Consider the following 144,179-nt stretch of genomic DNA (forward strand, 5'->3'; position numbering starts at 1 on the left):
GGTGTGTCTAGGACTGCACAATTTAGAGGACTTTCTTTTTAATTTATTTAAAGCCTGAATTTTTAATTACTCTTTCCAAAACAAATACTAAATCTTCTGCAGCATTTTATAGTAATGCAAGGAAAAACGATTTTGTATTTCTGGTGGGAATTGCATGATTGATGTTAACAAGACATGTGCAGTCTATTCCTGAGTACATTCAGGCCCAGATGGAAAAGAGGTGGGGTTGTTTGTTCAGAATTGCCTTCCCTGCAGCACCTCCTGAAGTGCTTTTTGCCAAGAACTCAACAAGTCATTCTTTCCTCTGAATGAAAAATAGCCTGGTGTGTGTGTGCCTGAGATGCCTATTTTTACACCTTCTGTTTGTTCTTCAGGGTGACGTTGTTCATCACAATTTCACCAACCTTCCATTGTTCAGCTCTTCAAGAAGAATGTTGTTATACTCATTGTTTGTGCGTCAGCTCAGCCCTCTCTGGAGCTGCACTTGGATGAAATTAGATAATTTCCATTAGAAGAACATGCATTATTAGTCCCCTGTGCCAGACTGGAGAGCGAGCCAAGATGACTATTTCTGGCCATGTTCACCTCAGGAAGGAACCTTCTTAGTTTTAATGGGATTTTGCTATTGTTGGTTGCCTTCTGTTTGACACAGCGCCAGCAGGGTTGCAAAGTGTTTAGAAAGCTGCATGAAATATAATAAAGCCCTGGCCATTTGCTGCAGCACATTCCAGCAAGATGTTTATTTTGAGAGGAAGGGGGGCAAAATTATTGTCTTTCATAGGGAAAAAAATAAAAGTACTCCTTCATAGCTCAAATCCAAGAACATAAGCTTCTTGCAGCTATTGTCTTTAAAAACACATTATAGATGTCACAGAACTGGATATATGCAGAAGCGGATCCTGGTTATTTTACAGCGCAGGTCTAATGATATGGCCCACCCCTGCATACATATGCTCACACACACACACCTGAAGGTCTTCAGATGGGCACCTGTCTTTGGTGTTTTTCTTGTCAAGAATTAGGCTGTCATTAGGGCTGCCGGCTCTGGATTACGAAATACCTGGAGATTTGGAGGCAGAGCCTGGAGAGGGCAGGGTGAGGGGAGGGGAGGGATACAGTGCCCTAGAGTTCACCAATAAAAGCAGCCATTTTCCCCCCAGGAGAACTGATTTCTGTTGTCTAGAGATCAGGAGATCCCCAGGCCCCACCTGAAGGTTATACAAAAAACAAATACTGTGATATACTGCCTAACAACGTTTAGTAAAATCTTTTTAAGAGTCATATAACCTTTTGTACACATTATAAAGAAGTACAACATTACAATATTATAAGCCCATAATATCATGGTGGGGAAAGACTGGTCAGGTTGTTGCCTCTGGGTGCTGTGAACAGGCTATCTCAAAATATCACAACTAAATAAACGAAAGGGAAAAAATATTGCTGCACATCAAATACTTGCATCTTGTGAAGAAGACCAGGCTGGAACAGTGGAGTGCTAGCTTTCTGCATAGGGTTGCCAACTCTGGGTTGAGAAATTCCTGGAGATTTGGGGGAGTAAAACCTGGGGAGGGTGGGGTTTGGGGAAGGGAGCAGCCTCAGCAGGGTAGAATGCCTTCAAGTCCACCCTCCAGAGTCACCATTTTCTCCAGGAGAACTGATCTCTGTCATCTGGAGAACAATTGTAATTCTAGGAGATCACCAGGCCCCACCTGAAGGCTGGCAACCCTATTTTGTATGAATGGGTTTTTTCACATGGAAGGTATATTCAAATATGTGGTTTCCCCTGCTTGCAGTCAGAGATGGCATAGCCAGGAAGAGCTGCATGTGGAATGCTGGCAGTAGAGAAACTTACCTCTCAGAGGTCCATAATATTATAAGCCCAAAAGAATTTTGTTCAATATTATCTTGTGGTTTATACTTTTAAAGAAAGAGATATAAAACACACAGCTGCTTGGAGTTACCTAGAATATGTTTCTTTAAGTACAGTCGGTTTTCAAGTTTTTCATAGAGAGCATTTGCCAGCTTAATTCAGAAGTAGGGCTGCCAAGCCTCCAGGTCTGGCGGTGGTTCTCCCACCCTGGGGGTTCCCAACTTGCCAGCCCACTTTGGGCCAGTGGGGGGAACCTCCCCCGACATCACCAGCATGATGACCTGGCACGCCAGCCGCTACAGGCATTTCTGGGAAAACTCTATGGTTTTCCTTGATGCTCTAGCAATTTGGGAGGTGGAAACTCTATGGTTGTGTGTAGCTCTCAAATTGCTACAGCAACTGGGAAAAGCATAGAGTTTTCCCAGAAACGCCTAGAGCAGCCAGCACATGATATCTCCTGCATGATGACATCACTTGCGGGTGACGTCATCATGCTGTGTGCACAAAGCGTGCGCACAAACAGTCCCCTGCTAGAGGACGCGTGGGACTTGGCAACTCTATTCAGAAGGCTTTTGCATCTGGCTAGAGAAGACATACAAGACTGGCTTGCTCCTAAGCTATACACTTAAGTGGCATTGAGAGCATTTTGCCATCAATCAGGAATGGCTTGCTCCTAATAAAAATTGCAGAGAGCATTTAGCCAGCAGAATCCAGAAGGCTTGTGCATCTGGTAAGAGAAGAGGTTCAGGACTGGCTTGCTCCTAAATTAATATATGAATTGAGAGCATTTTGCCATCAAAAGGAATGGCTTGCTCCTAATATAAATATCGTAGAGAGCATTTTTGCCAGCAAAATCTAGAAGGCTTTTGCATCTGGTTAGAAAAGAAGTTCAGGACTGGCTTGCTCCTGATATAAATATAAACACTTAAGTGATACTGAGAATTAAGTTCTTAATAACAATTAACCAGGGCTTTTTTGGTAGAAAAAGCCCAACAGGAACTCATTTGTATATTAGGCCACACCCATGACATCATCATTGTTTAACACAGGGCTTTTTGTGTAGAAAAAGCCCAGCAGGAACTCATTTGTATATTAGTCCATACCCCCTGACACCAAGCTAGCCTGAACTGCGTTCCTGTGTGTTCCTGCTCAAAAAGAGCCCTGCAATTAACAATGACCATTTTCGCACACAGCTTACCACGCGGTCATGTTCCTGTTCTCTCCGCAGCGTCTGTCGGATTTCCCATTATCTGCGCCGGAGTTACAGGAAGTGCTGCGGCTTTTGCGCAGCAAACGTAAACTGGGGTTTAGCAGTTTACATTTGCTACGCAAAAGCCACGGCACTTCCTGTAACTTCAGCGCAGATAATGGAAAATCTGACGGACGCTGCGGAGAGAACAGGAATATGACCCCGTGGTAAGCTGTGTGCAAAAACAGTCAATATATTTTTAAAAATTATTAATTTAAAAATTATCCACTTCCATTCAGCTTTGTGTTATATCTCGTGATTACCATGGTTTATTCCAGGATGAGAGATTTTGAAGAAAATAACTATGTTGCAGAGAGCATTAACACTGAATTGTAACAAGAGGCCGATAACCCTGAAGGAAATATGAAATGAGCCTATATCCAGGTGCTCATTGGATGGACTTTTCTTGTAATATTGTAATGTTATACTTCTTTATATTGTGTACAAAAGATTATATGACTCTTTAAAAGGTTTTATTAAATGTTGTTAGCCAGTATATCACAGTGTTTCGGGTTTTTTATTGCCTGCAATATGAAATGTGATCCCAAGTTGTTGGTTTTTCCCACCTGGAAGTTGGCAACCTTCCCTGTCTGGCCCTGGCTGTTTGCAAAAACATGGCTGTTAGCAAGCTGCTGCTGCATCAGTTGCCTGGAGCTGGGTCTGTAGGTGTTACTGTCTTCCTGTTACAGTGCTTTATCTCACTTGTGGAGGGGGGCATTATCTTAAAACAGACAGCCACCACCATAGCCCAGTGGATGGGAGACTCCATGGTCCAAAGGTGAAGGGCTTGAGGCCTGCTGTGAGAATAATGCATAGATAATAGTCATAACATTGTGCAAGATCACAACTTTTTTTGGTAGAAGCAGCCCAGCAGGAAGTCATTTGCATATTAGGCCACACACCCCTGACACCAAACTAGCCAGAACTGTGTTTCTGTGTGTTCCTGCTAAAAAAAAAAGCCCTGTGCAAGATGTATATTCTATATCTGCATGAGGGGAACAAGGATTTATCAAGGGCCATTCACAAAAAGGGACATTTAATCAGTGACCTCTCAGGAAGCAGCGTCAAAAGCTGATCATTTAGTGATAAGGAGCACTAGAATCTGAGATAGATGAAAGTTTAGGGTTATGTTCTGGGGAGAAGGTGAGATTACTGTCACAAGTTACTGCCTACCTTTTGGGCATCCTGACAGCAAAAATAATTTAGGATTGAAAGCAGCGAAAAGAATTGCAAGTAGAGGCCTGTACAAGAGACCAACATAGAAGGGAAAAGAAGGAAATGCCATGTCCAGAAGGCTTAGCACATGACAGGTCTGAGTGAGTGAGTTCCACCTAGAGCTGGAGCTGGGTGGAACAGTACAGGCTTAGTAGGACACACATGGCCCTAGATTAACCATCCAGATGTGATCAGCCAGTAGGAAAGGCTAGGAAAAGAGCTACACACAACCACACCTGAGACAGTGCAGTGCTATAGCCAACTGAAATTATTGGTGGATGGGTCAAGAGATCCATCTAATTTTGCCTATCACTGTGCTCAGCCTTTTTCATCCCATTCAGCTACACCCCCTCCATTTTCATTTGGTTTACTGACAAAAGCCACAAAAGCCACAGCAGCACTTGCCATTCATTCTACAGTGTTTTGTTTCTTTTCACAGACAAAAAAGGAAGAAAGCTAAAGGCATCCAGAACAGAAAACATGTATTCTTATAAAGCATTACTGACTCACAATACATAAACATTGTTCTACTCAATCCATAATTAACTTGGTATTCATAACTCGGTGCTGTCCAAACCTTATTGCTTCACTTATTGGATGGGTCATTCTGTTGATTGTATTTGACCTGCACTGTGTAATCCACCTTGAGTCTCAGGAAGAAAGTGGACAATAAATAAGGTAAATAAATAAATAAAATTGAGAAGCCATACCCAAATACTTAGAAGTCAGAGAGCTCATAGGGCAAGGGCAGTGTATATTCACTGGATCCAGAAAGAATCTACAGTGTTATGAAAACACAGAGTTCCCTGTTGGTCTGATTCAGGAGGTATTCATGGCCATGGAAAGAATTCAGTGAAGTCTGTAGTAGGCCTTCCCCATCAGTGCAAGTCCTTTTAATTTCCCTTCTCTCTATTTCCTGATCTCTGTCCATTTGTACCTCGACAGGCCCCAAGACGCTAGTTGCTGTGAATTATTTGGAGAGCAGAGATGGTGGGAATGAGATCTTTCTCAGCCTTGACAACTCCCAGAAGATCTATCTTGGTGCAATATAGCATGGTTTTGTTTTATAAATGACATCTTATAGTTATTATTAATGAAAGCAAGATAAATGTTGGAAAGTTTTTCTGATCTCTTGATATTTCCATTGTATCAGGTTCCTAAGGATATGCCAATATGGTTATTGAGGAGGAAGAGAAGAGATTATTGGGAGGGGAGGAGAACAGAATAGAGAGAATCTCTGTAACTATGTATTCTGGCACACATGACAGCAAGTGCAGAGCATCTGAATACTCTCAAATTAGAGCTAATACAGGAACACTACTAGTATGTGTGCCATGAAGTATGGAGGAGTGGAGAATAAAGTAACATTGCTGGATTTTGCTACTTATTTTTCTACTAGGGTTAAGGCCCATTGTGAAGGAAAATACAGTGGGTTCTAGAAAGAGTGCCCCCCCACCCTTGCTGACTTCCCACCCAAGTGAAGGCATTCACTCATTTCCCACCTCAAAGGGAGCTGATTTCTGCCATCTGGAGAGCAGTTGTAATTCTTAGTGATCACCAGCCCTCACCTGGAGATTAACTAAACTATAGGATCTTAGCATATAGCTGTGTAAATAAAAAACCTGCTAAGAGACACCATAAATTTTAAACAACAGGACAGTGTAATGTAAAGGTCAGTGGTGTTCTGACAAAGCTTGCACATAGAACTTCAAATAGAAATACATGTTCTGAACCTTGTTGGTCTACTGTGAATGTATTGTAAAGATTGGGTTCCAGTGATAAATAAGCCTCCAAACTGAAGAAAGATGGATGAAACGTCTCAATATCTAGAACAGATATCTTTGGAAGGGCTTCTTTTAGTTCCATGAACTAAATACTGGAATATTGTCACTCCTTTGTGATTGGAAAGACTGCTTTTGAACTGTCTTCTGTTAATGTTTTTTTGCTACATGCTCTTTTCTATTTGAAGTTCTATGTGCAAGCTTTGTCAGAACACCACTGACCTTTACATTACACTGTCTTGTTTAAAATTTATGGTGTCTCTTAGCGGTTTTTTTATTTATTCACTTGGAGAGTGGCAACAGTGGTTCTCTGGGATGAAATGACTGGTTTGGAGGGTGGAGTGTATGGCATTGTGCCTATCTGAGGTCCCACTTCTCCTCGAACCCTGCTCTCTCCAGGCTCCACCCTTCAAATTACCAGGAATTTCTTAACCTGGAGTTGGCAACCCTATCTCCTTCCCTTTATCTGCCTCTTTGACTTCAGCTTTCCATCACCTCCCCTCTCCTTGCAGCCTATATGGAGGAAAAGGATAATCTTTCTCCACAGTGGGAGGGGAGCAGACCAACGCAGCTTACATCATTCTCCTCTCCCCCCTTTGATCCGCACAACAGCCCTGTAAGGTAAGTTAGGCTGAAAGTCTGTGACTGGTCCAAAATCATCCAGTCAGCCTCCACAACAAGAACCTGGGTCTGGCAGACCCTGCTCTGAAGCCCTAACTCCTATGCCCTCCTCAAATTTCACCACAGAATCTCCAGGAATTTCCCACCAACTTCAAACTGGCAGCCCTAGTCAAGGGTGGCCGCAATGAGTTCTCCCTCAGAGGCCTTTAGTCTTACCTTTCAGACCAACACTCTTTCTGTGCTAACATTGTTGGTCTTAAGCACAGGACTTCAGTCTTTCTCTGTCTCTTGCTTTCGTAGGAGTTGTCCTTGAAAGGGCAACTGCTGTAAGAGCTCTCTCAGCTCCACCTACCTCCCAGGGTGTCTGTTGTGGGGGCGGGGGGGGGGAGGTAAAGGAGATTGTGACCATTCTGAAACTCTGAGATTCAGAGTATAGGGTGGGATATAAATCCAATATCTTCTTCTTCTTCTTCATTGATGATCTGACAGGCCAAAGGTTGATGCAGCACAGTCCCAACCAATCAGGGTGCTCTGTTTTGCCACCACCATGGGGAATCTACTTGAGTGCCTGTGCACAGACATTGTACAGAAAGAGAAAGGGGATTCATAGCTTCTGAACTTTTTTTTTATTTGCATCCCATTGACAAACCACATTTCTCAGGACAGTTTACAGCATTTTTAAAGAAGACAATATATTATAAAAAGAAACATCAGCATACAATCAGAAACAAAACTCAACCTCCAATAGATTAAAAACAGCAGGAGAATTTATTGCCATTCAACTAATTCATCAAAGGCCATGGAAGAAGGTAGTTGTGACGCTCAGCAGTAATCACAACAGCCATGAAGAATATCCCTTAATGTCCAACCACTGCCATGCAGTCACATGGCAATCAGCAGCAAAACTGCTGCTTGGGAAAGAAGCATTTTCTGAAGGGCTAAATATTGCCCTTGGAAAAATAAATATCTTTGTGAGAGAAACACACACTTGTAGGGAAACTGGCAAGCTTGCGTGCACTGCAGAGGAGCACTGTGTGTGTGTTGTGCAATAAAATGATTGTACAGAAAGATCCTGCACTCATGGATTTTGTGTATGCACATAATGATTAAAAACCTAAATACATGACTCTTCCATCATGGAAAGACTTTCCCCCAAGAATGCATATTAAGTTTGCTCAGAGGAAAAACCTACTAGGAAAAGGTTTAATGCTGTGGGAGGGGTATGATAGTCACAAGAATGAGGCATCAGGTTCTTTAACTGGGCCATCCTTGAGGCTGCAACCCTGGGCAGGGGACATCACAGTGATTTGGGGGCCTGGAAGGGGGTTCCAGAATCAACCCAACACTCCCACCACCAGCAGCTTCCCCTGCTGGGGCCAAGGAAAGGACCATCCTCAGGTGTAAACTGTCCCCAGAAACTTTCTGCCAGCACCTCAGATGGACCCAGCACAACTGACGGCTACTGAGCTACTGGTTACCTGGGTCTCAGACAAGTGTGAGTGATGGCAGCAGGAGCAAGGGGCATGGCCACAGATAGTCAGCTCCCCACCACCTCATGCCTAGGGCAGCTTCACCTGTTGCCCCTGATCCTGGGCAGCAAATGAATTACATCTCCAATGAGCAGAGGTCATGTGAATCCTCCACAAATTATTGACAATAGAATTCAGGTTTTAAGGTAAAATTCAAGACCAAATCATTGCAGGGGTTAAATCTGCCAGAGGAACAGTAGTGCACCAAATCTCAGAAGGTGGGAGGCAAACGTGCAAAAAAATGAACTCCAGATGTAATGCACATGACTTGGAGGAGCACATTCATACCTGTGAACCTCTGTCTCTCTGCTTTAAAATATCCTCATGTCCCCCTGAAGCTAAAATGTGGAAGAAAGCTTCTTCTGGTTGTTGTTGGGGGTTTTTGGTTGAAATTTAATTTTAGAGAGACTTTTTAAAAATTTGTGGCCAGGCTGGCTTTATTTCGAGTTGTGGGATCTTTTATGCTTGTTGGAAATTTTAACTGTGGAGTGCATATTGCAATGTGTACTTTAGTGAGTGCACTATGAGGGAGAAGGAAAGAAAACTCCTGTTGGGGTTATTATGGCAGGGGAGATATTGGGGGGAGGGGGTTGTCAGGCAAGCCAAGAGAAAAGAAAAGGAGTCAGGCAAATCAAGGCTGTCTTCCTCCCAGAGTAGGGTTTCTGTTGGTGTAAAAAGGCCAGTGCTAGGTTGAACACATGTAGCTACCTTCTGCTGAATCAGATTCTTGGTCCATCAAAGTCATTGTTGCCTGCTCAAGGATGGGAACAAAAGGAACAAAGTCTCCTCTGCCATGCCTCTGTAGCTGTCTTGGCAGGAGCAATCACACTATGATGTCCCACATCTCTCTTGTACAAGGGTTTTGGGGGAGGTGGACTTAGAACACCTGTCTTGCCAGATAAAGGAAAGGCAGACACTGGGGCAGCAACAAGAAAATATGCCAATAAACCTTCACAAAGGCATTCCCACACACAGAGACTTGAGAGTTCACTGCAGAAATGCATTCAGGTGGCAAACACAAGCTGTGAGTTTGGATTCTGCTAAGGGGGGTGCTGGCAAGAAGGCAGAGTTCACCTTGTGGCCAGCAAAACATATTGAAGAGCCTGAACTAGAAGCTCCACCTCACACATTGTTGTGTATGTGAACTGGAATGTGTGTTTCTGCTTTAATGGTGTTCCTGCCTGGCTCATTGGAGCCTGTAGGCCTGAGCTTGGGGACTCAGGAACAATGGACAGTAGGATTCAAATCCCTGCTGCCCTGCGCCAATCATGGGCCCTGGCTGGTTTGATTGGTCCAATAGCATGCTTGCGCAGGAACTCTGAGTGTATATACGTCGGCCCTGTTGGTCCAGTTCTCCAGCCTTAGACTGCAGCCCTATACTATGTTGTACTGCAATAAAGAGCTATGATCACTACCACCTCGCCTCTTCCTTGCATCAAACCCACCATATTATACACATATAGGAAGAGGGCTCCAACCAGGCATTCAACTGGGCACAAAAGAACAAGACATAGCATAGATATTAGGAATCCCCCATCAGCCCTTACATCTCCATCAGTCAGGTAGACCAGGATAGGGAAGAAGACTGCAGAGAAAAAGGTATCATAATGGAAACACAACAGGCCTAGCATACCATAGTTAGTTCCTAAGTTCAAGCCCCACATGGGCTGTGGGCAGAGCTACCAAACAGCCCTGGAAAGGATCCCAGGCACAGCTGATGTTTTGCATGATCAGACAGTATAAAACAAGCAATACAGCAGTCATTATGGTTGTCAGGTAACAAATGTATTATTGCATCATGCCTCTGTCAAGATTCATGCTGCAATTAGAGTGCTGATTAGACTCTGGTCCATCCTTATCACTGCCAATCTCCTATACCAGCACTAGAGTGACGCTGGAACAGCCCTGGCATAGCTTGGCATTGGTGTATCTTCAGGTATGCCAGTGTTACTATGAATCTCCATCTCTGAGGTTAAGTTTAAAGTTACCAGTGAGATGGCACTAATGTGTGTGAAAAGTGCCATCGAGTCACAGTGGATTTATGGCAATCCCAGCAAGGGGCTTTCATGGTAAGTGAGGAACAGTGGTGGGAATAATATCAGCACTTAAAACAAAACATGAATATAAAAATATAAGAAATAAATAGAATATGGCAAAATAAAGACATTTCCCTAGATAAAATAAATCTTAGCTTGCTAAAAGTGGACAGAGAACAACAATAGCAATATGACTGCCATCCTCCATTGCTTTAAGATTCTTTGCTGTTTAATAATAATAATGCTGATGATAAAAATGGGATGATCTATGACACTCAAGCCTTTTTCCCCCATTTCTAATTTTAGGTTTGATGGGAGCAAATGACCTTTCAGTCTCAGTAGTATAAACTCAAAAACATTCTTACGGGATTCCAGTCATTATTAAAAAGAGAAATAAAAACTGAGATATAACAAGCGATAAGTCCAGAACAGATAAGTACAGAAAAGAGGGGTAGAAAAGAACATGGCTTTGATGCTTCATTGCCACCTTATGAGAGGAAGGAGTTCCATGTTCCTTATTCCCTAGACCAGGAGGAGCCTCACAGTAGAGGAACAGTTGCCAGAAGAGAAGAGAATCCTGGAGAATTATGGCTAGGGCTGTCAGAAGCCATCACGCCCCGCCCCCTCCAGCTATGATCCCTTGGAGCCCCGCCCCCCAACACCAAATCTGGTCATGTCACATCTAGAAGATCACACACAAGACCCTTGATTAAAAGAAGCATGCCGCTAATACCCCAGTATTAGCAACGTGGGGCCCGGAACTTAGTGTATCAGCACTGCTCTCCAGCTGCCCTACTGGACATCTTCAGTAACAGTTATTTCTTCCCAAATATACAGAACAAATTGTCTGGCAGTACATAGGCACCTGGTCAGGCAGAACTAAAACAGCACCAGTCTCCTCAAGATAGCAGCAGTCTTCCATCTGAGGTGGGTAAAATGAGTACCCAGCTTGCTGGCGGCAAAGTGTAGATGACTGGGGAAAGGCAATGGCAAACCACCCCGTAAAAAGTTTGCCATGAAAACGTCGTGATGCGATGTCATCCTAGAGTCGGAAATGACTGGTGCTTGCACAGGGGACTACCTTTACCTTTTTTTTTTTCTTCCAAGGAGCTCAGGTGGTTCCCTCTGCCTTTATTTTACCTTCACAAAAACTCTATGAACTTTAGGTTAAGCTAAGAAAGGGTGACTGACCAAGAATATACAGAGAATTTTGTATAAGAGCAGAGATTTGAAGCAAAATCTCCCCAGTCCCAATATGACATGTTAATCAACACATCACACTGCTCTACAAATGTAAACCCCCTCCTGGAGGAATTCTAGGAACTAGTAGTGTGGCAGGGATCTATGGATCTTTAGAATGCATAATTTACTTTGGGTTGCCAGCCTCCAGGTAGGTCCTGGAGATCTCAAAGAATTATTTACAGCTCATCTCTAGTCTACAGGATCAGCTCCACTGGATAAAATGGCTGCTTTGGATGGTGACTCGATGGCATTATGCCCTGCTGAGGCCTCTCCCCCTCCCAGATCTCACCCCTTCAGGCTCTGCCCCCAAGTCTGCAGAAATTTCTTAACCTGGAGCTGGCAACCCTAAATTTACTGCACTTTTTTCAAACTACACTCCCCATGATTTTTTAGGGGACCCATGATAGTAGTTTATCTGATATATAAAGACTGGCAAATTATATGGTCCCTGTCATCATAGTGCTTTAGAAACATTCTTTCTCCTCAGTTACATTCTCCAGAAAACTTCAGGGATAGTTAAATTGTTTTAAGCTAGTCACCAATTTCACACTAGGGCTTGTTCCTAGTGGAGAGCCCTTTTGATCCTGCCCAGGTCCGGCACTTCGCTCCATTTTTGCACAAGTTGCCTGGAGCTGCAAGTTGATGCGCCATTCTCTGGTGGCAAGCAGAAACTGCTTGGAAGAGGATCCTGCTTGCTGTGGAAGAGCGCCATGCCAACTCGCAGCTCCGGGGTAACTTGTGTGAAAACGGAGAGAAGCCCCAGGAGCAAAAGGGCTCTCTAACCAGAACAAGCCTCATGTGAAATCGGTCCGTATCTTTTACACAGTAAGCACCATAATAACTTCAGATTATTATAGCGTTTTTGAAATTGTAATGTGAGTGATGTGCAGACATCTTTTTTCTTATGTGTGTCTTCTCACAGAGGTCATCTTAAAATAATTGTCTTGATCAGGTCAGGACCGGATCTACACGTTTTTGAGGGGGGGCAAAATAAAAAAATTGCACCCCCTTATGGGTCATTATATCTTATGGTCCCATAGAATACAATGGACTCAATATCCAATTTGGCGCCCCCCCCCCTCCATCAGCACCTGGGCAAGCACCCCCCTCTGCCCCCCCTAGATCTGACTCTGGATCAGGTTCCTTTCACTTATGAGGCCAACAACTCCTCCAGAAGACATAAAGGGCAACTGATTGGTCTGGAGCTTGATTCTCTTTGCAGATAGAATTTCTGCTGACAGATGACCAAGTCAAGAGGGGAACTACAATATGATAAACATGACAGAACCATTGTGATAGTTTTGACCTCACACTGATAAGTGAAGCAGACTGTCTTTGCTGGAAAGATTTGTCAAAGATTTGGGTTTGTTAATAAACAAGGCAAAATGTTCCTTGTTTGGAAGTCCTCCTGAAAATAAGAGCAACTGCATGGCCACTACCAGATAAATTTGGTGAGAGCAAACAAAGATGATGTTGAAATTCAATGAGGGGGCAGGAAAATCCACAGCTAAAAAAGCACAGCCATTCTACAGAATTTCACATAGTGCTTTGTCAGACAATCTATGTCTAGATAAACCTAGGTTAAGAGCTTCACACCACCATAAAGATCACTGTGGGGTGACCTTGGACAGTTACTTTCTCTCAGTCTAACCCACATAACAGGGTTACCAACCTCAAGCTGAGTCCTGGATTTCTCCTAGAACTACACCAGATCTTCAGACTTTAGAGACCAACCCCCTGGAAGAAATGGCAGCTTCAGAGGATGGACTGTGTCACATCCCTATGGAGCTCCTTCCCCTAACCAAACTTTGTCCTCCCCAGGCATTACCCCCCCCTCCCCGCCAAGCCTCCGGGATTTCACAAGCTGGTGCTGGCAACTCTATGGATAAAATAAGAGGAACAATTTATACTGCCCTAAGCTCCTTAGAAAACTGGTGGGATAAAAATATAGTTAATAAATATAAATAAAGCAAATAGTCACATTTTGGCACATCTTCCTACTCAGAACACACCTCCCCTTATAATCAAAGACCTTTTTTGAAGTTTACTTGGGATGCTTTTCTAAACTCTTGATAAATTAAAATCTTTGCAAACCTTATATGACATAACAGAAATTTAGCTCATTTTTCTGTATGTGTGAGTGTACATATAGGGAGGGAGGCTAATTTCTAGTACCCAAAGCCACATCTCTGGTAGCACATGCTTCTATGACATCACAACAATTCAGCAGAACCAAAGACAAATAACAGTTACTGTATATCTTCAGAAAACATATGTGCGCTGTGCTTTCATTGGACTTCCTTCACATGCTCCCAACTGCAGTGTGCCCCACCCCTGGATCCTATCCTCTAGGAAATGGAGACTACAAAAAAAGATACTAAAGTGGCATTGTTTTCTCTGTAATAAAGAGTAAGCAGACAAAGGATCATGATCATGAATAAAATTATAGAAAGTATAAAAATGATAAAATTATAAAGACTTTTTGTGCAGAACATCAAAAGTGGTAAGTGCACACAGGGAAGTGGTGCATCCTTCATTGGGACATTATTCTCCAAATGAATTAGTATTTGTCAGGAGGCTACCTGGAGTCTTAGAACTGCTAAAAGGGAATTGGGAAGGGGTTTGGACAACAGAGCTACCCCAGCCTGCTGCAGAGTATTTTGCAAATGTGCAAATGGTTCTGCAGTGTGTGAGACAAATAGCTCATGAGGGAGAGGCTAGGCAAAAGCAGAAACACTATTTTGATAAATCAACTAAGACCAGGCAGCTAAAGGAGAGAGATCTGGCTCTGCTGTTGAAACCAAAAGTGATAGGGAAGCTAGATTTGAAATGGACTGGGCCATTCAAAATATTGAAAAGTTGTGGCAGTGGAAACTATCAAGGAGGATCCAGAAAGAGAGACCCTGCTGGTTCACATTAATTGGCTGAAAAAAAATATCAAGTGTGAGGTACAGCATTGTCAGTGGAAAACTGGGCTGAGGAAGATTTTGACATCCCTGACCTAGTGTCAAAGACTAGGGGGGGTTGGGAGAGATCCCTGTTAATGAGACCCTGACAGCAGAACAGCAAAGGCAATTGCAGGAGGTGCTGCAAGATTTTGCAACCCTGTTTACAAATCGCCCAGGAAGAACTAATCTAATCATTCATGACTTAGATATGTGGGAACACCCACCTATCAAATGCAATCCATACCCTATTAGTGGGCTGATGAAGGAAGTAGCGAGGCAAGAGACACAGAAAATGCTGGGGAGTAATAGAACCCAGCACTTCTGGAGTAGTATCTTGTAATAGTCCCTAAAAAGAAGCTGCATGAAGGAGATCATCCAGAATATCACCTTTGCATGGACTATAGAAAGCTAAATCAGTTGTGCAAGACAGATCAATACCCAGCACCAAATATAGAGGAGGTCCTGGAAAGGATTGCTAATGCTGAGTACATTACCACCTTGGACCGCACATCTGGGTTTTGGCAGTTACGACTGATGGAAAGAGCTAGGGATAGAATGTCCTTCTCATGTTTATGGGGCAATTTCATTTCAATGTGCTCACTTTTGGAATTAACTCTGCTAGTAAGGTGTTTCAGAGGTTAATGGACAAGGTGTTGCAGGGATTAGACTTCACAGGGAGGTACCAGGATGACATGGCAATAACCAGGTCATCTTGGCCATAACATCTAAACCATCTTAGAATTGTGTTACAGAGAATTCAAGGGGCAGGATTAACCATTAAGCCCTTAAAATGTCAAATCACCAATAGCTCAGTTGTGTATTTGGGGTATCAAAGAGGGAGAGGTAAGATCACACCACACATGGCTAAAGTAGATGCAATTATTAACTGGCCAGTGCCAATCACCAAAAAACAGGTGTTGAGTTTCTTAGGAGCATGTGGATTTTATAGGAGATTCATTCCTAACTTTTCACATCATGCAGCGCCTCTCACCAACCTGTGTAAGAAAAGGATAGCTAGGAGAGTGCCTTGGACAGTCGAGTATCAGAGAGCTTTTGATGCATTAAAGAAGAGACTTGCAGTTCTCAAACTGCCAGACTACTCCTAAATGTTTATTGTGTGTACTGATGCTTGCCACTATGATTTAGGGGTAGTACTGTTGCAAAAAAGGCAAGATGATTGTCTTCATCCAGGATTCCATGAAAAAAGCCCACAGGAAAAAAGCTCACAGAAAAAAAACCATGGTCATAAATGCTCACACATGGAAAAATGCCCACATGGAAAAAAGCCCACACAGGAAAAAGCCCATGCAGAAAGTAATTTCTAAAGTACAGTCTAGTATTCACAGCTTTTGAACAACTACATGGCTTAAAATTTTTCAAATAATTAATATTATTTACTTATTGTGTTATTAAAAATTAAAACCATAAGACAACATTAAAATAAGTCAATTTCCTAGCTCAATTTCCTTTCACTTGTATTTTAACAAATACATTGTGGTACACCCAATGACCACAACAAAAGACTAAAAGCAACAATTATTTAAGAACAACAATAACAACAATAATAACTCAGATATAACTCTTCGTTGCAAATTAGCCAGTCTCCTTGAGTAATTAAGTTTATCTTCCACCTCCTCATACTGCTGCACAGAAGTGGCAACCATGTCATATAGTGCCTCATATTTCCTCTTTTTCACCTTTAGGCAACCTACCAGTGCATTAGCCAGTGTTAGTTTTTGGCAAGCCCAGGCCCAGCGCTAGGGTCTCGGTCACCCCAAGCTGGCATCAGCCCCCATGCCCCCTGCCCACACCTGGTCTGCTGCTGCACCCCTGTCTGCAGGGGGGGCAGGCGCAGTGGTGCAGCAGGGGAGTGCAGGAAGGACTCAGAGCAAGCCAAACCCGTGCTCTCAGAAGCAATCCAAGACTGCCCTTCTTAGGGTAGTTTCAGAGCACCTCCAAAAGCACACTTGCAGGCATTCTCCTTTGAGCTCAGCTTCCCTGAAGAACGTCCCCTGTCTGGCTGCTCTTGCCTTGAAAGCGAGAGTAGGCAGGCCTGGTGCATTCTTCTCCTCCAGAGGAGAGCCCTGCTGATGCGCTGTCCAGCCACTCTCAGCTTCCTGGGTCTGTGATCCAGGAAACTGAGAGCAGTGGGGTGGGGGGAGGGGTCACCTAGCAGTGCCCTGTAGAGGGGTCACCCCAGGTTGCCACCTACCTCGCCTACTTCCACATGCTGGCCATGGGCAAGCCAGGTCCCTCTGCTGTCCGTCAAATATACAAATAATGATAAAATCAAACACAAGAGCCAGTTTGGTGTAGTGGTTAAATGTGCGGACTCTTATCTGCGAGAACCGGGTTTGATTCCCCACTCCTCCACTTGCACCTGCTGGCATGGCCTTGGGTCAGCCATAGCTCTGGCAGAGGTTGTCCTTGAAAGGGCAGCTGCTGTGAGAGCCCTCTCCAGCCCCACCCACCTCACAGGGTGTCTGTTGTGGGGGAGGAAGGTAAAGGAGATTGTGAGCCGCTCTGAGACTCTTTGGAGTGGAGGGCGGGATATAAATCCAATATCATCATCTTCTTCTACAAATTGTTGCATGTGAATATGACATATTTTAATCCTATAATAACATCAAATATAGGTAATACCTGTTGATTCTCATAAATGGGGTGAATGCTTATTCACAATTATAAATATCTATGGTGCTTTGGTATTTTCCCATGTGGGCTGCTTTCCACATGCTTTTTTCTGTGCAGGCTTTTTTCTGTATGGCCTTTTTTCCATGTGGGCTTATTTCCAAGTGGGCATTTTTCTTGTGAGCATTTATGACCGTGGGGTTTTTCTGTGAGCTTTTTCCTGTGGGTTTTTTCTGATCACCTTCATCCAGTAATATATCTGAGTCATAAGCTGTTGCCCAGGGAGCAGAAATATAGTGTTATTGAGCAGGAAGCCCTAGGATTAGCATGGGGACTGAATAAGCTCAAGACGTAGTTAAGGGGCATACATTTTCAGCTGGAGATGGATCATAGTTCGCTAGTTTCTATCCGTAAGATGAAAGAGACCAAGGCAAGAATTTTAAGCTGGGCGCTGGTCCTGCAAGGTTTGTCATTTGAGGTCAGAAATAGCAAAGGAAAGGAAAACGTATTAGCTGATTCCCTCTCAAGGTTCCATGCAGAAGTAGAATAACAGGATAGAGAATGGTTGGCAGTAGTGGGAGATTCTGTATTTAGGAGTTGTTCTGAAATTGTGTTTTCTTCATCCTTTTCTCATAGAAAGTGAGGTGGATGTTTATTCTCTTTCTGCAAGGGGGGTGTAAGGAAGAGATCAACTTACATTCAAAATAGCTATGCTGACAAATTAAAAGATCACTGATTTATAAGTCTTTGCAGGAATGGTTCACTGTTCATCTTGCTAGAGCTGCAGAGTCATCTTAATTAACAGCTGGACTGGAGGAAGGGAGGGGGCCCAGGAGTCAAGGCCTCTTCCTCTCAAGATAAAGCGGGGGGGGGGGTATCATGTGTGTGTTTTCTGTGCTGGAAACTCTCCTGCCCCTTTGAAGTTTGGAATTTAATTGTCTTGTAACTGTGGACCGCTGAAAGCATTCTAAAATTTCTTTGCCTGATTAATGATGAGCATTAGAGGTCTTTTGAGCTTATCTGTGTTAATAAAGCACCTTTTGCCTTACCTGTTGGAGTGGAGTGTGGACAGTCGAGCAAGATCTCCCGCCCGCAACTGGGGATTGATAATCCTAAAAACCAATAAGGACACTTCCCAACACAAGAGTTGGAAACAGCCTCTGAAATTGCAAGCAGTTCATTTCAAAGGTACTTCCAGTTTGGAGATGTGAGCTGCCAGAATTGCTTAGGTGGCAATTCTGGTTGTTCATGTGAACGCAGAGTGATGAGAAAGTAATGAACCATGTGGGTCATTGACAGTCTGAATAAGAATGCTAGTAACCCAGCAAAGCTATATAGCACTTTGAAAATGCCAATATCTGGAAATGCTCAGTGTCCAAACCATGTGCAACCAGGGAGGACATGGTGGAACCATGGCCGGTGCTTAGGAGTAGGCCAGGTAGGTGACTGCCTTGGGTGCCATCTGGCCACATGGGCGGGGGGCAGCCCCTCCCCGTCCCCGCTTGCGCCAGCCAGCTCTGCTCTGAGGAGTTTGGAGCAGCACCGAATGCCTCAGAGCTGAGCAAACATGGCACTCACCCTGCCCAGTCCCTTCTGGATCTGGAGGGAGCTGAGCAGGATGCACAGCATGGCCAGTTTTCTCAGCTCTGAGGTGTTTAGGGCTGCTCCAAACACCTTGGAGCCAAGAAAACATGCCTTCACCCAGCCCCTTCCAGGTCCTCTGCGCTGCTTGGAGGTTGCCTTCCCTTGAGAGGGCAGCCTCCCAGCAGATCAAAGACTTCCAGCCACCCCTTTCTCCTGCCTGGGATCCAGACAGATGTAAGGGGCGGGGGGGGGGGAGTGACATCAGGGCTGGATCTAAGGGGGGCAGAGGGGAGTGCTTACCCTGGGTGCCAATGAAAGGGAGGGGTGCCAAATTGGGTATGGAGTCCATTGTATTCTATGGGACCATAAGATAGAATGGCCCAAAAGGGGGTAAGATTTTTGAATTTTGTCCCCCCCCCCTCAAAAAACATGTAGATCTGATCCTGGGTGACGTGCATGAAAGGCAACCTCCAAGCAGCGCAGAGAATCCCTGCGGTACATATCCATATGAAGCTGCCTTATACTGAATCAGACCCGTGGTCCATCAAAGTCAGTATTGTCTTCTCAGACTGGCAGCAGCTCTCCAGGGTCTCAAGCTGAGGTTTTTCACACCTATTTGCCTGGACCCTTTTTTGGAGATACCAGGGATTGAACCTGGGACCTTCTGCTTCCCAAGCAGATGCTCTACCACTGAGCCACCATCCCTCCCCAACTCAGGTGAGTTGGGACTCCGGCAGGTGAAAGGGAGGGTGGTGACATTCGCACTGCTGGAAGGCTACCTTGGTCTCCCCACTGCCCCTTTCTTCTGTCTGGGATCCAGGCAGATGAAAGAGGGGTGGTGACCAATGTTCCCTCTAAGCAATGGAGTCTTGTGAGCAAAAATTCTACTTTGTGAGCTGCTGGCATTAAAGTTGTGAGTTACTGGCATTAACGTTGTGAGCTAGTGCATAAATTAGTTTGCTCTGGAGCTATTTTTCCTGAGTTAAGACAAAAATGTGTGAGCCGGAAGCCAAAAATCTGTGAGCTAGCTCACACTAACTCAGCTTAGAGGGAACACTGGTGGTGACATGCACGTGGCTGTACAGGTGCAGGGGCAAGGGTTCTTGCCTGGGGTGGCAGAACCCCTAGCACCAGCCCTGGGTGGAATAGAGTTCCAGAATCACTTTGTGGAAACAAAATTCTCAAAAAATGTTCAAAAGTTCATGAGGGACACCTGTGTTTTTCTCCTGCATTTCCCTGTTGAGAGTTCCAGCACCACTTTTTCCAGAAAAAAAGCCCTGCGTGCAACAATGGATTTCCCATAACACCTTCAGCTCTCTTTAAAAACAGGGGGCTGTATTGTCTGTCTCCATCAGTTGTGCAGGAATGCCATATGATTGTTCTGAAGATCATTACCATGTCTATACACTGATATTCCACACTCTTAGGCATTCAAATGTTCCCATCTGGTAAGGGGGGGAAGAATAATTTCCCTTTCTGCCAGGGATGTAAGGAGTGGTGCAGACAGCTGGAAGAAAACTACACAGACTTTCAAAGCTAGTGCAAAGTTGACCTGCCAGATGTGGTAGGCCATGGAATCTCACTGTAGCCCAGAATCCTTTGGGACTACTTTCCACAGACTGTCTATCAACTTGTGTGTACCAGTATACAAGGTCCATTCACCAAACTCTCATTTCTGGAAGCAGATGGAAAGGCACATAGTAAAACAGACATTTCAGTGGAATAAATCTACAGTTCCTTAAGCCAACGGCATGCTTCTTATTTCCTGGATGAAGATGAGAACTAGAAGTATAAGTCTTTCTTTTGTGTTTACATTGCATGTGGAGTCAACCAACTACACCAGGATCTCCATCTGGAGTCATTTTACTGCACAAGAGTGAGTCTCTTTGAAAGGAAGCTAATATAAAAATACCAGTCAGGAAAAAAGCAATATGTTTTATTGAGCTGGTAAGAAAATATATATATATATATATATATATATATATATATATATATATATATATATATATATATATATATATGGCTGAATTCAAGGCTTCCATTAACATCTATGAATATATCCAAAGAGATTTATTTTTATAATGACTTCAAAGCAGTAAGGAAAAACCAGGGCTGGGGTTTTCTAATGCTCACAGTAGCAAAGTCTCTCCAGAAGAAAACTCCAGTGCATTTGCAGGCCAACCATTTCAAAACCCATCACATGAATGGGATCATTTAATGCACCAGGAAGGATGCTCTAGTGGCTCATAAGGTATAGTATTTGTCTTCTGGAGACCAGTATGCATTCCCTGACGTTTGACAAGGCACACTTATCTGTGAGTAAAGCCCACTGAATTCAATGGATAGACAGAAAGATAGATCTGAAATTCTCAGGCATCTGAATTCTGCAGTGAGTACCGTTGATGACCATTCTATGCTTACATTCAGATAGTCCATTCATGTTGGAAGACATGAAGCAGTGCAAATTGTGTACTATACTGTCAATAATGGATGTGGACTAAAACTGCTGCGGACTGACATCCTTACTATTGTTCTTCCAGTACCTTTTAAAAAGCTGGATGTGTGTGACAATTCAGGAAAGGGGACCACACAGCCTCCAGATGTGCAGATAATTGCTGAGACATTGCTAGAGGGAAGGTTTCAAATATTGACCACTGATCATTTAAATATAGGCAAATATTGTTAAAGATTCCCAGAAGATGAGTGTGTCCTCATGGATGAGCAAACAGTGCAATGATATTTGATGGCAGAGGAAGAAGTCAAGATTCCTTGTTCCCCAGTCCTGCAGTAATTAATGCCCCCTGGTGATCCCAGATGTGAGATTCTAGGGTTTGTAATGAGAGTTGTGTCCCAATAAACTGAATAACATTCCACAGAGTGAGGAACAAAAACACATCCTGTCCAGCTAAAATGAAGATAGTGCTGACTGGACACCATGCCTTTGTTAAACTCTTGTTAATATTTTTAGGGCGTGCATAAGAAAAGGGTGCAGTGAGTTGCACCTTCACATAACTGCCCTACTGCATTTCCCTCTTGTAATTTTGGAGAGGAAGAACAGCATTGGCCCAGTTGTCTTCTCCATCCAGATGTTCATAATGCAGGATCTCCCATGACTAAAATAGGCAACAAAACAAAACTATCACACCGATTAATACATTTGTAACAGCTGGGAGTAATTTCTAAATCTGATTACAGTGCTGCCTGGGGAGCTGTTTAGCTGTTTAAACTGTCAAGCTTTCACGGGACTGTTTTATATGCAGCATCTCTATAATGAAAGTCCCAGCAGAACATTAAAGCTGAAGAAATTGGCTAGGTCTTCAGAATCCCGAAGCTGAGAATCTCTAAACTCTTTTGCTCTCCCATGAACTTTCAGTTCAGTATCACTAATAAAATTGCCTGGGTTATTTATCACACCAGTTACTTCTGTCTCACACCCTCCAAAGGCTCCTTGGCTGTATGAAAACTGTTAGGAGGAAGTGGTTACTATTAGATGAGGACTTGGGAGTCCAGGTTAAAATCTGCTTCGATGCAACATGGCAGCTATGCAAATGAGCTGTGACTGGAGAGGTCTTCAGTTTTAAAAAAATGACATAATCGTGGCTCTGATCCCTGCTACAGACTCAGTAGCAATGTGGACTTGGGTCTGATGGCCATTGTGGGTTAGTGGTTTGAATGCTGAATTATGATCTGGGAGATCCAGGTTCAAATTCCCTCTCTGCCATGGAAGATTGCTGGGTGACTTGAGGCTACTCACACACTTCCTTAGCCTAGCCTACCCACAGGATTGTTGTGAAGATAAAAGGAGGAGATGAGAATGATATAAACTTCTTTGGGTCCCCAGTGAGACAAAAGATAAGGTAAACTTTGCTATTAAATAATGCTGAAGGCTTAGAACTGGCCTGTAAGTAACCTTAGGAAAACCACTCTCAACCCAAGGCAAGATGGCAATAATAATAGTGGTTACTCTAGGGGTTCTCACAAGATAATGTGAGAAGCACTTTCAACATGTAAACTGCTATATAACTGTAGGTGTTGTTATTAATATTATTGCTATTCAGCCTTGAAGTTCCCTGAGCCTCATTTATCTCACAAGTTTATAATAATAATATTTTATTTATATCCCGCCCTCCCCGCCGTAGCAGGCTCAGGGCAACTCACAAAATATGGCATAAAAACAAGTTACAATAATAAAACATTATATCCAACAATATACAGTTCACGATATTTGCTATTACATTAAAAATGTTATAATTAAAACCATCAATTTAATTAGATTCTAACATTTCCAGGTGCTATATTCTAGATGTTCTCCTCTTGCAATTTATGATGACCGGATATAATAGGCTAGAATCCACATTACGAAAAGGCCAGCTGGAAGAGAGTGGTCTTGCAGGCCCTACGGAATTGAGCAAGGCTCCGAGGGCCTGCACCTCATCTGGTAGTTGGTTCCACCAGTGTGGAGCTGCGATCGAAAAGGCCCTTTTCTCTTGTTGTCTTCAATTTGGCCTCCTTCGGCCCGGGGATTGTCAAAAGATTTTGTGCTCCTGATCTCAGTACTCTCTGGGGAACATATGGGAAGAGACAGCCCCTAAGGTAGGCAGGTCCTCGGCCATATACGGGTTTAAAGGTAATAACCAGCACTTTGTAACGAATCTGGTATACAATTGGCAGCCAGTGCAGTTCGCACAGCCTCGGCTGTATGTGCTCCCACTTCGGGAGCTCTAGTAACAGTCTGGCCGCTGCATTCTGCACTAGCTGCAGTTTCCGGGTTCGGCACAAGGGCAGCCCCATGTAGAGGGCATTACAGTAATCCCATCTCGAGGTAACCATTGCATGGATCACTGCTGCCAAGTCGAAGGGAGCTAACTGCCTCGCCCACCTAAGGTGAAAAAAAGCGGATTTAGCCGTGGCTGCTATCTAGGCCTCCATTAACAAGTAATACCCCCAAGCTCTTGACCTTGCACGCCACTTTCATTGGCGCACCATCAAAAAGTGGAAGGGGAATTTCCCTTTCCAGACCGCCCGACTCAGGCAAAGGACTTCTGTCTTCATTGGATTCAACTTCAATCTACTCAGCCTGAGCCAACCTGCCACAGCTTGCAGCGCCAGGTCCAGATTTTTTGGGGCACAGTCAGGCTGGCCATCAATTAGTAGATAGAGCTGGGTGTCATCAGCATATTGATGACACCCAAGCCCGTACCTCCGGGCTATCTGGGCAAGGGGGCACATGTAGATGTTAAACAACATCGAAGAGAGCACTGCCCCCTGTGGCACCCCACAAACTAGTGAGTGCCTCTGGGACAGCTCTCCCCCAATCGCCACCCTTTGTCCCCAACCATCAAGGAAAGAGGAAAGCCATTGCAAGGCCAACCTCCGAATCCCTGCGTTGGCAAGGCAGCAGATCAGCAACCAATGGTCGACCGTATCGAACGCAGCCGATAGATCTAACAACATCAGTACTGCCATGCCACGTCGATCCAGATGCCTCTGGAGGTCATCCACCAGGGCGACCAGGACTGTCTCCGTCCCATGACCCGGATGAAAGCCGGACTGGTGAGGATCTAAGACGGAAGTGTCATCCAGAAAACTCTGCAACTGTAGCGCTACTGCCCTCTCAATGATTTTACTCAAAAATGGTAAATTTGAGACCGGCTGATAATGTGCCAATTCGGCCGGATCTGATGACACCTTTTTCAAGAGAGGGCAGACCACAGCCTCCTTAAGAGGTGTTGGAAAATGCTCATCTGATAGGAATCTATTTACAATGTCCCATATAGGACATCTAAGTTCCCTCTGGCAAGATTTAATTAGCCAGGAGGGACATGGATCCAAATCACAAGTTGTTGGGCATACAGTAGAGAGGATTCTGTCAACTTCCTCCAAGCTAAGTGTCGAAGTGATCCAGAACTGAACCAGAAGACAGACATGGAGCCTCAAGTTCTTGTACTGTATCCAATGTGGCGGGAAGGTCGTGGCGCGATTTTATCTGCAAAAAATTTTGCAAAAGCCTCGCAGCCAATCTCTAATTCCCTAACATTTGGCCTGCTTTGAGGCAGTGTTGTAAGATTCTGAATTATCCTAAACAATTGTTTGTTGGGTTCACTGATTTTTGAGATTATGCTAGCCAAAGAGCTGTATGCCTCCTGTTCACCAGAGGGGTACAATTGGCTACAGCTTGAAATAGGGATTAGGGGTGATTGTTCCCGCCATTCTTCCTAAATAGCATCCTTTCCCTCCTGTTATATATTAATGAATGCAAACACATTGATTCTGTACTAAGCTGATAGTACTGGAAACTGAATGAAGGGGAGGGGGGGAAGTTCCTGTTTTCCTTCTTGGTTTTAGCAGAAAGGCTTTCAGACAAACAAGCATCTACAGAGCACAACTGGCTCAAAACATCCAGGACAGGACACAAATGGGGGTGATCCTCCTCCTCATCAATAATAATAGTCCCCTAAAATAATAATGGCTCAGTTCCACATCTAAATAGCAGAGCAAGCTATATTTCAGAATAATATGTTTTTAAGACTGCTGAAACAGGGCAATATTCAGGAGAGGCATGAAAAGTCCTCTTTCCGAATGGAGTTGTAAAGTGTGATCTTAGCTGCCCTTGATCAAGAGCATTCCAAGACTATGAGGGACCAAGAAAGTCACAAGGCCTTCCATAATCCATGAACCTAATTGTGCAGTGGTCTGCAGTACAAGAATATGGGCCTGGCTGATCACACATTTTGTCTAACATATGAATGTATTTAAACATGCTGATATTCTACAAAACTAGGTCCCTACAAATGCAATTTCTTCATTTCACTTCTAAGAAATTCTGCTGGGCTTGGCTGCCCTCTACATTTAGGTAGGGGAAATACAGAGTAACTTGGACAACTAATTCTTTTTTTCTAACAGCAAACTAGAATGATGTTTATAATGTATAGAATGATGTTTATAATATATGTTACATATTAAAAAGTAAATTAGGTGGACTAGAACATCACTAGGAAATACATTCCCTTTTGTTTTACCTAGACTTGTAGTAAGAGCAATTAACAGGCAACTTTTATTACCTTTTATTGGTTTTCAACACAAATGCTATCCAGACCAAATGGTCTTCCTATCTATTACACTGTTTTGCTATTTGATCCTAACTATGTATCAGTTTACACTCTTAACCCACCAGCTATATGTATTTCTGCTCACTGTACTCCATTCCCTCATCTAAAGGGATGTTGTATATCGATTTACATGTTGTGAGTCACCCTGAGCCTGCTTCGGAGGGGAGGGCAGGATACAAATAAAATGTATTATTATTATTATTATTATTGAAGTATGCATGCATACGGAAGCTTGCATTCTGAATAAAACTTTGTTGGTCTTAAAGATGCTATTTGACTCCTACTTTGGACAACTAACATTCTTGTAATTACAAGTTACATCTCACATTATTCAGGAAAGCAATTTATGTACACCTGTTTCTTAATATACTATGTGAAAGCTAACATTAATATACCTGAATAACAAACTTATCAGGTTATGTAAAGATGTCATGTCAAGACAGTTTCCACAAATGCAGACTGATTTCACTTTGTAGATAAGAGGGAAAATAACACCTCCAAAGCAGATGCCTCTACTGCCACTGTTTCCTGCATAACTGCAAAAAAATTGCTGCAACTCTGGATTCAGGTTATCTAAAGAGCACGTGCAAGTTTTAAGCACCCTCACTGGAAGCAGCCCCTGGAGAGTTCTGAGGTATCAAGGGGAGGGGTGAACATCTGAACTGACAATTGGGATGCACATTTGGAAAGAGAACTGCGGAGATGGAAGTTGCTTCCAGGACAGGATCCAGGAATATGAAATATCTCTGAGCATGAAAATCCCACAGAAAAAGTTTAGTGCAGTGGTTACAACTACTACCACCCTGTAGGGTACTTTAGGCTGAGAGAGTGTGCCTGGTCCAAGGTAACCAGTGAGTTCACATAGCAAAGTCAGGATTCAAACCTGGGCCTCCCAGATCCTGGTCTGCCATTCTTTCTGACTTGCTGACTTTCAAACCAGAATCAAGACAGTGAAGGCTGTGTCTACATAAACAACATGTGAGAAGTGGATTTAAATATCAAGTAGATCCAACCATCTTCTCTAATGTTAAGTCAAGATGCCCCCATGTCAAAAAATATGGCACTGCAAATGTTTACAAGATTTGATTTAAAGTTATACAGTTTCCCTTCAACCATAAACCAGAACAAATACTTAAAAGATTTATTACATCCTTCCCCCCAGAGACTTAAGTAACTGTAGTTAAATAATAGAAGCAGTTAAACAACACAGAGTCCCATTATTCTGCTTCCTGGATTCTTGAGAGGCATATTGTTTTTCAAAAGGATTACGGTCTAAAATCGGAGCCTCTAAATATGTCCTTTATCATTCCCATTGAATAGAAGGCACATTTGTCATGTTTTCTTTTTTGTGCTCTGTTTCACTATGCTGACAGTGCAGTCCTAAGCAGAGTTATGCCTTCCTGAGACCATTGACTTCAATGGATTTAGAAGCGCATAGCTCTGCTTAAGATAGCACAGTGAGTTTCCCTCTTGTCCTTGAACTAAAAATGATTACCTATGGGATACTTGAGCTTTTGCTTCAGGGTGATCTATATACTGCGTTTTCTTTATTATGCAGATACTGTTCAGAACTAACCTCACGGAAAGATACTTTCTCTGCAACTACTAGAGTAACACTGAGCCAGCCCTCACACTGTAAGAGTGGCATCAGAAAACTTGTGCGAACACCAAAACAATGTATCTCTGGGAGCAACTGGTAAAATCCATTCTGCTGGCATGTACCCACTTCCAAGAAATGTAGAGGAACAAGGTTGTGATAAGAAACTGGAGGCAAGAATAAGTCATGACGAAGAGGCTGTTCTAATTATGGACTGATAGTAACATATGGAGACAATCCCTAAGTTACTACATTGATATAATGCATCGACACAAGAATCCTTTTTCCACTAAGGGAAGGAATAACAGCTAAAAAGCAAAGTATGAAACAGCCTCTTAGCTATCAAGTCTCTTGGAAGTCATCTTGTAACTTCCATGCTAGGTATCAATCTTGACATACTTTTGATGCTGAATTTTCAACTCATCCACTGCATGTGGAACTTTTTGTAGACTCACTGAAGTACTGGATATTATATTTACCATAGCTTAAGCCTACCTGACCAAGGTATCCAAATGGTCCTGAAAAATGCTCAAGATCACATCTCAGTGTGCTTCTAGTGTTAAGCCATGTGTATTGCATTGAGATACAGGAGTGCATTTGTGGCATGCACAAGTTATTTCTCTGTCAGCAATCACCCCACCCCTGGACTGCAGGAAATCTGCAAATGTGAACCTCTGTTGAGCCTACACAAAATTTCTGGCATGACAGCTGATGATCAGCAACATCATAACAATGTGGCATAGATCACAGGCTGCATCCAATCAGACGTTCTTGCACCTCACCACCCAAATGCTGCACATTTAAATCTTAGCTTGGAGATTGGTTCATTCAGCTTGCAAGAGCCAACTCAATTTATTTTTGTTGCATGCTAATGGGTGCTTCAGCAAATCCTTACTGGATGACTGATGGGCACATTGTGCTTCCTTCTATATTAGGTGATAAAACAGAGCAGAAAGTAGGTGTATTTGCCCAGCAACCTCTTAGTTTCACCGTGGTCAGCCCACTGTGATAACAGCTATAAAGTATTTACAGTGAAGGCCAATTCAACTTGAATAGTACAATCTCTCCTCTCATACCTGGAGTTTTTTGGAGAAGCACTTGATGTGTGCTCCTATGCATTCAAAATACAGAGTTTATTAATTTAGTTTATTAAATTACAAAGGTTATTAATTTAGTATATTTTTATTCTACCCTTCCTCCAAGAGAGTGAGGGTGTCCTCCCAACCTGCATTTGATCCTCACAACGGTTCTGTGAGTTGGCTTCATCTGAGAGACAGTGACTGGCCCAGTCACCCAGTGAGTTCCAAGGCAAAATGGAGACTAGTGGACTAGTCTAACAGTTCGCTATGCCATACTTTATTTAAAACATTTGTTAGCTGCCTTTCTACCTCACAGGAACTCAAATCAGCTTACAAAGCAAATTTTATTAAATAATAAAAACCACTAGTTTACATCAATAATTTAAAACAGCCAATAGGCAGAAGAACTCATCAAATGCCATCATGAATACAATTCTCTGCAGCTGCTTCCTAAAGATAAAGAGTGAGAGGGCCAGACCCACCTCTCTGGAGGGACTGTTCCACAATTGTGGGGCTGCTATTGAAAAGGCCCTCTCTCATGTACCCACCAGATGAACTCATCTTGAGTTGATAGGACAGTTAAAAGGTCCTCTCCCAATGATCTTAGTCCATAGGCAGGAACATATGGGAGAAGACAGTCCTTCAGATATCCTGCTCCCAAACCATGTAGGGCTTTAAAATGCAGATTTATTTTTTTTTATTGTGCAGGGAATTTAAACCTCCAATGTATTTTTTGACCGTTACAGATTTTTCTGCAAACCTGGGGGGGTCTCCTAAGTTTACAGAAAAATCTGTTCAGTGTTGATTTGTCCACAATCCGCAGATTTAGATATCCACAGATGGGGGGCAGACTTTGCTATTAGATATATAGAGAATGTCTACTGTGAATGCCAGTGGCTCTATGAAGTCTCAGGCAGAGAAGTACATCATTACACTTCCACAAGATAAACTAGCAACACTGGGGCGGGGGGGGGGGGGGACTCATGTTAACACCCGTTTGACAATAGTATATTTCAGCTGACTCTCACATTCACACAAACCAGCTCTGTGTGCTTCCACTGGTTTAAAATATAGCCTCAAATTTATCTTGGCTGCATTAACAAGATCTGTTTTACCAATACATTTATATTTATGATGACTAAGGGCAGATTATAGCTGTTAAAGCTGGTCCTCCTGACATGAAAACACTACTTTGTCATTAATACATTTTCTAGTATAAACTGTGATGTCAGGTCAATGGAAAGGGTGAAAACTTTCCTAAAGTATGCACACATTGCGCTTTTTTCCCCAAGCAATTGAGCCCTAATGGAATAACAAAAGGTCATCATAACAAACCATTACAGCTTTGGTCTTGGCAAGGAGGCCTACAGAAGAATCTCCCAAGCAAGAGCCATCATTTCTCCAGTGTTATGGCATGAGGATGACAGGGAACAGTACACAGATGGAAGTGCGGCAGGGCGGTAGCCATGTGAAAAGCTGAGCGATCAATTAGTCAATTGTTTACCATGAGCTTTCCTAATTGATGCTGTCCAGAGCTCTGTGGAAGAAAGAAGATCCCAGCAGCTGTCACAGGGTGGGCACTCAAAGAGCATGTGCTTGGCAGCTGCTTGATTCAGAGGGCTGGGCTGGATTGAGCAAGGCTGACAGGCTGGAGCAAGAGTAGTGAGAATGCTGAAGGGCCCTCACTTTCATTTGTTCATCCTGCCCCCAATGCCAGCATTTTCACTGAGTCACATCTGCGGCTACTTATCAAGCCTCGAGAGGAGATCCTACAACTGATTGACAAATTAAAAACTAATAAGTCACCAGGTCCGGATGGCATACATCCAAGAGTTCTAAAAGAACTCAAAGTTGAACTTGTGGATCTCCTGACAAAAATATGTAATCTTTCATTGAAATCTGCCTCCGTTCCTGAGGACTGGAAGGTAGCAAATGTTACCCCCATCTTTAAAAAGGGTTCCAGAGGAGATCCGGAAAATTACAGGCCATTCAGTCTGACTTCAATACTGGGAAAGTTGGTAGAAACCATTATCAAAGAGAGAATGAGTAGGCACATTGATGAACACAAGTTATTGAGGAATACTCAGCATGGGCTCAGTAAGGGAAGATCTTGCCTCACTAACCTGTTGCAGTTCTTTGAGGGGCTGAAGAAACATATGGACAAAGGGGACCCAATAGATGTTGGTTACCTTGACTTCCAGAAAGCTTTTGATAAAGTTCCTCATCAAAGGCTCCTTAGTAAGCTCAAGAGTCATGGAGTAAAAGGACAGGTCCTCTTGTGGATCAAAAACTGGCTACGTAATTAATAGGAAGCAGAGAGTGAGTATAAATGGGCAGTCTTCACAGTGGAGGACAGTAAGCAGTGGGGTGCCACAGGGCTCGGTACTGGGTCCCATGCTCTTTAACTTGTTCATAAATGATTTGGAGTTGGGAATGAGCAGTGAAGTGGCCAAGTTTGCAGATGACACTAAATTGTTCAGGGTGGTGAAAACCAGAGAGGATTGTGAGGAACTCCAAAGGGATCTGTTGAGGCTGGGTGAGTGGGCTTCAACATGGCAGATGAGGTTCAATGTGGCCAAGTGCAAACTAATGCACATTGGGGCCAAAAATCCCAGCTACAAATACAAGTTGATGGGGTGTGAACTGGCAGAGACTGACCAAGAGAGAGATCTTGGGGTCATGGTAGATAACTCACTGAAAATGTCAAGACAGTGTGCGATTGCAATAAAAAAAGCCAACGCCATGCTGGGAATTATTAGGAAGGGAACTGAAAACAAATCAGCCAGTATCATAATGCCCCTGTATAAATCGATGGTGTGGTCTCATTTGGAATACTGTGTACAATTCTGGTCACCGCACCTCAAAAAGGATATTATAGCATTGGAAAAAGTGCAGAAAAGGGCAACTAGAATGATTAAAGTTCTGGAACACTTTCCCTATGAAGAAAGATTAAAACGCTTGGGGCTCTTTAGCTTGGAGAAACGTTGACTGCGGGGTGACATGATAGAAGTTTACAAGATTATGCATGGGATGGAGAAAGTATAGAAAGAAGTCCTTTTCTCCCTTTCTCACAATACAAGAGCTCTTGGGCATTCAACGAAATTGCTGAGCAGTCAGGTTAAAATGGATAAAAGGAAGTACTTCTTCACTCAAAGGGTGATTAACATGTGGAATTCACTGCCACAGGAGGTGGTGGCGGCTACAAGCATAGCCAGCTTTAAGAGGGGATTGGATAAAAATATGGAGCAGAGGTCCATCAGTGGCTATTAGCCACAGTATATATGTGTGTGTGTATACACACACACATATAATGGCCACTGTGTGACACAGAGTGTTGGACTGGATGGAGCATTGGCCTGATCCAACATGGCTTCTCTTATGTTCTTATGCCAAGCAGCATGATGCACAGGAAGCTTGGGGATTACTACTCCTCCAAGCAGTAATCATTTCCCCCCCTAAAGCAGTTTAGTCAAGCACTTTGTGGGTCACTGGGGTAGGTACATACAGCTTTCCAAACAGCAGAACCAACAACCTCAGGGATGATTGGTTATTCTTCCATGGCATCGCTCGACTCCACCTTCTGCTTCTCCTGAGTTTCTGCTTAACCCGGGGTGCAGTCAGACGTACCAATAGTGGAGATACAGCTCCATCTCGCTGACGGATTAAATGTGTTCATTCAGACATCCACATCTGGCAATCGAGCATCATCCAGACTTGCTGCGGATCAATGCCGCATTAATTTGACAGCGCAGAAAGTCCGGCGCTTTTTAAAAAAAGCGGCACAAGATCGGCTTTTTCCTGTTTGGACAGCTCACGTGCAATACTGCCCCTTGGAATGTTTACCGCCCCCCCTTTTAAAAAAAAAGCCCCAGCAGACATGCGCATTGCCAGATCATCCGGGAATCTGAGGTGATGCTTCTGCTTCTCCAATCAACACAGGATTGGGGGGGAGGGGGGAACGTTATCCCACTATTCAGAACAGGAAAAAAATCTTTTTTTTTTCAATGTGGAGGATTTCCAGATATCATTGTCACTGCCAATTTCTAGGAAAGTAATTCCTGGCAGTTCCCTGGTTTGAATCGGCAACGTTAATTCCGGAAACTTTCTCCCTTCCCCCCCACCCCCGCCTCTGAAGCAACATTTGATTTCCCACCTCCAAACAGTTGGGCACATGTTCAATGGACCCCCCCTCCCAGAAATCACCATCTGATCACCCATGCGCCAAGAAAAGAGCGTGATAGTATTGGATATCTGATCGCTCAACAACAGAATGAGTCGCATTCTTGGATGCTCGTCTGAATGGCCCTGCATCGAATCAATATTCAGCGGTTCAAATTTGAGTGCTACACACCCGCTTTTAATGTGACGTGTGACCGCACCCCTGGAGAATATCTAAAATTGATCTTTTTTTACCTTAACATGTGCCTCTTCCCCTCTCTCCTTTGGATACTAGCACAGGTGAAATGCCTTAATTTTTCTGAAGAGGGATGACTTTAAAAATATTCAAATCCCAGCTGAGTCCCTGGAAATGTGGCTATGCATTAAATCCAAACAAGCTGCTGAATGCATGCCATCCCTGTGAACAGAAGTGGTCCTGGTGAGCACATTATCCATCTATCCTGTTGATCAATAAAACACACAGCAGCCTGCTTCTCTTCTAAGAAGTAAGCCTTGCCTGCAGAAGAAAATACTGTCAGTGGTATGTGGAACACAGGGCTTGAACTGACATAATGTTGTGCATTGTGATATCAGACACAAATGCAGTCAGTTTATTTATGATATGTGATTTATTCATTAAAAAAAACTATACTACTTTGCTAAACAAGTTGCACAACATGATTCATAACAGTAAAAACAGATAAACAAAAGCGAAAAACAATTTAGGTCTCTTGAGAAAGCAGCATTAGATTTTAGGAGTAAGAAAGTCTCTGGTAACATTTGTTTTCACAAAAAAATGCCTCCTATTTCTCAAAATCACAATGGCTTATTTAAAATCTTAATTTTTCAACAAATATAATTTTAATGCAATCTTAATTTTTCAACAAGTATAATTTTTAAGTTAAAGGCTGTTAGTCAAGCTATCAAGGTTAAACATGAGGCACGGTCTCAGTACAAAAACAAATCGTTGAATGATTATCATCTGTATTCTTTGGGTAGTTTAGTCTTTTCTTTTGTGATCTATCTTAAGGATCTGAAGGTCCCTGGCCCATATGACTTTCATGGCTCTCCTTGTCATCACCACCACCTCATCCTCCTCCACTCCTTCTGTTCCTATCATACACATGCATGCACACACATGCCCCCTCATTTCTTTGAAGTCAGTGTCAGGAGGGCTAGAAGGAGCTTGAGAGAAACACTGCTCCACTTCCTCCAATGTCTTTCCAACCAGGAAGTGGGAGATCTCCCCAGAGACCTCTGCTGAATCACAGAGGTTTCTGGGGCAATCTCCCATTTCCTGCTGGAGGAGGTGTCTGGTGAAAACAGAGTGCAACTACCATATTGTGGTTGCAGCAGCTTGTAGGATGCTCTCCCATTCACTTGTGAGAATGTACAAGTCAATCCTCTCTGGTAGTGGACCTTGCGCAAGGTCAAGATACCCAGAAGGTATCTGACCATACCAATCCCTGATGTGGGCCCTGTTAATGGCTTTGTGTAAACAACAAATACTTGAAGAATACATGGCTGTATATCAGCAAAAGTTAAGCACTTCTAAATCTGTCTAATTTCAAAGGGGTAGCTGAATGTGAGGACACCACTGGTTCCCTGGATCAGACCAGTTGTTCAGTTAGGACAGCATCCTGCTTCACGCAGTGGCCAGCCAGTTACCTTGAAGGATCAGCAAATGGAACAGAGTCCATGGCAGACTCCTCCTGATATTGTCTCCTAGTAAGAGTAGCCCAGTATTTACTGCCTCTGGACTTGGAGGTTCCCTTCAGTCATCATGGCTAGTAGTTATTGATGGACCTCTCTTCTGTGAATCTGTCAAATCCTCTTTTAAAGTCATTAATGCTTGTAGTAATCATTACATCCATTGGCAGCAACTTCCACAATTTAATTACTTGTTGAGTGAATGAGTACTTCCTTTTGTCTGCCCTTGGGACAAAATTCATGGGACTTACACAGAAGTGTTGATTTGGCTAGGCCAGACCCTACATTACTTTAACAATACAGTTATTGAACAGGCTACACATTGTTTCAAGGTAAATCATCCTCTCATTCTAAAAGACTTTTTCTAACACTCAGTTATCTTGTATACTGGATCTCCTTTTTTAATGATTCCAATTTTATCTATTCCATAAAAGCTCCCAAACAATGGAGCTGATTTGTAGATATGGTTCTGAGCTGGATCACACATCCGATAGCTGTAAACAACAAAGAGTCTTTATTAGTAAAGTTTTGGCAAGAGACTTATTTCAAAATAATTTCATATGATAGTTGAAAAGTGATATTACAGGTGCATTAGCCCATATGGCACAGTGGTTAGACTAGAACTAGGGACATCCAAGTTCAAATCCCCTCAGGCCATGAAGCTTTACTTGAAACAGGCACTCTCAGCCTAACCTTCCTCATGGGATTATTGTGAGGATAAACAAGGCGGGGCGGGGTGGGGGGGAGCCATGTACATCCCCTGAGTGTTTTGGAGGAAGGGGCGATAAAATCCTGAATGTAACACAGATACCATAGGTGCAAATTAGTGAAGCTGATTTAAAAACATATCGATTAGCTTTTTGAGTTTATACAAAATACCTATCAGCAGAGCATGACACAGCAGACCCAAATCTTAGCTAATAAAAATATTCCTAAAATAAAGGCCACACTAGCAGGTATGCTGAAATATCCATGGTCAAATTTACCTAGCTTTTTAAAAGCAGGGACTCTAATTCAGGCCTGGACCATAGCACAGGGGGAAAGGACTGTAACAGTCTCCTTCCCCCAAACATGCATTAATCCTGAATGGAACCCCCTCCATGCAGGAATTCTGAATGGGAAAAAAAGGCTTGGTTTTGATTGATATGAACAACAGAATATAATGATACAACATGTTTAGCCTGGAGAGGAGACAACTGAGAGGTGAAGGGCTGTCATATAAAGGATGGTGCAGAGTTGTTTCCCGTTGCCCAGAAGGGCAGACCAGAACCAACCAGTTGAAATTAAATCAAAAGAGTTTCTGCCTAAACATTAGAAAGACCTCAATACTCCCTTTAAGCTGTGGAGTCTTGTAAACAAAAATTCTACTTTGTGAGTTATTGGCATTAAAGTTGTGAGCTACTGCATATATTAGTTTGCTCTGCGGCCATCCTTCCTGAGCTAAGGCAAAAATGTGTGAGCTGGAGGCTAAAAAACAGAGTTAGCTCACACTAACTCAGCTTAGAGGGAATACTGGAAGACCTTCCTGACAGAGCAGTTCCTCAGCGGAACAGGCTTCCTCAGGAGGAGATGGGTTCTCCTTCTTTGGAGGTTTTAAAACAGAGGCTAGATGGCTATCTGACAGCAATGCTGATTTTGCAAATTTAGGCTGATCATGAGAAGGAGGGTAGGAAAGGTTGCACCAGTGTTTAGTTCTTGTGGCCCTTTCTTACATGCCCAGGGAAATGCAATTTTTCACCAGGCCACTTAGGCCGGGATCCTGGAGGTTTTTTGCCATCTTCTAGGCATGCAGCAGAGTTCACTTGGTGTGTATGGGAGTGGGGAGGGGTGGCATTTGTAAATTTCCTGCACTGTACAGTGGGTTGGACTAGATGGCGCTGGAAGTCCCTCCCAACTCTGATTCTGTGAACCAGGATAGAGGAGCAGTAGTCGGAAAGAGGGGTGGTGAAGGTCTGAGCAGGTAGCAGTTCTTGGTGGAATGTTCTTCCCCTGACAAGAAGCAGCACAGGCAGCAGGAGGAGGCAGCTTCTTTTCAGCCATGAGCAGCCAAGTGGTGGTGATGGAGGAGGAGATTGGATTTATACCCCACCCTTCACTACTTGAAGAGCCCCGTGGCGCAGAGTGTTAAAGCTGCAGTACTGCAATCCTAAACGCTGCTCACAACCTGAGTTCGATCCCTGGCGGTTGCTGGGTTTTCAGGTAGCCGGCTTGAGGTTGACTCAGCCTTCCATCCTTCCGAGGTTGGTAAAATGAGTACCCAGCTTGCTGTGGGAAAAGTGTAGATGACTGGGGAAGGCAATGGCAAACCACCCCGTAAAAAGTCTGCCATGAAAACATTGTGAAAGCAACATCACCCCAGAGACAGAAATGACTGGTGCTTGCACAGGGGACCTTTCCTTTCCTTTTCCTTCACTACCCAAAGGAGTCTCAGAGCACCTTACAATCTCCTTTTCCTTCCACTCCTCACAACAGACATCCTGTGATCAATACTCCCTCTAAGCCAGGGGTCCCCAACCTCCAGTCTGTGGACCGGTACAGGCCCATGGCCTGTTAGCAACCAGGCCATGGAGCAAGGCCTGCCCTCAACCCAGGCAGACAAAAGAGGCAGTGTGGCCTTGCTGCAAAGCAAGGGGAGGGACGGTGGCTCAGGGGTAGAGCATCTGCTTGGTAAACAGAAGGACCCAGGTTCAATCCCCGGCATCTCCACTAAAAAAGGGTCCAGGCAAATAGGCATGAAAAACTTTAGCTTGAGACCCTGAAGAGCCACTGCCAGTCTGAGTAGACAATACTGACTTTGATGCACCGAGGGTCTGATTTAGTATAAGGCAGCTTCATACTATATGTTCACCACCACTTTCATCTGCCCAGGTCCTGGGAGGGCAGGGGCGGCACAGCAGCAACCTTTGCCTACCCCTCATTAAAAGACCCCCAGAGGTGCAGAGACAGAGTATGGGGTGGGGGGCAGCCTGGGGCAGAAAACTCCCTAGCACCCCCACTGGTCCGTGGAAAAATTGTCTTCCATGAAACTGGTCCCTGGTGCCAAAAAGGTTGGGTGCCACTGCTCTAAGCTATGGAGTCTTGTGAGAAAAAATCTACATTGTGAGCTACTGGCATTAAAGTTGTGAGCTACTGTATAAATTAGTGTACTCTAGGGCCATTTTTGGTGGACAAAAATGTGTGAGGTGGAAGCTAAAAAACTGTGAGCTGGCTCACACTAACTCAGCTTAAAGGGAACACTGCCCATGATGTAGGTGCAGCTGAGAGAGATCTAACAGAAACTGCTCTTGAGAGGAACAGCTCTGTGAGGACTTGTAAATGACTCAAGAGCACATCAGTAGCTGCATGTCGAGGAATCAAACCCAGCACTCCCTGATAAGAGTCCACACACTGGTTCTCCCAGAAGAGTCCACTATATCAAGTTGACTCTCTCTGGAGCTGAGAAGGAAACCTCAGCCCACCATGGAATAATCTCTCCTGACCAGCAGCAGGAGAAAGGTAACAACTCTGCTTATCTCCTCATAATTTTTCCACCAAAAAGGCCAGAGACTTATTTTTAGGGAGGAAGAGCAAGCAAGCTGGGAATTAGTTCACGGACGCAACACATGGTTATAAAGGTACAATGCTATAGCTGTTACAGTTTTGTTTTTAACACCTGAAAATGCCTTCTAGTGGCAGAGGGGGAAATAGCAGCCATGGAAGGCTGAGGCTGGGAAAGTTTGATGAAACCTCTCAAGTGGAGGCTCCACTGATGCTGCAACTGCCTCTGCATTCACAGTAGCTAAAAGAGCCACACAGAGAACTGTCTCTGTGTGGAAACAGCCCAGGGCTAACAGCAGGTTCCAGAAATGCTTTCGATCAAGAAAAGGGTCTGAGGAAAAGGGCTGACATCTCTCTCCTCTACCATCACTGCTTTGATCACAATCAGAGCCCCAGGCATCTGCTGTAAAGTAAAAATAGAAATGTCAGGAGATCAATGTTTCATGTGATTTGGCCTAACTCCAGTACTCTAGCCATCATGGAACTTCACACACTTTTATGAGTGCCACTGTGAAGCCAAGTGCTGGATTTGCTGTGCTAGCAAAAAAAGCTCCAGGAAACAGGGCATCAAAGCAGTTTCTGCTATTTTGAACCAGCCATCAGTTAGATGTCTCTGTTGCTGTGTAATGACCAAATGTGAAATTTGGAGGTCCCCAGTTCTAATCTTGCTCAGCCATCAAGTCTCTAGGAAGCCTGAGGCAAGCTTCAGTCCTTCCTCTCTACTGGGGGTAATACTAACCCACCATGAGACAACTGTAGTAATTACTGTAATAATACACATGAAGCAACTTCATACATGCAAAAGTACAATACAAACAATCTCAGTTCAAGTCACAGCTGAGCTGGAAAGCCTAAAGTCTATTAAATTCCAGACTGTATCATTTACACACTGAAATGCCCTGGTTCCTCATGCTGGCAAAGTGAGACACGTAAGCAACACTATAATGAGCCTGGTTCTACAAGATGGTTAAGTGGATGGTAAAACAGAGCAGATTAAGAGGACCAGTTTTCTCCCAACAGTTTGTAGTCAATAAGTAGCAGGAATGCAGGGAAACTAGCTTGCCTGGAAATGCCCAACTACTCCATGGACTCTGCTGTCACCGTATTTCCAGCAACCAACACACGGTAGCTGGTCCACTGTGGTGTGAAAGAGGATACATTGGGACCTCTTAGACAACCTCATTCCATTGGGTGGGTTCCCACTATGAAATGACTGAGTTGTTATGTGAGTGGGTGGTTGCTTGAAATCAATGGCTTCAATATAGTTAAATCCAAGCATTTCAACCTCCATGGATCTAGCATGAGCCAGCAATCTCACACAGAGAAGGAAATGTGTGTTGATTTCACCAGCCATAAGATTAAAGTTATTTCATATGAAGAAGTCTCAAGGCTGCAATTGTTATAAACTATCTAAGCATGATGTAGTTAACCTTCTGCCTTCTGGGAACAGTGTTTTGTCAGGTTCTTAAAGATGGCTGAAGCAAAGGTGTGGTGAAGGAGTTGAAAGTGTTAAAAATGCTTTCCAATCCTCTGTCCCCATTTATTTCCAAAGCCACAGTGCTGTCAAATAACTGATAGAGGCAGGGATCACCACCATTGTTTGGACATCTTAGAGACAGAGTGCTGGGAGAATTGTTTTCTTTTCACCATTTACTCAGCAGAGATTTAGTATCCTGACAGGATCAGCTCTCCCCACGCAGGTATGGAAGGCACTTTCCAGTTGCCAGATGAGCCTTTGAGTTAACATGGAAGACCCTTTCTCACCCAAATTTATGGCGTCCCTTTTAAGGGCTTATATTTACATTTATATATTTATGACAGTTTAAAGGCTCTGTAAACTCCTGAGCACTGACTTTGCTGTGTAAGAATTCCAAGCTTAATTATAGCACATTTAGATAAATGTTGTTAAAGGGTAGACCAGATTACAGAGAGATAACCTGTTAAATTCTCTAATTTATTTATTTGATTTTTAGCCCACCCTTCCCGTAGAACAGGAGTTATTGTGAGGGTTGTTGACACCTCCCCTCCCCCCAAATTATTATCTGATTCATCATCTGCCTTTAAACACATTAAGTGACTGCTTAACCAATTAAAATTAAATATGTTTGCATATTACCAAAATCTAACCTTTTTGAAATATTGGAGGAAGGTAAATTGGAGTTTGATAAACATAAAATACTATTCATTTCCTATTACAATAATTCATCAGGACCAAAACAGGAAAAGCCTAATAATAGGAGCAAACTTTCAAAATAATTGTTTCATTGCACTCTTGACTGTATGCCGCTCTGACTACATTGCTTTTAAGTGTAATGCACCTTGAATATTTGTGCGAAAGGCAGACTATAAATGAAGTGAATAAATGAATAAAGAATCAAAATTAGCCACAGCCATTAACCAACTAAAGCATAAATTGATTAATCTGTGGGGCAGCCATCTGATCTTTATCAGCACAGGAAAATAGACTTCCTTGACCAAGACTGCAATGAAACTACCAAAGTCTCAGTCACATTTCATTTGTGGATAATGTACTACACAGTGTTAATTGGCACTGCTGATGCTCAGCACTATTAAAAGCAGCAGAAACAGTAGTAAATACTCTACTGTGGTTCAGTGGATAACACTGAGGTTGGTCTATATATGTTACCTTTAACAACCTGCATGAATCAGAAGGAATCAGAAGAGTGCCACCCTTCTACACTCTGCCTTAAATGTCTGGAATGATTTGCCATGTGGATAACTCTTATCACATGAAGAATTCCCTAACAGCTCTGGATATCCCTGGCAATAGTCAGTGCTGACATGAAAATTCTATAAACAATCAGAAACAATCCAGTGGCAAGTCGCAGTAATAGAGATGAGTGTGAAAAGTTAGTAGTCTAACAAGGTAGACTTCTAGCAAATGGGCAATAGCTATTACGTAATAGATAATTTATGTCCTACCCTTCCATCTCTAAAATGGTTCCATAGGACAGATTACCATACTTCAAAAGCACAAAACCTACCCTAACAATAAAACATCAGAACATTAGCATCACTCAAATCAACAGAGTTATGCACAAATTGCTTACTGCTGCAGTAAGCTGTGGCTCCGCTCCAGTAAATTAGCAGATTGGATAGGCACCAACCATGTACCAACAACTATGCACAGAAATTACAAGAAACTGTGCTTGAGTTGTGGCTATGCAATGATGGGTGACTAAGCTGGAGGAACTGGATCCTGTCTCTAAGGTGACTGAGATCTTGCGTACAACCTGAAACAGTGCCAGCATGGATGCTTCACATACTATACTACACTATACCAAAGTATTTCACAGCCTCACAGAAGCTAGAGCTGTGGGAGGTCAAAAGCTACTTCTAACCAGGTGATAGCTGTAACCAGCGTCATAATTTTGGATCAGAGTATTTAGATGCAGGTCAAAGTGACCTATACTAACATTTGGATGGAGGACCTAGATACATTTTAAAAGAAAAACCAGGATCAACAGCATACAACCAAGATTATTTAGATCTGAAATCTCCCTAACATTTCCCATCAGAAATTGTTTTAGAAGATGAATTTTCTCCACATCTTTTCAGAACATCTTTGCAGCTCTGTAAACCAAGTACTTATGCAACAGTATGAAGAATACTGTTCTCTAGAGTACAGTGTAAATATGTATAGCAACATGTGCAGCTAGGAAGACAGACACAGAAGTGCTGGACATTATCAAGAAATATACAGGCTATACTTTTGAGGTTTAAAACCTACATAGTTTCATGAAGCAATGTCATGATCAGCCACTGATATTGTATTGACCCTGTTCTAAGCACATAATTGTTTTACCTTTTGAGTGTTTCCAGTGGCTCTTTTCTGTCTATGATTCCAGTATCTGGATCAACAGTTGTCAAAATACACCTGCAACAGCAAACAAGATTTTTGTAGAATATGAATAACTAAGCTAACGCCTGACCTGCATGGCCCAGGCTAGCCTGATCTTGTCACCTCTAAGAAGCTAAGCAGGGTTGGCCCTGGGCAGTGCCTGGACAGGAGACCACCAAGGAAATCCATGGTTGCTATGCAGAGGAAGGCAACGGCCTGTTCATCTCTTGCCCCAAAACTCTAAGAGGGCGCCATAAGCTGGCTGAGACATAATAGCACTTTCCACCGTCAAGCTTAGCTAAATCACCATGATTTTTCTTGCCTCCTACAGCAAACTCACCTGCCACATGCCATCACCTGTTTCATCTCCACGTCACCAATTACAACCTTGTCCCAGGTGTCCTAGGGAACAATGAATAATTTAGATGGATTTAAACAATTGCTAAGGAGACATGATTTTCCATTTATTAACTCGCAGTCCTAAATATTTTGAGTACTTCTGATCAGGAGGACAACAGGATACAAGTATCTTAAACAAATATGTATCATATAAATCAATAAAGGTAAGATGCATCATCTCCTTAGGTGATGGAAAAAGATATAGATAAATCACAGGATGGGAAAGCAAGACAGAATGGATTGAATAGTCTCTTTCCTTCACATCATTTTTCAGAGAAAGAGCTCTGGTTAGGCTGAAAGGCTGGATATAAATTTCATAAATAAATAAAATTTAAGCAAAGAAAGGAAAGTTTAATAGATGGATCATTCTTTTGAGTCAGAAAGGCTGTGATCAACTTATTTGGGCCAATTCACATGATGCCATAAGGCAACTTTCTTCTTCAGTTGTGTTTTACATCAGCCATGTAAAAACACCCTTATCTGACAATATATGATAATCTGCCATTTTCCTTTGTAGGGCCTCTTTCACAAGCTAATATCAGATGAGAAATTAAGTGGAAGGTTACGGTGCAGTGAGTCTTCCACCCTAAAAATGGTCCAGTGAGCCAAATGTCCATAGAAAGCCATTGAATGCCAGCTAGGTCTTTACATTCTCTAAATGTTTGGTGCAGATGAGAGCAGACATGATGACTTTCTGAAAATTCTGAAGCTACAAGGGAAAAAGTATTTTTCCCATTTAGGGGAAGAGGGGAACAGAAATTTTGGGGAAATTAACATATACTGACTTTCCTATCAAATCCAACTTCTTTTAATGCCTTGACATCTTACAATGCATCAACACTAAGTGCCTGTCCCACTCACACTGCTTGCCAATCCTGGAGCTCATGGCACTCATGGTATTTAATGGTACTGAATAAATATTAATTATTGAAAGAGCTGCAGCAATACTGGATGAAACAACAGCAAGATTACCTCTTTTTAGTGAACTGTACGCAAAATTAAATTTATAACACTTGTCATACCCTTCATTTCTCCCCAACAGAGACTTCAAGTGGGTTGAATTGTTATCCTGTCTATTTTATCCTCAGAAAGGAACAGAAGTCATGGCTTACTCCTGATGTTGCCTTCTTGCATTGGTATTCAGAGGTTTACTGCCTCTGAATGTGGAGATTCAATTATCATGGCTAGTAGATAGTTAGACATATCCTCTCTGAATCTGTCTAAGGGGAGCCATTACTTAGTGGTAGAACGTCTGCTTTACATACAGAAGATCTCAAGTTCAGTCCATAGGATCTCCAGTTAAATGCACCAGGCTGTTGGTGCTGTAAAAGATCCCTCTACTCTGAGAACATGGACAGCCACTGCTACCTTGAATACAGCAACTGTCTGACTTAGAATAAGGCAGTTTCAGACCTGTAAAACAGACTAGAGAGAATAAATGCCATAAATTGATTCCAAGTAGCTTTGACTGTAAATCATGATTGCCATATCTGGAAGTGTTTTCGCTATACTCACTCTTCCATGTTCTTTTCTGCCACAATGTTAACAAAGATGCTGAAATACTGTTTTATCCCTCCACTGATCACGACACAGAGAAAAGCAATACAATCATCTCATTCTTCTGCTTCTAGGTAGGCTGCTTGGACATGGCAAGCTTTTAGTTGTTGTGCACCTCACCACAAGATGGCAATAATTCCCCTCTGAAGTAGTTACCTATTCAAGAAGGCATGCTGCAACACCAAAATGAGGCATCTCAGCATGAATCAGGGTTTATTCTAGGAAAATAAAATGTGCAGTAGGAAATCATTTTTGTGCAGCTGGCAATGTGGGCTTTAAAAAGGAACAAAGTTATTTTTTAAGACAGAAGGATGAGAAAATAGATAAAGAAATGCAAAATTAAGATGATTACTTTTACCTCAGTTTTCATAACCATATATTTTATTGGGACCAGGGACATCCCTGCCACTAGGCAAAAGAGGCAGCTGCCTAGGGTGCTGGCCTCGGGGTGCACTGTTGGGTGTCCCCCACGTGACTTACGATCCCCACATACCTGCCTGCCTTCCCTGGGCTGTTGCTTCTTCTCCTCCTCAGCACCGTTGCGGAACTCCAGCCAGGCCCAGCCCAGCTGGCCCTGCCTCACACAGGGCAGGCAGCCACCGCCAGCAGCAAAGCAGCACCTTCGCTCAGGGAGCCCAGCCCAGTAAGATGCGCCACGTCCCTCTTAGCAACAAAATCCTCCTGGCTTTTCCCATCTTTTGCCTGCCTTGGTGTTTTTAATGGTGGGTTGTGCAGAATTCTACTGGAGGCTGCCTCTTCCACCATAAGAGCACGTGGAAGTCATGGTGACAATTCATCTGTTTTTGAACACTGGTTGGGGGGGGGGGGCGCCAAAATCTAGCTTTACCTAGGGTGCCAGATAGTCTAGGGCCAGCCCTGATTGGGACCAACTACCTGAGATTAGTCAAAAGATTTAATTGACTCATATTAAATTCTGTTTCTGTATTCTTTGGATAATACAAGAAAATGGACCAAACAGGACAATTTCATCTTACGAGCTTCATCAATTTTTTTCATGTTGAAATAGCTAGTGAAAGTTCTACCAGGTCAAGGTCAAGACCTAGCAACTTGTGAACTGCTTCCAGGTTTACTGAAGGTTGCAAAATGGCAAATGGCTTCATAATCAGTGACAGATCAGCATCAAGTACAACCCTAAGTACAGTAAGTAGTAGTACCTCACTAAACATACTAAGACCAGATTCTAAATGACCATTTCCTGATAGTTAGGCCTCATTCTGTACCTTTTTGTGTAAGAAAGAATTCCTGTAATTGAGCTAATCCAGTCTACCAGACTTGAATCCAATCTTGCAGGGACTCACACCTTCAGCCCACCATAACTCAGCTTCCTATAGCCCCACACAGGAATAGGGCACTATCTTCATTTCCTGCTCAAGGGGCTGATAAAATAGCAACTTACCCTTAAAGAAAACAACAGTCTTCCCTCTCCATAAGGAATGAGGTGTGATCCAAGAGCAAACAAACCCTATTTCTCTGTTGCATTCATCTCCTTCATTATTATGGCACCTTCAAGAGACTAATATTAGGAGCTCTGAATAAACATGTGCAAAAGTGAAGCAACTTAGTGCGATTTCTTGGTTGGGTATTTTCTGCTATGTTGCCCTGGAAAATTCTGATTCACCCTGACTATGGTGTTTCAAAGATAACATGCCAACGACTAGAAAATGTTTTTAGGAATGTCAAGGTCAAGTGAAGTAAAATTATACTGCCAGAATTTGCAAATGGAGCATTTGCAAAGCACTTCCTAGTAAAGAGAATGAACACTTAGTCTAAACAGAGCAGGGGATGGAAGAACACAGATCTCATCTCTGGAGGCAACCATATGGAAATATTACATGTGCTCCAGCTCTTAACTAGGATAGAGGGAAAGCAATAGCCCTTCCCTGCTGTTGCTTCTCTTTCTCACTTCCAGTGAATAACCTAACAATGCTACTAGTTATGTATATGCTAACTATAATGCATCAAGTAGTGACTAAATGTAATATGCATGAGCAAAGGAAGAGATGAAAGCCCTGATAGAGAGAGCTTTATTTAATGGCCAATATTGTACAACATGCAGACACTTTTTTCTTTCAGACTCCTCCTTTCTGAAAGCTTGAAAACAAGCACAAAGTTTTGACTGGTAGCATTAGTCAAACATTTCCCATGTTCATTCTTTGGCACCATCATTCTGCTCATCCAAACTCACTGCCTCTTAAAAGGTACTTGTGAACAAAAATGGTTGCTTTATCCAGGCCTGAACATGCTATAAAACTTGTTACTTGTTAATTGATCACATCTGGCAAAGCACTTACAGTTTCTAAGATTCAGTTCAAGTGATTTCCAAATGCCCTCAGAAAAAAACTTTTTCTTTTAAAAAAGAACTATATCAGATGAATTTTAGTAAATCCAAGATAAAATTGTTTACCTCTTCATAAGCACTGCAGCCAGAAACTGTAATACTTGGTCTAAAATAACGCATATCCTTTTTTTTCTCCATTCTAGTATTTAGGTCTTCCATTGAAGCTTCTGAGATGATCAGAATGGGACCACAGTCACTGTAGGGAACCTATGTTGCAAAAATTCAGAAATCCGATCACATGTCTCTGCAAGAAAACACTTATTAGTAGCCTGCAAGCATACCTTTCAAGTGTTCCTTATGCTTAAGGCATTCCATGGGTCTGCATGCAAGAATGCACTTATTAGTAGCATGCAAGAACCTCTCTCAAGTGTTCCTCATGCTTAAGGCATTCCATGAGTTTGTTTTCTTTGAAAAGCTTCCTTGCCTTTTTACTGGATTTGCACAGTCCCACAAGCTCTGACCTCTTCGAACCTCTGAGTGCACAAAACTTCAGTAAATGTATAACACCTTATCTAATAATTATTCTTTGAAAGCTTATCTGTAGATTTGAAAGTATGTGTAAAGTGCTGTCAAGTTGCAAGCATCTTATGGCAACTCCATAGAGTTTTTGAAGCAACAGACCAGCAGAAGTGGTTTGCCACTGCCTGGCTCTGCTAGTGCCCCGAATGTCCATGATGGTCTCTCATCCAAGTAATAATCAGGATTGATTCTGCTTAGCTTCTGAGATGTGATTAGGGTTGCCAATCCCCAGGTGGGGGCAGGGGATCCCCCGGTTTGGAGGCCTTCCCCCTGCTTCAGGGTCATCAGAAAGCGGGGGGAGGGGAGGGAAATGTCTGCTGGGAACTCCGTTATTCCCTATGAAGATTTATTCCCATAGAAAATCATAAGAAGAAGATGATATTGGATTTATATCCCGCCCTCCACTCCGAAGAGTCTCAGAGAGGCTCACAATCTCCTTTACCTTCCTCCTCCACAAGAGACACCCTGTGAGGTGGGTGGGGCTGGAGAGGGCTCTCACAGCAGCTGCCCTTTCAAGGACAACCTCTGCCAGAACTATGGCTGACCCAAGGCCATTCCAGCAGGTGCAAGTGGAGGAGTGGGGAATCAAACCCGGTTCTCCCAGATAAGAGTCCGCACACTTAACCACTACACCAAACTGGCTCTCTCTGATCGATGAAGAATCGATCTGTAGGTATCTGGGGCTATGGGGGGGGCTGTTTTTTGGGGAGAGACACCAAATTTTCAGTATAGCATCTAGTGCCTCTCCCCAAAATACCCACCAAGTTTCAAAAAAATTGGACCAGGGGGTCCAAGTCTATGAGCCCCAAAAGAAGGTGCCCGTATCCTTCATTATTTCCTATGGAAGGAAGGAATTGAAAAGGTGTGCCGTCCCTTTAAATGTGATGGCCAGAACTCCCTTTGGAGTTCAATTATGCTTGTCACAGCCTTGATCTTGGCTCCACCCCTAATGTCTCCTGGCTCCACCCCGAAAGTCTCCTGGTTCCACCCCCAAAGTCCCCAGATATTTCTTGAATTGGACTTGGCAACCCTAGATATGATGAGATTGGGTTTGTCTGAGCCATCCAGGTCTGTGTACCCAAACAGTCTGGAGAAAATGTCCTGTCACTTTCATAGAGGCTTAATAGGCTGTTATTTACCAGGCAACGTTATCAACCTCCATGCCACAAAATATTTCAATTGCCCATTTCTACACATTAAACCTCTACTGAAAGAACAGGACATTTTTCCCCAGGCCAGTTGGCAATCCTACAGATTCAATCATTTCTTTCCCACCGTCCAAAAATTCTACTGGCTAGATATGTTTTATTTTAGAAATTCCAAGCATTTTAAGTGGGGTCAGTACAGTTTCCAACCTTGTTTAGAAAATTGTTGAGATGGGACTTTAACTTTAGAGGCAAAGTCTAAAGAAAAACAGGTTGCTTACCTGTAACTGATGACCTTCAAGTGGTTATCTGTGCAGTCACACACATGGGGTCTTGCCTTTGACAATGGATCCATACCTCGGAGACTCCAACAGATCGCTAGGAGCGTCTTTCTTGGTGCAATTTCCGTTTTGCTCAGGAGAGCAAGCATTGACTGCGCATGCCTGGAGCAACCAGAAGCTGCACCTCCCACTCAGCTTCTTCCAGCTGCTACTGGCAAAAATCAAAACGTATGTGACCAGGAAGAGCCAGCAGAGGGGAAGGCTGGGTGGGCGTGTGTGACTGCACAGATGACCACTCGAAGATCATCAGTTACAGGTAACTGTTTATTTTCATCGTGGTCTCTGTGCAGTCCCACACATGGGTGATTAGTAAGCTGAAAAGAAGAAAGGCGGTGGGTGCTGGCACATTTGCATACTCACAGTTTCAGCAGACACTCACCTGAGGCTGTATCAGCGGAAGATGGATTTGAGGACAGCTTGGCCAAAGGAGGCGTCCCGCCCAGCACAAACGTCCAAGGCGTAGTGGGAGACGAACATAGAAGAGGAGGACCAGGATGCAGTCATGCAGATGTCCTCCAGGGGGACGCCCTCAAGGAATGCTGACGAGGTCGAAACGGCTCTGGTTGAGTGAGCCCTAAGACCTGCAGGTAAGGGTTGTTTGGCAGTCTCGTAACACAAGCGAATGGCACTGGCTACCCACTTGCACAGTCTCTGGGTAGATATTCTTGAGCCCTTTTGCAGGTTGCCGTAGGCCACAAAAAGGTTGGGGACCTTACGGAAGGGCTGTGTACAAGAGAGATAGAATGCTAGGGCACGCTTAACATCCAGCATGTGAAGTGCCCTTTGGCCTGAGTCCTTGGGGTCAGGAAAAAACGTTGGTAGAGAGGTAGAGCCTGAAAAATAGAAGATGGACACCACCTTGGGTAGGAAAGCCGGATCCGCTCAGAGGACCACCTTATTGTTGTGGAATACTGTGTGAGGTGGATCAGAGCGGAAGGCATTGGGATCGCTGGCTCATTTGCCCAACGTGAGTGCAACGAGGAGAACAGTCTTCCAAGAGACAAGGTGCAGGGCTGCAGACACCAAAGGCTTGAAAGGTGGCCTCATAAGTTGGGAGAGAATCAACTATAGGCTCCATGCTGGTTTGAGAGGTTTTACTGAGGGGTGTAGATGAAGTATCCCCTTAAGGAAGGATTTTGATAGCTGGTATGACAAAACAGTCTGTCCCTCGACAGGCACATGGAAGGCTGAGATAACTGACATATGAACCTTTAGGGAAGAGTAGCTGAGGCCCTTTATGCTTGTATCTTCCCTTATTTGATTGTTCAATACCTTTAAGGATAAAATAAAAAGTAGAGGAGACAGTGGACAGCCTTGTCTTCTACCTTTTTGAATGTTGATTATTTCTGTTGATTCACCATTCACTGCCACCCTGGCATTTTGTGAAGAATATATTGCTTCTACTGCTCTCAAAAAATTTTCACCACATTCCATGCCTTTCAGTTGCTGTAACATAAAATGCCAATGAACATTGTCAAATGCCTTCTCAGCATCTAAACAAATTAAAGCCAGTTGCTTCTCTGGATGACTCTCATAATATTCCAAAATATTACCAACTGTTCTGACATTGTCTTTCAAATATCTTTTAGCAAGAAATCCTGCTTGGTCATAATGTATTATAGATTGTAAAACTTTCTTCAGATGTTGTGCCAATATTGCAGCAAAAATTTTATAATCCACATTTAAAAGGGAAATTGGACAGTAATATTTAATGTCTTTCAAATCATTATCTTCTTTCGGAATCAAAGATATCGTAGTTTCTTGCCATGAAGTTGGAATTTGGCCTTCCTCTTGAATCTTTTCAATCAGGTGTTTAAATGGTAAAAGTAAAAATTCTTCATAAGCTTTGTGAAATTCTGCAGGTAATCCATCTGGTCCTGGTGATTTACCGTTCTTTTGAGCTATTAATGTCTCTCCAAGCGCCCTTATCGTTATAGGTTCATTCAAAAATTATTGTTGTTCTTCTGTAAATTTTTCTAAGAGAAGAAAATCTTTTTCTTTCAAAATTGAAATATTTAACTTCCATGATCTTCTTATCTGTGAACCTTTTAGTTTTATCATTACAGGGCTATGATCTGAAATGACTCTTGTTTGAATTTCTGTGTCCACTAAGTCTTTGATCAAACTTGTAGAAAGCCAGCACATATCAATTCTTGACCAAGTTTGGTGACTAGGGGAATAGTAAGTAAAGTCTCTGGAGTTGGGGTATCTTGTTCTTCAAACATCCACCAAATCCATTTCTTCTGCTAATTTCCAAAAACTTATTGGGAACTGAGACTCTTTACTTTTCATCTGTTTGTGTGTTTTCTTATCGAACTGTCTATCAGACACAGCATTGAAATCTTCTATTAAACAATATTCCACATATTCCAGATTTCATAATTTAAGATGCAAATCTTGAAAAAATTTCTCTTGATGATCATTTGGAGCATAAATATTTGCAAGCAAAATTTTCTTGTTATCAACTGTAATTTGGTCTAATAAAATTCTTCCATCTTCAGAAGCAAATTGCAGTTGTGGATTGAATTTATCTTTAATATAAATTGCCACTCCCCTTTTTTTCTTATACATATCTGTTGCTGTAAATAAATTGCCAAGTTTTTTATTTTTCAAAAAAAATTGATCTCTGGTTAAGATACGAGTTTCTTGTAGACAAATTATATCCATTTCCATTTTTGCCAAATATCTAAATGCCTTTCTCCTTTTGGCAGGCGAGTTAAGTCCATTTACATTAATTGAAACAATTGAAGCCATTATAGGTTTTGCTTATCATTATCTTTCTTATCTTTTTTAGACTGTTGTCTTGTACGGTATCTCCGTGGTTCATTTGGGTCTTCTTCACCAGAATCTTCTTCTTCCTGCTCCTCCTCATCATTATTTTCTTTGCCTTCTTTTTTCTTCATTCTTTCCAAAAAATTCTGAGCTTTGAAAATGGAGTTAATCCTATATCTGTTCTCCTGGTATGTAAAAAGAAGGCCTTCTGGCATTAGCCACATGTAGGGCATCTCTCTTCCTCTCAAAAAGTCTGTTAATGCTTGATATTCTCTCCTCTTTTGTCTCACAGGCCAAGGAACCGCTCTTAAAATTTTCACCATGTTTCCAGCTATCACCATAGGTCTATCGCTTACTTGTTTCAAGATGTCATCTTTGGTCTTTTTTCTTGTAAATCTCAAGTGGACTTCACTAGGCAATTTGTTTCGTCTTGTATAACTCGATGGCACCCGTATAACTTGATCAAACTCTTCCATCCTCTGAGGAGTCACCTGTAAGATTTCAGCCAAGGCTTCACTTAACATTTTCTGTAAATCTTCATTTTTTTCTTCTGGTATATTTTGAAACCTCAACATATAAGCCGCTTTATCTACTTCCAACTGCAAAAGTCTGGAATCTTGTATACTCTGTTCTTTTCCCAGATGTTCCATTTTTTGAATATTCTCCATTACCTGACCCTCTAATGCCTTTAAGGCTTTATTGGTCTTCGCTGTCTGTCTGCTTTTCTCCATAAGCTCATTTGATCTCTGCCATCTGTTCACCTATATTGTCTATTTTACTTGTCAGCCATGTTATAGCAGTCATTAACATGGTTTGCCATTCTTTCATGTCTCCTTGCATAGGTGTGAATTTCCCTGGCCTCTACTGGCCACTGGGTGAATAAGATGGTTTCCCTTCTTTGATTTCTTTTTTTTTTTTACCGTTTCCTTGGGAATGGCCCCTGTTATATTATCCATTCTTATTAATGTAAGCACACTCACAACCACCAGTTCAATAAGACTTCTGGTTTTGGCAGCTCGCTATTGAAAGCGGCTCGGACCATCACGTCCTGAGCCGCTTTCAAATTGGTTCGTTGAGGGGTCGCCCCTCGAAGGACGACTTGACTCTGGGGCCCAGGAAGGGTCCCAGAAGGCAGGGGAATCAGAGCGGTGGATCGGGAATGTCAGCGGAGGCGGCTGCTTCCCGATCCCACTTTTCCCAAGCCTCATCACTCCGATCGCCATTTTTAAATGGCCAAAGAGTCAGTGAACAATTTTTTTTCCCTCTTCTTTCCTACACTCTACATTCTGGATCTTCAAGCAACTTCAAGATAAGTGATATGGATTCTTCTACTATTGTAAATGACTTCTACTATATCTTCTTTTGGATGTAAGTCTGAGAAGCAGGAATAAGGAGATTTGCAGACTTCAAGCGAGGCAAAAGACTCAAGGCTTGCAAAAGTTTCTGCCTATTTTGAATACTGGAATTACCTGCAGGAGACTACACCAATTTGTATTTTATACGAGACTTGATGTCTGAATTTAATTGACTTATTTCAAACCTTGTTGAAGGAGGATAAGGCTTTGGCTTTGGAGAAAGATGCTTATTGATAAGTATATATGGATGTGAAAGAGGTTTGGTTAAAAGACTCTTTGAAGCAGAAGCTGAAGCACTGAATGCTCAAACTGAACTTATAAGAACTTTAATTAATCTTTTAATCAACTTTTAAAAGCTGGTGGATACCTGATATTGCATTTGAGGATCTTTGGCTGTACAAAGAATATTTTTATAAATTTGTAATGTGGATTTAGTTATATTATGGTGGATCTTACGGAGAGCTTTACAACTTTAGTGCTCTGGATGGGAAGTGGATTCTGATCTAACGCTGTGGATACTATGGATATAATTTTTTGGATATAATTTTTGAGTTTGTTTTTATTTTTCCTTTTGCCCTTTGTTTACCTGTGGATTATTTTTTACCTGTGGTTGGATTATTTGGGGGGGGGGGGTCCTGCTGGGTTTCTTTCTCTTTTTTGGTTTGGATTATTGTTTTATTGTTCAATGTTGGTTCTCATTTTGAGGATTATAAATAGGGTATTCAGCCCTGGATTACAAATCTATACTTGCCAGTGGCTGTGCTTAGAAGATATCCAGAAGATGAGGTGGAAAGCTGACTAATGTTATTTGAACTAACATTGATGGAAGCCACTGTACAGTGAACTGCTGTGTTTTGTTTTCTCTACTGAATATCTACTGTGGTGAACGTTCTGCTTATTATTATTTTGAATACTGTCTTGACTAGCATAAATTGTTGAGAGGAGTTAGAAGGTTGTTTTCTTTTAGAACTATTTTGTAATAAGAGTATTGCTTGGAGAAGATGATTCATCTGCGGCTTCCAGTTTTGGTCATGGAGGATTGAGCTGCTCTTTAGCAGACGGGCAAATCAGAACCTCTGTTCTGGGCAGAGAAGGTGTCTTCAACACCTGCTGCCTACCCCTTTTAGGTAGGGAGGAGGCAAAGCAAAGCATGTGAAGTTCTGAGGGGATTTACTTTGGCTGACGAGGAAATCCAGTGGGGTTTCTCTTTGGCTTTGAAGGGGAAGGACTCCATTCTATCATCTACAGAGGATCTCTGAGGCCATTAAATTAGCTTAAATCCACCAAGATACAAAGCTTCTATGAGACTGATGTGGTGGTAACATTTGTGACAAGAGACATGGTGGGAAGAATTGTTAGTAAACAATTTAAAAGCCCACTGGAGGTGGATGGCAGCAAAGTAAGAGTTATGAAAGAACTGCCAAGGAAAGTCATCAGTGACAGGAGACTCTACAAAAGGTTGACAGAAAAGCTGAGAAAAAAAGAAATAAGATACAGATGGGAACTTCCAGAGGGTTTGAGTTTTGAATTCAAAGGATGGAGATTTATTATCACAACCATTCAGCAAATGACAAACTTTGAGCATAAAGACTTTGGGGAACTAGATCAAGAATAAAAACCATTATGGATTACAAATTAATATCTTGGAATATAAATGGACTTAACTCACCACAAAAAAGAAGGGCAACTTTTCACTGGATTTGGAAACAAAAATGTAACATAATTTGTTTGCAAGAAGTACACATCAAACAAACGGATTACAAATTTTTAAGGAATAAACAACTTGGTGTGGAATTTTTTTCATTGGCTAAGGAGAAAAAAAGAGGTGTAGTTTTTTATATCGAACAAAGACTTGACCCGAAATTAATTTTTAAAGATGATGATGGCAGATATATTGCAGTAGAAGCGACACTGAATTATAAAAGAACTTTGTTGCTGGGAGTATATGCTCCATACGGAACAAAAGACTCTTTTTTTAAAGATATAATGCAACAATTGGACCAAGTTGTGCACGATCAAATTATGATAATGGGAGACTTTAATGGAACAGTGAAAAATACTCTGGACAGAACTGGGGAAAAAATAACAAAGAGAAACTACCAAAATCATTTTTTGAATTGGTAAAACAAGAGAGTTTTGAGGATTTATGGAGGGAATTAAACCCTAAAGAATGGGATTATACTTACTTCTCGGCAAGGCACAACTCTTTTCAAGAATTGACATGATTTGGGCCACAAAAGATCTTGGACTTTTAACGAAGAAAATAGAGATACTTCCTAAAATAAGAGCAGACCATAATCCAATATTGCGGTCTGCAAAATCAGGGGAAAAGATTCTAAGGTGGCGGATAAATGAGGATTTGCTACAGAAACAGGAAATAGTGGTTCTCTGAAAAAGGAAACTAAATGCTTCTTCCAAATAAATGAAAAAGAAGATACCCAGTTTCGAATTGTGTGGGACGCATATAAAGCAGTAATAAGGGGCATTTTGATCACATTGAACAACAAGGATAAAAGAGCCAAAAATAAACAAATGATGGACATTCAGAAAGAATTTGGCAAAAGAGAAAGAGCTTAAAAATGACCTGGGAAAAAGAAGATTATAAGAGAAATTACAGTACTACAAAGCCAACTAAGCCATTTGCTGAATAAAGAATTGGAATGGAATTTAAAAAGACTACAGCAGAAATCTTTTGAAGGTGCGAATAAACCCGGAAAATATCTTGCATGGCAAATGAAAAAAAGGGAGAATAAAGTAATTAACAAAATTGTATATGGAATAAAAGACATTGTTGACCTTGAAGGCACTAAAAGGGAATTTTACAAATATTATGCCAAGCTGTTTAAAAGCCAAAGTGTAGATAGAAAAAGAATTGATGAGTATCTACAGAAAATTAAGGTCAACTCATTAACAAAAAATATGGAGAATTTGTTGAATAAACCAATTGAGAGAGGAGAAATAGAAGAGGCAATCAACTTAATGAAATTAGAAAAAGCACCTGGTCCAGATGGCTTCACGGTAAAATTTTATAAAGTTCTCACTGAGACGCTATTACCAAAACTTCAGATATTGATGAATACTATAAGATTAGATGGGAAAGTTCCTAGTACATGGGAAGAAGCAGTAATTTCTTTGATACCAAAAGAGGACAGAGATACCACAAATGTGAAAAATTACAGACCAATGTCATTACTAAACAATGACTATAAAATATACACAAGGATCTTAGCAGAATGCCTTAAATAGCATCTGAACAGTTTCATTAAAGAAGAACAAGCAGGATTTCTCCCCAAGAGACAAATCAGAGATGACATAAGAACAGTTATAGATATTATTGAATATTATGAGAAACATCCTGAAAAAGATGTAGCATTATTTTTTGCAGATGCAGAGAAAGCATTTGATAATGTGCATTGGGACTTTATGTTTGCAGTGATCGAGAAATTGAGATTGGGAGAAAGCTTCATTAGAATGGTAAAGGCGATATATTCTGAACAATCAGCAAGGCTTTTCATTAATGCAGACTTTACAGAAAAAAATGATAATAAATAAAGGAACAAGACAAGAGGGCAACCTGATATTTATAATGACTTTAGAGGTTTTGTTAATTCAAATCCAAGACGATAAAGAGATAGAGGGGCTAAAAATGAAAGGTTTTTCCTACAAATACAGAGCATTTGCAGATGACGTGATGTTTATAAACGAAAATCCCACCCATGTAACACCATTGCTGCTTCGTAAGATACACGAATATGGAGAATTGCCAGGCTTCTATATAAATAAAGAAAAATAAAAAAAATTGTGTAAAAATATGCTAAAGAGTAAACAGGAGAACTACAGAGATTAACAGAGTGTGAAATTACCTCAAAAGTAAAATACTTAGGTATAGAAATAACAGCAAAAAATATTGATTTGTATAAAAACAGTTATGAAAAACTCTGGCGTAAGATCGATGGAGATATGATTAAATGGAACAAATTGAACCTATCTATGTTGGGCAGAATCTCTGCAATTAAGATGAATGTTTTACCGAGAATTATGTTCCTGTTTCAAACAATTCCAACAGTGAAAGACAATAAACAATTTGATAGATGGCAAAGGAAACTTTCAGAATTTGTATGGGCTGGGAAAAAACCAAGAATTAAAATGAAAATTCTGACTGATGTGAAAGAAAGAGGTGGATTCCAGCTGTCTAACTTAAAGCTGTACCATGATGCAGTTTGCCTGGTGTGGATTAAGGAATGGATGACATTATCAAATAGAAAGTTATTGACATTAGAAGGACATGGAAATGTCTTTGGATGGCATGCTTATATGTACTATGGGAAAAATAACATGGATGGTTTCTTCTCATATCGCTATATCAGAAATAATCTGTTAAATACCTGGTCTAAATATAAAAGATATGGTGATGAGAGGAAACCGCTTTGGATCGTACCAACAGAAGTAATAAAATTGTATTCAGATATTAAAGAAGAGAAGTGGTTAACATATAAACAACTTTTAAAGATCCAAGAAAAAAAGGTGGAATTAAAAACAGCTGAAGAAATACAATATAAATATAATTGGTTTCAATTGCAACAAATAAAGAGCTTGCTTGAACAGGATATTAAGAACTATGGAATAAGACAAGAACAAACAGAAATGGAGAGAATGCTATTTGGAGAAAGTGAAAAGCTGACCTCAAGGACATATAAACTATTATTGAAATGGTCTACGGAAGATGAAGTAGTTAAATCACAAATGATAAAATGGGTGATAAATATAAATAAGGAAATACAGATGGAGTTGTGGGAACACCTATGGAAGAATTCTATGAAGATTTCTACATGTTATAACATTAAAGAAAATTGCTTTAAAATGCTATATAGATGGTACATGACACCTAAGAAATTGGCAAAAATGAACAATCAGTTGTCGGATAGAGGTTGTAAATGTCATGAAGGATCTTTTTACAATATGTGGTGGACTTGTGAAAAGGCGAAACAATTTTGGCAAATGATTCAGCAGGAGATCTCGAAAGTTTTGGGATATAATATTAAGAAAGCACCAGATATTTTCCTGTTGGGATTACAAATGGAAAAATTTCAAAAGCAAGATAGAACAATAATTTGGTATAAGCTTTCAGCTGCACGGACATTAAATGCGCATATGTGGAAACAAGACAAAGTACCAGAAGTATGGGAATGGACTCTGAAAGTTATGCATTGGAGTGAATTGGACAAACTTACAAGAATCTTAAAAGAACAAGATTTAGAGAAATTTAAAAACGACTGGGGAAAGTTTCAAAAATACATTGAAAAACAATGGAACATTAAAGGACATTTGGTAATCTTTGACAATGGTTAATTTTTAAAGAAACGATATATAGATTACAGTATAAAAGACATGATTATTGGATTATAATTTTTTTTCTTTTTCCCAATGATTAAGGGATTGTAACGTTTGAGTTTTTTCGGAGAAAGATTTTCTAATGGACAGAGCTTATTACCTTATAACAAATTAGATTAAATAGTAATAAGGGGACGTTTGCTAAGGGGACATGCACTGCTGGGGGTCACAAAAGGGGGTATGTGGAGAAAATGTTATATATGTGTATTAACATTTAATGACAAATGTTGATATGTTATTACAATACATTGTTTTAAACTGAAGATTATTCATCTGCCATAAACAGAACACAGAGCCTCAAAACAAACTTTGAAGAGGCCATTACTCTGGACAAGCATGATACAGCATGCCGGATGGAGTTGATCTGCTGCTTGCTGACTCTTAAGAGGCATCAGGTAGGACCTGGATCAGTGGTGTGAACTGATTGACTAAGTTGTAAGCGTATGTGGAAAAGTAGGCAAGGTAGTTGTTTATCTTGGAATTTGTGGTGGCCAGGGAGTAGATCTTGCACGCCACTGTGTCTAGTTTGCAGCCCTCACGATCCAGTGGGTAGGATGTCTTGAAGATTTAACCTTTGATGCCAAGTGAACAATTATAGAAATCAGTGCTGGATGGGACGCTAGGAACTTTAAATCTGGAACATGGACACTGTATAGGGAGTCAAAGCATTTCGAAGTCGGTGGGACGGAGGCAGGCTTATCCCAGGCCTCTCGTAGGCCTTCAAGGTGCACCGGCAACATGGGGAGGAGTGACCCTGCTGGAAAGTCTGACTGGACCAGGTCATGAACCACATTTGATATCTTTGGGGAGTCAGATGGGAGTGTGGCATTAAGGGTCTCCACCATGGTTGTGATCAGGTTGAGGTAAGCCTTGAAGCCATCTGAAGGCGAGAGTCGGCTTGGTTTGGTGGTGTCTGAACCTGGGGAACCCAGTGACAGGGGCTGCTCTGAGTCCAAGCGTACCTCATCGGAGTCGAACTCATCTGGGTTCCAAGGGGGCATACGAGGATTGGAAGGGTCCGCCTCTGTTTCTGATATCGGACGAGTTGGAGTCAGTGGGGCTTGTAGGGGCGATCTGGGAAGCAGCGGGGCTGCAGTAGAAGCCATAGCTATAGCAGTGGAAACTGTTGGCTGGCATTGCTGGTAGAGATTCTGCTGATACTCTCGGATCCGAGGATGTATGGTATCGAAATCTCAGGCTCGATGCGGCACGGGTTCGAAATCTTGGGCTCGGTAGTACCTTGAATCTAGGTCACGGATCCGATCATAGAGGGCACGATACCAAGGACATCTATATCCACCGTCTAAGGGCAATTTTGAGTAATGTCTGAGAGTCCTATGGGATCTGGGCGATGGCGATTGGGATGCAGAGGAATAACTGCCTCGTCGCCCATGGTGATAGTACTCCTGTAGTCTCAGTACCTGTCAAACAGTGAGCTGAGAGGAGACCTGTGTCGACAACTCCCTGTTCAAGGGAGAAACCTCGATGTCCTTGAATGCCTCAGAGCAGAGCAGGTTATGAGGTTGGGCCTGAGGTTCAGGTTCGCGGATATCCAAAGGAACAGTGCTGTGGACCGAAGGTGATCTGGAAGGTATCAGGATGATATCCAGTGGAACAGTGGGTGACATGTCGGTGATGACGTCGTTTGGAGCCAAGAGCTCAGATGGTAGGAAGAGCTGTGTTGACAAAGTCAAAGCCAACATTTGGGGCGGATTCGAGGGCTGGGTTGAAGTCAAGGTCAGAGATGATAAGGTAACAGTCACCGTCGGAGTTGATTTTGATACAGCAGTCGTCGGAGTCAATTTGGTTGTGGAGGTTGTCGGAGCCGATTTGGGAGGCGGAGTCGAGATGGTTGTTGGTTTGGATGCTGAGGCAGATGGTTCCTGCGCTTTTTTGGGAGTCGGAGCCAATGACTCGGAGTGGTGTTGAGACTTTTTAGAGGACTTATGTCCGGTCTCAGAGTGGCGGGAAGCTCCCTTGTCGGGCTTATGCTTTCTCAGTGACTGAACAGCAGCCGACACAGCCGAATCTCCCACTCTTTCTGGGGGAGGCGGCAGAGAAGTCGATGTAGGCATCGCTCAGAGGGATTTTTCAAGGAGAAAGCTCTTCAGTCTTGCTGCTCGGTTTTTTCGCGCCTGTTTCCCGAAGTTTGCACAGTGAGTGCAGGATTCAACTCTATAGGCTTCTCCCAGGCAGAACAAGCAGTGGGAATGTCCATGGGTCGTGGGGATTTTAGTCCCACACCTCTGGCACTTTTTGAAAGTTGTTTTCCCTTCCATACGCTCCGGACAAGGGAGGGGAGGAAGGGGTGGTGGTAAGAAGGGACGGAAAGCGCAGTAACAGGGCCTCTTTATATATATATATATATATATATATATATATATATATATATATATATATATATATATATATGGACGAAAGAAGATGAAAAGAGAATAAAGACAGATACAGAGAAAAAACTACAAAATACGATACCACATGAAACAAAGGAGGAAAGACGAGCCAAGGAGAAGAATGCAGCGAGGTAGGTGTTGTCCGGACAGGTTAGGAAGAAACTGAGTGGGAGGTGTGGCTTCCGGTTGCTCCAGGCATGCGCAGTCAATGCCTGCTCTCCGGAGCGAAACGGAAATCGCACTAAGAAAGACGCTCCTAGCTAGCTATTGGAGTCTCTGAGGTATGGATCTGTTGCCGAAGGCAAGACCCCATGTGTGGGACTGCACAGAGATCACGATGAAGATCTGGTGTAGCCCAAATGAGGCCAAGAAAGAGCCAGGAATCACATGCTTTCCTGATAGCAGAGCCAATAAAAGGAGGGAGGAACAGAAAGGAACACATGTCGCAGGCAGTAAAGAGGAGGAGATGGAATTGAAAGAGATCTGAGTGAGCCTCCTGTCAGAATTCACAGAAGAAGAGGCTCACTCTGACAAAAGACTGCTGGCTAAAGAGATGAATATTTTGTTCAGAATTTGTTCCTCAGCTACGGGTGTGAAATCAAAACCCAATAAAAGCCTCCATGGCAATACTTGAGTTGGGAACAATCTACTATCTAAGTGGCTGAAGAATTTTGCTAGTTCATCTCTCTACCCTGCCTTTACCACTTCTCAGTGAGAAAAAACCGCCTCAGCTCTGTGATTTCTGGATGACCTTTTGGCATCTTCTTTTTGCTGTCATGTTGCAGTGAATTTCTGGCAACCCCATCGGAGGTGATTTAAAGGAGAAGAGATTGGATTTATACCCCACCCTTCACTATCCAAAGGAGTCTTAGAGAGCGGCTTACCATCTCCTTCCCCTTCCCACAACAGACACCCTATGAGGTAGGTGGGGCTGAGAGAGCTCTTGAGAGAACCTTTCAAGAACTGTGGCCCAAGGCCACCCAAGCAGGTGCACGTGAAGGAGTTAGGAATCAAACCTGGTTCTCCCAGATTATTGTCCGTGCACTTAACCACTACACCAAACTAGTACCGATTTCTCAGTAAACTTACGCCGCTCTCACTCTCCTCTTCTCCATGCGGTTGCTGCTGGATTTCGCACAAACTGCCCCAGACCAGCGAGTTGCTCCATGTCTCTTCAAGTTCTCTCTGCAGCAGGCAGGATCCTCTGAAAACTGATTTCTGTCTGCTGCGGAGAGAACTTGAAAAGGGGCGGGGCAGCTCACCAACTGGGGCAGCTTGTGTGAAATCCAGCAGCAGCAGCCCCGCAGGGAAAAGGAGCAATGGGACCTGAACAAGGTGAGTGGGAACTCAGTCCGGCTCTCTATTGCTATTGCCTGCCTGTCCGTAGCAATGCTGACTTCCCTGGGTGGTCTCCCATCCACATCCTAACAAGGACTGATCCCACTTGTTTCTAAGAGCTGAAGAGATCAGGCCAGGTCATGGAAGCATTTTCATGAGGATCATCCAAAGCTGATGATTATTGCAAAGCTGTTCAGTGCTGCTGTGCTGAATGGGAAATGTGGGGGATGGTGCCTAGATAGTTCACGGACATTAGTGTAGGAACACTTTTTGAAATGAATGCAACCATTTGACCATTGTTCTCTGCTTCCTTATGTACTACGACTTCCTGGTTTTACATGTAAATGAAAATTGTTATGAAGTCCAGCTATCAGCTACTAGTTCAGTTGTTAAAATGTGACTATGATTTGTTTATAAGTGAAGTAGTAAACTTAATAGTCACAATGAAAAACTGCTGCCAAACCTTATCATTATTTCGAAAAGGAGGCTTAATTTCATTGCACTTCCTTGGTGTCATCTGAGTCTCAAAGTGCACCAGCCGATACGGTTTTGAATTCAAGAAAGTGGTGATCCAGCGTGCTGCATCATCCCCACAGTCCCGTCCTTCAACATCAAGCCCAAAGACCCTGGCAGAGGTTACAAAACAGATGTTACATTTACAGTCTTGGATTGATTTAATAAAATAACATATTCCATTGTCTAACTGATAATGATAAGCATTATTCAGGATGTCATAACCTGCCTCTTGTCCCAGGGGGTTGCTTTCCCAAGACCTTGTTACATTGTGAATACTACAGCAGAAATAGGACCTAAAAATGGTCCTACAGAAATTGTAGCTCTTGATACCTTCAATGAATGTAGCAAAACTATTTGCTCAAACAGCTGTGGAGGACCATAAAGATTACTTGGAGTTGCTTGACTGTCAGCCAAATCATTTTAGCATGGTACAGTCCTGAACTTATTGATTCAGTGGTATGCACTGAATCCTCAGGAAAGAAGACATCTGATGGCTGGAACATGTGCCCAAATCACAGGTCACAATCGACTTCTCAAGCCATTTTTGGAAGGCTTTCAGTTACATAAAAGGTCATGACCTGGGTATATGAATCAGTCCAATGATTACTACCACAGCATAATTACTGCTGACTTTGTAAATATGATCATGGTCTTAAAAAAAAGGTTGAATTGGCCTTCATTTCTGTGAATTTCATTACACCAGCCCAAAGACTTCTGTATTCAACAGGCTTGTAGTTATCCCAAAGTAGTATTAATGAATCACCACCTAACAGTCAACTGTAACAATCTCAAATTCCCACTGCCTTGAGAAACAAAAGAGTGACAGAAGTTATGTTAGTCACTCAATGAGCTTTCTTCCATGTAAGCATATTTGACTACATATTCAGAGAAACTTCCTCAAGGTAAGAAATGTTTTAACAATGGAACAGACTCCCAGAAGGGTGTGGAGGGGTCTTCTCCTTCAGTAGAAGTTTTTAAACAATGGCTACATAGCCATTTATTGGTGATGCTGTGTTTGCAACCAAACTCTTCTTTACTGTGATATTCTCTAGTGGAAATAGTGTACACCATGAGCCATGGAGGGTTAGAGTTGAGACGGGCCTTGGATGTCATCTAGTTCAACTCTGCTGGTTGAGGCTAGGCAGATGTCTTTTGGGTCAGGAACTACCAGAAGGTGTTGGTCTAATTAGTGCAAGGCCCATTGGGGCACATACGGGGAAAAGTGGTCCCACAGGTATGTTGCTCCCTGACCACTAAGGGTCTTAACGGTTAAAACCAATACCTTATTCTGCTGTTTCAGACCAACTCAGCTATCCACCTGAACCTGTCCTCTCTTTCCTGATTCCCTATCTATAGTCTCTCTGTAGCTCCATTTCTCAGTTTATCCCCTCTTTGTCTCTTCCAACGAAAAGGCTTTTTCCTTGCGGCGTTGGATAGTAAGAGAACACAACTTATACCAGCAAAAGGAGTCTCAGACACAATCTACATAACAACAAAGGTGCATTAAAGGTTACCAACTTTGGCAGACCTGTAAACAGTTAAACACAAAGCTATGTAATACCTTATTTACCCCATATTTAATGTATTTACTTCGTTTTTATACCCGTTTTCTTATCAGTGGAGAACAAAAGTGGAATATAACATTCTCCACTTCTCCCATTTATCCTCACAACAATCCTGTGAGGTGGGTTAGGCTGAAAGTGTAATTGGCCCCATATCACCCAGCAAGTTTCCATGGCAGAATGGGATTCCAGTCTGGGTCTTCCAAGTCTGACACAAACAACTTAGCTCACCAACATTTACAGGAGTCTAAATACTTACAATAAAGAACTTGTTTCTCTTGAGAGCTTTTAACACATTTGTTGTCTGACATGTTTATCATGCAATTCAGGCAAGGAAAAAGCAGTAAATGGAAAGAACATCTTGAACAGTTCAATTTTATTTTAAAAAACAGCAGTGAATTTAGCACCTGCAATTCTTGACTGGATTCTCTTTATGGAGCTTGACAGGAATGGTCAATTCTTTCATCTCTGGAGCATTCAGGATCAAGTGACCATTTTCACAAGCTACGGAAATCAAAACCAGTTGTGGTTCCTGCCGAGCTGTGACCATGTGTCCATCTTCTCTAATCACAAGCCAAAACCTACAGTTTGATATGGAAAGCACATTAGTTTTTTACGCTTGCCTCTCAACTGCTAATTGGGATAGAAGAAAATAGCTAAATATATTACTATACCAAGTCTCCTAATTCGTAAATCAAGCTCTTTGTGATGTAAGGGCATTAGAATGCCAGAGTACCAATGAATGGAGTCCTGATATATTGTCATCACTGAAACCCAATTTTCCAAAACAGATTTCAAAATTAAAAATTCAGATTCTTGGAATGCTAATTTTGATATCCAACTTCAAATTTTAAATATAAAGAATGAAGCAAGAATCATCTCTCTTTTCCAATTGTTTTAGCTCTGCCTAACATCTGGATAACTTACATTCACCCAAATACACATTGTATTGGAAACCAGAGAGCAATATAATAGAACTGCCCCAAGCGCATCTCTGAAGAGATGGTATATACATTTTCAAAATAAATTCAAAATAAATAGTATGCCTGCCATTGGAATTAATATAGGAGTAACAAGCATTCACTAGAATGCAGTTGTGATGTTTACTATCAAATGGCAACCATCATTATTTTAGCTCTACATTCTCCCACATGCATGGTGGCATTTTAAAACCATAATTTCAGAGAGCTCTGAGAGAGAGCAAATAAGAAGGCTATAAGGGTGAGGATTGGCTTTCTAAACAGCTGGGGAAATTGCTGAGAATTTCTGAGTTTGTGTGATTGCTGAAAATTCTGAGTTTGTGGTTGCTGGGGAACTGCTGTTTGTTTGGTTTAAGTGGGCTAGAGGTGATTATTGCTGATTGACTGGCAGTGGCTGTGTTTCTGGGGCAGACTGAGGCCCCACCCTCTTTGCATTATTAAGCTGCACCTTGCCAGAGGCACGAGCCTTTGGCGTGAGCTCAAGGGCGAGAGCTAAAGGGCCCTTGGCCTGTGGCTCTTGGCCTGGGGGCTGTGTAAGAAGCCCAGGAAGGACCAGGAACCCAGATCCCTATTTTCCTTGTGTTCCCAATAAGGTAAGTAGACCCTCCAGAAGGAGAGCCACATAAACACAACAGGATTAAAGGGGGACTGTATATTTTAAAAAGCTATCATGAAGGTAGAATGCCAGCAGGGGGGTGGGGGCTTTCCAGTGTTTTGCACTGAGTATCACATGTATGACTATCTGTCCACAGGACAGAAGTATTAGGTGTGTGCTCAATGCAAGGAGCTCCTGGTCCTCAGGGAATGAGTTTGTACACTTGAGGCCAAGGTGGCAGACCTGGAGAAGCAGAGACAGCCAGGCACTCGGAGAAGACTCTCAGGAATGTGTTAGATGAGCCCCACTCTGAACATGGCAGCCTTGTTGCTGCCAGGGAGCATGAGGGTCGAGAGGGAACAGGGCACCGTGCTGAGGACAAGGGGAATGCGCCCTCAGAAGGAACCTCTTCTTCAGTTGGTGAGTGGGTATCCTTTCGCACCAAGGAACCATCCCTGGGCAGGGAGGGGGGGGGGTCTTGGTAGTTGGTGATTCGATCCTTAGGCAATTAGACAGCTGAGTCGCAAAACCGTGTACTGACCGTATGGTGACTTGCCTGCCTGGTGTGAAGGTAGTGGACATTATGCGTGTTGTAGATAGGCTGATAGACAGTGCTGGGGAGGAGCCAGTGGTCGTGGTGCATGTTGGCACCAATGATGTGGGGAAATGCAGTTGTGAGGTCCTGGAGGAAAAATTTAGGCTGCTAGGCTGGAAACATAAGGCCAGAACCTCCAAGGTAGCCTTCTCAGAAGGGCTACCTGTTCCACATGCAGGGCTGGAGAGACAGGCACAAATTAGAAGTCTCAATGTGTGGATGAGACGATGATGTAGGGAGGAAGTGTTTAAGTTTGTTAGGCGCTGGGATGCTTTCTGAAACAAGCAGGAACTGTACAAAAGAGATGGTCTCCACTTGTCCCCAGAAGGAACCAGGCTGTTGGTGCTTAAAATTAAAAGGTGGAGAGCAGTTTTTAAACTAAATCTTGGAAGAAAGCTGACAGGAGATTAAATGTCTCTGGTTCGGGAGGACTCATCTCAAAGAGATGAAGGGTTAGCTATTACTTTTCTACCAGGTAATGGATCAGAGTTGTCCACTGAGATGGTGACAAACAGTATAAACTGTCTGCCAAAGTCTCAAGGCAGCAGGAAGAAGGTTGCAGGCCTAACTTGCCTGGGAAATTATAGATGTTTGTATACAAATGCTAGAAGTGTTCGAAGTAAAATTGGAGAATTGGAATGTTTAGTGTTGGGGGAAAACATAGGCATTGTGGGAATTTCAGAAACTTGGTGGAATGAGGAGAATCAGTGGGACACGGTGATTCCTGGATATAAGTTGTATCAGAAGGATAGAGAGGGAAGGGTTGGAGGTGGAAGGGTTGGAGGCTCTGTATGTCAGAGAGGGTATACGGTCCAGTAAGACTGAGGTCAGAGAATTAGATTCCCTTCTAGAAATGCTTTGGGTCGAAACAGAGGACCCAAAAGGAAATTTAACTATGGGAGTTTGTTATTGCCCACCAAATCAAAATATAGAAGACGATTATAATATGATGGAAGGATTAAAGATCGCGGCTAAACGTAAAAACTGTGTCTTAATATGTGATTTTAACTACCCACAGATTGATTGAGTAATATGTGTTCTGCTCAAGAGAAAGAGATTGAGTTTCTAGATGCTCTCAATGACTGTGCTATGGAGCAGATGGTCACAGAACCTACCAGGGGTGGGGCGATCCTGGATTTGGTCCTAAGTAATGCCCAAGACCTGGTGAGAGATGCAAAAGTGATTGCACTGCTTGGGAGCAGTGACCATAACGTTATTGATTTCACCATTTGTATAAACAGGGAGTTGCCCCAAAAGACCAGCACAACCACGTTTAACTTTAAAAGGGGTAAATTCTCTGAGATGAGGAGGCATGTGAAGAGGAAACTGAAAGGAAAGGTAAATTCAGTCAAAACCCTTGGGGAAGTTCGGAGGCTATTTAAAACTAGCTCAGATAAAATACATACCACAAGTTAGGAAAGGCACAAATAGGTATAAGAAAAGGCCTGCATGGTTAACAAACAAAGTTACGGAAGCTGTAAAAGGTAAAAAGGATTCCTTTAAGCGGTGGAAAGCTAGTCCAAGTGAGATTAATAAAAGGGAATACAGGCTGTGGCAAATAACATGCAAGACTGTGATCAGGCAGGCAAAAAGGAACTATGAGGAGCATATTGCAAAAAACATAAAGACCAACAATAAAAATTTCTTCAAATATATTAGAAGCAGGAAACCAGCCAGGGAGGCAGTGGGGCCCTTGGATGACCAAGGGGTCAAAGGATTACTGAAGGAGGATAGGGAAATGGCTGAGAAGCTGAACGCATTTTTTGCCTCTGTCTTCACTGTGGAAGATGAGAAGTGTTTGCCCACTCCAGAACCAGTAATTTGAGAAGGGGTGCTGAAAGACCTGAGTCAGATTGAGGTGACAAGAGAGGAGGTCCTACAACTGATACATGCATTAAAAACTAATAAGACACCAGGTCCAGATAGCATACATCCAAGAGTTCTGAAAAAAGTCAAAGATGAACTTGTGGATCTCCTGACAAAAATATGTAATCTTTCATTGAAATCTGCCTCTGTTCCTGAGGACTGGAAGGTAGCAAATGTCACCCCCATCTTTAAAAAGGTTTCCAGAGGAGATCCGGGAAATTACAGGCCAGTCAGTCTAACTTCAATACTGGGAAAGTTGGTAGAAACCATTATCAAGGACAGAATGAGTAGGCACATTGATGAACACAAGTTATTGAGGAAGACTCAGCATGGGTTCTGTAAAGGAAGATCTTTCCTCACTAACCTGTTACAGTTCTTTGAGGGGGTGAACAAGCATATGGACAAAGGGGACCCAATAGATGTTGTTTACCTTGACTTCCAGAAAGCTTTTGATAAAGTTCCTCATCAAAGGCTCCTTAGTAAGCTCGAGAGTCATGGAGTAAAAGGACAAGTCCTCTTGCGGATCAAAAACTGGCTAATTAATAGGAAACAGATAATGTGTATAAATGGGCAATCTTCGCAGTGGAAGATGGTGAGCAGTGGGGTGCCACAGGGCTCAGTACTGGGACCCATGCTCTTTAACCTGTTCATAAATTATTTGGAGTTCAGAGGAAGCAGTGAAGTGGCCAAGTTTGCAGATGACACTAAATTGTTCAGGGTGGTAAGAACCAGAGAGGATTGTGAGGCACTTCAAAGGGATCTGTTGAGGATTGGGTGAGTGGGCATCAATGTGGCAGATGAGGTTCTATGTGGCCAAGTGCAAAGTAATACATATTGGGGCCAAAAATCCCAGCTACAAATACAAGTTGATGGGGTATGAACTGGCAGAGACTGACCAAGAGAGAGATCTTGGGGTCATGGTAGATAACTCATTGAAAATGTCAACACAGTGTTCAATTGCAATAAAAAAGCCAACGCCATTCTGGGAATTATTAGGAAGGGAATTGATAACCAATCAGTCAGTATCATAATGCCCCTGTATAAATCGATGGTGCGGTCTCATTTGGAATACTGTGTACAAGTCTGGTCACTGCACCTGAAAAGGATATTATAGCATTGGGAAAAGTCCAGAAAAGGGCAACTAGAATGATTAAAGGGTTGGAACACTTTCCCTATGATGAAAGGTTAAAACGCTTGGGGCTCTTTAGCTTGGAGAAATGTCGACTGCAGGGTAACATGATAGAGGTTTACAAGATTATGCATGGGATGGAGAATGTAGAGAAATAAGTACTTTTCTACCTTTCTCACCATACAAGAACTCGTGGGCATTCAATGAAATTGCTGAGCAGTAGAGTTAGAACATATAAACGGAAGTACTTCTTCATCCAAAGGGTGATTAACATGTGGAATTCACTGCCACAGGAGGTGGTGGCGACTACAAGCATAGCCAGCTTCAAGAGGGGTTTGGATAAAAATATGGAGCAGAGGTCCATCAGTGGCTATTAGCACAGCATATTATTGGAACTGTCTGGGGCAGTGATGCTCTGTATTCCTGGTGCTGGGGAGAGGGTCAAAGTGGAAGGGCTTCTAGCCCCACTTGTGAACCTCCTTTTTTTTTGGCCACTGTGTGACACAGAGTGTTGCACTAGGATGGGCCATTGGCCTGATCCAACATGGCTTCTCTTTTGTTCTTATAGGAGGTGTCACTCTGGCAAACCTACCCACAACTACAGCACAGGAGTGCATTTATGAAATGGCAGTGGAGTACATTCAAATGTTATAGAACTGTTTCTGTACATTCTTTCCAGATGCCAGCAACTGATCCGGATGGTTCTTGGCTCAGTCATTTCTCCTGTAATGAAAATTCTCTGTGAAATTTTTTCAGCACACTGACACCTGGGTCTTGTAGTAGAATTCTGCTCTAGCATTCTGCCTTATTGGATGTTGATATATTTCACTGAGCTGTGTAGAAAAATGGGCGTTTAGGACGTACATCAGATCATCGCCACAGCACTGGAGAAGGAAGGGTGAACACTCCCATTTCCCCAATAAAAAATGCTTCCACCTTGTATAATCCCCACCAGGGCCAGCCCTGCCACTAGGCAAACTGGGCAACTGCCTATGATGCTGGCCTTCTGGGTGCGCCAAATTGGGTGCCCCCCACGTGGCTCAGTTACATCACACTGCCACCCTGCCTGGCCTCCTCTCCCAGTTCCCCCCGCATGGGCCTCTCAGAGTCTTCGAGAGGCAAGGGCACCAAGGCTTTCTCCCTGCTTTTGCACCCCTGGGGCAACCTGATCCCTCCACAGGATAGAATGGAGGGATTGGAGGAATTGGGCTACTACTGCTGCATGACACTACAGAAAAGGTTTTAAACTTTAAACCCTTCTCTGGGGTCACACCACAGCAGCGGCCCAATCTCTTCCTTCTATCCTGTGGACCAACAGGATAGAAGTGAGAGATCTGGCCGCAGCAACCTCAGAGAAGGGGGAGGCACAAGTTGTTAGCTTTGCCTAGGGTGCCAAAGGGTCTAGGGCCGGCTCTGAGCCCCACAAGGGGGGAAAGCAGGCATTGCTAAGAATTTTCTTGCTGCTAAAGCTGTTGGTGGGGGTACTTTCAATAGAAGAAACGGGATGAAGAAAAGGTTTACAATAGCTTCCAGCATTCAACGGTCCCAATCCATTATCCCCTTCCCCAATGCACACAGAATCTGACCAGTCCCCCCCCCCCCAGCTACACTAGTCACTGGGCTTTTCAACTGCAGAATGAATTGTATAATCTGACTTTTAGACTGCAGGTCAAAAATCACATTGCTGAAAACTACCCTATGATAAAAACTCCCACAGAGGGAAAATCAAGACAGCAGACCAACAGCTAGCCTTTGTCTCTTTTGGTGGTGATTTTCAAGAAGTTTCTTCTGTAGAGCACCATTTAGTCACATTTGCCTAAAATGCACAATCAATTCTGCCATCTTATTCACTCTCCCCTTTTGCCTTAGTTGTAGACCAAGACTAAAAGATTATCCTCCCTCCCTCATATGAAGAGTTCAAGGACCTCTCTGCTTTCTCAGTAGGTGGCAGTCATCATGAGTGAGGCAAGTTGAGATGGTCTTGTGGTCACCATATGTCCAGTGTGGATCCAATTCTGCCAGGTTGCTCAAGTGTTCAAATATTTGTTCTCCTTGGAAGGCTCCAGATAATACTGGTGGCGCAGCATTCACATGATCACTTTTAGGGGGAAACAACAACACAGCACCAAATGCTGTAGCTGTCACAGAAAGGATGATGAGCTTGGGCCCTGAATTTGCAGAACTGGTCAAAGGTCATAAGAATGACACCCCCACAACATCCACAACCAATCTCTGTCAAATCAAAGCACAGTAGACTGTCCAGGAAAAGGAAAGGTTCCCTGTACAAGCACCAGTCGTTTCCGACTCTGGGGTGACATTGCTTTCACAACATTTTCACGGCAGACTTTTTACAGGGTGGTTTGCCACTGCCTTCCCCAGGATGGAAGGCTGAGTCAACCTCGAGCCAGCTACCTGAAAGCCCAACTTCCGCCGGGGATCGAACTCAGAGCAGAGCTTAGGACTGCAGTACTGCAGCTTGTCCAATGTTCTCTCTAATTCGCTCCCCCCCCCCCCCAGTGGAGCAGTTCACATCCTGAGGGGAATATAACTGCTGTAATCTTCAAGTGGGCAATGGAAAATTCAAACCCTGCGCAGCTCCAGATTGCTGCTGAGCGGAGGTTTCTGTGTTAATGAGTGGCCACTCACAGCTTAGAGGGAACACAGAGCATAACCTACGCGCCTAGGCTCCATGATGCACGTGTTCCGCTTCAAAGGTCCGACCAAGCAAATTCGATCCCCACCCCGGCATTCATTGAACGCACGTAGTCTTATATATCGGGCTGCCCACCCAGTTTGAAAACAGCTCCCCCCACCTCCAAACCACACTCCTCCTCTTCCTTCTTATTAGTTTTCGACTGGCAAGCCAGCCTCTCCGGCGCAAGCCGCCATTGCTTGATACCTCCCTCCCTCCCTCGAGTTTTGCAATGAACGCGTCACGCCCGCACGCACAATTCCCACGACCGCGTCCGTTTCTGTACCTGTCCCGCAGGTCCCCTTTGCGGAGGCCCATCTCCGTCACCTCGGCGTCTTCCACAGACACCCTCTGGCATGACTTGACAGGGTAGATGTAAAGCCCCGTCACCGTCCCCACCTGCACTAAACTTCGATGAGCCCGCCGCCGACGCCAAGCCGCGGCCACCCCCAGCGCCAAAGTGGCACCTGCGACGCACAGCCAAGCGACCCGCGAGAGGGATAGCCCGGGCAGCCCCATATGCATGGCTATTACGGGAACTGTAAGCAGCTGGAGAGGAGGCGAGTCTTGGCAGAGGCAGCTTCCTCCTGCCGCCGACTGTGTTGCTGCTTGTTTCTCCTTACAACCTCCGGTTTGGGACTGGCGCTAGATACCAATAGCGGCTCCGCGTCTCTCTGAAAGCTTATCGTTGTAAGCACACATCTACAACGGCAGCTACAACAGGGAGCACGCTCCTCTCTTTTGCAAAGCTTATCTGGAAATAAATACTCGGGAGATTTTTAACATTTTAAAAAGGCAGCAAACAAATCCATATATCGAGGATGGTGCGTGTATTTTAGTGCCATTCCCGTTCTTTTTCTTTGAAAAACCACTAGAACATGAATTCATTTGTTATACTTAGGAAAGCTTACTTTCGATAGGGGATGAAAACTACTGGGTTGTGCCAGAGCCTCACATGGGGGGTGGGGTGCGGAATGATTTTGAGGAAGGGGCAGAGATGGCTTCAGAAGGTGTTTTGCAGGCTTGAGGGAAATCAAGGGAGAAAGAATAGTCCATTTGAGGGGACCAGACAGGGGTCTTCAGAGGGCTGAGGTGATGAAGGAGCTTGTTATATTAGTCTTGGGGTAAGAGATGGAAGCTGAAATAACAGTATCCTTATTCTTGTTCCTACTCCAAAGACATCTCTCGCTCCCTGGCAGGTATCTCAGATATCAGTTCCTTCCCCTGGACTTCGATTCCCATGCCACTTTTCCAGGTTCCTTTGTGGAAATAAATGGAAGTATCCTGTAGACAGAGATTCCTTCTTCATCAATAAGTTAACATCCAGGTATGTGGACTAGTCTTCTGATATGAGCAACCTACTAGCAACAAAAGTAGACAAATGTACCTATGTTGTGGGATGCTGGAATTTTCAAAACCTTCAAATAATGTGGGTAGTCATGTATTCCCACATGGAGGGAAACCATCACAATTGAAGCAGCCCTAGAAAGAGCAACAATACATGTGAAGAGGAAGATAACTTTTACACATCTTTATCCAGGTACAGTAATCATTTTTAGAAGGATCTTTCACTGAAAAGTGAAATGCATCAATCAAGTTTAAAAGGGCAATATACAGCACTTACAATTCAGGAACCACTGAGTTCCATAGCACTACACCAATAAGAATGGTTACTGAATTCCCTCCTCCTCGTGAAGGCATAAGGAAACTGGCCAAAGCTGCAGTCCTGTCTTCACTGACCTAGAGGAAGTTGCACTGTATTCTGTAGGAATTAATCTATTTTTATTTGTTGAAGATCAACTTGTAAGGCTACAACAGTAAGAATAGGAATCTCACAGAAAGAAGTGGGACTAGGATGGAGATACTGTAACAATGTTGAACTACTTGGAATTAGTTGCAAAATGAATTATTATAGTTTGAGGGTTGCAGTAAAAAGGTAAAGGTAGTCCCCTGTGCAAGCACGTCGTTTTCGATTCTGGGGTTGCGTTGCTTTCACGTTTTTGTGAGGAAAAAGCCCCCTTTTCCGAACATCGTAGTCACCAGTATGGTTGCCAGGGCGCCTGGAGAAGTGAGCTCGCACACGTCTGGCCAAAGAGTGTGGGCAAAACTATCCAGGAATATAAGGGACTTATGTGTACAAGCAGCCACAAGTTATACAGGCGCTCTAAACTGGTACAGAGTGCCTGCTAGCACAACGGACGTCTTCCCGTCGTTGCATGGGCCATGGAACGGAAGAGTCTGCACTGCCAAGGAGCTACCCAGGCAATCGGTTATGAAGCGCTGAACATGGAATCCACCGTGTAACCCTAACACCACTCGTAGCCATCTTCCCGCCAGGCTGGACTTCATCTCATCATAGTGAAAGGCTCACATACACACCAGATGTCACCTTTAGCCTGCAAGCAACCCGTCTGCCCCATGAGTGGATTATCAACTCAACTGTCGCTCCTCTTGTCTAGCGAAACCCTGGACAAAGGCTCATACCCAGAAGAAGATAGGAAAAGAGGAAGACCATCTCCTGCCTGAGCCAAGTCTTTTGTCTAATCCGGGTGATACCTAGGTCGATATTTGATTCTCTATTATCACCATTCCAGATAAGTCCATCTAATCTTAAGTATTCCCCACCCAGTAGCCACTTCCATTCTTCTTCCCAACTGTCACTTTGGAGCCGCCCCAGGGCCTGTTGCAATCTGGAAACTTTTTCAGGTACACAGGATCCAGGCAACGTTCATTGGTCAAGAGCTGGTACCCAATCAGGCGCCACCAAGGAACTTTCTATTGGCTCTGCAATAGTCCGGCCCTCATGGTCACTGCAAAGCCTCCCCTTTCTCCTCCCTCATACCTCCCATCCCCTGAGGGCTCAAGAGAGTCCATATAACCTGTGGACTAGCTACCCACAGGTGTGCTTCTATCACTATCCCACCTTCCGCTGCATAGATCCATCCCCAATTCCTGATCAGTTTCAGGTCCCTTACCCACTCCCTCGCTTGTCGCCCATTGCAGCCTTCCTCGAAGACTACGATAGGTAAATATTACCCTGTATGTCTACCCTTTATGTTCCCCTATCCATCTATCTACATTTCCTAGGATTGTATGCGTGATTGTATGTGTATTTTTATCTTGTATGGAAGACTATATTTTTCTTAATAAATTATAATTGATTTTACTAAATTAGAGTCCCATTATTTAAGCATCACTCTCTGGTTGGTTAATCTTGTATACATAGGTGAAGAGATTCCGAGTGAGCCAGGTGCCACCTAACTAATTCCCCAACCTCGTTTTGAGGGCATTTCGGCTTACAGTTTTCACAGCAGACTTTTATGGGATGGTTTGCCATTGCCTTCCCAGTCATCTACACTTTTCCCCCAGCAAGCTGGGTACTCATTTTACCACCCTCAGAAGGATGGAAGGCTGAGTCAACCTGCAGCCAGCTACTTGAACCAGCTTCTGCTGGGATCAAACTCAGGTCATGAGCAGAGGGCTCCAACTGCAGTACTGCAGCTTTACCACTCTGCGCCACGGGGCTCTTACAAGGATTGCAGCAGCAACAATGAATTATTGGTTCTTGATGAATAAATAAATGATTTTACCAGCATTTGACATAATGACTTGAAGACATTAGAACCTTTTAATCTTTTCATTTCAGATTATTTCTTTTTGATATTTTCTCTGAGGCAAGTAGTTTTTAAAGTTATTCTGTAAAGTTATTGACCAAGCAACTTCCCTTCTTCAGAAGACTCTTCTTTTGGTCATCTACCTCAAACCAAGAACAGTGCAAATTTCATATTTTTATATTTGTTATGGTTGCAAATTACATACATTGACAGCACTACTGCACATCATGTGGGAACTGTATCTGCTATGATTAACGTTTTTTTCCCCTGCAGCAAATATTTAAAGCAGGAATAATATATGTGCATCTTTAAATACCCATATGCATGTCCTTGTAGGCCCAGGCCTTGTTTATGCTGTGGCTTCCCGGCATATTGTGCATGGATACATATGCCTTCAGATGTCACCTATTTACCGCATAAGATGCAACTGTTCCTGCAATAAATGTCTCTGTTGTGTACTGTATGGAGTCACTAGTTGAAAACAGCCCCAGTTTGCACAGCTGGGTGGTTCTGAACAACCCTGGTTGGGGGAATGCTGCAAGCCTCTCTTCTCAACCAAACACTGAGGCTCCAGTGTGAATCAGAGTTTCTGCATGAGCATTTGATTCCACAGAGCCTAAATTTCCATGATACTCTCCACTCAAAAACTGTGTGAGGAATGGCATTGGCTGCCCAGTGATGGTTATATCTGTGGTCATGTGATCCTATTGTTTCACTAGAGCAGAGCTAGAGCCACTCTGCATTTTGACATTCCAATGATATTGCCATGGATACACCAGTATGCCTTGTAGCAAATACCTAGGGCTCCTACTGATGCATAGCCTCTGAATTTGGGCTTAGATTGCATCCAGCTGGCATAGTTCTTCAGCAAGGCTCCCCAAGCTGCTTCAACGAGTACAATAGTAACAATGTACAGAAGAAGAAAGACATGTACAGGGCTTTTTTTGGTAGCAGGAACTCTTTTGCATATTAGGCCATGCACCCCTGATTTAGTCAGTTCTCCTGGAGCTTATAGTAGGCCCTGTACTAAGAGCTCTGTAAACTCTTGGAGGCTTGTCTACATCAGGGGTGTGTGGCCTAGTATGCAAAGGAGTTCCTGCTACAAAATAAGCCCTGCATGTAAAAAAACAACACTCAGGATTCATCAAATCATCTTTAGAATAAATTTTGAAACTTTTCATTTACAAGCTAATTATAAGCAAGAATAGAGTCTAGGTGGGTTCAGGTCAAATTAAACATAATTGAATCAACAGTATTTTCACAATATATAAAACATAACATTTACAAATATGTAGGAGGTGCATACTTGGACAAAGAATCTTGTGATACCATAAAATTAATGCATTTATTGTGGCATAAACTTTGGTGAGCCACAAGGTCAGTTGAGAAATACTGTGCCAGGTAGGAGGCACCAAAAACATAATAACTGAAATCTCATCTTCAGTCAACAGATTATCTTGTACACAAGGTCTCCAACTTGGATTACTTCAGTTTTATCAACTCCATATAGCCATCCAAAAGGGGGATCATTCTTAAAGGTATGTTGTTCAGAAGGATCACACTTGCGGTAACTGAAAACAAGGAAGGCAGAAAGATGTGCCATTAATGGGGGGGGGGGGGGTTGCCACCAAGTCACAACTCACCATGGTGACCCCATGGGGTTCTGAAGTCAAGAGTCATTCAGAGATGGTTTGCTATTGCCTGCCTCTGCATCATGACCCTGGTATTCCTTGGTGGTCTCCTATCCAAACACTAACCAGGGCCAACCAAAATATAATTAAGCTAAAATAAATTTACACATAAAAACAGACATTTATTTATTTCTATTTATATCCCGCCCTCCCCACCAAAGCAGGCTCAGCATGGCAGTACATGGACAGTGAATGCACATTCTTGTTCCAATTGAGAGGGCATAATCTAGGTCACTCCTGTGTTACAATGGCAAAATAATTTTTTGGACTGTTATTTCTCTAAATCTAAAAAGATTGTCAGGATTTATATTAAAGCGCACAACATAAGGACACGTCACACAACAGCTACATATGTATCAGTTTAGCTTTTTGCTATTAAACCAGAGCGTGGTAAGTGCTTAGTGAAAAGATGATACTTTCTTTCCCTTAAAATGTGAGACTCAGTCAATCACAGTTCAATTGGCAGTATAGCTAAGGACTCCAATAGGATGGATCATGAGGAACAAAAATGAAAGAAACATATAACAAATACTTCCATGCTTGTCTTGGAAGAGAATCAATGAACAAAAAACCCTTTCAGAACTTCCATGCAGATGCACTTTAAAAAGCACACATCCCTTTTAAACTGTAAGATCTTGTATAATGGAGAATATATATATATATATATATATTTAAAAATTCTAATTGCTGCTGTTGAATATAAGTTAAAGGGAGTGGCAAGAGGGAAACCAGTCCAGAAAACCTTAGAAGTGTACAGGAATGAGTTAATTTGTTAAGAGGAAACTCGTCCATGGAAGAGTCTCTTTATACCTTAGTTCAGTGTTTCCCAAAGTGGGCGATATTGCCCCCTGGGGGGTGCTGGAATGATCCAGGGGGGTGATAGTAGTCTTGGGTGCAATTGGGGGGCGGTGAATAAAAATAAGGGGGCGGTGGAAGCATAAAGGGAGAAGGGGAGGGGAGGGGAGAGGAGAGGAGAGGAGAGGAGAGGAGATATTGTAATTTTAAACTATTAATTTAAATGTTGTTTTTATGTAATTGTATTTTAATTGCTAATTGCTTTGAATTTTATTGTTGTATCATGGTACAATGTACTATGTCATGTAAGCCGCCCTGAGCCTGCTTCGGCAGGGAGGGCGGGATATAAATTAAAATGTATTATTATTATTATTTAAAAGGAACCCTCTCTTTTTGTTAATTGGAATTTTTCTCTAAATTAGAAATTCTGGACCCCTCCCAGAAACCTGATGTTTTGTCACCTCCCACTCTCTTCTCTTCTCTTCTCTTCTCTCCTCTCCTCTCCTCTCCTCTCCTCTCCTCTCCTCTCCTCTCCTCTCCTCTCCTCTCCTCTCCTCTCCTCTCCTCTCCTCTCCTCTCCCCTATTAGACCACATCCCCTAATAGTAGCATATCAGGCTGCACCATCTGAGATAATCAAGTGCAAACTGAACTGTGACGGTAACTTTTCCAGGCCCTGCAGCAATTCTGGCCAGCCAGCCAGGCCCCAGGGAGGCTGTTGCACAGTACATCTGGGCCCTGTGATCCCTGCCTGGCCCTAGGGAGGCTGCTGCAAAGTACAGCTGGCCCCATTTGATATCCAGGAAAACATCCCTGTACTGATTTCCAAGCCATGCACCCCTAAAATGTGATATTGTAATGTAACCCTAGGAACAATATTAATATGATACAGCAATGCCCCTTTGAATTGGAATGGTCTTTCTTGCACATAAGGGAGACAAATCCAATTCCTTCTTTGCCCAAGGCAGGCTGGAATGTGGTTCTGGTTCACAAGCCCGACAAACATGATGGCCAGCTGAAAGGTTAAGAAGCATCCATCTTTCTGCTCCTGGGAATGAAGAATTCCAGGCCCAGAGAGGGACAAATGGTGAGCAGAGCTGTAAAAACGCCTTCACTCTTTTGGCAACCTTTTAAATCCTGTTATCAAAGCATAAAGAAATGAAAGTTACCAGGTACCCTGCAACACAAATAAATGGCTTGTGTGTATATATATATATATGTTCTGTTATTCTTCAGGGCAAGACAGCAGAAACACAAAGGTCGGTAAATGGACTTCCGGTCCTGGAACGCAGTGACTCAGATACAGGACCTCAGTCGGATTTAATTTCAGTCTACTCAGCCTGAGCCACCCCGTCACAGTATGCAGTGCTGCGGACATCTTCCGGGGTGGAGTCAGACTGGCCGCCCATCAACAGATAGAGCTGGGTGTCATCCACATACTGGTGACAGCCCAGCCCATACCTCTGGGCAACCTGGGCGAGGTGCTGCATGTAGATGTTAAATAACATTGGAGAAAGAACCTCTCCCTGCGGCACACCACATATAAGTGGGTGTTGTCGAGATAGTTCATCTCCTAGTGCCACCCTCTGTCCCTGACCCTGGAGGAAGGAGGAAAGCCAGTTCAAGGCCAACCCCTGGATCCCAGCGTCGGTGAGGCGACAGGTCAGTAGCTGATGGTCGACCATGTCGAACGTCACCGACAGGTGCAACAGCACCAGCACTGCCCAGCGACCTCTGTCCAGGTGCCTCTGGAGGTTTTTTAAAAAATGGTCAATGTGAACCACCTAAAGCAGCTTTCAGTGAAGAGTGCAGATTACAAATATTTTCAAATAAATGTTAAAAAGTAATAAGCAGCAAAAGAATGTATAGGTGCAGTTATGATAATGTAAATAAGGGATACCAGCCTCCAAGTAGAACCTCAATATCCCCCAGAATGACAGCTCATCTCCAAACTACAGAGATTGGTTCCCTTGGAGAAAATGGATGCTTATTGCACTGAGGTTCCTCTCCTCCCCAGGTTCCATCCCCAAATGTTTCCCAACTTGGATCTGGCACCCATCCTCTGCCTGTGGCAACCCTACTTCAATGTGCATTAGTTGTTTCCTTTATGACATTGCAAAAAACATCCGTAATTTATTTTGGAATATGCTTTTTAAATTGTTCTTAACCATCCTTCCTTTTTTTCAATCACACTTTCGCCCAGTTGCAGAACCCTCTCCTCAACATTATCAGAAAATTCTTAGTTTTTCCCTTTTGCTTCTTTTTGCCCAACTCACTTCCATAGGCCAAATATTACCCAGCAACCTGAACACTGCAGTTAAGGATGGAGTGTCTTCTCAGTTGTGAATCTCCAGCACTGATAACTCTGTTGTCTGGCATATTTAGTTCCTTCCTATAGTCTATGATAATCATTTTCCCGACCTGTTTTTTTCTGTTATAGGAGTTTCATTTTTTTTTTCAATTTTAAATAAATTTATTAATATTAATATTACAATAACAATCCAACACATATAACTATTACAATATCTATAACTTTAGCCATCCCATTATGATTACAATATTATGTAGAGAGACTTAATAGAATACAAAGTCTATATATTTTTCTGGCAGTTGACATGAAACATTTTGTTGTTCTTGTACAAACTTAAAGAAATGATACCATTTTTCCACAAACGTGTTATTGTCTTTTCCGCTTTCTAAAACTTCTGATTGCCGAATTGTGTTTGCTATCTTATCCATTGCTATTATGTCCCAGACCTTCAGGAACCATTGTCTTTTTGTAGGCATTACCTTTGACTTCCAGTGATGCGCTATTAAAATTTTAGCTGCTAATATAAGGAGAGACGTCAAGTCTGCTTTATGTCTTGGCATCTCTTCCCTTCTCCATAAATTTAATAGAATTGATTCTGGGGAGAAAGGAATCTTGTGATTAATAATTAATTCAATAGTTGGTATGATTTTACTCCAAAAACTTAAAACTGTTGGACATTCCCACCAACAGTGAATAAAGGAGCCTACCAAATCACATCCTTTCCAACAATTGGGATCTTTTAGTTTCTTGGCATGGAAAATCTGCTGAGGTGTCAGGTACCAACGTGAATAGATTTTGAAATTTTGTAATCTTAGATTTAATAATGGAGTATGAAATAAATTTGATTGCCAAAGATTCGTCCAAGTTTCAATAGATATTTGTGTGCCGCAGTCTTTGTTCCAGGCTTTAATGAAAGGGCTTTCTCTGTTACTGATGGGGTTAATAAGGATTTTGTAAATTATCACAGTCTTTCCTTTTATTGTAGTAGTAGAGTTTATTAGTGCTTCTTCAAAGGCACTCAGTGGTCTGTTAATTTGTGATTAAATATTAGGACTATGCAGTAAGTGGTGGACCTGATTATATTGCAACCAATTAGCTTTAAGTTGGAATTTCCTTGTTAAGTTTTTACTCATTCTCATACTATTATTAATAATAAGATGTTTAAATCTATATACGCCTTTTCCCCTCCAGTTTTGGAAACTCGATTTATCTTTTGCAGGTGGAAACCAATCTTGGCCTAAAAAAACAGTCGCCGGGGATGGATTTGGAGCTACCATAGATCTATATCTATCCCAGATATTTAAAGTTAATTTTTAAAAAGGGTTAAGGAGAATATTTGGACTACGAAATTTAGGTGTATTCCATATAGTTTCATGAATTAAGTCTGGGTCCAGAAAAGATTGTTCTATCTGAATCCAATCTTTTTCATGTGAGGGTGTAGAGAATGATATATTTTAATTGGGCTGCTAGATAATATTTTTCCAAATCAGGTAGGGCCAAACCTCCTTGGGCTAGGGGTTTAATTAGTACCGAATAAGCTATTCTATGTTTTTTACCATCCCAAATATAATTTAATAATAATGATTTCCAATTTTTAAAAAACTCGGCTTTAATTGTAATTGGAAGATTTTGAAATAAAAATATAAATTTTGGTAAAATAAAAACTCTGATTTGTTCAATTTTTCATTAGAGTTTCATTTCTAAACAGAATACACCTAGGGCCCTCATAGTTAGTGAACCGTATCACTCAGTAAACTCCTCTGCACTAGTTATGATCTTCAGGCAGCCTTCTCAAGGTCCTCTCCCTTAACACTGTCTTTACAGTTACAGACCGTTTTTGCACACGGCTAACCTCGCAGTCACCATCATGTTCCCTCTGCAGCGTCCGGTCGGATTTCGCACCATCTGCGCCCGCATTACAGGAAGTGCTGCGGCTTTTGGGTAGCAAACGTAAACCACTAAAACCCAGTTTACGTTTGCTATGCAGAAGCTGCGGCACTTCCTGTAACTCTGGCACAGATGGTGGGAAATACGACCGGACGCTGCGGAGGGAACAGGATTGTAACTGCAAGGCAAGCTGTGTACAAAAATGGTAGTGAGCTCACAGGCTTTTTCCATGGTGGGCTCAGTCCTTTGGAATGACCTACTGGAGTGACTGCAAAGGTTGCCTTTACTTGCCACATTTAGGAAGGAATGTAAGGCAGTCTTATTCCCAAGAGCACTTGGTGCAGTGGGAGTCCAGGAGTGTTGGGGGCATGAGGGGCACTGTCAGGTGATATTATGCATCTCTATGAATAGCCAGATTTTTGGCAGTTCTTATTTATTTTATTCAATTTATATCCCACCCTCCCTGCAAAAGCAGGCTCACTGGATGGATGTCACTTCTGGATTTTCCTCATTGGTGAGATCATTACTACCCAGTTTTTTCACATCATTTTTCTTCCACAAATCTTAGGAGTGGCAGTGGGAAACAATAGCTGGGGGCAAATCCTGATTCCAGGTGAACATATGAAGCTGCCTTCTACTGAATCAGACCCTTGGTCCATCAAAGTCAGTCTTGTCTTCTCAGACTGGCAGCGGCTCTCCAGGGTCTCAAGCTGAGGTTTTTCACACCCATTTGCCTGGACCCTTTTTTGGAGATGCCAGGGATTGAACCTGGGACCTTTTGCTTTCCAAGCAGATGCTCTACCACAGAGCCACCGTCCCTCCCCCATGCAAAATTGGAAAGCCTAATTTGGTTGAGAATTAAACAGGAGTCAAGTTGCACCTTTAAGACCAACTTAGTTTTATTCAGAATGTAAGCTTTCGTGTACTCTAAGCACACTTCATCAGACGAGGAATCCAGTACAGTGAGCAAAGCCACATGTTGAGAATTGTTTCAGCAGATTTGGCTGTGCATATCCTAATCCTGGTTTGCTGGTTTAATTCTGTTTTAAATGTTGGGTGCTTTTAACTTGTGTCTTTTAATCTGTGTTTTAATCTTGATTAGACTGTGTTATCTGTGTCCACAAAACGTGGTTGCTGCATTGCTAGGCACCTAGAGTCTGAGGAGATAATAAATGGATCATAGTCATTCAAAAGATGATCCCACAAAATGTTTACACTGTAGTAGTTTTCTACTTATAGTGAATTATTACGCGTAAAGAACTGCACAAAATTTTAACGCCTCTCATATGTATCTTGAAGTGGTAGAACCCATTCTGCTACCTCATTTCACTGCATGTCTAGACCACATTTAAGGTATTTCCTTATGCCCTCCCCTGCCCAAAGACTCTGCCCTTTCCTTATTTACAAATATTACCAGGACCTGGAAACTTCTTTCTCATTTTCCATCACTAAGAAAACACACCATTTTACTCACCTGGATTCCTTCCCTTTCTCCTAGTCCAAGGTTCTATATAACTGAAGCAAGAATCCATCCAGTGTGTATTTCTGCTGGTATCAGCTCCACAAATTGCTACTGAAACCTCTAACTCCTGGCATGAAAAGCTTCCCTCCCCATCCCCCCCCCCCCCCAAAAAAATTGTTTGGATTACTGCTTGTGTCACAGTATCAGCCTCTGGCAGCATAGATTTCTGATCTATTCACTGTGATGTTGCATGAATTTTACTATCCCTCTTTGATTTATGGCTTTAGGATTGACTGCCCTTAGAACCTCTACCTGAGGAATTTGGATCTCTGCATAGAACCTGCTTGGACCAGTAATTATATACCATCTTAGAAAGCTTGAGAGTCATGGAGTAAAAGGACAGGTCCTCTTGTGGATCAAAAACTGGCTGAGTAATAGGAAGCAGAGAGTGAGTATAAATGGGCAGTCTTCGCAGTGGACGACGGTAAGCAGTGGGGTGACGCAGGGCCCGGTACTGGGTCCCATGCTCTTTAACTTGTTCATAAATGATTTAGAGTTGGGAGTGAGCAGTGAAGTGGCCAAGTTTGCGGATGACACTAAATTGTTCAGGGTGGTGAGAACCAGAGAGGATTGTGAGGAACTCCAAAGGGATCTGTTGAGGCTGGGTGAGTGGGCGTCAACGTGGCAGATGCGGTTCAATGTGGCCAAGTGCCAAGTAATGCACATTGGGGCCAAGAATCCCAGCTACAAATACAAGTTGATGGGGTGTGAACTGGCAGAGACTGACCAAGAGAGAGATCTTGGGGTCATGGTAGATAACTCACTGAAAATGTCAAGACAGTGTGCGTTTGCAATAAAAAAGGCCAACGCCATGCTGGGAATTATTAGGAAGGGAATTGAAAACAAATCAGCCAGTATCATAATGCCCCTGTATAAATCGATGGTGTGGTCTCATTTGGAGTACTGTGTGCAGTTCTGGTCACCGCACCTCAAAAGGGATATTATAGCATTGGAGAAAGTCCAGAAAAGGGCAACTAGAATGATTAAAGGGCTGGAACACTTTCCCTATGAAGAAAGGTTGAAACGCTTGGGACACTTCAGCTTGGAGAAACGTCGACTGTGGGGTGACATGATAGAGGTTTACAAGATAATGCATGGGATGGAGAAAGTAGAGAAAGAAGTACTTTTCTCCCTTTCTCACAATACAAGAACTCGTGGGCATTCGATGAAATTGCTGAGCAGACAGGTTAAAACGGATAAAAGGAAGTACTTCTTCACCCAAAGGGTGATTAACATGTGGAATTCACTGCCACAGGAGGTGGTGGCGGCCACAAGCATAGCCACCTTCAAGAAGGGTTTAGATAAAAATATGGAGCAGAGGTCCATCAGTGGCTATTAGCCACAGTGTGTGTGTGTGTATATATATATATAAATTTTTTGCCACTGTGTGACACAGAGTGTTGGACTGGATGGGCCATTGGCCTGATCTAACATGGCTTCTCTTATGTTCTTATGTTCATCTTCTCTTTTTTTGTAGTCTTGCCCCCCATGCATGTACAACACTTTGCACAGTATATGTGGACATCAGGATAATTTTTATCAAAGTAGATACTCTAGAGTTGAGTGCTAATATTATAGTATGTTGATATTATCACTAAAGTCCAATGGTTTCTTAAGACTAATAACATTCATTCCAGTATGTGTGTTCATAAGGCAGAGCTCACTTAAATGTATGTAAACTGGAATAACTTTTGTTAAAGGTATCACTGGGCCTGTTTAATATTGGTGTTCTTTTGTTCTACTTAATAAAGCTCTTTTTGATTTCACCATACTCCCAGGTTTCACTATGCCCTTTCCACACTGACTCAAAGAGTTGTCAAATGATCCCTTATAGTTACTGTTCATGTGGGTCATCCCCTCAAAGCAGGTGGTAAAATCCTAGCCATGTGGCAGCCGCTCACTCTTGTTATTGTGGTGATAGAGATCAGCAATCCTCAGCAGCAGATTCCCTGTGCTCTTCTGGATTTATGCTTTGGCTCTGCAGCTATCACCATAAATGTATCTGATCACAACTCTATACATACACACTCTTCTATTCCCTGCTTTAACGACCTTTAGTGGTCACTGCTTTAGTTTGTCAGAAGAAATAATCAGTTCACCTCTGCACAGACTCTAACTCAAAATTATACTTTAAGATTATTACCCAGTTTTACAATTTTAGAAGATAACCACAATTTTAGAAGATAACTATTTATGACTCATAGGCCCTGTTCACACAGGGTGTTGAGTCTGTGTTAAACTGACCCAGTTCTGTTCCAAATATCTTTGTTCTGCATATTATCGATCAGACTGCCATACTGCAATTCGAATCACTCTGTGGTGAAACCGTCTTCTGCCATTCAAATGAAAGCACCATGCAGTTCTTTTTTTATTTCCTCCACTATTATGCGCATAAGAGCATAATGTGCATGCGCATGCACACATTATGTGCATATGTGCACGCACATAGGTAAAAAATCTTATGCGGTTATGCGCATATCGCTAAGTAGTAAAAAAAATGGCGACCATAAACCAGATGTCTGAGGCTCCTTTTGCTCTGGGACAGCCTTCAGACATCCAGAAGTTGGTTAATATCGCAGCAGAACTATCCAGACAGAGAAAACTATGAGGTGAAACTGGACAACTCAAAAAACACCGCAAAGGAGCAGGTAACAAAATAATCCAGATTGGAGGAGGCAACAATGATTGACTACCGGGAGGCAGATGTTGCTGCCTGATCAGCCACTTTTAATCCAGTAGGAAACAGCAGCAACAACTGATTAAACTGTACATCTGAACAGGCCCATAGTGAATCTCTATTAGTTGCTTTAATTCAATCACCACATCCAAAGATTGATTTGTATAAAAGTACATTCAAATAATATTGCCTGAAGTAAGTTGCTTAGAACGGTTACAATTCAGTGATTAAAAAAATATATATTCAAATATATCCCCAAAAATACAACTGATCTCTTAACATTAAGAGAAATTTCACTTGTATCTGTTTAAACTGGCCATCTTTTGGGTCAGGGTTTTTTTTGGTCATAACGAAAGTGGATACAACATGAATGGAATGGAAGAAAAATATTAAAGGCAAGTTGTTGTTTTTCAGTCTGATCGACTCCAAATCCAGTTGTATCTAACCATCTGTGAACTTCATGGTCAGGTACTTTTCCCATTTCCCCTCCTATTGCAGTCCCTTGAGCCCCTGATACATTGTTCTGGTGGGTCAGACATTCCTCAGAAACAGCAGTGGGACAAAGTAGGGCTCTGCAGTGAGAGAGAACAACTGCAGGAAATCACTGTGCCCTCTTCCAAAGACTTAGGTGCTATTAAGTCTTTGAACTCTGTAGTTGGATAAATGCCATTATATGAACTGGCATCAATTAAACTTATTTCCAAGTTGAACAAAGTTTGAGTCCAGCAGCACCTTTAAGACCAACAAAGTTATAACCAGAATAAAACTCTGTTGGTCTTAAAGGCATCACTGGACTCAAACTTTGTTTTAATACTTCAGAGCAATACAGCTAACCACCTGAATTTATTCCCAAGGAATTTTTCAGTGATGTGACTCAGTTTTTAAGCCTCCCAGTAGACTTCCATTAATCCACTTACAATGAGTTTAAAAGTTGAATTCTGAAAAGGTACAGAGCTAATTATGTATGCACAACATACAAAAGGATCTGCTTATTACTGTAACAACTTTCTCCTTCAAACTCAAGCCTTTTAAAGAAAGTTCTGTGTGCACCAATATTTCATAAAAGTATTACATTAATTTTTCTAACTGGAATACAAAAAATATGCATTACATAAAAAAGAGCGCTAAATCTTTTTTCCCCGCAAAAAGGCACTTAAAGGTACAAAAGAAGAGTTTCCATTTGGGTTGCTTCTGTATTACCCGATTATCTTGTACACTGGGTCTCCAACCTGAAGTGTTCCTGTTTTAGCAATTCCAAAGTACCACCCAAAGAGTGGGTGTGATTTATATATATGCTGCTCAGATGGATCACATTGGCGGTAGCTGCAGACAAGATAAGATCAGAATAAATCATCTACAAAGAGAGCTAAGTGCTGTTGTGAAAAGTGGAATGAAATACAAGAGGCGTTGAATCCAGAGCAAGGACTGTGCAAGGTCCATGCAAGATTCTCTGATATTTTCAGCCTGCCCTGCCCCAACACATCAGTTTCCGATCCTGGGAAAGTTTCTTCTGATCTATGTGGAATCTTCATGGAACCACAAGTCAGAAGGCTTCAGTAGAGACAGGGAGAAATCACTCCTTTATTCCTCTTCTGTCAGCAGAGAAAATCATGCAAGATGGATAAATTTCACTCTCTCCTCTCCCCACAGCTTCTCAGCCCGCACAGTTATTGAGAGCCAGTGTGGCATAGTAGTTAAGAGTGCTACACTAATATCTGGGAGACCCTGGTTCAAATCCCCACTTGTGCCATGAATTCTCAATGGGTGATCCTGGGCCAGTTACACTCTCTTAGCTTAACCTATCTCAAAGGGTTGCTATGAGGATAAAATGGAAGACAGGAGAATTATGTAAGCTGCTTGGTTCCCCACTGGAGAAAAAGGCAGAGTACAAAGAATTAATTACTCCCCACAAACCTCCAGTGCCTTCCACAGCTAGACCACAGGATCCAACCCAGAATTCCTAAATATGAAGTCCCAGATGGTTCCTAAGTTGGCAGACTCAGAGTACCCCTCATAGAAACAGTGCATCTTCTTAGGATATTATTACCTAGTGAAAGTTATTCTATCCCAGGCAAATTATCTGCAATTTCTCCTTATGAGGAATGAGTCATTGCAAAAGATGACTTTAACAGTAACTTGATGACACTATCTTCTGTCATATTAAACACCAGCAATATGCAAAAGGATCACAGCATCCTGAAATAGCCATGCACATGGCCAAAAACCAAAATTATCTCAATTCTGAAGTCTGTGTGCCTTTTGCATCCTCCCTCCAGTGCTCCACTCCTGCCCCACTGAAGCTTATAAGGAAAGATAGCACTCAATATGTTTGCATTGACTAATAGAAGACTCTTCTTTGCGAAAAATCAAAGCCGCTGCCATATTAAAGCACCTATACTTGAAAATAAGTTGAATTCAAATCTATGGGACAATAAAGTAAAGCACTGCAGTGAGAGAGAGGAGAAAAAATTTGACTGCCCATCCTAATTAGCAGCTAAGGAACCAAATCAAGTGACCAGGATGCCAAACCTCCACACCAACATATGTACAGCTTTGTATGCTAGCTAGAAAAGCAGTTACTATGTTCCCACCCACAGTCTAAAAATGTTGGTACATGCTTCTAAAAAGTAAGTAAACTGTAACAACTGATCTTCCCATAGAAAATGAAGAGAAGTACTAAAAATACTTCACCTTTTCAGGGTGTCAAGAGGCTCTTTCCTGTCCATTATCCCGGTATCTGGATCAACAGTTGTAAAAATACACCTACAGTGACAAAGCAGTGTGAGAAAAAAGAAGTCTCATGCTTCTGCTTTCAAATACTATCCAAAATGCTTACCGTGGGCAGGCCATTACGCCTTTCATTTCTACATTTCCAATCACTATCTCATCCCAAGTATCCTAAAGAAATACAAAATTCATAACATCAGTTCATTTATACTGTGTTTCATCTCAGACTAGCACTGAGCATATTCATATTCACTGAAGTAATACAGCAGAGAGTTTATCTCTATTTCAAGTGCTCTTAAAGATGTTAGAACAAAAAACAGGTGTAAGAACATTAGTTTTAAAATGGCTGTAAAATTAAGGCATTACTGTTAGAAAAGTACTATTAGTAAAGAGATTTTCAGATTTGGAGAAACAGATCAGTATGAGTTGCTATATCATGTAGATTCCAAGACACAAAAGAGAATGCAATTGTGAAACTGATCTCCCTTCCCTCACATCCTCATGTGTCCCCTTCAAAAGTTGTTCCTGAGGGTTGAGGGACTGTTCAATCTGGCACAGGAATTGCAACTAAAAGGGAAATAAGCTGAATTCTCACTTCCCCTCTTTCAGAATAGTTTGCTCACGGGGAAGTGATTTCTGCAAATGACTTTTATTTATTTTTTTACAGTCCCATGCACGCAACCCAATTGGCTCAAGTGTCTCTTATCCTCTGGATCAACTTTTGTAGGAAGGGAAGAAAGCCATGATAGAAACCTGTTCTGTTCATTACTACCTATTTAAAAAGCAAATAAAGAAGGTGCAACTCAACTAGGCTGGTAATTATACCTGCATCAGGAACATCTTCAAATAATCCCTGTTGCATATATGAGGCCTGGCACTGCACTACTGCAAGACTTCACTACTTCAAGACAAATACTGAAGACTGAAATTAGCTTTTTTCCTAGCGATGTAGTTTTCAAAAGCCTTGATGTGTAGCACCCAAGTAATTTACTTATTTGACTTGAATTAACTTTTGATTAAATAAAGTCTTGATTTAATTGACTGGAAACCACTGAATTTTCAAGGTTTAAAAATTAATCCAGCTTCAGACCTTTACCCTGAGTAATAAAAGGTTTAAGCTTCTGTTGAACAGGATTCTTTCTATATTCCTTACGGTAATTCTGGTTTAGGAGTATCCCCATCACATCATCCTCTACCCCCTCTGGCTTCAGTTTCACATTCTGTGGCAATCTCCCCCAACCTTGGTTTTATAGAATCTTTTTGAAGGATCACAGTCAAAGGGCCTTGGTTGCTGCATGCACTGGAAGGTCCATATGTTTTCAGGTCTTGGCCACAGCAATTCCATTTGCCTTTACTGAGTCACTGTAATGACCATCCCCTGTCCCCAGAGAGCTTGTTCATTACCCATATTGCTGTGGCATTATAATGTTGCCATGATCTATTGCCACAATGTACTTCTTCCCAATTGCCTAATTTTTCCCCTTTAAGAATCTCTAGCCTTTTTAGTTGCAGAATTATAAGGTTGCACATTTCTCCTTGCAACTCCACAACCAAAATGGCTAGAGGCACTTTTTAAAAAATATATGCAAGCCAGGAACTAGTTGCACATTGTTAAAAAAAGAAACTAGCACATTGTGGCAACACATTATTATAACACTGTATCACTATCACCATTACAGACATTTTTAAAGCCCTCTTGCAGTGGGAAGGCAAGGAGGAATGACAGTCACAGAGGGATGAGGCAAGGAGAGCATAGCAAAAATTTCCATGTGGCTGTTCTACTGCCACTTCAAGGGCCTCAACTTTTACAGCAACAAGAAGAGCTACATGGAGAACTGTAACCATGGGGAAGCAGCCCAGGTTAATACATGAATTCATTAGCGACTTTTCTTCTCGTATTAAAATTCCTGTAAAATTGACCTTTTTTAAAAGTTGAAATTATCAGAAGAATATTTCAAAGAAAAGGTATATGTGACTCAGGATGGAATTCCTTCAGCTGTGCATCCAATTTTATCTGAAAGTGCATCCCTTCCCATTGTCACTTCACTGAAAATTCAAGCATTTATTCCCTCAAGAGGTTCTGTAAATGGTTGGTTAATATTTATCTATAAACATGTTGCTTCCATTAAATATTAACACAAAGTGCAAGGTGCAAGTTTATAATTATTACCTCCTCATGAGGACCACAGCCAGTGACCACAATATTTGGCCTGAAGTTACGTATTTGAACTTTCTTCTCCAGCCGGGAATTTAGCTCTTCCACAGAGGCTTCAGAGAGTACCATAACTGGACTACAGTCAGGGTAGGCAATCTACGGGAAATATTTAAAAAGGAAACACTATCCCATCAAAACTTGGCACAGCAAACTTCTCACCCACAAACTGAATGCCGCTCTCAAAGCATTTGTATGCAGCTTCTGGTTGTCCTAAGGCACATTAACAAAAATGTAATAAAATATGTGACCCAACAGGTCACACAATGAAAAGGAAAATTTCTGGAAAGGTCAGAAATAATAATATTCTACCATATTGTGTTGCATTTCTCTCTTAAGTTTTGTATACAATGTCCTAGCCAACAGTTACTTGGAGAAACTATTACAAAGGGTGAACTGCAAGATGCTCAGTTTATATGACAAAGTTCCTGTCCAGGAAAATGGCTCCCAAGAATGTACAGTTACCTGTGCCAAAAAAGGTAGTAACTTGCAGCACCTACCAAGCATCCCTCACCACAAAAGCCATTCAACATGTGCCAGTAAACTTCTATCTACTTTGAAATGAATGCCAAGAAAGAATGACAACTGTAAAATGGTGCTGGGAGAAAAAACAAAAGAGGTGGTTTACAATGAGGGACCCACCAGATACCTAACCAAGGTAAAGCAGAACCTTCTTGCATCAGAAGTCATAGCCCATAATACAATAGAAGAAAAAATGGTTCCAACCTTGAAAGTATTCTGGAACTACCAATTCTGGTTAGTTTCCAATGTCTGGTGCAGTGTAGCCAGTTTGGTGTAGTGTTAAGTGTGCAGATTCTTATCTGGGAGAACCGGGTTTGATTCCCCACTCCTCCACTTGCACCTGCTGGATTGGCCTTGGGTCAGCCATAGCTCTTGTAGGAGTTGTCCTTGAAAGGGCAGCTGCTGCAAGAGCTCCTTCAGCCCCACCTACCTCACAGGGTGTTTGTTGTTGGGGGAGGGGGGGAAGGTAAAGGAGATTGTGACCGCTCTGAGACTCTGAGATTCAGAGTATAGGGCGGGATATAAATGCAATATCATCATCATCGTCATCATTTAACTAGTTAGATGCTTGCAAAAATCTTCTACATTTCACAACACTTATTTATATTCTTCTTGCAGGTGTCTAGAAAACTTACAATCAACTCTATGCAGAGTTACTCCAGTCTTAATCCCATTGATTTTACTTATTACACTGGGAGTGATTCCTCACCAGCATTTGCTTCACCACCGCTCTTCTCCCTGCACCAACTCAAGCAATGGATTCCCCACTAGCTGCTCCGCAGGCGCCTCTTACATTGCGGCTTCTTCCTATTATCGTTGCAGCAACAGGTTTTTTGGAGTTCCAGTTGCCAGGACGGGAATTGAAAGTAGCCCCAAAGCAAGAGGCACAGTGGAGTGATTGGTGGGGAACTGATGGCTTGTGCCAATTCAAGGAAAAGTGCAGGGGCAGAGCAAATGCTGGTGAGGAATCACTCTGGGTTTAGACTAGAAAAATAGGGTTGCACTGTAAGACACATAAGAACTAATGCAAATATGTTACCTTACCTTATCACTGGGTCGAAAAGGCTCCATAAGATCTTTTGCATTCCTTGGAACCATGTTTAGTTCAAAATGAACAAGGCGATATGGATGCGAATTCAGAAAGGCCGTGATCCACCGAGCTGCCTCTTCACCACAGTCTCTTCCTTGGATGTCAAAGCCAAACACCCTGAATGATTGTGAGGGATATCAGTATACTCTCTGCTATCTAGGACATAACAATGCTCAGCTAATAATTTAGACTACGTTTACTCATTTTCTGAACAGCAAAAATTTGTTCTTTATTTAAAAACTTGCTCTTATTTATATGATAAACCCATTAACAGGATAATAGGATCATAGCATAAACAGTGACTAAGCAAGAATGAGCCAAGGACTACACAGGGGATGTGTAAATTTGGTTCTGTTGGAGATGGGAACGTGTGAGCTTCCACATTTCTCTACCCATATCCAGTGCCATTTCCCTTCATGCCTGACATTCTCTTCCTCCGGCACAGGCAGGCTTTTTGCCATTTAAAAAATATTAGTAGTATATTGCTATAGCATCTGAACACTATAGCAATATGCTTACTTTAAAAAAAAAGTAAACTATTTTTTCTTAAACTGGCAAAAAGCCCACTCAGCTGCAGAACACAAGGGGAAAGCACTGAGCAAATCCATGTGCAAAGACTCCACTCCCACTTAATTGCATTTACAGCAAAAATCAGAGAAAAATGGGGGATCATTCCAGAGTAGAAGCAATCAACCTTTAAAGAGACACATTGCATGATCAGGTCTTCCAATGGGAAGACATTAATCCCACCTCAGCACCACTACTCATCTCTAACATGCCACTGGGGAGCGGTAGAGCATGCAGTTGGTCCCAAGTTCAATCACTGGCATCTCCAGTTAAAAGGACCTGTCAGCAACTGATGTGAAAGACCTCCACCTGGGAACCTGGAGAGCCACTGCCAGTCTGAGTAGACAGTACTGACTTTTATGGACCAAGGGTCTGATTCATTATGAGGCAGTTTCATGTGTGTCCACTGCCAGTCACTTTAACAAGTAAAGAATTCATCAAGAGATCGAACTGTAGATCCTTCTTCACATAACTTATAGTACAGACCAAACAGACGAGAGTTTCAGAGATACTACAGTGTAGTTTAGTAGGTTCAAAGATATTACTAAAACTCTATAAGTACTACTCTTTATTTATTATTTATTTATTACATTACATTTCTATCCTGCTGTGACAGTAATGAACGGGTTAACAAGAAAACTAAGGACGCATAGAGCCTGCATCAGATGATCTGAGGGTGGGGGCCAGTGTGCTCAGAACTCTCAGAGGTGATTGACAGCTAACGGCTGAGGGCAGTTAGTGACAGAGTCGGAGGGAGACTGCTGAAGAGAGCAGTTGGTCTGAGAAGGAGCTGAGACAGGAGCTGAGGAGAGTCTTCGAGAGAAGCAAAGCTCACTGTTCACTCTATTTAGACAGCCAAGGGGCTGTGTGTGACTAGAGAAGAGTCACAGTAAAAGACCTGAGAGGTCACAGACACAGAGACACTTCTCTTAAGAGCTAAAGAGATGGTTGAGGGAAAGATGTGGGTCTAGAAGTTTGAAGGGCTGGGAGAAGAGACACCAGTCGACTTAAGGGACTTGGCACATTATACCCAAGAGGCCAACCCAGAATAGTGTTGGAGAGTGAAAGCTGTATGATCTGTGAAACCTGAGAGGCCTAAGTGAACTAGATATTATAAAGCCTGAACTACGAAGAAACTGTTAACTGCTTGAGATACAATATAGCCCATGTATATATTCCCCATTCCCCAGTTGAAGACGGTGTGTGTACGTTAATAAATTTCTGTGGTTTACTTTAAAGTTCTCTGGTGCCAGTATATTGGGAAAGCTATCAAAGCTGCTGTGGTCCCCTACCTACAAACTGAGTTTATATCCATCTGAAAGCAAAACAAACCCCCCGAAGAGACTAGTATTGAGAAATCCATATTACACCCACCCCTCAAGTTCCATAGCCGTGAGGTAAAATTCAAGAGGAAGAACTGAGGCTGAAGAGGGGCTGGGATAGCCATAAGCCGCATATAGAAGCGATCCAGTGAGACCGCGAGGCGCACTGTTATACCTGCCCTCTCCACAAGCAGACTCAGGGTGGCTACCAACATTCATTCCATAAGTTAAAACCAATAAAACACATTTACAGTTTTAAATTTTTTAAAAACCATTGCATGGTGCTGTATCGCTACAGTATACAATACAAGTGAGTTCTTCTTTCCAGACGGTGATGACTGAGTACTCTATATGATGTAAGGTGGCAGCTCTTTCCTGGTTAGATATCAAGGGCCTGTCGAAACAATTCAGTCTTGCAGGCCCTGTGGAAAGTGGAGAGATCCCGCAGGGCCCATATGGCCTCCAGGAGAGCATTCCACAATTCTGGTGCTGCCACAGAGAAGGCCCTAGCTAGCGTTGAATGTAACCTAGCCTCCTTTGGTCCAGGGATGGACAACAGATTTTTTGCCCCTGAACGCAGTGCTCCCTGGGGAATATGTGGAGAAAGGCAGTCCCGCAGATAAACAGGTCCCTGACCATAAAGGGCTTTAAAGGTCAATACCAACACCTTGAAGCGGACTCGGAACACAATAGGTAGCCAGTGCAGCTCTTTCAGCACTGGCTGAATGTGCTCCCATCGAGGGAGCCTCATTAACAGATGCGCCGCAGCGTTCTGCACTAGTTGTAGTTTCTGAGTCAGCATCAAGGGTAGCCACATGTAGAGAGCATTACAGTGGTCTATTCTTGAGGTGACTGTAGCATGGATCACCATTGCTAAGTCACCGTGCTCCAGGAAAGGGGCCAACTGCCTCGCCTGCTGAAGATGAAAAAAGGGCGGATTTAATAGTGGCTGCTACCTGGGCCTCCACTGTAAGAGAGTACTCAAGGAGCACGCCCAAGCTCTTGACCTTAGGGGCCGGTATTAGTGACACCCCGTCAAGAGCCAGCAGAAGGATCTCCCCCCCTGGACCACCATGGCTCAGGTAGAGAACCTCCGTCTTCATCGGATTCAGCTTCAGAGGAACTTAAAATTTGCAAATAAATAAAAACAAATAAGCCTTTTTTATTAGGACTGCCTAAAAAAAATCACTAAATAGCAAACAAGTTTTGCTGTTCTCTAAGGACTCTTCACTAGTAGGAGACAGCAGAAGAAAAATGTGGTAGTCACTGCTAACAAAAAAAGGAGATTAACTTCATTGAAAATGTAAGAACATATTTTAAATGCTTTCAAAGATGATTTAGTGACATAACTTCAACAGATACTATTTGAGGCTAAGGAATTTTGCAGTTTGATTATGAAAAATGAACAAGAGGCTGACAGGAAGAAATATCTTTGTTACCTGCAATTTTGCACTGGATTTTTTTGTGATAACTCAGCAGGAATATGAAGATCTTTCATTTCTGGAGCACTCAAAGTTAGATATCCATTTTCACAAGTGAGAGAAATTAACACCAGCCGAGGTTCTTCCCGAGCAGTCACTTTATGCCCATCTTCCTTTATTACAAGCCAATGCCTGAAGTTCAAAACACATCAAAATAGAGTAAGCCTTATGGAAAAGCAACTAAACTTTGCATAGCTCAACTTCTAAAGTGGTCAGCTGTTTAAGACTGACAGTGAACAATTAGGGTGTTAATCAATGCTGTTTTTTTAATATGACATTTGTATTCCAGCCTTAATCAAGTTCAGAGTTGTGCAGATAAGAGTTCCTACCTAAGTAAATAGTTAAATTTAGACTTCATGGAACTATATCTAGTACTTTCAGACCATTCTCATGAATAATCTCTATAACTATGTATTCTGCTGAGGGGGCTTTTTCTATACAAGTGCAGTATGTCTCTCTGTGCCAGCAGTCAGTAAATTCTTGTAATCCTGCCCATTAATACATGATTTCTGTCACTGATTACCACCAGCACATAAAACTCCTGATCTTATCAGCATAGTCTGGTAACAGCCATGAGGTCACTTGTGGCTATAGTGCTTGTTCCCAGAAATGGACACTGACTGAGGAAGGCACATGAAACAACCTTGTACCAAGTCAGGCTATTGCTCTATCAAGATTAGTATCGCACAATTTGACTGACAGTAGCTCTCACATCACTGCTTCCTGACCCTTTTAACAGAAGATGCAGGGATTTAACCTGGGTCCTTCTATATGTACAGCAGATGCTTTACCACTTAAACACAGTCCTTCCCTGCTTTTTAAAAGAAGTGGGAGGTAGGTTTGTCTGTTTTTGATTCATCTTTGCAGCACAACTCCTGTTTAACTGAAGTAATCAATAGGTAATAAGATGAATGCTATGAAAGTTTTACCTGCTGATTTCTACCTAAAACAGTAGTAGTACAGGAAGATGTTCTTTGCTAGCTAAATGTATGTTAGATCACAATGTTATAAGGAACCAGTGGGAGAGCTTGTTAAATAAAGTTGGGAAAGCTGTTTCAGGGTCACAATGCACAGCATCAAGAGGTGCATCAGAGATTGGGGGGAGGTGTGTGTGTGTGTAAACACACTCTTCTAAATCTATTAAAGTCAACAGAGCTGTAAAAAACCCCCTAAGATTTAAAAGTTTACCAGCTAAAGTATGTGTTTTATGTGTAAGAATACCTGCAGCTGAACTTTCTTCTTTCATGTGGGAGGCTCACAAATGAAAATGCACTGAAAGCAGATTAAGGAAAACCTGATACTTTTAAAAGAAAGGTTTCCCCCACCTCCCCAGCATTATGTTAATTCCATCTCTTCCTTTCCAAAATGACCAAGACAGCTGTAATTTATTAACACAGAAATCCCATTGAGTTCAATCAGATTTACTCCGAAGAAATGCTGTACCCACCAGGACCACAAGTTAGAACCCACAGCAGTCCCAAAGACCTCTGATTATGCCAGAGAAAACAATTTTTGGATATCCCTCACACACAAAAATCACAATCTTGTAACCAACTGAGAACATTTAAGTAATTAACCTGATAAAGAATCAATGAGAGAAACCCCCTTATATTTTCGCATCTATCCATTACCAGGGAGCAGAGAAATGGCACCTCCCAGTAACACATCCCACAAGAAACTATGCAGGTTTCGTCGCAGGTGAGTTCAAGAGGCCTCTTTCCCAAGTTGGGAGGAGGGTTTGAGCAAAGTCTAACCCAACAACCCTACATGTTTGTATCTGGAAAGTATTGTAAATAAACTCTAGTGGTCTTACCAGCAAATAATCATCTAATAGGGCTGACTGATTTACAAACCCTTGTTTGGGAGTAAAGTAATCGGATTCATTTTCGACTACAGGGGCACATAGTCGAGCTTCAGGTGGTGCCAAGGGTGCATATGAACATATGAAGCTGCCTTATACTGAATCAGACACTTGGTCCATCAAAGTCAGTATTGTGTTCTCAGACTGGCAGCAGCTCTCCAGGGTCTCAAGCTGAGGTTTTTCACACCTATTTGCCTGGACCCTTTTTTGGAGATGCCAGGGATTGAACCTGGGACCTTCTGCTTCCCAAGCAGATGCTCTACCACTGAGCCACCGTCCTTGCCCATAAACACTCTAGAAACAGGATCGATACATATTAAGGGCGGAGGGGAGACCAAATTGCAGTTCCAGGGTGGGAGTTTGCAGAGAGACACGGCAAATCTCTCGTTTTCCCCACTACCTGTCGCGCATGTCTCCGCAGCCGAGACCCAGTTGAGACACTTCGGCCTGCTTCACGGCCACTCCACGGCAGGACTTGACCGGATAAACGAAGAGCCCCGACACCGTCCCCACCCGCACCAGGCCTCGACGAGCCCGCCGTCGACGAGCCCGCCAGGCCGTGGCCACCCCTAGCGCAGCGACTAAGGCCAGGGCGGAGGCGAGGAACCAGCCGGGCCGGGCCTTGGGCAGGGCGAGGAGGCCGGAGTCACCCATAACGACTGCAGCTCCAGCAAGAGCGAGCCTGCAAAAGGCGCGTCGGGCGGAAGGGGGGCGTTATCAGAGAAGCAGGCAGGCGGCTCCCTGGTGGGGATGGGCTTTCTTGCTGCACTCTTTCATTGCTGGGCAAGGTGGAATGTTGCACCCCCTGCCGTCGGCAGAGGGCGATTTTGAGAGGATTTCGTACGTAAGGCATGGCTCAAACTGGACCAGATTCAGGAATGTGGGACAGTAACTTTTATTTAATTCCAATTCAGAAGCCAAAACGGCGTGAACGAGCTTTCGAGAATCCTGTTAACTCTTCAGGCTGGCTGTTCAGTACTAAAAGGAGGAGGTAATATAAAACCCCGAAAGATTGCAGCTCCATATATGGGGGAAAAGTAATCCCCTATATGGACTCCTGGAATTACAACTGATCACGCTAAACAAAGATCGCTTCCCTTGGAGAAAATGACTGCCGTAGATTCAAAGCCATTATGCCCTGCTGAGGTCCCTCCCTTCCCTAAACCCCGTCCTCGCCAGGTTCACCCCCACCCCCAAAACAAGATATCCAGGGATTTCCCAATCCAGAGGTGGCAACCGTAGCACTTGATTAGATACTGTCCTTGCTAGACTGTCCCAGACGGCGTAGTTGGGGCTTTTCCGTGGCTTCTGTTTTCCCCACGCACACCCCTTTCGGTATGGTTCCAGCTTAAAGAAAAGTTCTTAGCCGCTTAGAAACTCGCTTGCAACTTTGCTATATTACACTGCAACGGCTTTTAAATTATTTCTATAGACCAATTAGCTGCTTGTGAGAACATAGCTTATTTATGACAGAAAGAGACTTCTGTGTGTATATCACATGAACGACACATGAAGCTGCCTTATACTGATTCACACCCCTTGGCCCACAAGGCGTTGCCTATTCACACTACCAGAAGTTCCCCAAGGTCTTCAGCGGACAGTAGGCGCTCTGTGACTGAGCTACAGCCCTCCCTTGCAAGGCACTGCTTCCAGAATCAGGAGGGAAATGTATGAGTCAGGGTGGTCCACTCCAGAGCTTATTTGGGGGTTCAACTGCCCCCAGTTTCTTAATATTCATTTCTCCTAGAGGCACCTTATTGTGGGCAGTTACAGGCAAAACTAGTGTTTGGACTGGGCATCAGTGAATGATACATTGTAAGGGGCAGAGCCCCTGAATTGGGGGATGTATGATTCAAGGTGGTCCAAAGCCATTTTAGGAGTGCTAATTTCAACAATATTTGTGGTTGGATCTGTGAACTGGGAACCATCTTCAGCCTCATGCTTTGTTACTAACATCTGTGTTGAGATTTCTTGGTCAGTATAAGCCATTCATACATGCATTAATTAACATTTGAAGATTCCCCAAGGGAGTGTGTGAATGGACTCCAGTGAAAACTTGTTAAAAATGATGTAACATCATACAATTCCCTTCCTTCAGGTTTGATCTCTGGTGTCTTTTCACACATGTGATGAAGCATCAAGTACATTCACAAAAGGAGGGATAGGGATATGTATTTTTTTTTCTTTAAAGAAAAGGCACGTGGTGTATTCCTTACTTTGTAGAGCTTCTCCAACTGTGCATTAAATTCTTCTGCCTTTCTGTAGAATATTGTCAGGAATACCTACCCTGGCCTCTCATCCTTCATATAGCTTCAGCACTATTGCTGCCACATATGTGAAAGGTCTACCTGTGGAAATCATATGCAGCCAGTCATATATGCTGTAAATAATATGCTGCAATGATAACCTCTGTTAGGTGATTGAACTCTGTTAGGGGACTGAGGGAGGATGACTTGTTTTAAATTACCTTTCTAGAATTATACGGAGCTGGATTCTACAGTCTGTGAATGGAGCTGCTCCCCTTTTGCTGAAATTCTCCCTGCACCTCCTAAAATGCAGCCCTTGGAGTTCAGGGTACCTCAGGAACAGTGCTGTGATGTTTGGGCCTGTGTGTGGGGGGGGGAGATTGATGGAGGTGCCCTTGTGTTGCTGGAAATAGACTATAGGATCCAACTATGAACTGCTGTACACTAAAATAAATGCATTTTTGAATTACCTTAATACCAACACACTTGTCATTGGCTTTTTAATGTTTTATTTGCTGTATTTGTTTATAATATAGATTTTATACCAATGCTGTAGTTGTAAGCATGCTTCCTAGTTAGTCCCATTGAACTCTGTTGGGACTTACTTCTGAAAAAGTGTGCTCAGGGTCATGCTGTGTAACTTACTATAAACCATGATTCCATTTCACAGACAGTGGAACATCTAACTATGGAAGATAATGGAGTGAAAGGAAACATAATTTTTGTTCCTTTCAGAACAGATGAAGAGCAAAGTAATTTGACTAACATGAGGTCATAATGGACTGCTGGCTGTGATGACTGGTACTTCTGACATCATAATGAGGACCTTGGCAACAGCTGACGCATAAACACAGAAGCCATTGCTTTGTGAACTCACACTAACCTTGGCTGACCAAGCAAAAGTGTTACCTGGTGAACTCTCTCTGCATCTGAAGTTTGAAGTATCTGGAGTCTTGATCTCAAGCTCTCAGCTTGAGCCCAGGATACTGAGCTGGGACCAGAGGTTCCAACTGTCCCGTGGCTTCTCTTTACATACTAAACTGATATCCTTTCAAGACTTTGTCTCAGCTTACTTGAACTATTCAATTAGGACTCCACAGAAGGCTTAAATCCTATCTTTCAAGGATAGAGGGACAAAACCCAAGTTCTGAGACTTGACAAAAGAAGAAGCAAGAGGACTTGGTGAAAAAGAGAGCCAAAGCAAGATGGGAGACTGGAAAGCCTACATCAACACCATCCTGAAGGACAAAAACATTGAAGATGTAGCCATTGTGGGACATTCTGACAATAAGTCAGTATGGGCGTCTAAACCAGGAGGCCTCCTGGCAGCCATCTCTCCTCAGGAAGTGGGAGTGATCACTGGAAAGGACAGAAAGGCATTCCTGCAGAGTGGAATCACCATAGCTGGCAAGAAGTGCAGTGTGATCCGTGACAATTTGCTAGTGGATAAAGATGCTGTGATGGACACTAGAACCAAAGGTGGCGACAGCAAATCTATCTGTATTGGGAAGACTGCAAAAGCTCTCATCTTCCTCATGGGCAAGAAGGGAGTCCACGGAGGCGCTCTTAATAAGAAGATGCATGACTTGATAGCAAGCATGAAAGCAAAAGGCAGCTAAAGACTGACTTGCAGCTCAGCCATTTTTCTCCTGGCTCAAGGATGTGGGGCAATTATCATTAGCTTAAAATAAAAGGCATTTACACAGCTTTACCTTGTATCCTTTGGGAGGTGGGAAGGGATTTGTCTGTTGTTCTAAATGAAACTGGTTACCCGGGGAGGGAAAGAGCAGACTTGTGTTAAACAATATCTAGAAGGTACAGTTTCTCCTCCAGCTCAATATGAATTGTAATACTAAACTAGAAGTGGGAAGGTAATATATAGTAAGAGGGAAGGTATATGGTGATCTTGCTACTCCTTGTGCTATAATTTTGACTAAAAGGGCTTGGCACAGTCCTTGTGTTTATTGACGATGTCAGGTAAACAATCAGGGAGAGCTGGGATTACATGCCATAGTGGTTGAGAGTGTTGGACTAGGACCTGCAACAAGAGCAAGAATTGGGATGGGTTGAAGCCAGCCATGTATCAAGAATAACTCAGATAAGTTTCAGTTATAAATATGAAATCTTATATCCAGTCTTCACAATCCCTAACAATTCCGTAGATGGTTATTGAAGCTAAATACAGAAAAGGAGGCTCTTGTGTTGTGTAATTACCTAGCAAAATGTTTATACAGTATATTTCAAATGTTCAGATTACTTCATATGTGGTATCTCTGTCATCTTTACAACAACCTGGTAAGGCTGGCTTTTCATGGTCTGCTAAAGTCCCTCTTTCATTACCAAGGATGAAAGCCAGGGATGTGCCAGTCTACAAGTACAAAGCTAGTGTTTCTTTTTTTATTATTATTTCCCCCTCCTGTCCAGCTTTATGCTGCCTTCCATGAAGACCTTCTGCATTGTCTTGATAAGACTGTCTTTGAAATGGTACTGATCTAGGGCTTGCCACCTTCTCACTTGGAACTTACCAGGCTCCAGGCTGGTATAATGTCTGCCGGCGGACAGACTGTGCTTGTGGTTTTGGCATTGTGGTCTCATCCAGGGCTTTTTTTTGTAGAAAAAGCCCAGCAGGAACTCATTTGCATATTAGGCCACACCCCCTGATACCAAGCCAGCTGGAACTGCATTCCTGCTCAAAAAAAGCCCTGGTCTCATACATTTGTAATGCAGGTAAGCCTGGTTCAAGCACAGTCCACTCATCAGACTCTGAGCAGTATTTGTTTCAAGATTCAGTATTTGTGCCACTTTAAACATAAAGTGAGCACACACAAAAAACCTGAAGTACAAAGATGCAGTTTAGTACTTAATCATTTACATTCTACATAAAATGCATGCATAATAGGCGACTGAATTTGCTCAAGTACTTTGTGAGTACTTGAAGACTAGTTAGAGGTAGCTTGAGGGAAGATCCTGGAACAAGGACTGCTTTGGCTTAACTTCTCCCCCTCCCCTGGACAACACCATTCAAGTGGTCTGTCTCTGTATTGCATGCATTTTAAAATGGTTTCTGGGATTTTCCTTTTGGAACAAAAATTCCTTTACCGGTGAAAAAGCATTTATGGATAATTATCTATTGTATGCCCCACAAAATGTGTGAGAATGATGTACAGTTTCTAATCACATGCATGGGATCTATACACCCTGGGAAGAGTCAGTTGGCTCTGTATATCTGCAGTTGTACACACAGTGGACACAATGCTTGAAGAGGCCATCTTCGTTCTGTCACACTGGCTGCTTCCAAACAGGAGCTTGAAAATGTGCCATGGCAATAGCAGCAAGTAGGGTGGGAAGGGAATCCAGTTCCCCCACATATATTTCTGAGCCACTCACCATTGCTACTGCCCCTAATCCCCCAGTGCCTGTTATTAGTATATTTAGGTTCATCCACTATTGAACAGTTTGCCTTGATTAAGTATCTTATGTATTCTCAAGAATGTTTCGACCTTAATGTAGTGTTGCACAGAATTCCAAAGCCTTCCTTTCATTTACTCTGTGTGCAAACCTGTTAAGGAATAAATCAGAATCTACCATAAAAGTCAGATTTTCTTTTGCCTAAACAGGGAAAACGGGTTAGAAGTATCATTTTCAAAGAAGGTAGAAGTGTGATGAAGATACCTTTCCTTCAGTTTGTAGTTTGCAGAGATAGAATTTAGTGAGTTGTGCACTTTACCAGAATACAGCTAATAAGGAGGTAGGGGAATTATTCCAGCAACTAATTGACTAGTGACGGAATTAAAAATAATGTCATTAATAATGCTAAAGGAGATAACTCCTGCAAAGCAGCAAGATAATGGCTCTCATTTATAGTCCCCTCCCTCCTTGCAAAATCACTTGGATATACCAGTGTGCAAAGCCAGATATCTGGATTTACACATTCCAGCACAGCAAGAACCAGCCTCCTGTAGATATGCCCTATGCTGAAGGGCCTGGGGAAGTGGTGCCTGGGGAAGGATTGCGAAAATTGCCCTGGAGCAAGCCATGCTTAGTAGTCTCTTTGGTGCTAAAAGCCAGAGCTGCAGGGCTTAGCAGCACCAACAATAGGTACTGGCTCATCCATTGCCTCTTCCAGCACCCTGACAGCATTGTTGGAGGAGACAATGGGTGAGCTGACACCTGTCAACATTACTGTTGAAAGGTCTAAGTCAAAGAGCCTGGTGTGCTGACAAAGTTCTTGGGGCTTGGCTACAGTGTCCCACTAGGAAATTTCCTTGCAATGTCAATAGCCAGTCCATTCATGATGGCACCCAATCTTTCTGGCAATGTCAAGTGTGTCATAAGGCACGTCCTAACTATGAGTTTTTAAAAGTTTTATTATTTTTCTAGAAATTGAGGGCAAGGGTTAAGAGGGGATAAGAAATTATAGTTACAAATTAATCTTAGTCTGTATATAGTATACTTTCATAAAATACAAGTCTGCATCTAATATACTTTTTTAAAATACATAAATTGTCACACACTATTATCTCTTAACTTTACATCATCAATATTTTGATGTTTTTGTATTGTAAGTCTTCTTATTAAAATACCTATTCAAATTGACATTTCCAACAAAGAGAATCTTATAGTACAGAATACAGGGGAAAGGAGATATAAGTTCACACCAAAGAAGAGTCTTGAGTATCTAGCCAAATATAGAATTTTAACCAGTATTTTCTTGCTTCCTTCTTAGATTTCCCAGCCAACAGTTGGGATAAGTAGTCCAGCTCCGCTGTTTCCAGAATTTTTTCCACCAAGTCCATTCTCGTGGGAGTCTCCTGAAGTTTCCATCTCTGTGCCAGAAGAATCCTGGCTGCTATGCAAATATGCGCCAACAAGTGTCTCATCTCTTTGGAATAGTCCTCAGGAAATATATTCAATAAAAATAGTTCTAGTCTGAATTGAATCTGTGTCTTCATAATTTTCTGTGATAGTTCATGGACCATTTTCCAATAGTCCTTCACCATCTCACATGTCCACCACATATGATAAAAAGAATCTACCTAGCACATTTCCAACATTTGTTAGACAAATTAGTATACATTTTACACAATTTCTGTGGGGTCATGTACCACCTATAAAACATCTTATACAGATTTTCTTTAAAGGTTACTGACTTAGTTAATTTAATGATGAATTTCCACAACCTCTCCTATTCTTCTAACATGATATTATGACACAAGTTTTTCACCCGTTGGACCATATGATCTTTTACTACGTCATCTTGCATCTTCATCTGTAATAGGTATGCATATAGTTTAGAGATTAGCTTTTCTTGAGGACCTAGAAAGATTTTGTCAAATAGATATTGCTCTGTGTTAAAGCCTACCATCTTGTCTTTGGCATACCTAGATTCAACTTGCATTCCCAACCACCAACACATTTTAATGTCCATATTTTCTAGCTCTTCTCTGGTTTTCAGTTGATTGTCTTTTTCCAACAGGTCATCGTATCTGTAACTCTGATTAGGTTTTAAAAGATTTGGAAGAGTGAATTCTTCCACTGGGGATACCCATCTTCGAATTTTCTGGTAAATTTTAACCATGACCATGTGTGGTACAAAGATTTCCAGAACCAATGATTCTTAAAATAAGAATGTCTTTTTTTTATTATTTATCTATGACTTGTATCCCGCCCTTCCCACAAGTGGCTCAGGGCGGCTTCCAGCAATTGATCAACATAAAAATTAAACAATATTTAAATATATAAACCATTAAACATTTAAAACAGTTAAAACCTTAAAAACAAGTAAATGTTCCAAATACATATAAAACATATAAAACAGAAGTCTGGCAAGCTACATTGAGTTCTCATCTTAGCTAGGTGTAGGCTAGCCGGAAGAGGGTCGTCTTACAGGCCCTGCGGAACTGGACAAGGTCCCGCAGGGCCCTCACCTCCTCCGGCAGCTGATTCCACCATGTAGGAGCCATAACGGAGAAAGCCCTTTCTCTGGTGGATTTCAAACGGGCTTCTTTTGGCCCAGGGATAGTGAGGCCAAAGTCTTTGATACCATAAATACGCATGCCAGCCCAAGTTAAGATCATGTCCCTCTAACAATAGTTGTCTCTTGTCATTCAATAGTATCCAGTCTCTTATCCACAGGAGCTTTATAATACAGTTGCCAGTCTGGAAGTCCCATACCTGCTCTGAATTTAGAATCTTGCAATATTTTTAATTTAATTCTTGGTTTTTTGCCTTGCCAAATATATTTAGAAACCATCTTATTCAATTCTTGAAAAAAAACACTATTTAAAAATACCGGGATCGTTTGGAATAGAAATAATAGTCTTGGTAGAATATTCATCTTTATTGAAGCTATTCTTCCTATCAAAGATAAATTCAAATCATGCCATTTTTCCAAATATTTTTTAATCTCTTTGAGTAGTTTATCATAATTGTCCATTTTTAAGCTACTGCATTTATTTGAGATGAGTACACCTAAATATTTGATTCTTTTCTCATACAAGAATCCTGATTTTTGTTGAAGCAGTTGAGTTTGCTCTATCGTCATATTCTTTGTCAAAAATTTTGTTTTATGGTAGTTGATCTTCAATCCTGCCCAGTGACCAAATGGGTTAATCTTGTTTATAAGACAGTCAATTGAGTCTACTAGTTGCTCTAGTATAAAAACCAGGTTATCCGCAAAGGCTCTCAATTTATATTGTTCACCTTTTACCACCGCTCCCTTAATACTTGTATCTTCTCTTATCTGATTATTCAATATCTCTAAGCATAAAATTAAAAGGAGCGGTGACAATGGGCAACCTTGTCTTGTACCTTTTTGGATATCAATTGCTTCTGTTAATTCACCATTCACTCCTCTTTGGGAGGAGTATATTGATTCTATTGCTCTCAGGAAATTTTCACCACATTCCATTCCCTTCAATTGTTGCAGCATAATTTGACAACAAACATTATCAAAGGCCTTCTCAGCATCCAAACAAATTAATGCCAATTGTTTCTCTGAGTGGGTCTCATAATATTCCAATATATTTACAGATTGTTCTAACATTGTCTTTCAAATATCTTCTAGGAAGAAATCCAGCCTGGTCTTGATGTAATGTGGACTGTAGAACTTTCTTCAGGCGTTGTGCCAATATTGATGCAAAATTTTTATAGTCCACATTTAAAAGAGAGATTGGGCGATAATTTTTAATATCTTTCAAATCTGCACCTTCTTTTGGAATTAAGGATATTTAGCTTCTTGCCAAGAAGCTGGTATTTGGGCTTCGTCTTGAATCCTTTCAAAGACATTTGAATGGTAACAGTAAGGACTCCTCATAAGCTTTATAAAATTCTGCAGGCAATCCATCTGGGCCTGGGGCTTTACCATTCTTTGGAGATGCCATTGCGTCTCCCAGTTCCCTTATTGTTATTGGTTCATTTAGAATTTTTTGTTGTTCTTCTGTAAATTTATTATTATTATGACTAATATATTCTTCTAAATCTGCCTTATGAACTTGTTTATCTTCATATAATTTTCTGTAAAATTGTTCCACAATTTGGCATATCTTCTGTCTTTGAACTTTCTCTTTGTTATTCTTGTTGGAGCAAGAATCTACATAAACCCAGTCTGACAGCTACAGCATGACAGCTGGTGATCTAGCTGCCAGGCTAGGTCACAGTGACCTGATCAGCAGACCGGCTTGAGCCGGCAGAAGCCAAGTGATGCAATCTGCTGAGTCAGCATGGCCAGGATTGGCTGCTTGGACTATATATGATCTGTGTGTGCATCACACAGGTCTCTCCCTGTGAGATGGTGGTTAGGCGAAGCACTTTGTCCGTGGAGGTGATATTGTATAGACTGCACAAGAGAGCACTTGTCGTGTATATATGTTAATACACCTTTTGGCACTAGTTGCACGTGTCTGCCTGATTTTCTTTCCTGAAGCCCTGTGTCGGGCAAGTCATCTCCCTCACTCTGCTACTCCCGCTCCGACAGGGTTATGGGCCCAGGGCGGTTCCGCTGCGCGGAGGAGAGAGTTGAGAGTTGAGCTGACTGTGAGTTTGGAAAGAGCCGGAGGCGAGGAACGCCGGTGAAGGACACAGAAGCACCACCGTTCTCTGTTTGAGAGCCAGAGGGACGTCGGCAGCCAGCTGTGAGGAGGAGTCGGCACGATGGCTCAGCAACAGCTTGGAGTAGCCGTTGAGAAGCTCACCTCAGCCAACTACGCGGTGTGGAGCCTGAGAATGCAACACTACCTCAAGCGTGAAGGGCAATGGCTGTTCGTGAGTAACCCCCCTGCTGACCTATCTCCTGCCGAGACTGTGTTATCGGATAAGGCACTGGCCAACATAGTGCTATCTATAGGAGATGACCAGCTGGTTTATGTGCGAGGGAAGGACACTCCCAAGGCTGCCTGGGACGCGTTGAGTGCGGTGCATGTTAGCACCACTGCTGGTTCCCTCATGGCCTTGACAAGGAGGATGTTCCGCACCGTTATGCCGGCTGGAGGGTGTGTGAAAGATCACATCAAACGGCTAACGGACTGTTTCGTTGAGCTGGAGGCAAGAGGCAAGACTGTAGCTCCAGACGACAGAGTGTACATTTTGCTGTCGTCGTTGCCACCTGAGTACACTCCCCTGATAACTTCTCTGGAGACGGTGGACGTAGCGACCCTGACCATGGAATACGTCTGTGCCCACCTGCTTGACTTCCAAGAGAGAATTGCGGCCGTGAGCTGTCCGGGGGTGTCGGCCGGGCAGCGTGCTGTTATCGGTGTGTCCGGGAAGACAGCCAAGAATGAGCCAGCTTTTGCTGCTGGCAGGCGTCCGAAGGTGGAGGAAGTGGAGCCGACTGCGTTTGCAGTCCGTCGCTGCTATGGATGCGGGTCGTCGCAGCACCTGCTCCGAGCTTGCCCTGAGAGGGAGAAGAGGCGGGGGCGTGTGCGGCGAGAGCGGAGGACCGCCAGCCCGTGTGAGGAAGCAACCCGGCTGGTCACGTCTGCAGTAGAGAGCACAGGGTCTGCTTGGATTTTAGACTCCGGGGCAACGAGCCATCTCTGCTGCGAGAAGGAGTTGTTGAAAAACATTGACAGTCCTGAGCATAAGTATGTGAGATTGGCTGATGGGACCACTGCCAATTCTGTTTGCTCAGGCAATGTGGAATTTCCTGCACTGAAATGTATGTTGCAAAATGTGTTGTATGTACCCTCACTGCAGTCTAACCTGTTGAGTGTTAGCACACTGTTTGACCAGGGATACCAGGTGAGATTTGAGAAAACCTGCTGCAAAATCCTGGGAGGTGGGGGAAAGTTGCTTGTGACAGGAAAGAGGGAAGGTAAACTGTATGTGATCCAGAGTGATTGTGCCCAGGTGGCTCAGGTGTCGAATGAGCCTGTGCACAATAATTGTATACATTTGCTCCATAGGAGACTTGGGCACTGCGGATTTAGGGCGTTAAAGAAAACCCTGGAGCTTGTGCCTAGTTTGAAAGTAAATCCTTGCAAATGTTACTTGGATTGCCAGGTCTGCAAGAAGACCAAAAGCAAGGCGTGTGCTGTTGCTAAAGAAAGCTCAAGGGAAAGCACACGAGCCCTGGAACTAGTCCATTTAGACGTTATTGGCCCATTGCCAAAGAGTCTGTCGGGGAGGAGATACTGCTTGGTGGCCACCGACGACCACACGAGGTACGCGTGGGTTTTCACCATGGTGCATAAGTCTGAGGTGTATAAGACATTCACCAAGTGGGTCAAAACAGTGGAGAGACAATTAGGGGTTAATCTCCTAGCTGTACAAACCGACAGAGGGGGGGAATTCTTATCTAACCAGATGAAACGTTGGCTGGAGAACAAGGGCATCGCCCACCGTCTGACGAACCCGGCAACGCCCCGAGAAAATGGGCATGGGGCTGTATTGCAGAATGTGATGTATTGCATGTTAGAGGATGCACAACTGCCAATGACCTATTGGGCAGAAACCATACATGCAGCTGTTTTTTTGCAAAATAGGGTTTGGTGTAATACTGTGAAAAATGTGCCTTACAGGTTACTGTTGAACAAGACCCCAGATTTGAGTTCTTTAAAAGTCTTTGGGTCACGGGCTCGGGTTGGCATCCACTCCACGAGTAGCGGGGAGGGGGATGTCCGGGCAGAGAGCCTAATTTTTCTGGGCTACAAGCCAAGGGCCAGGTGTTATCGTTTCTGCAATAGCAAAAGCAAGATAACACTTAGTCAGAGTGCCCAGTTCAATGAAGAAAGCAGCTGGCCAAGGTTGCACTCCTTGCAGAAACAATTTGTCCTGCTGCCAAGTAGCGATAACGATGTTGGAGCGCAGCCCAGAACTCCAGCCCAGGAGGTGGCACCCAGTGGGGCTGGAGAAGGTGAGCCGAATGCCGGCACAGAGCCTGACGAGCAGAGTCAGGAGGCAGAGCCTCAAATGCAGGAACTGGAGGTAAAGTGTGAGAGTCAGGAGGTTCAACACCCAATTACAGGGGCAGAGCAACCAGCCCAGGAGGTGGGAACAGAGCAACCCGAAGAAGACAAAGCTGGTCCAAGCACAGGGCCACGGGTGTCTGCCAGGTCCACCAAAGGCCAACGTCCCGCTAGGTACAAGTGTCCCTATGTCACTCTGACTGTCAATCCAGACCCACCCGGATTTGAGGAAATGTTAAAAGAAAAGGCTAAGAAATGGAAAGCCTGGGTGGCAGAGTGCGAGGCAAGGGAGAAGGAGGCTGAAGCCAAGCGTCTGAAAGAGCTGGCTGAACAGGAACACGATGATGTGTTTTACAATCATGATGAGTTCCTGAACCAATTCCGGAAAGGGTTCCGAGCTACGTAAATATGAACTGTAATGTTGCTGGTGGACATGTATGTAAACTGTGTAAAGTGTTTTGGTGCACTGGGTTTAAATAGATTAGGAGGTGTGTTGGAGCAAGAATCTACATAAACCCAGTCTGACAGCTACAGCATGACAGCTGGTGATCTAGCTGCCAGGCTAGGTCACAGTGACCTGATCAGCAGACCGGCTTGAGCCGGCAGAAGCCAAGTGATGCAATCTGCTGAGTCAGCATGGCCAGGATTGGCTGCTTGGACTATATATGATCTGTGTGTGCATCACACAGGTCTCTCCCTGTGAGATGGTGGTTAGGCGAAGCACTTTGTCCGTGGAGGTGATATTGTATAGACTGCACAAGAGAGCACTTGTCGTGTATATATGTTAATACACCTTTTGGCACTAGTTGCACGTGTCTGCCTGATTTTCTTTCCTGAAGCCCTGTGTCGGGCAAGTCATCTCCCTCACTCTGCTACTCCCGCTCCGACAATTCTCATCTTTCAAAACTGGTATTATTCTTTTGGCATTCTCTTTTCTCATTCTATACGCCAATCACCTTCCAGGTTTATTAGCATGTTCAAAAAAATTTTGTCTTGCAAATCTCAGTTTTATCTCCATCTCCTCTATAAATAATAAATTGAGTTGATGATGTGTTTCTTTGACCTTATTTTGAAACTTCTGTCTTGTCGGCTGCACTTTTAAATTCTTTTCAGCTTCTCCTGCTTGCAACATTAATTTTTGAAATTTTTCAGTTCTTTCTTCTTTTTTGCACTATATCTGATTGCAAGGCCCCTATCATATGCCTTAGCGGTATCCCAAACTACTTGCATCTTTACATCTTGAGTTATATTCTGTTTAAAAAAAGATTCTATTTCAACCTTAGATTCTTTAAGAAAATCTTTATCTTTCAAGATAGAAGTATTTAACCTCCATGATCTTCTCATTCGTGTACCTTTCAGTTTCACGATTACATAAATATTACCAGTAGAATTTTTTTGTTGTCCACCGTGACTTCCACTAAAAGAATTCTTCCATCTTCCAAAGCATACTGTAGTTGTGGGTTAAATTTATCCTTAACATAAACTGTTACTCCCCTTTTCTTTTTATTCACGTCTGTTGCTGTAAACAAACTGTCAAGTTTCTTATTTTTCAAAAGGTGTTGATCTTTAGCTAAAATATGGGTTTCTTGTAAGCAAATTATGTCAATTTCCAATTTTGTCAGGTATCTAAAAGTCTTCCTTTTAACAGGAGCATTAAGTCCATTTACGTTAATAGAATTATTGATGCCATTATGAATTTTTCTTATCACTATCTTTTTTATCTTTTTCAGTCTGTAATCTTGTCGGGTATTTCCGTGGTTCATTTGGGTCCTCTTCACCAGAACTTTCTTCTTCCTCTTCATCATCCTTCTTTTCCTTCCCCTCTTTTTCCTTCACTCTGTCCAGAAAATTCTTTGAAAATAGAATTTATTCTGTACCTGTTCTCTTCATAAGTAAAAAGAAGGCCTTCCAGCATTAGTCATGTATAGGGTATTTCTTTTTCCCTCAGGAAGCTTGTCAAGGTTTGGTATTCTCTCCTCTTTTGTCTCACTGGCCATGGTACCTCTCTCAAGATTTTTACCGTATTTCCTGCTATCATCATTGGTTTGTCTCTTGCTTGCTTCAAGATATCATTTCTGGTCCTCTTTCTTATAAGTTTCAAATGAATTTTGCTAGGCAATTTATTCCATCTCGTAAAACTTGATGGTACTCTCTTAGATCCTTTGAGGAGTCACCTGTAGAATTTCAGCCAAGGCCTCACTTAGTATTTTCTGTAAATCTTCATTTTTCTCTTCTGGTACATTTTGAAACCTCAGCATATAGGCAGCTCTATCTATTTCCAGTTGTAAGAATCTGGTATCATATATATTTTGTTCTTTTCCCAATAGTTCCACCTTTTGTGTATTGTCTGTCACCTGAGCATCTAGTGCCTTTAAGGCTTTGTTGGTCTCTGCTGTCTGTTTTCTGTTCTCTAGAAACTCTTGTTTGATCTCTGCCATCTGCTCCCCTATATTATCTACTTTTCCAGTCAGCTGTGCTATGGCAGTTAGTAGAGTATTTTGCATCTCTTTCATATCTCCCTGCATGGTAGTAAATTTCCCTGGACCAGATGCAGAGCTGGGTGATGGGATTGGTGCTTTACCTTCTCAATTGTCTTTTTTTTTAATTGTTTCTTTAAAGCCAATCACAACTTTATTTTCCATCCTTATTAATATATTTGCACTCACAACCACAAAGCCCTTATACTGCTTCTTGAGAATTTGTTTTGGGGACTTCCAGGCTCCGTCATCTTGGCTTCAGAGGTGTCCGCAGATCGTCCTCCTGTGGCACCTCTGAGTCTGGCTATTGGAGGGGTGTCACAGAATTGATGCCCCCATAGGAAAGCACTGGAGGGGCTTTTTCTTTAGCATGGGACTTTTACAGGGAGAGAGGGGTTCAGCGGCAGCTGCCCCTGTGCTTCCTGTATGTCCTGAAGCTCCGCAGCCATGAAACGCTGGCACACCAGCAGAAAAAGAAGAACGTCCAACCGCTTTTTTGCTTTCATTTTCTCCAGTACACCTTTTATGTAGTGTCTTTCTACTCCTAATGTGACGATTCTACGACAAGTAGGTGACTTTCCAATTCCGCTCTCTAATGGGTCACTTTACATAACAATGAGAGACTAGCTCAAAAGAAGAGAAATGAGGCCTCGGAAAGTTACGAGCAGTTTTAAGTATTAGCAACTATTTAAATTGGATTGAATACAGCTACTAAAATCATTATTATTAGGCTGCAATATGATCTGAACACAAAGGAGATATATTTTAGAGAGATGTCTCTACCGCCTGACTGTATTTGAAAGGATAACATTTGATATCTCAGCTGCAGCTGTCATGAAATGTGGATTAGCAGGAGTTCGAAGCTACTTTACAATTTGAACTAAGAGACTGAGTTTGCTGTCAGAAAAAAATGGCACTGCCTAGCGAAATGTCTTATAAAAAAGATATCTTTTCAAATATATCTCTGAAACAAGATCTTGGCTCATTTATGCAGTTTATTAAAGAGCAAATGAGTTGTTTTATGCTGAAAGCTAGCGAAATTGCAAACCTACAGGAGTTAAGTGCTAAAGAGAATCTGCTGACATCTGTGGAATCGGATTGGGAAAGTGATACATTCCAAAACAAACAAAGGAAAATCAAAATGGTCTCCTATGTCGCAGTATTAAAACAAGACCAGAAATTAAGATCCAGTGAAGTCATACTGAGAGGGAAAAATGGTGTTGAATTCTTCCTTCCACTGTTGAGGGGGCAGGCCACATTGAGAAGAGAAAAGGTACACTCCAATCAACAAATTAAGATATGGAAAGCTTTCCGGAAGAAGGATCTTGCATTTTTTTTTTCATTTTTGTGGATGGTTGGATATGGAACCCTGATTAAGAAGTGACATGCGATTTCAAAAGGCAAACTGTGATTAAATGGGCTGTCTCTGATGTAATATGGATGCAGAAATTAAAGGAACTCAAAAGATTTCAATCTTTGGGAAGAAGGATTCCTGAATTTTGATTTTTCTTTTTTTGTGGGTAAACAAACATGCAACTATTAATAATGAACAGATACCCGATTTTAAAAGAATAAGGGAGATCTTAAAGAAGTAAGAGAGTTGGTAAAATTGTAATTAAATATATAGTCAATTTGGATTAATGCTAAAGAGTGCAGATAACATATTTCTTTATATAGTAGATGTATTTACAGTATGCTTATTTAGTGAAAATGCTCATATTGATGTAAGAGCTGGATTAACGGTTGAAAAGGCAGATAGCACAATTGTTTTGTAACTTGGTAGATTTGTTTCTAACATGCTCCTTTGGAGAAACTGTTTAGATTGAAATAGACAAACTATTAAGTTGTACCTTATGTAATTTGTTAAAGATAAAGATATGATTTTTAAGTGCTTGTTTTAATAAGGATTTTGTTAAACCAACAATCTAATTTCTGCCTATAATAGGGTTGTTAAATTAGACAAAATTGGCATTCAGATAGTTTTGAATTTTTTTTAACTTTGTGTTTAAGAAGAATTGTTTGGATTCATATTGCTATTACTAGTTTATTAAAAAAAATGGTAATGAAAGAAAGGAAGGTAAAATTTATGGAGATGTTTATACTTGCAGTAGAATGATTTGAGCATCTTATTGGAAGGTAGAATTATAATTGATATATTTGTACTTCTTTCTGTTTCTGTTTTCCCTATTCTGTCAATGCCCCTTTCTCCCTTTTTATGTATTCTCTGCATTGCTTTTTTCTTTTGTAGTTTAAATCAATAAAAAATTATAAAATTGAGAATTTCTTTTGGAACTCAGTATTCCTGTGTAGATTAGATAAGCTAGTATCTGCCAAACAATACCAGTATTATACAATGATTTTAGGGAAACAGCCTTCTAGCTACTATCAACAATTCACCAGACCCAAAACAATGATAAAACTTATAATAAACAAGATCTTTTAAGCACAACATCCTTAGTGCCACCCAGTCAAAGCAGTTCAACTCACTGAAACAACATCAGTTCACTATGACGTCTCTTCTGACAATGGTAGCTCAATAAAATCCAAGTCTAAGCAAACTCATTCAACTGCACCAGGTTATAAATTGTAATCCAGGGCTGGATGCCCCATTTGTAATCCACAGGTGAAATCAAAAATTAAAAATTAAACAGCCCAAGAGAAAAAAAAAATTGCATAAACCAGAGCAAATTAATCCAGATATTCCCGAAGCAAGAATAACAAAAGTAAAAAACAAAAAGAAAAAATTCCAAATATAATATGAAAACCAGGAAAAAACGGGGAAATGAGTATAAAAATAAAAAACAAAAAATGTTCAAACCATATGAAAAATAGGACCAGACTTAAAAGGTTATATCCGTGACATCCACCATCAGAGGTTTATAATCCACTTTAAAGGTTTGCACAGGTATTCTTCCTTCAGCCAACAATCTAATTATATTTTATAGTCCAGTATACACAGCCCACAAAGGTCCAGATGTCTGTTTGAAGCTCACATGAATTAGTTCAGAGCACTTCAACATAACCTTCAGATTGCTTCTCATGCCAGCTGTCCTTCTTATCCATATATATTTGCAAGCAACTTTCCCAAAGCCAAGTCTTTCTCCAGAAGAAATTTAAAACAAGTCAGTTCAATTCAGCCATCAAGTCTTTTCTATATTAGAAACTGGTGTGCTTCATACTTCTCATGCAAAGGTTATAAACATCACCAGATTAGGCAGGAAGTTTTGGACGCCTCGGAGGAGAAAGAGAGAGAGTCCCCCCCTTTCTCAGCCTTTGCCTCTGCCGAAGTTCCTCTTCAGTCCCAACTCTCCACTTTCCCTGCTTAGAGAAGCAATACCTCAGAGTTCGATATTAGAAAGAAAGAGAACTTACAGTCTTCATAAGAATGATGCAGCTTGTCCAATTCATGCAGAATCTCTAGTTGAAAAGAAGAAAGGTAGAAGTCAGGCAGTCAACCCCTGTGCCATTTAAAAATGACGATCAGGACAGCAAGGCTTACAGCGAGCCGAGAGCGAGAGGCAGCCGCCGCTGTCACCCCCGTCCCACAGCTCAAGCTGTTTGCCTTCCAGGACCCCTCCTGGGTCCCAGAATCGAGTCTCCCAAGCTGGGGAGACCCCTCCACTGCCTGATTTAGGAGCGGCTCTGGATGCACCGATCCGAGCCGCTCCTAATGCTGGGTTGTTGAAACCGGAAACCCATCCTAACCATGAGATGGCATCACTCTAGTGTGCACTATAATACTTGTATCTGCAGATGCACCTGACAATGTGTTTTCTTCAAGTATGCTGAACCACAGAAATCAGCGGTAGCATAACTTTGGAGACAGAAAGAACAGGGTGTTATCCTTAACATATGTCACAGTCAAGCCTATGGGCCTCTTTGTGTCGATGCGCTTAGAGACCAAGAGGGTGATTCTTAGCGACGCAAGAATGAATGCTGTACACAGTAGCTGTAAAACCACTATATACATTTATTTACAATACCACTCACTCTCCTGACTGACAATAATCTCCGCTGCACTCCAACTCCTTTAACCCACAATCACCACAGTTGCTCTATACATTTATACAGTGGACAGCCAATCAGCAACTTGCTGTGTCATGCTGACTCTGCTGGCTGATGCAAGACTTCTGGCAGCCAGCCACCTGCTGTCAGGTAGATCATCTAAGCCTCTAGATCTACTTTCAGTTCTGCAGCTGTGAGGAAAAGCCCCCTACTTTTCATACACATGGACATCTTGATCGCCAGTGTGGTTGCCAGGGTGCCTGGAGATTTGACTCTCACACATCTGCTCTAAGAAGTGGACTTTGCTTACAGTTTCTAAGGCTTATATGGCAGCTTTGCATTCTACATCTCTGAAGAGTGTGAGCCAGAACTACAGACATGCTCCAGCTGCTCCTTGTGTGCCCAGTCTTGGCCACTGCAGTGGGAGAAGCCAGGCCACCATGTTTCCAGCCTGGCTCCATGGAACTAAAGCTAACAACAGCAGAATCCATCTTGCTTTCCTGATCCAAGCATACCCTGCCAGGCTAGACTCATTCCTTCTTAGTGGGAAAGTCACACGTACACACCCTGAGCCTGCAAGCAACCCACCTGTTTTATGAATGGATTAATAGCTCCACTGTTGATCCTAATTGCTCAGCAATACCAGAACAATAAATCTTGCCCAGCAGAAGATGAGATAAGAGGAAGGACATCTCCTGTCTTCATCAAGTCTTTTGTCTTACCCGGGTGGTACCTAGGCCATGTATTTGATTCCCTATTGTCACCTTCCCAGCTAATCCCATTTAACCTTAAGTATCCAGCCATTCCCATTCTCACCCCAGTCTAATACCTTGGAGCCGCCCCAGGCAGCATTGCAGCTTGGAAATTTCCAGCTTCACCAGACTAAGGTGAAGTTCATTGGCCCAAACTGGCATCCAATTAGGTGTCAGCAAGGGATGTCCAGCCTTCTTGGTCATCGCAGAGCCTCCCCTTGCTCCTCCCCAAGACCTCCCAGCCCCTAAGGGTCTAAGGGAGTCTATTTAACCTCTGACCCAACTCCACTCATGTGTGCTTCTATTCAGCAACCCACCTTCCGCTGTCTAGATCCATCCCCAATTCTGGCCACAGTGTTGGGTCCATTTCCCCTGTCCTCTCATGTCGCCATTGGAACCTTCCTGGAAGAACTACGATGGTAAATATCGCCCTGTATGTCTACCCTGATATGTGTCCCTATCAATCTATCTATGTCTCCTAGACCTGTGTGAATGTTTTGTATTTTTATCTTGTGTGAAAGAACTATATTATTCTAAATAAATTACAATTGGTTTTTATTAAATTAGAGTCCGTTATTGAGCATTGACTCTCTGATCGGTTGAGCCTGGTATACACAGATAACAAAGATTCCTATTGGGCCAGCTGTCTCTCAATCTAATTCCCCAATCTCATTTTGAGAGCAGTTTCCCTAACACAGCACATGCTATAAGCTGTCTCTTTACCTATAATAGTGACACCCCTCCTCAGGTTATAGCTGTGCTGTCATCCATACATTACAACATTGCTTATACATATTGATCATTTCTTCATCAATACATTTGATTACATACATTCCCTTATATACATTGGTTACATTTCAGTTACAGTTCAGTTACTTCCCATTCTCTTGAACACACACACATTTTTCTCCGCTTGCCAATTAACCTGCAAGTACATCCTTATCAGTTGGCACTCTGCCCAGACTGACCATATCTCCTCAGTTGGCTCTCTGCCCAGACTGAGCACTTTCCTTATCTTTTTGCTGGCTTGCTTCCCAGACTTGTTGGTAACACACAGTACCGTATCTTGTCTGGTATAAGCGTGTATATTCTTTTCCATACACATTTTACAGATTTCAGCCTTTTTCACACATTTACAGTTTTGTAGAATTGTTCACACTTCAGCTCAGTTTTACAATCATAGTTTGGTTACACAGTTTAGTCACAGCTTATCATACATCTTGAAACAGTAAGTTTGTTTTATTTTACAGCATTGCTTTTACACTCCAGCACTTTATTCATTTGTACATTGCACCCTTTTTAATTCAGTTATTCCTTGCAGCCTCTCCTTTCAGGCTTTGCTCATGTGTCTCCTTCTTCTCCAAGAGACATCTCATTCAACAGCTCCAGCACACTTGGATATGTTTTAGGATGGTCATCATATACATAAGTATATCCTCCTTCTTCCCTAGTAAAAGAAGTATCCACGTGTACCTCTGGTGCACTTACACAGCCCCTTGGCTTTCCATCTGGCAAACTATTTCCATTGCCCAGATAGTTAACATCAGCATCAAAACCATATCTTTTGGGCGGCACACCCTTATTTTCTCTTGCAGAGACTCTGACCGGCTCCCTTTTTACAGCCTCAGAAGTCTCCTGTTCTTTACTGCTGCCTGCTGAACTGCTCATACTGTCTTCCTCCTGCTTCAGTGAGCTTTCTGGCTTTTGACCCTCCTCACTCTCCAGAGACAGTTGCAGTTTATTTTCTCCAGGCATTTCATTGGCATGAATCTTAGACCAGTTTTCATCCTCGCAAAACGAGGCAGACCTACTCAGCCTAATCAAATCATTATTGTCCACAAACCTCCAGGACTTCATGCCATTTTGGTACCCTACAAACACAAGCTTTCTGGCTTTGGGACCTCCCTTTCTCCTCTTATCCAGAGGGATGTTCACCCAAGCCTTTGAACCAAATATTCTGAGGTGATCCAGGGATGGCTTTCTCCCATACAAGACCCTGTAGGGTATATCGTTTATAGCCTCTGTCCACAACCGGTTGGAAATATAACAGGATGCCTTTAAGGCTTCACCCCAGTATGCCTGCCTTAGACCACTATCTTCTAACAAAGCATGGCAGATCCCTTGGAGTACACCACCTCTCCGTTCCACAATCCCGTTCTCCCACGGAGAGGAAACATTGGCAACCCTGTGCTCTATGCCCTCTTGCCTCAAATAGTTGGCAAACTCTTTGTTTAGGAACTCACCCCCCTGGTCAGTCTGAATTGAGGCAATCTTTGCATTCAACTGTTTTTGCACTCTCCTAGCCCAGTACTTGAAGGTGGCACAGACATCACTTTTGTGCTTAATAGCATACACCCATGCAAACCTGCTGTGGACATCGACCAAAATTAACCCAAACCTGTTTTTAGAAACACTGGGTGCATACGGCCCCACCAGGTCGGCATGTATTAATTGGAACGGTCCCTCTGACACTCGTTCACTCCGTTTGGTCGATGGAACTGCCCTTGATTTGGATTCTTTACAAACATTGCAATCTAGAAAGGCATTGCATTTCTCAACCTTCACTCCCTCTAATATCTCCAGAGTTTTATTTATTGTGTGGTAGCTGGCGTGACCCAGCCTTCTATGCAGCCTATGAATGCACCTGCTGTGTGGCTGTCTATTCCACACAGTCTGTGCCTTCCCCACATTTTGCATAAGCTCATACACATTAGCTCTCAGAGTGCCTTTAGCCAGCTGTTTACCCTGCTTCAAAATTGCACAGCCCTGCTTATCAAATATTACGGTAAACCCAGCTCTTGCCAGAACAGAGACACTCAGCAAGTTAGTTTCTAACTCTGGCACACATAATACATTCTCAAACCTGTGATTAAGTCCAGGAAAATAGACTGCGCCTTGGCAAAGCACGCTAGCTTGTCTCCCATCAGCTAAGCTAACAGTTTTCTGCTCAGCTGGCTTGCAGTCTTGCAGCTCCTCTTCACAGCAGCAAAATATCTGAGTAGCCCCAGAATCTACAACCCAGGGCAGACTCTGCAGTCCCGGACCAGTTCTTACCAGAGTCACCTGGGGTGTCCTTGAAGACTGCTGCCGGCTCTTTCTCTGCTGCTGCTGAGGACAAAATCTCTTCAAATGTCCGAGTTGATTACACGGATAACAACGCCTCCTCCGCACCTGCAAGGCTTTTTCTTCCTCCTCGGCTTGCCAGCTGGAACCAGCCCCAACAGACCTCGGCTTATCTTCTTCCTTGGCTCGAGTCTGCTCTCTCTTGCTTTCCAGCTGCCTCTGCTCTTCAGCCAGGAGTTTGCCGGTCACATAAGGCAAAGTTAGCTTGTCAGCATCCTGTCCTTCAAATGCTAACACCAGCATGTCATATCTCTCGTCCAGAGAGCTCAATATGATGTACACCTTATCTTCCTCAGCCACAGCTTTCCCTCTTGCTTCTAGGTCTTGGAAACAATTAGACATACCGTCGAGGTGGTCCCTCGTCGACTCCCCGGCCAGCATACGTTTCCTGTAGAGCCTCCTCCATAGGGATATCAGCGTGCCTGCTGACTTCTGTACATACACAGCCTTGAGCGCTTCCCAAGCCTTCTTTGCTGTCTGGTGCCCACGAACATGCACCAGCTGGTCGTCTGCAACACTTAGGATGATGGTGGCTAGAGCTTTTTGATCCTGAACGGCCTCTGCCGCCGTGGGATTAGCTGGAGGAGCTGACACACAGTCCCAAAGCCCCTCTTTCTTCAGGAAATGCTCTAACCTCAGCGACCAGGTGTTGTAGTTGGTAGTGGTGAGCTTCTCCACCAGCACAGTAGCTCCTGCTGTAGCCATCCTGCTCAGACTCCTTTCAGCCACTGCTGGTCTCACCTCCTAGGCAGCCTCTGGAGCAAGTCAGCGTCCTTTCTTTACCACCTCTCTCAGGTCTTCTGCTTCTAGGCGCAGCGGAAGCGTGCTGGGCCCATAACCCTGTCGATGCGCTTAGAGACCAAGAGGGTGATTCTTAGCGACGCAAGAATGAATGCTGTACACAGTAGCTGTAAAACCACTATATACATTTATTTACAATACCACTCACTCTCCTGACTGACAATATGCTCCGCTGCACTCCAACTCCTTTAACCCACAATCACCACAGTTGCTCTGTACATTTATACAGTGGACAGCCAATCAGCAACTTGCTGTGTCATGCTGACTCTGCTGGCTGATGCAAGACTTCTGGCAGCCAGCCACCTGCTGTCAGGTAGATCATCTAAGCCTCTAGATCTACTTTCAGTTCTGCAGCACATGCTATAAGCTGTCTCTTTACCTATAATAGTGACACTTTGTCCTGTAAATAATTGGCCCTCTGGGCAGGGGATGGATGTTCAGGCAATCAGTCTGCTTGTTTCCCCCAGTGAGCCAAACAGCAAACCTAGGAGAGGCATTTGAGATGGGGAAAATGGTGTGGATAAATGAGTTAATCCTTAACCCCAACTGAATCAGGGTATTATCTATTTATATAATTCCCCTATGGTGGTGGCCAAATGGATCTCTCCCATTGGCTTATGGGTACATTCCATGCACTTAACAAATAATTGGCCCATCATGTGTTCGTCGCCTCTTCTGGGTTCCCACTGGGTGACTCCCCTATCCCCTGCCTACTGCAGGCCCAGGAACACTGAACAAACTGTCAAAACAGTCCTACTTCAAAGACACACACATCTCAGATGCTTCTCTGTGTCCTTTCCATCAACCCACCTCAGAAAGGGCTGCCACATTTCCTCAGAGACCATGGTGGCCACCTCTTTCCTGTCACTCCCTCCCTTCCTCCTCCCCTACTGGGGAAAATGCTAGCCAGAGGCTGTTGCTAGGCAACCAGTGTTTCCCTCAGCTGAATATAATGCCATAGAGTCCACCCTCCAAAGCAGTTATTTTCTCCAGGGGGAGAGAGATCTGTTGTGTGGAGTTCAGTTGTGATCCCAGGAGATCTTCAGGTTGGCTACCCTAGGCCTGACAGCACCCTCTGGGTGACTTAATGCCACCTGACTGGCATGACTTAACTAGGCCTGACTGCTTGCTCCTGTTCAACAGCAGTCCCCCTATGACAGCCAGTGTGATTTAGCAGTTACCAACTCCAGGTTGGCAAATTCCTGGAGATTTGAGGGGTGGAGCCAGGAGACTGTGGGTTTGAGGAGTGAGACCTCAGACAGCTACAATGCCATAGACTCTACCTACAAACTAGCCATTTCCTATTGGGGAACCACTGTTGCTAATCTCCAGGTGAGGGATGGAGATCACTCAGAATTACAGCTGATCTCCAGATGCAGAGATCAACTCCTCTTGAGATGGTGGTGGGGGGAGATGAATGCCTTCACTTGAGTGGATGGGAAGACAGCAAGGTGGGGGAGACACTCGCCCACAGCCTCTTTTTAGACCCCATTGTATTTTTCTTCACAACAGGCTTTATTCTTAGTTTAGTGATAAAACACACACACTAAAGATTCATCTGTTGATCTTCCAGAATCTTGTCTTGCTTAACTCTCATTTTCCTTTGGACAAGAGGAGACCTGTGCTGTCTCAGTAATAATGTATTTGTTTAATGAGCACACATAGGGAGGCAGTTCTTGATTGACAGCAATAGTAGTTCCACATCCATTGCACTGCTCCAAAGCCTGAAGAACAACTTCCCCTAGTAATCTTTCAGCAACTGGACCACTTGGCAGCTGTTTAATTTAGCACACTTTGTTCCCAAAGCCCATAGGCAAGCAAAGCAAGCCAGTTTTGCAGCTTCCTTTGTCCTGCAGGTGGTTTCGTGCTGACCATCCAAATGACTGATGTGATCCACTGCTTATTAAATAACACCAATTGTTAGTTACTAGGAGCTGCCAAGTGGTCCCTTCTAGAAATGCTTTGGGTCGAAATAGAGGGCCCAAAAGGAAATTTAACTATGGGAGTTTGTTATTGCCCACCAAATCAAATTATAGAGGATGATTATAATATGATGGAAGGATTAAAGATAGTGGCTAAACGTAAAAACTGTGTCATAATAGGTGATTTTAACTACCCGCAGATTGATTGGGTCAATATTCTTCTGGTTGAGAGAAAGAAACTGAGTTTCTAAACGCTCTCAATGACTGCTATGGAGCAGATGGTAACAGAACCTACCAGGGGTGGGGCGATCCTGGATTTGGTCCTAAGTAATGCCCAAGACCTGGTGAGAGATGCAAAAGTGATTGCACCACTTGGGAGCAGTGACCATAAAGTTATTGATTTCACCACTTGTATAAATAGGGAGTTGCCCCCAAAAGACCAGCACAATCACGTTTAACTTTAAAAGGGGTAAATTCTCTGAGATGAGGAGACGTGAAGAGGAAACTGAAAGGAAAGGTAAATACAGTCAAAACCCTTGGGGAAGCTTGGAGGCTATTTAAAAATATAATCGTAGAAGCTCAGATAAAATCTATACCACAAGTTAGGAAAGGCACAAACAGGTATAAGAAAAGGCCTGCATGGTTAACAAACAAATTAATGAAAGCTGTAAAAGGTACAAAGGATTCCTTTAAGCGGTGGAAAGCTAGTCCAAGGGTGCGGCCAGACGTACCATTAGTGGCGACACAGCTCCGTCTCGCTGACGGATTAAATGTGTTCGTTCAGACATCCACATCTGGCAATCGAGCATGATCCAGCGTCATTCCGACTTGCTGCAGATCAGTGCCACATTAATTTGACACCACAGAAAGTCCGGCCCTTTTTCAAAACAGCGACACAAGATCGGCTTTTTGTTGTTTGGACAGCTCACGCGTGATACTGCCTCCCACCCAGCAGACATGCGCATTGCCAGATCATCCGGGAATCTGAGATGACGCTTCTGCTCCTCCAATCACCACAGGATCCGAGGGGGGGGGGGGAAACGTTATCCCACTTTTCAGAATAGGAAAAAAATATTTCTTTTCAATGTGAGGATTTCAAGATATCATTGTAACTGCCAATTTCTAGGAAAATAATTCCTGCCAGTGCCTTGGTTTGGATCGGCAACATTAATTCCGGAACCTTTCCCCCTTCCCCCCCTGCCGCTGAAGCAATGTTTGATTTCCCAGCTCCAAGCAGTTGGGCGCATGCTCAATGGACCCCCCCCTCCCAGAAATCACCATCACCGTGTGATCGATCAACTGCGTTTCACTAACGGGACCAACTCTTTATACGACCGTTCATGTGAACGCCGCCACATCGGAATTTTCTGCCCCGATCCAGAAAAAGGCTCTTCCTTCTCGCTTTAAGTGGTCCGTCTGGCAGCACCCCAAGTGAGATTAATAAAAGGGAACACAGGCTGTAGCAAATCAAATGCAAGACTGTGATCAGGCAGGCAAAAATGGACTATGAGTAGCATATTGCAAAAAACATAAAGACCAACAATAAAAATTTCTTCAAATATATTAGAAGCAGGAAACCAGCCAGGGAGGCAGTAGGGCCCTTGAATGACCAAGGGATAAAAGGATTATTGAAGGAGAATAGGGAAATGGCTGAGAAGCTGAATGCATTTTTTTGCCTCCGTCTTCACTGTGGAAGATGAGAAGTATTTGTCTGCTCCAGAACCACTAATTTTGGAAGGGGTGTTGAGGTGATAAGAGAGGAGGTCCTACAACTGAAAAACGAATTAAAAACTAATAAGTCACCAGGTCCGGATGGCATACGTCCAAGAGTTCTGAAAGAACTCAAAGTTGAACTTGTGGATCTTCTGACAAAAATATGTAATCTTTTCATTGAAATCTGCCTCCGTTCCTGAGGACTGGAAGGTAGCAAATGTCACCCCCATTTTTGAAAAGGGTTCCAGAGGAGATCCAGAAAATTACAGGCCAGTCAGTCTGACTTCAATACTGGGAAAGTTGGTAGAAAGCATTATCAAGGACAGAATGAGTAGGCACATTGATGAACACAAGTTATTGAGGATGGCTTAGCATGGGTTCTGTAAGGGAAGATCTTGCCTCACTAACCTGTTACAGTTCTTTGAGGGGGTAAACAAACATGTGGACAAAGGGGATCCAATAGATGTTGTTTACTTTGACTTCCAGAAAGCTTTTGATAAAATTTCTCATCAAAGGCTCCTTAGTAAGCTCATGGAGTAAAAGGACAGGTCCTCTTGTGGATCAAAAACTGGCTAATTAATAGGAAGCAGAGAGTGAGTATAAATGGAGAGTCTTCACAGTGGAGGACGGTAAGCAGTGGGGTTCCGCAGGGCTCAGTACTGAGTCCCATGCTCTTTAACTTGTTCATTAATGATCTGGAGTTGGGAGTAAGCAGTGAAGTGGCCAAGTTTGCAGATGACACTAACTTGTTCAGGGTGGTGAGAACCAGAGAGGATTGTGAGGCACTCCAAAGGGATCTGTTGAGGCTGGGTGAGTGGGCGTCAACGTGGCAGATGAGGTTCAATGTTGCCAAGTGCAAAGTAATGCACATTGGGGCCAAGAATCCCAGCTACAAATACAAGTTGAGGGGGTGTGAACTGGCAGAGACTGACCAAGAGAGAGATCTTGGGGTCGTGGTAGATAACTCACTGAAAATGTCAAGACAGTGTGTGGTCGCAACAAAAAAAAGGCCAACGCCATGATGGGAATTATTAGGAAGCGAACTGAAAACAAATCAGCCAGTATCATAATGTCCCTGTATAAATCGATGGTGCGGTCTCATTTGGAATACTGTGTACAATTTTGGTTACCGCACCTCAAAAAGGATATTATAGCACTGGAAAAAGTCCAGAAAAGGGCAACTAGAATGATTAAAGGTTTGGAACACTTTCCCTATGAAGAAAGGTTAAAACGCTTGGGGCTCTTTAGCTTGGAGAAATGTCGACTGCGGGGTGACATGATAGAGGTTTACAAGATTATGCATGGGATGGAGAAAGCAGAGAAAGAATTACTTTTCTCCCTTTCTCATAATACAAGAACTCGTGGGCATTCAATGAAATTGCTGAGCAGTCAGGTTAAAACAGATAAAAGGAGGTACTTCTTCGCCCAAAGGGTGATTAACATGTGGAATTCACAGCCACAGGAGGTGTTGGCGGCTACAAGCATAGCCAGTTTAAGAGAGGATGATAAAAATATGGAGCAGAGGTCCATCAGTGGCTATTAGCCACAGTATATTACTGAAACTGTCTGGGGCAGTGATGTTCTGTATTCTTGGTGCTTGAAGTGGGGCAAAGTGGAAGGGCTTTTAGACCCACTTGTGAACCTCCTGATGGCACTTGGGGTTTTTTTGCCACTGTGTGACACAGAGTGTTGGACTGGATGGGCCATTGGCCTGATCCAACATGGCTTCTCTTATGTTCTTAATCCTAGTTGTACAGTTTTGTAGAACTATAGAAATATGATTTCCTGATATGCTATACTATAGCCATGGTGTGATTTACCCCGTTCAGACAGGATGACAGGAAACGCCAGTTTATTATTGGGAAAATGTGCATTTAAAATCTAATTAACATCCCTTGGTGATCCTTAGCAAAAGTAACTGGTTCATAAATTTTAGAGCTTCCGTTGGCTCATAAATTTTAGAGCTTCCGTTACACAAACCTCTTACCAGAAGAGATGTGTAATATAAATTTGCTGTTACACAAACCTCTTACCAGAAGAGATGCATAATATAAATTTTCCTTCCTGTACTTTGTTAAATCCTGAGTAAATTTCCACAAAAAAATAATTTAGACCCTTAGAAATTTAAATAGCTTACAGTAATCACCCTGAAGGGAAAAATCTAGAATTGGTTGGAAAATATATCATCCCTCACTTACCCTAGGTTCATTTTTTTCCTGTTTTTCCTGCTGCTGCTGTTGTTTTTACAAGGCTGGTTTGGTCAACACTCAAGGTGCATTCATGTTACATTTTTGAAATTTAGGCAGAGGACTGACTGACTTGAGCTGGGAGATGATGAAAACATGATGATAGCTTCAATGAAATGTCATTAAACTGGTTTACCATACAGCTGGGTGACCTGAAGAGAGCTGGGAGACAGACTGGGATTATACTGCATCCAACATTACTGCTGAAGAAGCAAGTCAATGCAGCTACAAACAACCCCACTTTCCTTGCACTCACAGTCTAGCCCAGAAGATGGCTCCCTGCCTTAACTCAGCCAATGTGGTGGCCACCTGAATCCACACTATGGTAACATTGAGACTAGACTGTTGTAAAACACTCTGTCAAAGTCAAACTTGGAGACTCCAATCCAGTTGCTGCAGAAGGAGGAGCTAGCATGATGCTCCCATTCTGGATCCTCTCAAAGGGAAGTCCATCAGTTTTGGAGTTCAAATCAAGGCAATGGCTATCACATACAAATTCCTTCATTGCCTTAGTCCCTCATATCTACAGGATCACCTCCTCTCTTCACTAATCTGAGTAAGGCCTTCTGGAGTTTGATGAAGGCTTCCCAGATGTCTTCACAATGAGGGAGGAGGAGGGGGTGCATACAAATTGAAAGTAATAAATAAATAAATGAGCCTGAGAACAAAATGCCTTTGTGTCCGCTTGTTCCAGATCACACTTTACATGCTTTAAATCTACAAACAAATATATTTGTTATGATGTTTGCATGTGATCTTTTCTGGCTACTTGGTATTACAAGATACCAAAGTTTAACTCATTTGAATTAGCCTCCCCCCTTACTTAATGGGACTGTTTGTGAGAGGGGGTTAAATATTTCTGTTTTAATGTTATTTTTTTAATTATTCCTTGTATTTGTATGGGAATCTTAAACATCTCACAACTCTCTCTTAGCTGTTAAGTACTGCTGCCTTTACGCTACTAAACAGATTCATAGCATGTAAGGTGTGATCTGGAACGAGTGACTTGGGGCAAGTCTCTCAGTTCTAGGAGCAAAGAGGAAAATGGGTTCCTACAAGCAGAGAAATGCCCCTGTCTGGACCTTCATCAAGCACATCCTTCTTTGGCTTTAAAGTGGGGCAGCAATGACAGGGCAATCCACAGAATGTTGGCTTGAGTTAATCCATTTTTGTAGGGAGGAGAGATGTATGTTCCCTAGATTAGTCCTAGTCTTATCACAGCAACAGGTCCCTTGCCAAAGTTAGAGCAAGGTTTTCAGCTATAAGACACCATAGTTCATAATATATTACTGTTTCCTACACAAGCAAATGGTTATATGTTTTAATGCATGAAACTTAACAAGGCAATATTTTCCATTTATTGACAAAACTTTCAACTTGCCACTGTGCTAGAAAGCACTCACCACCACCTCCTCATTTGACTAAATACACCATACATACAATCAGCATTGGCTAAAAAGTAACCCACAAAGAGGCTCTGATTCTTGCATGCTCTGAGCAGATATGTATTTGCATGTGGCTCAAATAGAATCTGATCAATGGTACAGAAGTAGTGAAGCTTTTGAAGACTTTTCTCTTTTTCACATGTATTCTAGCCCAATGCCTGTGAACACAAACCTCTCTACACATCAGTAGAACAAGCCACACATTGTATTCCTTTTTGCTAACAAAATGACCATCAGCCAATGTCCATCTTATTTACCATTGGTTAGCAATTGAATGGATGAGTAATAGGGTCTGTAATGGAGGACATTAAATTTTGAAAAGCTAGAACAGGAGGAGGAGCCAGTCGCTTCACTTTTTAAAAGAGCTCCAGTGTACCAAGTCAGCATTCCTCTGGATTCTGTAAACAGCCAGTGTGTTTGCTTTTATGTGCTCTTTCAAAAGTGACTTTTACTCATTCTCAAGGAAAATTGAATTTTTTACAATAGAGGGCGCTCAAGAACAGAAATATTTAATAAAACAAACAAGCTTTCACACGCCATCTGGATAGCAAAGTTAGTGTGTTTACAGCAAAACCAGAAGGTCCTCATGGTTCCCTAAAGAATACCCAGTGTATTCTTTTATAGATTTGTTAGCCTAACAATTAATTCATTAGTCTTTAAGGTGCCACAAGCCCCATCAAAATTAGTTATGAGAGTAAAATACTTAGTAGGGTTGCCAATCCACAGTTGGGGACAGGGGATCCCCTGGTTTGGAGGCCCTTCCCCCACTTATCAGAAAGCAGGGGAGATGTCAGCTGAGCACGCCATTATTTCCAAAAGAGACTGGTCCTCATAGGGCAGGGGTGTCAAACATGCGGCCCAGGGGCCATATCAGCCCCCCCCCCCCCAGGGCTTCTATCAGGCCCCTAAGCAACTGACTGTCATCTGCTTCCTTCTCCCTTTCTCTTGCTTCCTTCTGCATAACAGCTTGCTTTGCAAGGTTTGCTAAATCACACAGGAGCTACAGAGCATAACCTATATTTTCTCAATTGGCTGAGGCTCCTCCCTTGAGGAGGAAGTGGGGGAGGCAGAGCTTGTTTTGCCAGGCTTTCTCGATTGCAGAGCAGAGCTAGTGAGCCAAGTCTCTTGTCTTTCTATTGGCTGAGGTTCCCCCCCACAGTCCCCTGGGGAAGGAAGGAAAGAGCCAGAGCTTCCTTTGCCCCATTTCCTGGATTCCAGGGGAGAAATACAAAAAAAGCACCTTTAAGACCGAACGCTAACATTTTAAGCATGTTTTAAGTTTTATTTTAAAAATATTTAATTGAGTTTGTGTCCTTTATAGAGTTTATATCTCTGCTATCTAAACTTAAATAGGTATACACATGGCCTGGCCTGACATGGCCAGGCCCAACAAGGTCTCATTTAACAAGGTTAGTTCCAGCCCTCATTACAAATTAGTTCAATACCCCTATAATGAAGAATCTGTCCATGAGTATCTGGGGCTTGGGAGGGGGGCTGTTTTTTGAGGTAGAGGCACCAAATTTTCAGCATAGCATCTGGTGCCTCCCCTCAAAAAAATCCTAAGTTTCAAAAAGATTGGACTAGGGGGTCCAATTCTATGAACCCCAGAAGAAGGTGTCCCCAGCCTCCATTATCTCCAATAGAAGGAAGGCATTTAAAAGGTGTGCAGTGCCTTTAAATGTGATGGCCAGAACTTCCTTTGGAGTTCAATCATGCTTGTCACAACCTTGATCCTGGCTCCCCCCCACTCAAGTACTCAGATATTTCCTGAGCTGGACCTGGCAATCCTAGTACAGAGGTCTGTAATCTACTACTAGTTTATGTACTCCCATTTTCAAATGTGCATTTTACATCCTTCTGATATGTAAACTTGCCTGTTTGAGTGATAATTATCAGGAACGAAGTTATAAACCTGCTTCTGCTTCGCAAAAAACAATATTGCAAATAATGAACTCTGCATATAAATGAATCATAAACAACAGTAACATCAGAATTCTTTCGTCTTTGGTGCAGTGTCAGGGTTGAAAGATCGTGATTTTAGAGATCTCAAAGTGAATGTGGATAGGATGACTATCCACTCCACCTTAAGGTTCAAGCATATGCATTGACACTAGAGATGATGAAGACTGCACATTTGCACCGTCCTTCTCTCTGAATCAGAGACTCAGAGTGGCTTACAATCTCCTATATCTTCTCCCCCCACAACAGACACCCAGTGAGGTGGGTGGAGCTGAGAGGATTCTCACAGCAGCTGCCCTTTCAAGGACAACTCCTGTGATAGCTATGGTTAACCCAAGGCCATTCCAGCAGCTGTAAGTGGAGGAGTGGGGAATCAAATCCGGTTCTCCCAGATAAGACATATGTGCTCCCTTCTTAGGGATTTAATGTCTGCAGATTCTAGTTGAGCAAGCTAAATCCTGAAGAATGAAAAGTCTAGCAACCCACACTAAACCAAAAGGACATCCCCCAAAGGGGAAAATGAGAACAAAATAACTAATAGGAAAAAGGGATCAGTTGCGACCCACTGAACAACCCAGAATGCTTGCAGAAGAAAATCCAGAGCTTATCATAACACCCTGCAGATCAATGCCCATGTGGCTACATACAGTCTCCAAATGCACTGCAAAGTGGACAAGCATGCATGTTCCCATCTGTCATAGGGAAGAATGTGCATGTATATTCATTTACTCTCTAGAGATGATGCATGGCTATTGCCCACAGATGTAGCTGCATGTAATACACTGCAAGTAATACACTGCAATCTATCATCTCAGGGTCAAGGGCTTCTGTACATACTGGAGGTTTTCACCAAACCTGTGTTTTCTACTATATCCTTAGCACCAAGACAGCAAGCACAATGCACAGATTGTGTTCTGCTAAATGTATTGCTGGAGAATCAGATTAATGCAGTTGCAAGATGTGCTTTTCAGCTGCCTTTAGTGCTGAAACTGGCTTCCTACTTAGGCTCTGTTGAGCAAGACAATCTGACCCATGGCTCCATACTCAAAGCTGAACTACTGCAATGTGTTGTGTATGGAGCGGTCCTTGAAGGCTATCCAGAAACTTCAACTGCTATAGAGTGCAGTCACTCATTTTGTTCTTAGAGCCCAGAGATATGAACACATCACCCTAATGCTTTTCATTATTTAGATTGGTTGCTCATAATTTTGCAAATTGCAGTTTACTCTTTTTTGTTGTATATGTAAATTTTTTATGATAAAGAAACATTTTGTGTTGGGAAAAATAAAATGGTGACAATGAAAAAAAGAAAAAAAATTCTTGCTCAGCCATGGCGGTAGCTATTCTGGTCAAAAGGATCCCCACTTCAGCGCAGTTCCAGAAGTGCACAAAACCTTATTTAAAAAGGCTTTGAAACTGAACTGACTTGAAGCAAAGTAGTCCAGCTGAGAGGGCAGGCAACTCAGCTGAGGTCAGGATTTTTCTTTTTGGCCCTTTTCGTCCTTTCATGTTTATAATTTTAAAATGCGTTCATATGGTATGGTTTATACCTGCATTTGCAAGCCACCTTGAGAAATCATTTGATTGTAAGAAAGACAAGGCATAAATATTTCAGTAAAATAAAGACAGGTGTAACAGAAGGGCTTGTGTGAAAGATCATACATTGTAACAGAAGGGCTTTGTGAGAGATCGTACATTGTTCAGACAAAGAAAAGTCATTAATGAAAACCCGTTTACACTCACATTATTCTCTAGTTAGATCTACTTAACATTTTATTTTTCTTGGAATACAAGTCTTTCTTCTTAATAGACAAATTTGTTAACAATAGGTCAAAACCCAGCCCTATGGTATTTTGTTTCAAAATAAACATGTGTTCTCACATAGATATTTCAAGACTGAAAATGTATCAAAAAGTACTTATCAGCTATGATTTGAGAATGCAAAATTTTGGCTCAACTGCTATCTACATCGCATATGGTATCTCTCCTTTCATCAGCATCAAGACTGTTAGCCCCAGAAATTTAGCATAGTGCACACTATATTGCACAGTGAGATGTGCTTGTGACATCTTATTTTTGGTGCCTAGGCACTGGCACAGAGACAGCTTGATTATACACTGTAAGCAGACTTCTCAGTCCTACATACACAGACAACTCTATTGAAATTTCTATACTGCTACTCAATATCCCACATTCACAAAATTTTTCTTAGGGAACATAAACACATAAAAATTAAGAAGAAAAACCATGGTGTTATGCTTTTTACTGGTTCTCATATCATGATTTGCTGAAGCATCTAAACATATAGTTCATATGGCTTGAAACATCTTAATATATTTGTTCTTGTCTACAGGCTCTTTCTGCTGTGCCCCACTTGGTCTCTGCTTGGGATAATGTTTCTGAACACATGGAGAGAGCTCTATGTGTACAGAATCCATGCAATTAGATTTGAATCCAGTAGCATCTTAGAGACCAACAAGATTTTCAGGGTGTGAGCTTTTGAGAGTCAAAGCTACCTTCATCAGACTATGCAAATGTAGATACTCTATGCACAAATTCCAATGAATGTGCATCGCATGGTAGCCAAACTTGCTGCTACAATCCCACTCCCCGCCATTCTGAAAGGATTACCATGGTCATAGAAAGGGCTGTACTATGCTAGATGCCATTTTATAATTTCATGCATATCTAATCTTGCCCTTTGTCAATGAGCTTGACACTAAATCCTACCCAATCTACTATTTTAAGATGTAGGGCACCTTGCTTCCTACATGGTACTGGTTTACAGCCAAGGCACTTGAACTGCCAGTCTGGTCAAGGCATATTGGAAGGGGCCAAAAAAAGGGGCAATGGCTCAATCTGCTTTGCATGCAGAAGGTCCCAGGTTCAATCCATGGCATCTCCAGTTACAAGTATCAAGTTAGTAGGTGATGTGAAAGACATCTTCAGCATGAGACCCTGAAGAGCCACTGTTTGTCAGAGTAGACAATATTGACCTTGATAGACCAATGGTATGATTCACTATGAGGCAGTTTCATGTGTTCAGATATTCAGCTTCCTCAGTAGCTGCCCTTTGGCCTCTCTAGAGATTTTCCAAGACAATGTTCTGTGAGGTCTTCTTCAAAGTTATTTTATCATTGGGAGTAATAGAGAATTTCACCAGCGTGGTTTTTAACAAAATATTGATGGTTGTGTGAGGAGAAGGTGCACCTGGAAAAGTTTCCTTTCTGTGAACTCCCTAAAGATCTAGGTCTCTCCAAGTGTCAACCTGGCAATACTACTAAGGAGACCTACCTCATACTGAGAACCAGACTGCAAGGTAATTCGACTCTCAGACTCACACAGTAGATGTTCCTAAGCTGCTGCCTTGCCTTTCCCGCCCCACCCCCCCTGCTAAAGCAATTCCTTTTCTCCAGTCTCTTTTGAGCTGGGCCAATTCTGTCCATGTTCCCTCTATACCAATAGTACACAGACACCACAGGTGCAGCTTTCCCAGAAGACTAGAAAACTAGATCATCATGGAGCAAGAAGGAGAATTCCCCCCTCTCTTTTCTGCTTTCTTTTAACAATCTCTCTCTCTCTCCCTCTCTCCCTCCCTCCCTCTGTAATCCAAGACTTTTACAAAAGAGTGTTCTGACTCTCTTTTAAAAGGACAAGATCTGACTCAAGCTAATCAAAAGGTTGTTCCCTTGGTCTGACTCATTCTTTGATCTAATATTAACTAAATGATTTCTGACAAATGTAAGGAACTGGTTTAAATCAAGCCCTCCAAATGTCCTGGTTTAATCCATTTCTTATTCTGAAGGCATCAAAGGAGAAGGTGGCATGCACCTTGGTGATGGCTTCTTTCTTCTTCCATCTTGAAAGGAGTAGACTGCCGGCCTACCGAAACAGCGTCACTACCGAAACAGCCACACCAATGGGCGAAGAGTAGGCGTTGGCTAGGCCTTGCAGGCCAAGCACCACATAACGGCATCCTTTCTGCAGCACTTTGCCCACATTCTGGATTAGCAGAAAGACAAACAGAGTAATTAAGGAACAGGAAAGCACTTCCATTTATCAAAGGTTTTCCACAGCAGTAAGAAAGGGGTTGACTGAGGCTGAATTCTCACAGTACCTTTTGATCATGCAGTACAGAAGGGCCTGCGTGGTGTCACAGTTCAAGTACTGCATGAAGCTTGACTGGATGATTAATTCTTGCACAGTAACATTATTATGCTTGGGTCAGACACAGCCTAGCCTATCTCACAGGGTTATTCTGAGAATGAAATTGTAGTGAGGGACCATAACAGCAAAAATACAATACAGTTACTAAGTGTCATATCCATACCTTATGAACATAATGTTATTAGATCAGAGTTGTTTCATGTCTTAGTTTTCCGTATGATTCCTTCACAAGAGACACTTTCCATTTATTCTTAGCCCTTTTACCTGATTCTGTATCTCAAAGAGCCCTCATAGTGGCTTACAAATTCAAATGGGTTACAATAAATACAGTAAAACCAAGTATCAAAGCCGATTCAAAACACCAATTAACTGACCAATTCCCAGAAGTATCTTCAAGAAGCACATTTTTATGACTAAATATTCAAAACATGAAACAAAAAATTACTTCAGATGATATCCCATATTAAAATGCCATATGAACTTTGTCCTCATCTTGGGTGGGCGGGAATTCACTAGGGATATACACTCGGATATTAGCTCATGAAATAACTACCAGTAATTTTTTTTAAAAGTTAGAGTGTTGGAATGATACTGAAATTGACTGCTAAAAACTGCAAACAGCAATCATGGTTGTTATTTTGGCACCTCACTCTTTGCTTATCACAGTAATGAGAAGCAAGAAGGACAATGGAGGGGGGGAGATAAACTGATGGTGGCTTCTTCCAACCAGAGGAGATAATATATATTGCAGCTGAACAGCACCATCAGCATTTTTATAGGTAGTGTTTCCATTTTTCCACCATTCACTACAGTATGCATCTATCATTACATTATTTCCTTTGGCTCAGGAAGGGTTTCCTTGATTCTGTACAGGCAGAAGTGGATCTTGTTTGCTTCCTATTTTGTTCTCTGACACCTTCAGACTGGGGAGAGAGACAGTGGTTATCTTGTTCCCATGGCAACAAGCAGTGCACCTGAGGGAAGCAGGGGAAATACTTTGCTTCTGCGCTGCTGCAGGAGTGAGAAGGAATAGAGGGGAACACTCTCCTCTCCAGTGAAAGGCAGCGCAAAATCAGATGAGATGCATCAGATAAGGACATAAGAAGTCCCCTGCAGGATCAGACCAATAGTCCATCTAGTCCAGCATCCTGTCACACAGCAGCCAGCCAGTTCCTCTGGAGGGTCAACAACAGGGCATAGAGGCTGAAGCCTTTCCTTGATGTTGCCTCCTGGCTCTGGGATTCAGAGGATTAGTGCCTCTGAATCTGGAGGTTCCCCTGAGCCACCTTGGCTAGTAGCCATTGGTAGACTTACCCCCCGTGAATCTATCTAATCCCCTTTTAAAGCTGTTTATTCCTATGGCCATCACAACTTTCTGTAGCAGTGAATTCCACCTTTTAATCATTCTCTGTATAAAGCAGCATTTCCTTTTGTCTATCCTGAACCTACTGTCCATCAGCTTTATTGGATGCCCTTGAGTACTAGTATTTTGGAAGAAGGAGAAAAAAATTTCTTTGCTGACTCCACCCCATGCACAATTTTATAAATCTCCATCATGTCCCCCTTTAGTCATCTCTTTTCTAAATGTCTTTTCTAAATGTTTTGAAAAGTCCCAGACTCTTTAGCCTTTCCTCATAGGAAAGATGCTCCAATCCCCTAATCATTTTGCTTGTCCTCCTCTGTACTCTGTGATGAGGAATATCTGAGATCTCTATATAAGATATCATATTCTTTCAAAATCTTTAATTTTATTTAAAAATAGTGGGGTGGGGGATCTCAACAGGATAGGCAACCTGTTGAATTCCAGGCCAAAAAGGGCAATCATCATATTTTTATCTCAGTATACTTCCATTCCCATGTAAAGAAGATGCTGGCTGGGGATCTGTTTCTAAAGCAAAATGCAGAGTGGTGGGGGGCAAGGGAAGCCAAGCCCTCTCTGGCACCCCTTTCCTGTGACCTTGCTACATTTGACTGATTGTTTTCAGTATTTTGCTTCCAGCTAAAGGTTAATACCAGAAGGCAACTGACCACAGCATGTTCTGATGAAGTCAGCGGTCACCTCTCCTTACCTGTGAGCTCTAGACCCCTGCACACATTTCACTTGAGAAGCCTAGCAAAGGAGGACAAAAGCCTCTGTGTCTTCACTCTGCCAGAGGGATTTCCACAATCTCTAAAATGGTGACAATTTCAGTTACTAGCCTGAAATTTGGCTAAGGCAGGAAAGAAAAGGTTTCCCAGACAGGAGTGTGCTTCTCACTGAAACCAATGGAAATAAAAAGATAAATGTTGGTAAAGAATGAAAATGAATGAAGGTGATAAGGAACAAATGAACATGAAAACAAGAGAGTGGGTGTGCAAAAGTCACAAATGTCATGTGCATGGATTGCACCACCTAAACAAATCCACAAATAATGAAAAGTCCATGATCTAGACCAGGTTTATTCATTCTCTGAGATGCAAACAGTTGATTACCCTGGCATTGCAAATACTTGGCACTTGGAATGAAATTCTCCTCAATCCTAGCCATTTCTTTTCCTCTAGGTTGCTTCAGGGCAATCTTATACAAGTCAACAACTATCTGTTTCGATTGGCCATGGACCAGTTCATTGCAACAGATTTTTATTAGAGCTCCCTTGTTGATCTTTACATGAGTTTGAAACACAATCCTGCAAAGAGAACTGACCAAGGGGGGAGTAATTCAAGGAAGGGATGAGTGAGTGCATTTTTCAACATAGCCAGGCCATCTGTTGAACAAGAGATTACATCACACCAAAATGTTTGTTGTGCAATAACTGTGCAATAACTGTAGTTCTTATGATAAATATTCCCACTTGACATCAGCTAACATGGATTGAGCTTTCTGAGCATAAATATGCAATGCCTGCCTGACTACTGATAATCTCGTGGAACAGATTCTTGGGAAAGGGTTCCAATAACCTATAGAAAAGGTAAAAGCCTACATACAAAAGGCTCAGACTTTCTTAGCTACTGCCTTCATATGATAAAAAGACAGTTACATAATGAAGAGCCAAGATATGAAGGAAGCTTCAGGCACTCGTGTGATGCACAGATGACAGCCAGCATGGTGTAATTGTCAAGGTATTGGACTAGAATCTGGGAGACACAGGATCAAATCCCTACTTTGACATAAAAGCTTCTTGGTTGACCTGGGTCCAATCTATCTCAGACAGACCTACCACACAGGATTGTTCTGAGTATAAAAGGGGAGGGGACAATGATGTTCACCACTCTAAGCTCTTTGGAGGAAAGATGAGATAAAAGTGTGGTGGATAGACAGAAAATTGTCATGCTGATAAAATGGTTGGTTGGGTGACTCCACTCTCAGTCCACATCCTAAAAAGGATATTACCAGCTGTTTTCAAAAGAATTTGCCTAGGAATGAAGATTCACATCCTGGATTTCCTACAGGCATCTGCCTTCAATCAAATGGTATGGACAGAAGTGCTGGCATCTTGGGTCACTATCAGTCAATGTCTTCAAGGTCCCTTTCTTTTCCTATTAAGCTTCCAATTGACTGAAGGGCCAAATGTTTATGCTTACTTACAGCCTGATCCCAGAATCTACTGTGCTGTGCAAATGAGCAATTCAAATGGAATGCACCAATGGTTGCACCAGCACACCTCCATGACCAAGGTATTATGCCAAATATCAAGGGATGTTCAGTCATTGTTGCAGACTAAACACACCATCTCCTATGCTATGCATAAATGTGCACAAGATGCAAATCTGTTCAGTGTTTCCCCTTTGACATGGAAGAAAGAGAGATAAAACCTGCAGGCTGTCACTCTCTTAACCACAGCCACTGGCCATATAAAGGGCACATCACCAGATCTTTTTCCTGACCTTCAGAACATTACATCACATAATTTGACTTGGCAGAGATGGTACCATAAAATGTGTGCACCTTGACCGGAACAAAAGAGCCCTGGTCTCAGTAAGGATCAAAGTCCTTCCCAAAACAATTACATGACACTCTCAGCTTCCCACATGAACTTAACTCCTCTATGCAATACAGAAATATTTGTAAGGCAGGATGTGAATCTCTCACCAAGAATTGTAGCAAAAGGCTGCAGATTGAGATCAAGCACAAAACTTGCTTTTGTTGGCTGTGACGGCTGAAATCAACTGGAGCTGGTCAACAGCCTTTCAGCTAATTCATATACGATACAAGACTTTGCAAAGAACATACATCTAGATGGTAGTTTAAATCACAGCTTCCTTTTCTGCCTGTGGAATACACTTCCACCCATTGAAAATGTGTGTGTGTTTTGGAAATCTCACTGCAGAGCACCACTTCATATTTACACCCACACTGTCCCCAGGAGCCCACTGACAATACGATTTTTTTTTGGTGGGGGGCACAACAAACTATAGAGGGAAGGGGAAGCAGGACATTCTTCTTCGCCCCCAGTCTGCCATGGAAGCTTGCTGAGTGACCTGGGACCAGTCATGCACTTTCAGTCTAAATTACCTCACAGGGTTGTTGTGAGGATAAAATTAAAAAGAGGGGGACAACACAAGCTGCTTTGGAGCCCCATGAAGGAGGAAGGGAAGTTTTAAATGAAGTAAACAAATAAATCTAGTATCAATCTGTGCTAAAAAAAGAAAAGAAAATGGTATTACAAGGATAGATATAATTTTTTTTCCAAGGCAGTATTTATTTTTGAATTTAAAAAAATCAAAATAAATTATTAAACACAGAACATTCTAGAACAAGCTTCTTCCTTCACCAGAAAAAAAACAGGACTTGTATAGGAGAAAAGCCTATCTTGTCAGGTCCCTGAGAATACAGCCCCCTCTTCCTCCCATCAAAGAAGATGATAAACAGAAAGGATGTTTCCAAAACCTCCTGTGACATGTTATATGTCTAAAACATATAACGTGAGGATTAAATAGGCGTGGAGAACCACTGAATTCCTTAACGGAAGAGTGCTACAAAAATGCCTAGAAAGATTCACGGGCCTCTGCAGTCAGCAACCAAATTTAGGTTTGGCCTCCTCTCAATGATCTGGACCCTTCATGAGTAGTGCAGTTCTACTTATTTGGGCATCTAGATAACAAATAGGATGGCCAACCTCCAGGTAGGATCTGGAGATCCCCTGGAATTACAACTGATTGCCAGACTACAATGATGAGTTCCCCTGGCAAAAACTGATGCTTTGAAGGGTGGGTTCTATGACATGAGACTGAGGTCCTTCCCCTCCACAAACTCTGCCCCTTCCAAGATCCATCCCCCAAATCCCCAGGAACTTTCCAACTTGAAGTTAGCAAGCCTAACACCAAACTGGAATACCTGGTAATTCAACCATACAATAGGGATCTGCACATGGTGAGAGGGGTGGAAGCACTTAATTTTTCTTCCCCTCCTGTGTGCCACTCTCATTTCATTCTAGACCATCTTCCACACAATTTCTCCCCATCTCACAATGATTATGCAGCCAGCTAGTTGCAGAGACATCTCTAAATACAACTGTAGTTGCTTCAGAAATCATCTTTTCAGTGAAGTGGATGGATATGTCAAACAATTTTGTCCTGGAAAACAGTTTCAACATAACCACTGTGCTGACTGTCAGTTTTTCTACCTTTCTATCAGCTTTAATTTGCACTGTTCATTATGCTTTTCTTCTTTAAAAGTATTAGGGTTCCTGAGTTTGGTAGACCTTTTATTTCTATTTGGAAAGACAGAAACTAGGGTTGCCTCCCCCCGCTTCAGGGTCATCAGAAAGCGGGGGGAGGGGAGAGAAATGTCTGCTGGGAACTCTATTATTCCCTATGCAGACTTATTCCCATATGAAATAATGGAGACTTGATCTGTGGGTATCTGGGGCTCTGGGAGGAGGGGCTTTTTTTTGAGGTAGAGGCACCAAATTTTCAGTATAGCATCCAGTTGCTCCTCAAAATACCCCCAAGTTTCAAAAAGACTGGAATTCAATTATGCTTGTCACACCCTTGCTCCTGGCTCCACCCCAATGTCTTCTGGCTCCACCCCCAAAGTCTCCTGGCTCCACCCCCAAAGTCCCCAGATATTTCTTGAATTAGACTTGGCAACCCTAACAGAAACACAGTTGCTGAATTCCAGTTTATATTGGGAGGTTGGGGCCCCCTGGAACAACTGGCACTACCGCTGCTTTAACATCAAGCTCCTCTGAAGAATACCTACTGTCAGTGTTCCCTCTAAGCTGAGTTAGTGTGAGCTAGCACACAGATTTTTGGCTTCTGGCTCACACATTTTTGTCTTAACTCAGGAAAAATAGCTCCGGAGCAAACTAATTTATGCAGTAGTTCACAACGTTAATGCTAGTAACTCACAACTTTAATGCCAACAGCTCACAAAGTAGAATTTTTGTTCACAAGACTCCAAGGCTTAGAGGGAACATTGCCTAGAGTATAAGATTAATTTCAGTGATAGCTCCAGCAGCAAACCAGCAGTTGTGTCCAGGATCTAAAAGGAAAGGGAAATTTTCGACATTGAAGCACTTTGCTACTATTGGGGAAGGGGAAATCAGGCCTCATACTTCTTCCTAACTGGAATGTTGTCACAATAAGGATGCTAAGAGAAAGGCAGCACAAAGCAATGCAAAGCATCTGTCACATGGAGGAGCTTAGAGTCTTTACTAGATGGAAATGACAGAGCTCTCTTTTGATCTATGTAAACACAGCTTCTTTAGCCTTCTTATTGAACTTGGTTCTTATAAAAAAGAGAGAACAATCCATCAACTCCATCATTAGATTTAACTAATTATTTCTTTTGTGAAGAAAGTTCTGTTATGTGCTGCAAAAGCAGCCTTCTGCTTCAAGAATTGTCCAAAAGATCTCACACAGACCTAACGCAAGATGTTGAAAAATTACTGCATTTTATTGCTATTTTTTCCCCTAATCCCACCTTTCTTACGAAGAGATCATGATAGCATACATAGTTATTTCTGTTTTATCAGGGTGGGGCTGTGGCTCAGTGGTAGAGCATCTGCTTTGCAAGACATTAGGTCCCAGGCTCAACCTCTGACATCTCCAGCCTAAGGAATCTGGAAGCAGGTGATGTGAAAGACCTCTGCCTGAGATCTGGAGAGCTCCTGCCAGTCACAATAGACAACAGTGACCTTGATAGACCAAGAATCTGATTCAATATAAGACAATTTCATGCATTCCTCCCCATACCAACATTTACTTATTTACACCCAGGGGTCATTTTGTAGAAAAATAGGTGGTGGAGCTCATCCAGGGATTGTTATGCAGCTGCACATACTATTCAATGGACAAGCAGGTGGAACTCTCAGGAGGAGGTGGAAGTCTCAGAAAGGTTCAGGAGCTGTGCTCCTGTGAGCTCCCACTGAATCTGAGGCCTGTTTACACCCCAATTTTCTCCCTAGTGAGGACCCAAAGTGGCTTACAAGATGGTTCCTCATCACAACAATCTTTAGGGCCACCAACTGCCTGGAGAAAAATAATGTCCTGTCCTTTTAATAGAGACTTAACAGGAGGTTATAATTATTTATTTAAAATGTTTATTTGCCTGCCTTTCACCTGAACATTTCAGGACCCAAGGCTGTAACCACTACATCAAACAAATATCCTAAACATCCAAAACTATAGATATGAAAATTTAAAAAGATCTGTGCACACCTCATGCCCCCACCAGCCCTCTTTGCCCATGCTCAGGCACTCCCCAAATTTTTCTGGAACAGCTCTGTTCTTCAGGATCATTGCCAAGAATGTAGGAGCCCCAGATCCAGCCAGCCCAAGCAGGCCTCGCTCACCTGGGACTCCCCTTGGCTACCCCCCTCCCACAGTCAAAAGGCCTGAACCTTACTAGTCTGTGTCCCATCCCAAGGGTGACAGGGGGTGGGGACAGGTTGAACTACCCACCTCCGTCACTGGTGTTATGCAATGCCAGGTCCATAAATAATTAGACCGCGATCCTTCGGGACTTTCTGCGTGAACAGGATATGGACCTGGCATGCGTGATTGAGACCTGGGTACACGAAAGGGAGACAATAGCCCTCTCCCAGGTAGCCCCCCCAGGATACTCAGTCTTTCACCAGTCACGGACTAGTGGGGGGGGAGGAGTGGCATTATTCATACGGGAGGCTTACTCCTTCAGGGCGCTACGGCACCAGAGATCGACAGCATTGAATGTGCGAGTCTAAAGTGGGATGTGGGAGAGGGGATGGCAATCTGGCTGGTGTACCAGTCGTCTAGCGCACCAGCCAGTGCCTTACCATTCCTGATGGAGGCCGTGACAGGCTGGGCGTTGGAACACCCAGGGCTTTTAATCCTGGGTGATTTCAACGTCCATGCCGATGATGCGGACTCCAATCGGGCAACAGACCTAGTGTCATCCATGGATACTCTAGGACTCTCTCAATTTGTAGCCACACCCACTCACCAGGCCGGGCACATGCTGGATTTGATCTTTGCGTCGGGGGTTATAGCGATCCGAATTACTGCTGATGCGGTGCCATGGTCGGACCACTATGCCCTGAAGACCTGCATGGATGTACCACCCCAAACCTGTCTAGGCGACGAGCGTATGTTAGCTTGCCCAAGGAACCTAATGGACCCACTATGGTTCCAGAGGGAACTGAGGGATCCCTGGCGACTCACTCGATGACATGGTTGAGCTATGGCAAAATCGGCTCACCATGGTCATTAATGAGATCGCTCCTCGGCGTCCTCTGTGCCCCCGTGAAAAGATGGTGCCATGGTATAATGCGGATTTGCAATCGATGAAACGGAGGCTCAGATGACTAGAGAGGCGATGGCGGCGGACTCACAACGAAGCAACCAGAGCATCTTATATAGAGTATATGAGATCCTATGAGATGGCAGTCAAGGCCACAAAGAAAACTTACTTTGCGGCCAAGATTGCATCCGCGAATGCACGCCCAGCACAATTATTTAGTATCATTCGGACTCTTACAACTCTGCCACAAAGCAGACCAAACTATAGGGAATTGGAAATAGGCTGTGAGGCTTTTGCAACATTTTTCACGGATAAAGTCTCGTTGCTCTGCCGTGACCTCCCTGCCACAATTGAAACAGTAAGTGAACTCGAGGCTCCGTGCCTGTTTTCAGGGTCTGTTTTAGACAGTTTTGCAACACTCAGCTTGGAGGAAGTTGACAGAATCCTTGCTATTGTATGCCCAACAACATGCGATTTGGACTCTTGCCCATCCTGCCTGATTAAAGCTTGCTGGATGGAGCTTCAATATCCTGTACGGGATATCGTAAATAGGTCCTTCTTGGATGGGCTTTTTCCAACACCTCTTAAAGAGGCGATAGTCCATCCCCTCTTGAAAAAACCAACATTAGACCCAGCCGAATTGGCACATTATCGGCTGGTCTCAAATTTACCCTTT

General features: G+C 42.6%; 4 protein-coding genes across 7 annotated transcripts in view; 1 reads left to right on the forward strand and 3 right to left on the reverse strand.

Moving 5' to 3' along the window:
• Positions 1–33,259: 33,259 nt before the first annotated feature.
• LOC132576958 (mitochondrial amidoxime reducing component 2-like) lies at positions 33,260–71,894 on the reverse strand. Its single transcript, XM_060246292.1, has 7 exons — positions 71,549–71,894; positions 63,813–63,986; positions 61,791–61,953; positions 46,140–46,280; positions 42,099–42,160; positions 41,723–41,794; positions 33,260–34,853 (listed from the first exon to the last, which is right to left on the reverse strand). Exons 1-7 carry the CDS (start codon positions 71,785–71,787, stop codon positions 34,724–34,726), a joined length of 981 nt encoding a protein of 326 aa, XP_060102275.1. The 5' UTR covers positions 71,788–71,894; the 3' UTR covers positions 33,260–34,723.
• Positions 71,895–76,016: 4,122 nt separating this feature from the next.
• LOC132576966 (mitochondrial amidoxime reducing component 2-like) lies at positions 76,017–98,200 on the reverse strand. 2 transcript variants are annotated; one of them, XM_060246303.1, is made up of 7 exons: positions 97,941–98,200; positions 95,638–95,811; positions 92,264–92,426; positions 90,656–90,796; positions 88,595–88,656; positions 88,450–88,521; positions 76,017–76,447 (listed from the first exon to the last, which is right to left on the reverse strand). In XM_060246303.1, exons 1-7 carry the CDS (start codon positions 98,192–98,194, stop codon positions 76,321–76,323), a joined length of 993 nt encoding a protein of 330 aa, XP_060102286.1. In that variant the 5' UTR covers positions 98,195–98,200; the 3' UTR covers positions 76,017–76,320. The 2 variants fall into 2 exon arrangements, with proteins under 2 accessions (XP_060102286.1, XP_060102295.1); XM_060246312.1 differs by lacking the exon at positions 76,017–76,447 and adding an exon at positions 85,788–87,081 and having other exon boundaries at positions 97,941–98,194.
• Positions 96,366–104,725, forward strand: PFN3 (profilin 3). 3 transcript variants are annotated; one of them, XR_009555785.1, is made up of 2 exons: positions 96,366–96,513; positions 104,513–104,725. XR_009555785.1 is itself a non-coding variant. In XM_060246326.1 (2 exons), exon 2 carries the CDS (start codon positions 100,992–100,994, stop codon positions 101,403–101,405), a length of 414 nt encoding a protein of 137 aa, XP_060102309.1. In that variant the 5' UTR covers positions 98,006–98,531; positions 100,457–100,991; the 3' UTR covers positions 101,406–101,492. The 3 variants fall into 3 exon arrangements, 1 of the variants encoding a protein (XP_060102309.1); XM_060246326.1 differs by lacking the exons at positions 96,366–96,513; positions 104,513–104,725 and adding exons at positions 98,006–98,531; positions 100,457–101,492; XR_009555784.1 differs by lacking the exon at positions 96,366–96,513 and adding an exon at positions 98,239–98,531.
• A 27,660-nt stretch (positions 104,726–132,385) lies between these two features.
• C1H1orf115 (chromosome 1 C1orf115 homolog) overlaps positions 132,386–144,179 on the reverse strand; it is a 15,033-nt gene continuing 3,239 nt past the window's right edge. Inside the window, exon 2 of the mRNA XM_060246348.1 lies at positions 132,386–134,637. Within this exon, the coding sequence (XP_060102331.1) occupies positions 134,518–134,637 (120 nt within the window). The 3' untranslated portion in view covers positions 132,386–134,517. The remainder of the gene's footprint in view (positions 134,638–144,179) is intronic.

Source organism: Heteronotia binoei, chromosome 1 (assembly GCF_032191835.1).
Source record: "Heteronotia binoei isolate CCM8104 ecotype False Entrance Well chromosome 1, APGP_CSIRO_Hbin_v1, whole genome shotgun sequence".
NCBI classification, from domain to species: Eukaryota; Metazoa; Chordata; class Lepidosauria; order Squamata; family Gekkonidae; genus Heteronotia; species Heteronotia binoei.

What these genes read in the sequence shown, in the direction of transcription:
- LOC132576958 (XM_060246292.1), bottom strand. Translation starts at nt 71,787, where the DNA reads ATGCATATGGGGCTGCCCGGGCTATCCCTCTCGCGGGTCGCTTGGCTG. An exon ending in AAAGGGGACCTGCGGGACAG is followed by an intron (nt 63,987 to 71,548) that starts GTACAGAAACGG and finishes ATCAAACTGTAG; the next exon opens with GTTTTGGCTTGTGATTAGAG. An exon ending in CCACTGGAAACACTCAAAAG is followed by an intron (nt 34,854 to 41,722) that starts GTAAAACAATTA and finishes TGTTGTTTACAG; the next exon opens with CTATCGGATGTGTGATCCAG.
- PFN3 (XM_060246326.1), top strand. Translation starts at nt 100,992, where the DNA reads ATGGGAGACTGGAAAGCCTACATCAACACCATCCTGAAGGACAAAAAC.
- LOC132576966 (XM_060246303.1), bottom strand. Translation starts at nt 98,194, where the DNA reads ATGGGTGACTCCGGCCTCCTCGCCCTGCCCAAGGCCCGGCCCGGCTGG. An exon ending in TGCGGAGACATGCGCGACAG is followed by an intron (nt 95,812 to 97,940) that starts GTAGTGGGGAAA and finishes TTTGAACTTCAG; the next exon opens with GCATTGGCTTGTAATAAAGG. An exon ending in CCTCTTGACACCCTGAAAAG is followed by an intron (nt 76,448 to 88,449) that starts GTGAAGTATTTT and finishes CCTTGTTTTCAG; the next exon opens with TTACCGCAAGTGTGATCCTT.